At 43.3% G+C, this 144179-nt stretch overlaps 2 protein-coding genes and 1 long non-coding RNA gene across 3 annotated transcripts; 1 reads left to right on the top strand and 2 right to left on the bottom strand.

Moving 5' to 3' along the window:
- Window positions 1-4689: 4689 nt before the first annotated feature.
- LOC140362419 (uncharacterized) lies at window positions 4690-6203 on the bottom strand. The gene is made up of 3 exons (XR_011927086.1): window positions 6055-6203; window positions 5708-5866; window positions 4690-5393 (listed from the first exon to the last, which is right to left on the bottom strand). It is a non-coding gene; the product is annotated as an uncharacterized lncRNA (long non-coding RNA).
- A 5860-nt stretch (window positions 6204-12063) lies between these two features.
- Window positions 12064-92550, bottom strand: cfap74 (cilia and flagella associated protein 74). The gene is made up of 37 exons (XM_072448615.1): window positions 92472-92550; window positions 91981-92059; window positions 90884-91042; window positions 90054-90152; window positions 89876-89980; window positions 86305-86478; window positions 84339-84431; window positions 83614-83716; window positions 77766-77921; window positions 73006-73131; window positions 70231-70380; window positions 70042-70160; window positions 59556-59622; window positions 59283-59372; window positions 58789-58935; window positions 54211-54283; window positions 53750-53820; window positions 53027-53149; window positions 51728-51849; window positions 48525-48653; window positions 42785-42876; window positions 40901-41064; window positions 39835-39968; window positions 33849-34080; window positions 32888-32962; window positions 31702-31751; window positions 31191-31280; window positions 29587-29696; window positions 29450-29505; window positions 28336-28455; window positions 27582-27737; window positions 27291-27435; window positions 18722-18867; window positions 17604-17700; window positions 16781-16899; window positions 13883-14017; window positions 12064-12215 (listed from the first exon to the last, which is right to left on the bottom strand). The coding sequence occupies exons 1-37, from the start codon at window positions 92497-92499 to the stop codon at window positions 12111-12113; spliced, it is 4239 nt and encodes a 1412-aa protein (XP_072304716.1). The 5' UTR covers window positions 92500-92550; the 3' UTR covers window positions 12064-12110.
- A 3221-nt stretch (window positions 92551-95771) lies between these two features.
- gabrd (gamma-aminobutyric acid type A receptor subunit delta) lies at window positions 95772-116345 on the top strand. The gene is made up of 9 exons (XM_072449308.1): window positions 95772-96124; window positions 103180-103295; window positions 107366-107433; window positions 108401-108621; window positions 108955-109037; window positions 109113-109250; window positions 112158-112313; window positions 113299-113510; window positions 115935-116345. The coding sequence occupies exons 1-9, from the start codon at window positions 96060-96062 to the stop codon at window positions 116259-116261; spliced, it is 1386 nt and encodes a 461-aa protein (XP_072305409.1). The 5' UTR covers window positions 95772-96059; the 3' UTR covers window positions 116262-116345.
- The last annotated feature ends 27834 nt before the right edge of the window (window positions 116346-144179 follow it).

The following is a 144179-nucleotide window of genomic DNA, read 5'->3' on the forward strand; positions in this document are numbered from 1 at the left end:
CAGGTGCGTGGCGTTTCCCTGCCATCCAAGATGTGGAGGTGACGGGTATTTGGCCTTTCACCACGTCTGCATAGGAGGGGCGGGCAGGTGAGCGACCTCTCACCTCCAAAACCGCCTACAGAATCACACACACGCATAATGAGTGACTGGCATCTTTTGACATGTAAATATGAGCACATTGACACTGACCTGGCCCCCCTCAGATGCGGATGAGGTGCTGGAAGGGGAGCGGGGTCTCACTCCCAGACGGGGAAAGGAGCGTGAACGTGAGCGGCGGTCCCTCACTTCCACAACAGGCTACAAAACAAAAAAAACAAGTGAGTTATTACAAGTGTCAGACATTAAAAAAATGCATTCCTGCTACACCCACCGTCTGCTCCTCTGTCCCCGATGTAATGGGAGGTGAGCAGGAGGGAATCACCTCCTCAGCCGTTGCCTCGACCGCTCCCCTGGGCTGGCACTTCCGGGCAACAGCTTTACGACGTCTCGCGTGAGACGTCTTTTTAAAAAGGAAAAAGGTAACTTCTTTTAAAATTTGCTACATCAAAGCACAAAATTATTACACACATCTCGACAGGAATTTCCTTCTTTCCCTTTGGAAACGAGCGACTTGACTTCACAAAGCCAAGGCGAGATGGAACAATCTTGTTCATCTCCATCAAGATAGCGGGGTTGAACATTGTGGGCGAGAGGGGGATGGAGAAGACGGTCTCCACCTGTGGACATTAAGCAAATGTTTTAGCCCACAATATTAACACCAAGAATGCCACTCACATAAAGTCCTTATCCAAAATCACCTCCTTTTGAACCAGCCGAGCCCGGGGTCCCACAGGAGAGGTCTGCAGGGCCCTTGGCCAGTTCTTCTGTAACAGACAGAAAATCAAACAGTTTTCAGAGATAAAATAAGTTTGTTAGTGATTTTTTGTATTCCTCAGGAAGAAGTGACAGAACATTTGTCAACCAGGCCTCGTCAGTGAGGTAACAAAGTGTCAAAATGTTTTGTTAGCTGACCAAAACAAACGCACGTTGTCCAAGTGGCAGAGCAGTGACGTGTTGTGACTGACTGTGCAGTTTCCTTAGTGACCAGTGGTGTGTGTGACCTGGAACTTGTACAGTAATGCCTGTACAAGTTCCTCTTTAATGTTTTTTTGTTTTGTTTGTTATTAGCGAGAGACAGACACACAGACACACACCTTTCTGCGCCGTTCAACCAGAGTAAAGTCATCAGGGGGTGGAAGTGGCACAGGAATGGGATCAGTGGGAGCAGGTGACTCCAGTTGTATGTAGCAGGCCTGCCACAACAACTTCACGAAGATCACCATCCCATGATTGTCACTCAGATGAATCTGAGAGAGAGAAATAAACTATAAGCAAACATTCATTACAAATAAACAGAGCTAAGGTTAGACTTTAGGACGGATCAGAGAACTTCAGCTGGTTAGGAAACACCAGAGTTTGTACTTGCAAAATGTAAGATAGGCTTCTCGTTTAATTTTAAGATATGCTGAGGATCTAAAGTACAGCCAATGGATTGATAAAGCAGACACAAAGCTGTGCAAAGAGTCAGAGATAAAATGACTACTCACACCATCCTTGCTCCACAGCTCTCAGCGATTCATTGGGAAGTGCTCAGCCACTGGGAAGTAGTGGGTTTCTTTGAAAACAAACATGTAATCACATTAGATTTCTGTGTTAAATATATTATTGGTATATAATAAAAGTGTGTGCAGATTTACACGTCTGCACCAAAGCTGCAGGTATGAAAATGAGATTATACTGTGAACATACCCAAGTCCACTGCAACACTTTGAAACTTTTGCCTCAGAAGTGTTTGGGAAGTCCATGACCACAACCTGTGTCAGATATGAACATGTTAACATCCGGTGAAGTGAAATCAAATGTATAAATTGAAATATTATAATAAGAAACCCTCTTACCTTCTTAAACCGTGCACAGAGGTAGCTAAGGAGATGGGCAAACGCCTTGCCAGCCTCGGTGACGGTACCAAAAGCTCCCAAGTCATTGCAGGGAGCGAGGAGACACACCAGATCAGGCTCTGTTAAATGAAGTTTGAAGTCAGTATAGTTAAGCAGACAAGCTAAACTAAATTCGGCTAACACTTTACCTATGCGCAGTTTGGTCTTCTGCAGCTGATCATAGAGATCCTGAGATGAACCTCCAGGTGTCGAACTGAAGCCAAAGTAAAGACATCCCTCTGGCATCTCAACGAACCCATCCACGATGGCACGCAGATGGGAGTGGCCGATCACGAACACAAACTACAAAACATATGTACAATTTAAAAACTACATTCCACGGCCACTGTAGACCCCAAAATATTAGAGTCACAAGCACAAGAGTCAAGGGCGCATGTGATAAAGCGATAACTCATTTGTGAGAGAGACATGGAGCAGAGGAGACATGGAGCAGAGGAGACATGGAGACATGGAGCGGGGAGACACGGAGCAGAGGAGACATGGAGCGGAGAGACACGGAGCGGAGGAGACACGGAGCGGAGGAGACACGGAGCGGAGGAGACACGGAGGAGACGCGGAGGAGACATGGAGGAGAGGAGACATGGAGACATGGAGCGGGGAGACACGGAGCAGAGGAGACATGGAGCGGAGAGACACGGAGCGGAGGAGACACGGAGCGGAGGAGACACGGAGGAGACGCGGAGGAGACATGGAGGAGACGCGGAGGAGACACGGAGCGGAGGAGACACGGAGCAGAGGAGACACGGAGCAGAGGAGACATTGGACCTAATTGTACACTTTTATGCTAATTAATACATTTAACCCGGCAGTTTTGACTGAATTATTACAGTTTGGTAAATACTTAATCACATAAACAAAAATCTGGGGTCACATGGGAAAAAATAAGGGGAAAACTCCAGCATTAAGTCACGATCTGGAGCCACGTGTTAGGTAAAATTGGAAACTCTAAATTTGCCCAATGGACAGGTGTTGAAAATTAGCATATTCTGCTATAACACTTAAAACATTGCATCTGGTTCATCCAATGTAAATGCTATGTCCTTAAATAAATAAATAAAAAGCCCTGTCAAATGTGTAGTATCTTGTTTCAGAAATCCATGCTCACCTTCTTGTCGGGACACACTTTGGGTTGGATTAACTTGTAGAAACGGTTGGTAACCTTAGACTTTGGCCAGTTCTGTTTCCATGGAGAATGGCGGTGACCAGTACCAGCTGAAGGGAACAATCATCAGACAAACTTGTACAGAAAGGTCAAAGTGCAGAGACTAACTTACCAAAGACAGGCTTGGGTTTGGAGGGGCTGCGAGGAGGAGGCACGCGAGGGGGGAGCACGATCTGAATCTGAGAGAGCACTTCTGCTGCTCTCAGCTGCTCCGCCCGGCGCTCCTTAGCAGCCAAAGAGCGCTTGACTCCCTTTTGGCGAGGCATCTGAGACATAATGTGGAGGAATAAGGACGAATATTGAAAATCATCAACATTAAAGGCTCAAATGTGCAAACGAGAAGAACCTGAGGAAGAGACTAAACCAGACCTGAAAGACATGACAGAGCGTGTGCGCGCAGAGAGCGCGTGTGACAGACATGACAGACCTGACAAGAGCGCGTGGAGCGCATGTGTGCGATGATAACGAGACATGTTAATAAAAGTTTTTTTTTCATTAATGATGTTATTCTGTTATCCTTTCCTTGTGACCGATTCAGAATTAGCTATGACAGGTACCAAATGATCAGTACCTGTCATGTTGACAGGGACGCAAAAATAATTATTTCAAGGCTTGCAGACCCGAGTCTAGGTTTGAGTCCAGGTCTAGACCCGAGTCTAGGTCTGAGACCAGGTCTAGACCCGAGTCTCGGTCAGAGTCCTGGACTAGACCATAGTCTCGGTCAGAGCGCGGCCCCAGGGGAGCATGCACAGTCCCGCCTTTATATCGCAAATACACATTTTAAACCTGTTTACCACATTTTTTTCAGCGCGTTTTGCTGTGACTGGGTGGGTGGAGGAGGGCACACACTTAAGCTTCAGTTCTGTCTTAGGCCATAGGCTGTAACTCAGAATGTGGCTAGAAAATGAATTTCGCTCCACCACATCAAGACTACTTTTCAAAAGTGGTTTTCCAATCTCAAAGATGTACTTGAGTTGGGGGAAAAAGTTCTCCGCATGATTTCTGCCAGTATTTGAGAAAATAGGTGTCGAAGTTGCCAGTTTACCCAAATATGTGACAAATTGGGGTGAACACCCATCTTCATACCTTCTTAATTTTTTCATTCTTTGATTACTTCAGAAATTCAGATTCTCAGAGACATAACTACTTTCTTGGAGGATGTAAAGTGGTGAGACTCTGGGTGCTTTAGTTTATGTGCAAACGTAAGTTAAAAAACAGTTTTAACAATTTTGCATGTAATCGTTCCGCACTTGAAAACTCTTACTCCACATTTAGTATTCAACTGAATGCTTCAACAATTACAAATTCTCTAGTCTTGATTCATACTGCACTATAAAAACATAATCTCAAAAGTAGTATTTTAACCCTTTCAACACCAGTTGCCCATTTGAAGAAAGAAAACATAGGCTATTGGTAAAGGTTTTATTCTATAGAACAGATATAATTTTATGTAATGTATTTACAATATGAATAATTACAATCATAAAAGCAGTATTTACATCGTGATAAACAGGCTAATAAACAGGCTAATTAACATGTGTATCTTTCGATCTAGTATAAGGCAAACTTTCTGCAGAATAGGATATACATACAAACAGAGGAATGATATAAGTATGATTGATGTCAAAATGTGTAAGTACAACTGGTTTGATTTTTACCTTTTGAGGACAAATATATATCTTGGCAAATTGACAGTAAACAAAGATCAACCTCCTCGGATACATTTACCATGTTAGACAATGTCAATTTATCACTAGCACCTACACACCAAGCTAGTAAGTTATAAAGTTCAATTGGCACAATCTTTCTGGCAGAGGAAACATTTCGATCCTCTGATGTAGGAGGCAGATTCCATCCTAGGGGTACTCTTGACCGCTTGTTTCATCCATCCTAGGGGCACTCTTGACCGCTTGTTTCATCCATACTAGGGGCACTCTTGACCGCTTGTTTCATCCATCCTAGGGGCACTCTTGACCGCTTGTTTCAGTAATACACCTGCACTGTAAACTGTCCTTGAGAGCTCTCGCAGTGCTGCATTTTTACCACTTTCTGGCACCATTTCTCCATCACTACATGACATCTCAGAAACTGACATATCAGTTTCAGTTGAAAAATCCTGGTGGAGAAGTCCTGTCGTCTCTGTGGAAACCATTTCACTCAGGTTTCTTCTTGGTGGTTTGTGAAAATTCAGCTGTGGGAAGTCTCGCTGTAATCTCTTCTTCAGAAGATCGGATCTGTAAAAATTAGACAAGGAATAGAAATTCATAAGTATTGATAGATTACTATTTTATTTGTGTTTTAGAATTATTATTTTATTTGTGTTTTAGTATCCTATGTTTGTTTATTTTGTGTTGTGTTTTAACAGGGTAACCACTTTTCTCACTGGGTTTTCCCTGTATAAATAAATATAATGAATGAAAATATGTAGACTCCTGTAGCTAACAGGATTGGTTTGATCTTGAATGAAATTTCATGAATAAACATAGCTGTGATGTTTAGCCGATCTTCTATTGTTTTCTTTCATAAACAATAAGAATAATTTAATTACCGGTAACTTCCATGACCAGGGTGTTTTTTGATGAATTTCTGGAACAGGGACAAGAGCTTCTTCATTCTGAGGATTTCCTGGTTTTCAATCAGTTGTGTCCGGATGACAGTGTCACAGAATGCTATATATGCATCGCCATACTCCCAGACTTTAGGTCACCTGTATAAAGCAAGGAAATGCAGTGATTGGTCAGTGATTGAAATATACTAGCTCACTACAAACAGAAATTTGCTTTGATTCAAACGTCTTTAAAATTATCGTGTAGTCATTACAATAATTTAATTAAATTATGAATTTATCTAAATATATGGAAATATATATATTTTATTTGATTACCAAAATGTTACCTTTCATCACTTGTCTTCTTTGTCAGAAAGCTTGAGTATTCTTTGTAACACCTCTTGTGATTGAGGTGCCTTCAATGGCAACACAATCTTTACCTCTGGTACACATCAGGATGGATTCATCTGCTCTTGATTCAGCTGCTTTGACCAAACTTCCTTGTAAAGGAGAAGTAAAAGATCAACAATTTATCTTTCTTTTGTCTTGTGAGCCTCTTTGATACAGCGATCAACCTTCTGCAAATGATGCAAACTGCAGGAAGTACATTGCTTGACTTTTTAGATGATTTTGTCTTTACAACTGTGGTAGATCTCAGTCGTTTGGGAGAAGGTGGCAGAGTAGATGTGGTAGATTCAGCGTCATCCTCACCCTCTCCATGCAGCCCACAGACCGACTGTTTTGCTTTTCAGCACTAGTAATTTGTTTCTTGTCAATGAAACGTCTATAGCATGTAGGGTGAAACGTCTATAGCATGTAGGGTGAAACGTCTATAGCATGTAGGGTGAAACGTCTATAGCATGTAGGGTGAAAGCCTGGCTTGTTACTTTCCAGAAAATGAGAAAGATTTCCGTCCGAAGAAGCCACAGAAGATGTAGGATCGTTTTGTTTGGCGAAGTCGTCATTGTGTACACAAACAGCTGCCGCTAACGCGCGGTCTATTCCATCGATTTCTATCCACTTCTGAGCACAAGTCACCAGCTTCCTCCAGCGGACAACAGTCAGTGGCTGTGTTTGTTCTTTTCCTACCGATGAAATGTGTGTGATGAACGTGTAATCCATATTTTCATAGCGTTTTCTATCGGCTCGAGAGACAACATGCCGCTCCATGGGAGCAGCCATCTTTTATGTTGTTGTTGTAACTCTCCCCTGATTGGCTGATTCAGAGGCGGAATGATTCAGGCGTAGGGATATTGCGCTATCAGGCTGAGAATATAGTTCCGAATTTAAGTTATCGCCGTAAAAAAACTGGCGCGATCCGAGTGAAGAACTTTTGGTCATGAGCTAATGGTACAATGATAATTTTATATTTGAAGTATTTTTTTAGTCTTGTGACAGGTGTAGTGAACTTGAACGATACAGGCTACAGCCTATGGCCTATCTGTCTAAAACACGCTAAAGCTACTGTTACGCGCTCCTGCGCGCCGCGTCCCCCCCTCCTCCTCTCCTCCCCCCTTCCTCTCTCCCTCTCCTCCTCCCTTCCTCTACTCCCCCCTTCCTCTCCTCCCAGGGTGCGTTTTAGGCAAACCCAGAAGAAAACATCTTTTGAAATTTAAATTATAATTATATTTATATTCTGTCCGCCTGTGCAATATATCTAATTCAAAAATCTGTAAACCAAGTAATAAAATAACTGCGGCCTTAATTTGAGACACGCACGCACACACGCACACACACTGCCAAAACTGAACCAGGTCTAAACCAGGATCTTGGACTTCGACTTGAAAACTTGAATCGGGACTAAAACAGGGACTAAATCTGGGCTTGTTTGAACACATACACTGGCAAATTCAACATTTAAGCACAAAATTAACTCGGCTTTGTATTAAAAAAAACTTACCTTCGAGTAGAAGACCGCACAGTGAGACACTTTTCTTCGAGGAAGGAAAGTATCGAAAATATGCGCTTATTGGACAAATAGATGCTAACTATCCGATGAAAGTTGATCCAAAAGTCCAAATATGGAATAATACTGTGAAGAAATGAAACTCAGTCCAGCCAGAAACAGGAGCGAGTGACAGAGGAGGAGCAGACGCGCGCTTCAAAAGAGGGCAGAGTCATCGTTTGAACATTTAGACCAATCAGTTTGAAAGATGCATTTGGTTGGACCAATCAGAGCACAGAGACATAATGTGTTAAGAAAAGCTAGAAAATAATTGAAAACATGGAGTTCTCATGAAAAGTGAACATGCAGCCGCCATTTTGGAAATGCTGTCCTCTTGTTGGCCACTATCTTGGCCGCCATCTTTCTACTGTAACAGATCAAGTGTTATTGTGCACAACTGCATGTAAAATGAAAAATGAATATATATTTCCTTCAAATTACAGGAAGTACTGCTGAGACCTAACACAAAACTGACAGTGTAAAGAATAATTTGGCAAAATAAATGTTTGTAAGTAATATTTATTGTCAAATCATTGCTGCTGTGTAAATTATATGGAGTTTGTCTCCCTGCTTGGAATATAAGTGACAGTGGTGGATCCAGGGGGGGTGCGCGGGGTGCGCATGTATTTTTTCTGCGTGAAACCCATGCAATATTACTTGAACAGTAAAAAACGACAAATCCCTACGTCCGTGAATGCGACATCCGGTCACGTGGTTTACGTTTACAACACGTTACGCGCACGCTGCGCCACTACAGCCAATCACAGTTTGCCGCGGCTGGTACGAAAAAATGGCATGAAGTTTGGCTAAACAGCTTGAGCAATGGGTTAGAATACAGTAGACCCAGTTATGAATCCTGCAGTGATTTCACTTTATTCATGTTGTTCTTTTCATATTTATATTTTCTTAACGTGAAACATGTCATTTGTGCAGAGTGGAGGGTCACTCTACTCTAAAATTGTCAATAATTTATCAGTCATAAAGTAAAGAGACTGTTAGAGTACACTCCAAGCATGGGGACATTTTACAAAGTCTGCCAAGCTCAGGCGGTAGAGCATCTTGAGTTCAGGACTCGAGTGCAAAGGGACCATCAGCTTTGTACATATTGGTTTTGTCACTGTGCCGTAAATATAATGTCAAATGGGAATGGGAAAAACGGAAAATCTCTGAAATGTTCACATTTACGCTTCACACTTAAACAAACTCCTCCGTGGGCGATAGCCCGATCAAGCTTAACTTTGGGAAAGTATCCTCTACACAAGCGGGGCATCAAAATGTATCCATATTTTCATTCTTAGTGTTACGGTCTCTGTGTGGCGAAGCTGCAAATTTGACCGACAATTGAGTTAATTTGCACTGGTTACACACAGCATTGGCCATGTACAATGTGTCGCCGTCTTAGTTCTTAGAAAATGAGGGCGCGTTAGCGCCATCTCTGTAAAATTCAATGTTGGCATCCCGATCAAAAAAGTCAATGAGACTCATGTCATTATTGTTACGGCTTTGCCATAGCGATGACAGAAACTTCCCATGTTATTCCAATGGGGAAATCGCCAGAACATGTTTACACTTTATACTTTCACGAACTCCTCCTAGGGCGTCAGCCCTATTAACCTGAAATTTGGTGAGACTCATCTTCAGGGGTGGACCATCAAAATGTATTCACATTTTTATTCAAAGAGTTATGGTCTCTGTGCGGCAAAGCCGCACATTTTGCCAAGAATTCAAAATAAAATTGCTTTTTGATGGTAAAACAAAGGGGAGAAGATGTGACAGCGTCACAGATTCAGCAGTAGGCGTACTAAAAGGACAATTGGGGCGCGTTAGCGCCCCCTCCTCTTGCGGCGTGGCGGCGGCGCGGCAAGGGCCGATCATTGCCGCTTGCGGCTATATTTATTATTACTATTGTTACAGAGTCCACCATTTGACCTGTGGTCATTTGTTAACTGACTGCCCGTCCACTGGTTGTCAAAGGATGAACGTTATTTGCTATTTTATTTTAGCTAGCTAACGTCACACAGGTAATTAAAAGGGACATCAAATGCTAAATCTAAATTCATGAGCCTCCGACCTGTGGGTCAGAGGATCTGACCGCTCTACCAAGGATGTCTATGACAAGAGCGGGATTAAACCACGACCTTCAGATCAGAGGACGAGCACACGCTTAGTTGTGATTTGAGTTTATGTTTTGAGCATGAAGTCAATGGACCGGTTTATTTTAAGCCGTTTAAGATCAATATAGCGGTTTACAATGAACACAATGTTAAACGTTGATTTACTTGAGTTATAGTTTTCAGTTTCATTTCATTTAACAGAAGTGTTTGCTGTATTTTTGGTGCAAATCTGTTGCGCTTATAATATAAACTGTAAAACTTAAATGTAGTTAACATTTAGTCAAAGATTTCAGATATTAAAGATGCACTGACAAATGAGCGTATCTGTCTCCGTCTCCACACAGTTCTCTTCCTGACTGGTGCCAGTTTCAGGTGCATTTTTAACTTGGTCCAGACTTAAACAGGGGAGTCAAACTCACTTTGGGCCGCTGGCTGAATTTCGACGCTCAGGCTGGGTCGTGTGCCAAACATAATGTAAAAAATAAAACTATTAACAAAGATAAGAAAAAAGTGACTTTCTCCATAATCATGCAGCAGCAGCAAGAACAGGAACATGGACTTGGACTCGGATTTCTGATATGAAATGTTGATTTCATGTTGCTGTTGCTGCACAAACTCAATATGAGATCATTATTTTTTTTATAGTTTAAGCTTATCTTAGTGACAAATTATAAATGCAGTGAATCAAATCAGGTCATTGTGTTTGTGTTCAGAGTCACAGTCGTTTTTTTACCTGTGGCTCTGTCCAGGGGTGCACTGGTTTGGATGTTTTCCTCACAGAGCTGTCACAGAAGTTTGTTTTCTTGTTGTTAGCTCCACATCAGCGCCACTTTTACACAGCTCTAACATCCACAAAACTGTCTCATTTCTTTCACCCGCGTGTTTCCCAAAGCAAAATGACCAATATTAACCTGTGTGGCTTTTATATTCGAGGGGGGCGGTGCAGATGAGGGGAAACTTCCCTGTCTCGCTGATACAGGACAATATAATAGATCCCAGTACAAGACACGCACATAGAGGGCAGCACGGACACTAGTGATGTGCGGGTCGTGTTTTGACGTGCAGTTTGGGACAATAAATTCTCATTTCATTGCAGCCCAACACGAGATCCGCACATACATCAGACTTTCAACTTGGGAGCTGACCACAGTGTGTACCGAGCACTCAGGTGTCCAGCTGGGCGAAAATTGGCACAAGTCCTTATCGAGGACATACGCTCCAAATACCGGGGAAATTGGGACTGAGCTTGCGGTGGGGCAAGTGCCACAAGGTTCAGAGGCCTGGTACTGGGACTGATGCAGGTCATCACAGCAGTCTTGGGGTGTGCTGCCGTGGCCCCGCTACTGCCGGCCCTCATTTATGGACCACAAGTCGAGTTTATAAGCAGAGATTTGTGCATGTTCTTAGTCTGGGTTTAGTCCGGGCAGCCCAGGGATAAAGGCGAGCACTTCATGTTGCGCAAAAACAAATAAAGGTGAATTAAATAAAGAGACAACGCTCCGAAGCTGCATTTCAATATTTTATTTTATTTTTTTAACTTTGGGAACACATGGAAACATTTTTAATCAAACAGTATTGCTCACTTCTTTCATTGCCTGTATATGAGACATGACAGACATCACAGGAGGTGCTTTTGAATGCCACAGTTCTCAGTCATTGTATCAAGCACTATCACAATATGGACTGGCACCTTCCACTCCAGCCTCCAGCGGCCAAGTCCCGCCTCTTTACGCCAGCGTTAAGGTCGGGAAGGAGCGCCCTGGAACTGCCCCCTGGAAAAGGCTCACGTTAACGCTGCCTCCGGAGGCAAAATACGGCCAAGAATCGGCATGTGCGGCGTATAAAAGTATATGATTGTTAGGCATGTGGATATTGATCAAATTATTGTCATGTCTGTGTCCTATTTATCATGAGTCAAGACGATCTTGCTGCATATGGGTCACAATAAACTATTCGGTGTATTTGAACTATTCTGGGTATTTTCTGATCATCTGTGGACTAGTCTAAACAATCTTAAAGCGGACGTCATAGCGAAGGTCAGGCCATTTTTATCAGACCCAAGCAACAGCGATATAAAACACAGCTAAATCTTGTGAAGAGTCAAATCTCAGCTGCAAGACGAACAACATGCCGCTGTTTTGCCTGTTTCTCCCTGTTTTCATCAAATAAAGAACTTGAGAACGATCTTTGCCTCTCGCAGTCTGTATAGACAGGCACATGTGAAACAGACTGGACAACATTAAAAAACAAAATCAAACAATAATTCTATAAGTCTCTTATTCATTCAAACATTGACTTGAATGGCATAGAGGTGAGCACTATGAAGGGGCCGGGGTCAGCAGGGTCATGAGGGATCAGAGGTCACCAGGGCCAAGAGGTTGACGCTGTACACTCTAACTGTGTCGGCCTTCAGGGTCAGGGTGACACAGTTCTGCAGCACGTCGTAAGGCTGAGGAAAAACACACACACACACACACACACACATATTAGAGGGGCACAAGAGCCACATTTCCACTGGTTCACTTTGGAACGGACTGGTATGGTCCGAAAGTGGTCTGGCTTATTTTTGGCTCCTGGAATGTTTTAGCTTGAGATAATTGGATAAAAGACAACGCAGACTCAGGTGAAAAGGAAAAGGTAAAAAGCAGATGTAAACAGAAAAGAATCATCTCTCATCAAACGTTCACCTAATCTTGTGATTAATGCCTTATTTACACTGATGCTAATTTATTGAGCCCACATGCTTAGCAAAACAAAGCTAGCACACGTTAGCAAGAGTTGTTTCCTGTATATCGATGCACGGCACTCGCTTTGTCAAGACCCAAAATAGAATTGTAGTGCATAAAGCATCTAACAGATCCAAAGCCAATGCATAACATAATGGGACGTTGAAATGTGGTGTAGAGGTTTTGCACAGAAGTAAAATAAATGAGGAAAAAGCTGTTCCTGACTCCTCTAGCTTCAGCCATGTCTCACAGCCACAAACTTGGAATTACTAAACGTCTTTTTGTGAATTGCTGAGATGGAATTTATGATTAAAAAGTATAATTCAGGTCCAATTTGTATTTAATTTATTACATTTGTCTGAGTGACATCAGTTGCTCACATAGCAGAGCTCTTTCTGCAGAGGTCTAAACATGGAGACTCAATCCTCCATCAACAGAACCAGTTTGGGGGCTCAGGCCAGTGGGAACGTGGCTATAAAGCACCTTTAACACTCTATTATACCTGATTACCTTTAGTCCACATGGAGCCAGGCATTAAACACAGACATATAACTGTGCCAGAGCTGTCATACACACCCAACAACAGGACTAAAACATAAAAACAGAACAAACATATCTCATGTATGACCCACTAGGGGCACTATGTAGTTGCTTTTTACATTGATCTTCATGGACCTAAGCTGAGGATAAGAAGCTCTACACTGGGGTCCTTTCCAAACAGTTTCAGTTTCCAAACAGATCAATGAATGCAGGAGATTAAAGATTACTTATTGAAAACTTATTGGTTAATTTTCTTCCTCCACAATATGGACAATGGCAATCGCTGTAATTTGCGAACATCCAAAATATAATATTTATATGACCATATCTATATAAATGATTCATTTATAATAAACAAACCCCTGCCTGTGCTTTTTAAAATTTAAAATCCCAACTATGGCTATAGGAGCTGTCCACTGGACAGTGGTGCTGACTCCTGCCTCTAACTGTGCCCTTGCAGATCCCTACAGTAGGACTTGTGTGAATAGGCCCCACTGCCTGTAAACTGTAGAATCCATGGCCCATAGATGCCACACATTTTAGATCTCCCTTTAATCACACCATAACTTAACTATTGCTAGCTACAGTGATATGTCTATATCATGTGTTTGTTGATGTCAAATGTATATGGGGGAAATGTTGATTTATATCAAAGTGCTGTTTAATAATGTATCTGGTCCTTGTGATTTTTTGTGTCAAATGTAAAAAACAGTAGCAATAGCTCCGTACAGGGCAGTTTAGAGTAAAAGTATTTCACCAATACTGTTAGTTAGCCTCCTCACACAATCGCTGAATACTGTGATAATCTTGCCCCATGAGATTTGCACACAATCCCCCATAATCCACGAACCTTGTAGCCACTAGGGGGCGTCCATGTTACACTGACAGTGCGGCTGCGGCCCGGCTCCACTGCTCCTTTGCTGGGCTCTACACTGAAGCCCTGCTGCTGCGCCGGCCCCAGGTTCTCCCACACAAACTCGGCACTCTGCACACACAAATGCAAATCAAACTACTACAGCAAAGACACAAAACTGCACATCAAACTACTACAGCAAAGACACAAAACTGCACATCAAACTACTACAGCAAAGACACAAAACTGCACATCAAACTACTACAGCAAAGACACAAAACTGCACATCAAACTACTACAGCAAAGACACAAAACTGCACATCAAACTACTACAGCAAAGTGTCGGTGTAATCCCTCATTCGTCCAGGCGTGTTCCATAGTAGAAAAAGCTTCAGTTGTAGTCATCTGGACGTTTCGACTCTCATCCAAGAGTCATTGTCAATAACAGAATTTAGGTCGAGAACTCCGATATTAATACTGTTCTGTGGTAAGACCCGCCCATTGGGAGGAGCCTTCCTGAAGTAGAAAGAGTTGTTGGTTTCAACAGAAACTCCCCCCTTGTATCTACCGAGCTAGCCTATTCAGAATCTTAATGGGCTGTTAAAACCTCTTTGTCTTAGTGAGACCCTGGCTCCACCACCCTGAGTACCTGATTAGCATTTGAATTCCCTGGTCCTTTACCTTTCCAGGGGTTCAGTAACCCATTATAGATAACAGGAAGATTAAACCTAAGCCCTCCATTTCTGTTTAAAGAAGGTCTTTCTTTTTTAACAAAAATAGCTTCCTTGACTCCTCTTTCAAACCATCTTTTCTCCCTGCTTAAAACCTTCACCTCACCGTCTTCAAACGAGTGATTAGAGGCTTCAAGGTGGAGATGCACGGCGCTCTGTGGACCTGAACTAGTATTTCTTCTGTGCTGATAAAGCCTCTTGTGTAGAGGCTGTTTCGTCTCACCTATGTACCGTTCTTTACAGCTTTCTTCACTGCATTGGATCGAATAAACTACATTGCTCTGTTTTTGAGTCGGCAACTTGTCCTTAGGGTGAACCAGTTTTTGTCTTAAAGTGTTTCCTGGTTTAAAATAAACAGGGACTTCGTGTTGTCTAAAAATTCTCTGCAGTTTTTCCGACAGGCCAGACACATAAGGGATAGAAACACCCTTCCTTCTCTGTTCAGTTTCCCTTTTGTCCTGCTTCTTGGTTCTCTTCACTCTGTTGAGGGCCCAAGCGGGGTAACCACAGGCTGAGAGGGCATTTCGGACATGTTTTTCCTCTTTCTTCTTGCCCTCTGAGCTGGTGGGCACACCTTGAGCTCTGTGTTGTAAGGTTCTGATCACACCCAGCTTGTGCTGTAGTGGGTGGTTGGAACCAAAGAGCAGATACTGGTCCGTGTGTGTAGGTTTCCTATATACTTCTATTTGGAGCTTCCCGTCCTCTCCTCTGATCGTGGCACAATCAAGAAAGGCCAAGCGATTCTCCTTAGCGTCTTCTCTTGTAAACCTGATATGTGGGTCCACAGCATTGATGTGATCAGAGAAGGTTTCCAGCTCTTGTTTCTTGATTGTTACAAAAGTATCATCGACATAGCGGAGCCACAGTTTTGGGGCTATGCCTGAGAATGAGGACAGTGCCTTCTTCTCTGTGCCATGGGCTCGCCCGTCTCTCCCATAGTGGCCAACCTGTACATGGAGCACTTTGAGAAGAAGGCACTTGGACCTTACGTGCATAAACCTTTACGTTCCTCTTATTGCACTTTAAGAAGTCAAAGTCAAACAGATATCACGAGTCACGATTGATCTCACACATGGTGATGTGAGAGAGAGGGACGCAAACTCAAACCCGCTCATCTCTAACTGAGGCTGCACAGGGGCCCGGGACAGGGGCCCGGGACAGGGGCCGCACACTGTTCACTCCAAAGTCTCACGTCAGAGGTTCTGGACGAGACGGCGCTCGTCCGGACCGGATCTCCGCCTCTTAGTGACCGGGGCATAGACGCCCCTCACCGGCCTCACCTGCAGCTCACACTACCGGGCTGGTGTAAATGTGAAGCTTATTATCTTTCATTCAGACATATTATTGTGCTCAGAGCTCTCGTCGCCTCCAGCCTGAGCGAACTAACGTGACAGAATCGTGTTGTTTCAAACAGCAGCATTAACCGTCTCTTTGTAAGAGAAGTTCAATACCTGGAGAGTGTTGTTGAGTTTGCAGTTTCTTTACATCGTCAATAAGTTTCTTCTTTCGTTTTTCGGCACCAGGAAATATATTCTTCTGGACATGAGGACCACGTTGTGTTGTGTTTATGTTTTGCTCTTGTTCTGCTCGCGCACAATGAAGTTGCCCAATCAGCGCAGGTCTGGTGTCTCGGTTGCCAGATTGTCATTACAAATAAATGCGGTTTGTGCATTATATGTTACCGCTGTGTGCGCTGCCGCGCCAGCAGCGCTACGACGGGTTGCCAGATTAGGGGCCCTATTAACGCCTCGGGGCCCTACGCGGCTGCTTAGTTCGCTTATAGGCTGGGCCGGCCCTGTCTACAGCAAAGACACAAAACTGCACATTAAACTACTACAGCAAAGACACAAAACTGCACTACTACAAACTACTAAAGGATATGACAGCCGAGACAGGTAACATCACTAAAACAAAGTAATCATCATTATACTCAAATATTTTTTAATTATGACTATCTTTCCCCATTGTGGTACAAATAAAGATTATCTTATCTTATGATCTTTATTGTCTCATTAGAACTTACTCTTTAATGTTTTGATCACAAAATTCTGCCTGAGGGGTGTAAAACTATGAATATACTATGAGTATTATCCCCCAAACCATGGGCCTGTGGACTTCAAAAGCCCAGAGAAAAGCAGTTTGAACGATTGTCCTGAGGGTTCACCTTCTTGCTGGGCAGCGTGGAGCGGACACAGCCCACCTGCAGCTCTCTGACCGCGGGCCCTGTCTGCCCCCTGCTGCCCGGGGCCCGCAGGGTCACCAGGACAGGCGTGGGCTCCTCCTCTGAAACACAAAGCACAAACGTCACAGCGTGGCAGTTGTGGAGATACATTTTAGTTAAATAAATCCCAGTTGAGAAGCCTTTGGAAAAGAAACTAATCCAAGACTTCATTTCAGAGCATTTCAGAACATTTCAGAGCATTTCAGAGCAGTTTGTAAAGGTCTAAACGACAGCGCTAAAGCTTCTACACAATCATCAACAACCACAGGCTTTGAAATGAGTCTTTTTAGACAGTGTTTATTTTCTTTATTTTTTGGTCAGTTTGCTCTCTCAATATATAGAAACAGCATTGTCCAATCGTCACCTAAATATGTTTGATTCTTTCACTGAATCCCCTTCATCATAGATTTATGTATCGGGCGTTGTAAGTTCAAAGGTCACAGAGGAATAAAGAGCAGCCCTTAAAGCAGAATCTACACACTAAACTTAAGATTCTGACGGCTCGTGCAGGAGGAAATTATCTTCAATAAATGAGGCCAATTTTACATTCAATTTCCAGTAAGATCTAGTGTACTCAAATACTAAATAAGACATCCAAAATCCTCTGTGAAAGCTCCTGTGTGTCTAATACTACTCATTATTTTTTATATGAAAACATGAAATGATAGAGGCGTTTCAAAATGATAGCTCTAAATGTGAGACTGTTTCTGTTCAACTGAAGTTAGATGTGATTGTGACCTTGGATCTTGCAGTGTGCTTGAGGTACCTGAGTGCAGAGCAGTTCGGCTCAGAGGATCTCCTCCCCTCACAAACATGCTGCTGGAATATGCTGCCCCCCGCAGGTCCATCACACACACTGTACTCTGGAACACAGACAGCAGTGTGTAGTTTTGTACTGTAGAATCCACGGCTGACGTTGTATTTTAGTTTATCAATCTTTTAGTCATGTAAACAAGTAAAAGTTTGAAAATGTATCTATTGATTGTGGGGTGAAGCAAACTGGAGGCACTGCTCTGTCTGAACAGAGTAACAGAACAGTCTAAAATGGAAATACAGCTGAGCTCATCTGTGCCGTTTAAAAAGCCCCTGTCAGATCAAAAACAAGTCGGTTTGTCACACTCAAGAGCAGGACAATGAACACTTATTGATCACAGATAAATGTGTTATAGTGACGAGCCAATCAGAGAAAATGTATCACAAACATACGAGCTAGAGGATAAAAGACAATCAGAGGTGAGACATGTGATCTGTCTGAGAGGAAAGTACACTTTATTGTCCCCGTAGTAACATCTGTCCTCTGTTAGGTGAGACACTGTGACATGTGGCGTGACACGGATGTCCCTGCACATTCACCATGTTAAACACAAAGCCATAAATGACCAAAAATGTCTGTAATGTTTAATAGCGCTCGAGACAGAACACCAAGAAATAACTGTTACCATGGAAATGCTAAACTATATGAAAGTAACTGCTAAATACAATTGTCACACTACTAAAGTTTATCATTTAGCATCTTAAAATCTCCATTGGTTTAACATTAGCATATGTATTTTTTATTAAGAAGATGAATATAGTAATGATTTGATGAATGAGTCTTTTTAAATGTGTGAAGCATCAAAACTTCTTCTATATTTTTAGATATGAAGTAGAGATAAATGTGTAGTTTCAGTAAATAACGTCTTTATCCCGACACACACATATACTGTAAGTGTTTTGTTGTTGAAAATACAGAGAATTGAAAGACATATTTGTGTTAAGTAAGTGTTGAGTTACATTTTGGAGGAAGAAAAAATATGAAGAAAGTCCTTCCAGGAGATAATGCTCTCTCTGGTTTGTGACTTTCTAACACATTCTTCTTTTGCATTGTTTTGTGCCAGGCCTGACCTGATTGGACAGCAGCACTGAGAGGCAGGCTCTAAACTCCTGCTCTTCTTTGGGTTGGAAACAGAGCTGGACATCCTTACTCTGGCCTGGAGCTAGCCTGCCCTCTGCTGGCACCGCGCAGAGCACACTCCTGTCACTAGTGCCGCCTGCAAAGACAGAAGCTGGAACGTTAAAGCTGTTGAGGCCCCAGAGCCACGGAGGCTGGAGCACATACAAATTTTGTAGAACACTTGTCTCTTGTCTACAGCGGGACAAAGAACCAAACCAGTGTGAACGAGAAGCGGAGACACGGTCAGGGCGGCATTAGCAAGAAAACCTTGTAGCTACTGCATCTGCCACACACTATGACATGATCAAATACTTTAAAATGTACTTTCATGTGGGTTTACCTTACATGTACATGTGTTTTCCTCTTTATAAAAATATATTACTCATACACTTGGTTAGACATCTAAAACCCTGTTTTTATTCAACTCAATGCAATCTATATTTGTAACGCCCATAATTACATCTGTTTCCTCCAGGAGCCACATCTATGTCCTTCTCCTCTAATGGAACAAAGCAGAGCTCCTGAACACATGTTTCCTCTCTGTCTTTCCCAACTCAAAGTGAACCGTTTACAAGCAGCACTTCCCCAGTGTTTACGTGACAACCTCCAATCAAAGTCCTCTCATTTACACGTTTATAGTAAATCCTGTTCAATCAGACTGCAGCATCCTCACAGCAGGATTAACAGCAGTCGCACGTTCACACTGGCCTCGTTTCATTTAAACCCATTTCTGAAAATGCACATAAACTCAGGACTACGACTGAGGAGTCGTAGTTTGAACCTCCATGATCCCAGTAACATGTGTAGAAGTGTGTGCGTGTGTGTGTGTGTCTGTGTATGTGCGTGTGTTTGTGTGTGTGTGTGCGTGTGTGTAGTGGTGTTCCTGCTGCATGTAACAGTGCAGTCCCATCACTGACCATTCAGCTGATCAGGTCAGAAACAGAGAAACATTAGAGCAGTGGTCCCCAAACTACGGCCCGCGGGCCGCACCCGGCCCGCTGGGCCTTTCAATCCGGCCCGCCAAGCTTGTCCAAGTTATATTAAAAAATATTTAAAAAAATAAAATAAAATTTATTTTTTTAGCAAATGTCGGAGTCAAACTCATGATACTGTGGCTGGCCGTTCATTTTCCCTTTTGCCTGTAATGCCAACATTTCCCGAAGAGATGGCACTGTTCCCTCTAAGCCAGTGGTCCCCAAACTTTTTGACTCGAGGGCCACATTGGGTTCTAAAATTTGGCCGAGGGGCCGGGCCAGGAAAATATGGTGTGTTTGTGTGAACTAATGAATTACTATATATTACAGGCAAGATTTGACCTGTAACTTGTAACAAAGCAACAAATGCAAGGCTCAATGTAATAATTGTTTTCCAAATGCATTAAATAATGATTAATTTAATTACATTTCAGTTGAATAAACACAGCAGGAAAATTGACCTTCAATTTCAGTGGGAACAGTGTTGTTGATCTCCCTGTTTTGCATCAAAGTCTGGTGTAAGTTTTGTTGTGGCAATTCTCAGGATCGATCCTTTGGTGTTGGTCAGTGAAGCTGGATCTGTGATGGGCTTTGTTCATGTTCATGACACTGAATGTCTCTCATATGCAGGTCGAGCCAAACAAGACCAGCATCTTCTGTACGTCCTCCGGAGGTTTTGTTTCGTTCAGTGAAGCACAAAAGTTGTTAAGTTTAAGAGTGTTGGACCGTTTTTTTATTAGCATTTCTTCTACCCATAAATTATCTAGTAGTAACAGCATGGAATGATTAATATCCATAAATAAAAAAATCTTAATAAATGTCACCAGAATATGCAAACATTTTGACTTTAATGTTACATTTTTGCACTTCTGTCCTTCTCATGTCTCCAGTGGTTGGACACTTTGTCCAGGTTGATGCTGCGTTTGCTTCTTGCTGTGACTTTATGCTCATCAACTGCTACAAAATGTGCCACTTCAAGACCATTTCTGGATGATATTATTCATAAACAAACAGGCCGCACCTGTCATAAACCGCAGGTGCCCACGTTGTAACATGAGATATTTACACATAAATAAACGCAGTAGTGATGCGTCTTTTAAACCGGGGGTCTCGTGGGCACGCGGCGCGCACGCGGCGCATCCGCGGTCCGTGGTGCACCCCGCGGTCCTGCTTTAGACCTGCTTTAGAACAAATCACAGCTCTCTCTAGTGCCCCCTCTGTCTCTAGTGTCCCCTCTGTCCTTGATGACTCTGTGTGGCTGATTTACCTGTGTCTTCACATCAGGATCATCTGCTCCTGAGCGCGTACTCATCGAGTGAGTGTTACTGTGACATGAGATATTTACACAGAAATATGATCCAGATAATGATGCACATGTTGTCTTTTGATTCGTGAGTCAGGTCTGGCCAAGAAAGTCTCATTTTCACAATAGTGACACGCCAGTGTCTATTGAACGTGCCCGCGGTCCGCGCTGCGCCTCGAGGCCGCGGTGCGCGCTGCGCCCAGGGCCGCGGTCCGCACTGCGCGACTAATAAGGCTAATTTCTCAGTAAATATGATTCTGATTGTAATAAAACACACAGTGTTTAGAACCTAAAAATGTAGAGAACATGACATGTCCCCTGGACAGTGCTTCTACTGTCCACAAGATCTACAGTGTGTCAAACACTTGCGCTTCCTGCTTGATGGGCCCCAGTGGCCGTTTGTGGTGAATTTTATTTTCTGCGCGCCATAGATCTTAAGTGCGAGCAGTGCACAGCTTAGAAGGAACAGTGCCATCTCTTGGGGAAATGTGGGCATTACAGGCAAAAGGGAAAATGAACGGCCAGCCACAGTATCATGAGTTTGACTCTGACATTTGCTAAAAAAAAAAAAAATTATAATATAACTTGGACAAGCTTGGCGAGGCCGTAGTTTGGGGACCACTGCTGTAGACTGTAGACTGTAGACTGTAGACTATAGACTAGATCAGGGGTGTCAAACTCATTTTGGGCCGTGGGCCGAATTTCGACGCTCAGGCTGGGTCGCGGGCCTAACATAACGTAAAACATAAAACAATAAAAAAAATATAAGAAATAAATAACTTTATATAGCCTACGCTGTTTTTGAAGCAATTACTGGATCAATTAAAAGAAATGACAAACACGTTTGTTCTCATAAACTGAAATGTATTAAGAAAAACAAGTGTCATTTCACCAACACTGTGCTTCAGTTTATGTGCATCACAACTTCAGAGTCTATCTACAGAGATAAACATTTAGTCTATTGTTAAATATTGTTAAATAGGTATTTGGAACTGAAAAATATTGTATTTGACTTTATAGCAAAATAAACTTCAAGATTTAAAAAACCTTTTAAATGTACTAACTAACATTTCCACGTCTGTGTAGTTATCTGTACATCTGAACTGATACCACCACTAAATACAAACACACGTGGAGCGTTTAAGGAGGTTAAGTTATGAGCCTCAGTTTTCCATCAAACCAAATTCTTTTCTCTAATCGTGGGCCAAATATTATGTACAAAATAAAACAATAAAAAATATACAAAATAAAAAGCTTTCTTACAGCCTAGTAATAGTTGTGGAGACTGTTGCGCAAATGTGCAGCAGTTGAAAGACTGCTCATTTCTGATGTGAAGTGTTCATATCACAGACATGTTTCTGCTCAAACTCCATACAAGCTCACTGTTTTCATAGTTTCAGTTGATCTTAGTGACAAATGATTCATGTAGTGTCTCAAATGAGGTAATTGTGTTGTGTTCAGTCACATTAGTGTGGACATACTTGGTGGTACTTTGTTAAACTCTGACCTGTGTTTCTACCTGTGGCTCCTGATCTGTCCAGGTTTGTAGAGGATGTTTTCCTCACAGAGCCTCATCACAGAAGTTAGTTTTCTTTTTGTTAGCTCCACTTTTAGCACAACTCTAACATCCACTAAACAGTCTTCTTTCTTTCTCCCACGTGTTTCATAAAGCCACACGTCTCTGTCCTCTGGTCTGAGGCGCGTAAGTGCTGTAAAGTGCGCAAACGCGTGTCTTACTTCTCTCAGCACTTCTCTCTCCTCAGTACACAGGGCAGTGAAGGCAAGGCAAGGCAAGTTTATTTGTAGAGCACATTTCATACACAAGGCAATTCAAAGTGCTTCACACAGCAGGAAAAATGCATTCAAATCACAAAGAAATTACAGAAACAGAAATACAATAAAATTAACTAAATAAAAAATTATCAATCCAACTGATTTTCTAAACTAATAAAATCACAAATAAAAGAGAAGAGTGCAAAGATAAAAATTAACTACAATAAAATTAACTAAATTAAAAATTATCAATCCAACTGATTTTCTAAACTAATAAAATCACAAACAAAAGAGAAGAGTGCAAAGAAAAAATCCTTTCAGTCATATGCGCAGCTAAACAAAACTGTTTTTAGCTTAGATTTGAACATTGTCAGAGTAGAAGCCTGTCTCACATCTTCAGGAAGACTGTTCCAGATTTTAGCTGCATAAAACTGAAACGCAGATTCCCCATGTTTTGTCCTGACTCTGGGCACCAGCAGGAGGCCGGTCCCTGAGGTCCTCAGAGTCCGAGATGGTTCATATGGCCCTAACATATCCAAGATGTACTTTGGTGCTAGGCCATGGAGAGACTTGTACACAAGCAGAGCTGCTTTAAAGTCTATTCTCTGAGCCACAGGGAGCCAGTGCAGAGACCTGAGAACAGGACTAATGTGATCATACTTCCTGGTTCTGGTCAGGACCCGAGCAGCAGCGTTCTGGATGTACTGCAGCTGTTTTACAACTTGTTTGGAGAGACCAGTGAGCAGGCCGTTACAGTAGTCTAATCTACTGGAGACAAACGCGTGGATAAGTCTCTCTAAATCTGGTTTTGACACTATATTTTTGATTTTGGCAATGTTTTTTAGATGGTAAAAAGCTGCTGATGTTATTGATTTGACGTGGCAATTAAAGTTCAAGTCTGAGTCCATTATTACCCCCAGATTTCTAATTTGGTTTGTAGGTTTTAGAGCGAGACTCTGGAGGTGACCGCTAACACTTTCTCTTTGTTTCTGTGGCCAAAAACGATTATTTCAGTCTTGTCTGAGTTCAGTTGGAGAAAGTTGTTTTGCATCCACACACTGATCTGTTGGATGCAGTGACAGAGTGAATCTACTGGTCCATAGTCACCTGCCGATAGTGAAACATAGATCTGAGTGTCGTCTGCATAATTGTGATAGGACACATTTTCACTGCGTATCAACTGACCCAACGGCAGCATGTAGAGGTTGAACAGAAGGGGACCCAGGACTGACCCTTGGGGCACTCCACAGGTCAGGGTCATGTGGTCTGAGACACAGCTACCAATTTCAACAAAGTACTTCCTGTCTTCCAGATAGGACCTTAACCAGTTTAGGGCAGTGCCAGTGATGCCCACCCAGTCCTCTAGTCTCTGTAAGAGGATCCCATGATCGACAGTGTCAAAAGCAGCACTCAGATCTAACAGAATTAAGACTGAGGCTTTGCCCGTGTCAGTGTTCAGGCGGATGTCATTTGTCACCTTGACAAGAGCAGTCTCAGTGCTGTGATGAGGTCTAAAACCTGACTGAAAAACATCAAATGAGTTGTTTATTAAGAGGAAATCTGTGAGCTGTTGGTAAACAACCTTTTCAAGGACTTTGCCCCAAAATGGCAGATTAGAGATGGGCCGGTAATGACTCAGTACTGCGGCATCAAGACTGCTCTTCTTTAGGAGAGGCTTTATGACCGCAGTTTTCAAAGACATTGGGAATGTTCCAGATTGAAGCGACATGTTAACTATGTGAGTGAATGGTGCTAACAAACTGTTCAGCACAGACTTTAGAAATTTGGTGGGTAACACATCAAGGCAGCATGTAGATGAACTCAGACTGGTGATGATCTCATGGACAGTTTTGTCAGTTACTGGTGCAAAGTGAGTTAGCTCTAAGTGTCTTGGTGGTTTTAGGGTAATTTTTTGCATTGTGGGATTTATAGCATTTTTAATGCCCTGAACTTTGTCATTAAAGAATAATGCAAACTCATTACACTTGGATGTGGAAATGAGTTCTAACGGCAGCTGAGCTGGAGGGTTTGTTAATCTGTTTACTGTGGCAAACAGGACACGCGAGTTGTTACTGCAGCTTCCAATTATTTCAGAAAAATATCTTTCCCTAGTTCTACATAAGATTAGGTTGTACATGTTCAGCTTTTCTTTGTAAATCTCTTTTTGAACCTGGAGCTTTGACTTGCGCCATTTCCGTTCGGCCCTGCGGCACTCCCTTTTCTGTGCCCTGACCGAATCATCATTTCTCCACGGCGCCTTCTGCTTATTTTTAACCATTTTAGCCTTTATAGGGGCGATTGTGTCCTGAACATTCAAAACACTAGATGTAACAGAGTTCAACAAATCATTTACATTAGAACATGAGACATTTTCAAAGTTTATCATTTCCATAAACAGTGCACCTGTGCCATCACTTATGTGTCTCCTCTGAACAACTGCAGGACCAGCCGGTGGTTTGGGAGAAACAGACAGGTCAAAGAAGACACAGAAATGATCAGACAGAGCAACATCGATCACATTAACATTTGAAATATTTACCCCCTTTGTAATTATGAGATCTAGAGTGTGTCCTTTGCTGTGGGTGGGGCCTCTCACATGCTGAGTAAGACTGAAGGTTTCAAGGACAGCATCAAGCTCTTTAGCGTTTCTGTCACAAATATTATCAACATGCACATTGAAATCACCTGTAATGACCAAACCATCAAAGTCTGTGCATATGACTGAAAGCATCTCAGTAAAATCATCAATAAAACTTTGGCAGTGCTGGGGAGGCTTGTATAAAACAATGAAGAGAATGGATGGAGACCGTTTTAGCTCCATTTTAAAGGATACATACTCAAATGATGAAAACACCCCAAAAGAAGTGAAGAGCCGCGTGGGGGAGGGGCGGCCACCAGCGGCATTGTCGGACGTGTAGTTTTGGCGCTAACAACGGTTACGGAAGTAACTACGGTTCTATGAACGAAAAAAATAATATATTTTTTTTAAATATTAATTCAAAATGTTCGGCGGGCTGGATTAAAACGTTTGGGCAGCGGGCCGGATCCGGATGTTTGACACCCCTGGACTAGACTGTAGACTATAGACTGTAGACTGTAGACTGTAGACTATAGACTGTAGACTGTAGACTGTAGACTGTAGTCTGTAGACTGTAGTCTGTAGACTGTAGTCTGTAGACTGTAGACTGTAGACTGTAGTCTGTAGTCTGTAGTCTGTAGTCTGTAGTCTGTAGACTGTAGTCTGTAGACTGTAGACTGTAGACTGTAGACTGTAGTCTGTAGTCTGTAGTCTGTAGTCTGTAGTCTGTAGTCTGTAGTCTGTAGTCTGTAGTCTGTAGTCTACAGTCTGTAGACTGTAGACTGTAGACTGTAGACTGTAGTCTGTAGTCTGTAGTCTGTAGACTGTAGACTGTAGACTGTAGACTGTAGACTGTAGACTGCAGTCTGTAGTCTGTAGTCTGTAGACTGTAGTCTGTAGTCTGTAGTCTGTAGTCTGTAGACGGTAGACGGTAGACGGTAGACGGTAGACGGTAGACGGTAGTCTGTAGTCTGTAGTCTGTAGTCTGTAGACTGTAGTCTGTAGACTGTAGACTGTAGACTGTAGACTGTAGACTGTAGTCTGTAGTCTGTAGTCTGTAGACTGTAGACTGTAGACTGTAGTCTGTAGTCTGTAGTCTGTAGACTGTAGTCTGTAGTCTGTAGACTGTAGACTGTAGACTGTAGACTGTAGACTGTAGTCTGTAGTCTGTAGTCTGTAGACTGTAGTCTGTAGACTGTAGACTGTAGTCTGTAGTCTGTAGACTGTAGACTGTAGACTGTAGACTGTAGACTGTAGACTGTAGACTGTAGTCTGTAGTCTGTAGTCTGTAGTCTGTAGGCTGTAGGCTGTAGACTGTAGACTGTAGTCTGTAGTCTGTAGACTGTAGACTGTAGACTGTAGACTGTAGTCTGTAGTCTGTAGACTGTAGACTGTAGACTGTAGTCTGTAGTCTGTAGTCTGTAGTCTGTAGACTGTAGTCTGTAGACTGTAGACTGTAGACTGTAGACTGTAGACTGTAGTCTGTAGACTGTAGACTGTAGACTGTAGTCTGTAGACTGTAGACTGTAGACTGTAGACTGTAGTCTACAGTCTGTAGACTGTAGACTGTAGACTGTAGTCTGTAGTCTGTAGTCTGTAGTCTATAGAGTGTATACTGGGACAAGAGTGTGACCAGAGAGTTGGGTTGTTTACTGCTCTAAACTTCACTTTTCTTCTAATAAGACGGTGATAGACAGCCAAAGCTCATTTCCCTGACCTGTTTCATGTGATGGTCAGCAGTTATTCCCAGGCGTGGTCAGTCCTGCCGCTGAGAAGTGTCAGGTAAAGCTTTGGCTTGTGTACTTCTGTCTTATTAGAAGTGAAGTTTAATTTGAAAAAGAAGAGAGAATGTTCTATGTGAGTGACATGGAGCTGACCTGACAGGAGCTGACCTGACAGGAGCTGAGGGGGGCTGTGGGTGAGGTGCAGACGCTGCCCCCTGCTGGCACTATCACAGCCCCCTCCCTGGAGTGTGGGTGGAGCCTGGCTGGAGACCAAGGTCCTGAAGCCCACCTCGACCACAGAGTTGTTCTGGAGCTGAGCACAACAAAAAACACCAATCTAAAAATGACTGTTTTACTTTGATTAGAAGAGGATTATTAAATGCACACAGAGATGTACTTTCAGGGCAGTAGCGCCCCCTCAGTTTGTTTTTAGCGCTTCAGCTGAACATCTCTCCTCACCTTCAGAGTGTGGCTGCTGCTCTCGTTGACCATCACATGACCAAAGTCTAGCCCAGGAGCGGAGGGGGAGCAGGTGACCTCAGGCAGCACCCCCTCTCCACACAGGGTCAGCCAGAGTGCCCCCCTGACGCTGCGCAGTTCCAGACGCTCCCGGTACTGCAACACAGGACACGCACACACATGATGCTGAAACTATAAATGCACTTCTGTACCTTTATTTAAGTCAAATGATTATGTCTATTTACATTTTTTTTTCAATATATCCATCCATCCATTTTCTACCGCTTGTTCCCTTTCGGGGTCGCGGGTGACTGGAGCCTATCCCAGTGACTTCGGGTCTTAGGCGAGGTACCTGGACAGTGGCCAACTTGTCGCAGGGCCAACACAGAGACATAACAGACAGTTCACTCTCACATTCATTCACTAGGGCCAATTTAGAGTCACCAATTTTACCTAACACATGCATGTCTTTGGATGGTGGGAGGAAGCCGGAGAACCCGGAGAGAACCCACGGTAACACAGGGAGAACATGCAGACTCCACCCAGAGAGATCATGTGATGTTGGTCTGGTCCGGGAATCGAACCCATGATCTCCTTCTTGGGAGGCAAGAGCGCTAACCGCCTTTGCCACCGTGCACCCAATATTTTCAATATATGTTTAAGTAAATAAAGGTTCAAATACGGTGAGTTCATAGCACTCCATGTGAGCGCTGGGGGTTCGAATCCGGTTTTGACCATTTGCTGCATGACTGACCTTCAGAGCTCCAGATGGGCAAAAGGCCACCAGCATCGGGTGACTCTGACCCGGTTTGAGGGGCCGCAGGGCGTTCAGCACAGAGAAGGGGCCCCCAACTGCCAGGAGCGAGGAGCCCAGCTGGAGCACAGTCAGGGAAGAAGATACTGCTCCAAACTCACTCAGGTCAGTCTATTCACCTCCTCCTCCACTCCTCTGTTCCTCTGACCCTCTCCTCTGTTCCTCTGACCCTCTCCTCGGCTCCTCTGACCCTCTCCTCTGCGTTCTCTGACCCTCTCCTACGTGTTCTCTGCTCCTCTGACCCTCTCCTCTGCTCCTCTGACCCTGTCATCTGTGTTCTCTGCTCCTCTGACCCTCTCCTATGTGTTCTCTGCTCCTCTGACCCTCTCCTCTGCTCCTCTGACCCTCTTCTCTCCTTCTCTGACCCTCTCCTCTGCGTTCTCAGTTCCTCTGACACTCTCCTCTGCTTCTCCGACCTTCTCCACTGCTTCTCTGACCCTCTCCTCTGCTTCTCTTACCCTCTCCTCTGCGTTCTCTGTTCCTCTGACCCTCTCCTCTGCTCATCTGACCCTCTCCTCTGTTCCTCTGACCCTCTCCTCTGCTCCTCTGACCATCTCCTCTGTTCTTCTGACCCTCTCCTCTGCTCCTCTGACCCTCTCCTCTGCTCCTCTGACCCTCTCCTCTGCTCCTCTGACCATCTCCTCTGTTCCTCTGACCCTCTCCTCTGTTCCTCTGACCCTCTCCTCTGCTCCTCTGACCCTCTCCTCTGCTCCATCTCCTCTGTTCCTCTGACCCTCTCTTCTGTTCCTCTGACCCTCTCCTCTGCTCCTCTGACCCTCTCCTCTGTTCCTCTGACCCTCTCCTCTGCTCCTCTGACCATCTCCTCTGTTCCTCTGACCCTCTCCTCTGCTCCCCTGACCATCTCCTCTGTTCCTCTGACCCTCTCCTCTGTTCCTCTGACCCTCTCTTCTGCTCCTCTGACCATGTCCTCTGTTCCTTTGACCCTCTCCTCTGCTTCTCTGACCCTCCTCTCTGTTCTCTGCGCCTCTGACCCTCTCCCTACTCTGAACTATACATATACACAATACACATACATTCTTTTCCAGAAGGATACATGTAATGATTCGTCCGATACATTTTGAACAACACACTTCTGTGTGACTGTTTCTCCTGAAAGCACAGAGTAAACCACACATTTACAACTGAGCTGTATGAGAGGGGAAAGAAGATAAAAAAAATGCTGCTACTGACCCACTGTCACGTGATGGAAGTCCACAGTGTTCCATCCACTGTCTGATGTGACCACCAGAGGGGGCTGTACGGCAGGGCACTGCAGCTTCAGGCAAAGTGTGTTGACAGGGCTGAAGAACAAGAACCACACATATTTTATAACACTTTGTGACTTGTCAGTGAAAGGTGCAGTACAAATAACATGTACTTACTTACTTATACTTATTATAAACTGGCAGATTATGTCAAATTTGTTTTCATAAATACTTCATGAAAATGACCAAGATATATGAGATATAGATTTTTACTTCAATGTTGATTTATTCACAATTACGAGAACATTGTTTTGTGTTTAAACTTTGTGTTTAGGTTCTAAAGTTGTTAAGTTTATTTGTTGAGGACAAAGTCAGTCAAAATGCTTTACAAAACAGATGAGGATGATTAAAACAACAATACAAACGACAAAATAACTGAAGATAATATTATTTCAGGGTTTAGATGTTATAGTTGTTAGTCCAAAAGGCACATTGTTTAAACTTGTGGTTTATAAAGTTTTAGAAACTAATTAGGGCTGCCCTTTGTCACCGGTTCTGTTCATAATTTTTATGGACAGAATTTCTAGGCGCAGTCAGGGGTCGGAGGGTGTCTGGTTTGGGGACCACAGGGTCTCATCTCTGCTGTTTGCAGACGATGTTGTCCTGATGGCTCCATCAAACCCGGACCTGCAACATGCACTGGGACGGTTTGCAGCCGAGTGTGAAGCGGCTGGGATGAAAATCAGCACCTCCAAATCCGAGGCCATGGTTCTCGACCGGAAAAAGGTGGCTTGCCCTCTCGAGGTGGGTGGGGTGTCCTTGCCCCAAGTGGAGGAGTTTAAGTATCTCGGGGTCTTGTTCACGAGTGAGGGAAGGATGGAGCGTGAGATCGACAGGCGGATCGGTGCAGCGGCTGCAGTGATGCAGTCGCTGCATCGGACCGTTGTGGTGAAGAGGGAGCTGAGCCGAAAGGCAAAGCTCTCGATTTACCGGTCGGTCTACGTTCCTACCCTCACCTATGGTCATGAGCTTTGGGTAGTGACCGAAAGAACAAGATCGCGGATACAAGCGGTCGAAATGAGTTTCCTCCGCCGTGTGGCCAGGCGCTCCCTTAGAGATAAGGTGAGGAGCTCGGCCACACGGAGGGAGCTCGGAGTAGAGCCGCTGCTCCTCCACGTCGAGAGGAGCCAGCTGAGGTGGCTCGGGCATCTGTTCCGGATGCCTCCTGGGCGCCTCCCTCGGGAGGTGTTTCAGGCATGTCCCACCGGGAAGAGGCCCCGGGGAAGACCCAGGACACGCTGGAGAGACTATGTCTCTCGGCTGGCCTGGGAACGCCTCGGGATCCCCCCGGAGGAGTTAGAGGAAGTGTCTGGGGAGAAGGAAGTCTGGGAGTCCCTGCTCAGACTGCTGCCCCCGCGACCCGGCCCCGGATAAAGCGGCAGAAGATGGATGGATGGATAAAAAAATAAATAAAAAAAAATTAAATAATTTGTCTTTCAAACTTTTTACATTTTTTATTTTCTGCACTGAATTTTGGAAAAGCCCATCTGAAACATGAGAGTGAAATTCACTAGTGTAAGTGTGTTTTACCTCCAGGACGGGGCCCGCTCTGGAGCCTCTGGGACAGGATCAGACACAAAGCAGATCACACTGACATGTGCAGGGGCCGGGGCCGGGCTCCTGACCACACACATAGAGACACAGATATACACATACAGTACACATACAGTACACATACAGTACACACACACACACACACTCACACTCACACACAGACACATACACACACACACACACACACACACACACACGTTTATAAAGTGAACCTGACACTTCAAATTTTAAGCTTGAGTGCTTCAAACTTGCTGGGAGAGAAGTATCCATTAAACATCTAATCGTATGATTCTTAATACTCAGTGAGTGAGCATACATAACATTTTTCTAGTTTCGGGTTTTGTTGTATCAAGCAAACACAACTCCATATGTTATAAATAATGTATAGGCATAGAAATATGATAAATAATGTATATGTGCTGTAAACAAACTAAATAATGCATCTGATCAGATAGCAGCAGCTTCTAAACAAAGTTTAAGAACTCACAGTGGACTCATCTTCACCAGCTCTTCTCTGCTGCCCTCTGCTGGACTCTCCTGAGACACACATGGACATAGGTTTACATCTTCCCTTGGTGAGATATATATATACAACACTGTTTTTGGTGGTCTCTTTGGTTGCACACATTACATGAGTACAACTGTTCAAGATCAATAACAATATGGCACCTCCACCACTTAAAAGCTCTGCCACGTTAACATCTGAACATCTGAGCAGAACAACAAGGTCCACAGCCAACAGCCAGTGTCGCAAACCTAAAAGCAAAAGGAAAAGTTTCCAAAAATAGAGGAATCATTTTCTTAAACTGAACCTGATTAAACATACAGTGGAAGTCAGGTGGGAAGGGCACAAGATCTTTACTGTCATTATTGTAATTTTGATCATGAAATCCTTCTGTGTTTTGTCTGTCTGGGATGGAAATGGCCTTTGAGTCTCTGTCATGTTTTCTTTGAGTAAAGCTCCTGAGCATGGCCCCTGACAAATTAAATTAATCAACTAAACTCAACTTTGTATCATCACTGTATTGAATGGTGTGAACAAAGACAGGTCCTGCTGCCAAACTTCTACTGCACTGTAAAAACAAATATGGAAAAGACAACTCTAAGCACTATTTACTTTTTAATGCAATTATAGCAGCAGTTTTTTTTTAAAATACATAACTCAATAAATCAAATCACAATTCACTTCTTCTGAGTTAAAGGTGTTCAGAACAGGCAATGCAGTGGCAGTTGTATATAAAGGAGCAGAGACTGTCAATAGTATTATTGAAACTAGGTATAATTACAGTTCAGAATTACACTCAATTACAAATGTCTTTTTTATTAACTTTTATTTAACCAGGTAAGAACCCATTTAGTTCACACAAATCTACTCAATAACAGCAATGTGAGTATTTGTAGCAAGTGCCTTTCCACCCCTGCATAAGAGAGAAGCTGTTCCTATATTTGATAAACATGTGGCGCTCTCTGACGTTTGAGGGCCAAACCTTTACGTGACGTGTAGCGTGACGTGTCGTGACGTGTAGCGTGACGTGTAGCATCACGTGTAGCGTGACGTGTCGTGTAGCGTCACGTGTAGCATCACGTGTAGCGTTACGTGTCGTGACGTGTAGCGTCACGTGTAGCGTGACGTTTAGCATGACATGCGTGTGCAGGTGCAGCGCTCGTCTTACCTTTGCTTCAGTCCCTGCGTCTCTGGGCTCTGCCTCGTGGAGTCGGGGTCTGAAAGTCAGCTGGATCACACAGCGCTGCCACAGACACAAACATACACACTTCACTCTTCAACTCGCCATGTCACATTAAACCTGCTGCGTTTTACTGCTAGAAACATCATGATTACTGACACCAAGGGCAAACAATGAAATCCTTAACGTTCTCACACTGGTCTTGAAAGTGTGCTCTTGAATGCTTTGAAGGCCTGTCCTTACAGAGAGCAGCTGTAGATAAGGATAAAACAACACACTTCTGTCTTCTTCTTCTTGGAGTATCGGCCTTTTTCATATTCAGTGAGATGAGATTTTATGATGTAGCAGCGAGGGATGTCACAATTATTAGGTTAATTGACAATCCATATTATTCCGGTCACAATATAATCGTGAGAACCAAAAATAATATTCATTACAATTTTAAAAGCATAATTAAGTCTTTTTTTTTCAATATACTGCCCAGAAAATAGACCTAAATGTAAATAACTTGTTTATCTGGCTTCATTTTGTCTTTCAGAAAGTACATTTTTGTAAATCCGGTCACAAACTTGAGGAACAGTCACATGTCGGACCACGGGAATGAAATAAAATGAATGATTTCACTGTTGTTTGGCCTCAATAATCATGAATAATCGTTAAATTGTTTTTTTCGTCAAAACACTAGACACTAAAGTTTGATATTGTGACACCCCTAGAAGCAGCAACATACAGTGATGTCCCCCAAATGGACACGACAACAAACAAATCATGTGACTAAAAGCTGATAGCACAATCCCCCAATGGGTCATTTTACTCTTAAGAGCGTACTCTGATTTTCTGGACAACTCACGAGTTACTCACGAGGCTCAAACTATTTAGGGAAAATGCATTTCTCATGATTGTTTTGGTCGTTTAACACATTTAAACATTGGATGAGTGAATTAAACACCTCTCCGGGTAAAAGACTGCCAGTGGAGGGCGACACGCTGACGTCTGATTGGTCGGGGACATGGAAGCTGAAGAGGCGGGGCTGAGCGGAGGTCAGGGGTCGCTCTGTGTTGTCGACGTGCACCAGGGCAGACGAACTGTGGCCGAGGGCGGTGGCTCCAAAGCGGACTGCAGAGTGAGAGAGCTCCAGTGGGGGGCGCACTCCCAGCCCTCTGCAGGGCAGCACCAGGTCTCTGGAGAAAGCGGAGGGTCAGAACAGGTCAGCGTCTCTGACCTCGCAGTATGTTTCAATAGGAAAGACACAGCAAAAGTACAAACTGGTAAAAGTATTTCAAATCATTAGGCATTTTGTCCCTTTGGAAGAGGCTTCAGGGGCGGGCCTAAACTTACAGTGAATATGATGATGGTTTTCATGTTTTTATAATTATGACTTTTTTTGGTGGGATAGAACGTGTGGTAAATCTTCATATTTTACATCAGTCAAGTTCAAGGGCAGACTGGCATACTGGGCATACTGGGCATACTGGACATACTGGCATACTGGGTATACTGGGGGTATTGCCGGTGGACTACTCTTCAGAGGAGAGAGCAGTGTTTCGGTGGGTGAGGGTCCACGAATAGGCCAAGGAGGATTGTTCTACAGAACATTAGGCAAAGGAAGTGTTTTAATTTCTATGCTAACTGTCAAATACTAATTAAATATGTGCTGATCATCAAATGAAAACAATCATAGAGTTGTATATGTGAAGTGGGCCACTTTCGGCCCCTGGTCCAGTTGAAGTCTGAGCAGAAAAACTGACAAATAAGGTTCCAAATTACAGGAAGTGGAGATGAGTTCTAAAACAGAATCCCTCCGTCATGTCATCAATAAGAAACACTCCATCCAATTTACACACTACTAACTGATAGGAAATACCTCTAACTATGTCATATCTGCTGCTCGTGTCCAACCAGGACAATTATAAACGTCACCAAAGTTGTCAAACTGGAAAATATATATATATATATATAAAAATAAATAAATAAATATATATATAATATATATAAAAAAATATATACATTTTATTCAATTTATATTTGTATATTTTAAATGTAATCGTGTTCACTATTTTTTGGGGAAATAATTCTGGGAAAAGGTGTAAACGTCATGGTGAATATTGGAATCTGATTGGTCGAAGCGTCACAACAACAGGAACAAGCTGAGAAATCTGTCGGAGAAAAGCACAGACTTCTTCCCCGTCTTCAAATACACAAAGTGCTTCTACGTGGACCTTCTTAAAAAACAAAATAGTCCTTAAATCTGCTAAAATAGGCCAAAGTACGTGTTTGCTTTGGTTTGTCCTTTTGACTTCTGCCCAAACTATAAGCTCAAACCGAACAGCGCCAGCCTGACCAGATGATCCTCAAGAGTTTGTGAAACTAATATCTCCAGAATTCATCTGGTGTGAGCCAGGTTAATATTCAAGGCTCAAGCTAAAAAAAACTCAATTTTCATTTAACCCCTGTCCCCGCCCACATCCCTGAAATTAATGGTAATTATTTGATTAAAATGTAAAATTATGTTGTGTAGCCATGCTTCAAAAATAAAGGCAAATGAATGAACATTCATGTGTCTTCTGCTGCTTGCTACAAAGACCTTCATGTGTCTTCTGCTGCTTGTTCCAAAGACATTCACAGCTGAAGACCTTCATGTGTCTTCTGCTGCTTGTTACAAAGACATTCACAGCTGAAGAACTTCATGTGTCTTCTGCTGCTTGTTACAAAGACATTCACAGCTGAAGACCTTCATGTGTCTTCTGCTGCTTGTTACAAAGACATTCACCGCTGAAGACCTTCATGTGTCTTCTGCTGCTTGTTACAAAGACATTCACCGCTGAAGAACTTCATGTGTCTTCTGCTGCTTGTTACAAAGACATTCACCGCTGAAGAACTTCATGTGTCTTCTGCTGCTTGTTATAAAGACATTCACCGCTGAAGACCTTCATGTGTCTTCTGCTGCTTGTTATAAAGAAATTCACCGCTGAAGACCTTCATGTGTCTTCTGCTGCTTGTTATAAAGACATTCACAGCTGAAGACCTTCATGTGTCTTCTGCTGCTTGTTACAAAGACATTCACCGCTGAAGAACTTCATGTGTCTTCTGCTGCTTGCTACAAAGACATTCACACCTGAAGACCTTCATGTGTCTTCTGCTGCTTGTTACAAAGACATTCATGTGTCTTCTGCTGCTTGTTACAAAGACATTCACCGCTGAAGACCTTCATGTGTCTTCTGCTGCTTGTTACAAAGACATTCACAGCTGAAGACCTTCATGTGTCTTCTGCTGCTTGTTACAAAGACATTCACAGCTGAAGACCTTCATGTGTCTTCTGCTGCTTGCTACAAAGACATTCACAGCTGTAAACATGTAAAATAAGGATGTACATACGTTTAGAGGTGGGCAATATATCGAAATTGAAATAACATTGGAATATTTGCAAAATGTTAAATGTTTAATGTTAAAATTGAGTGCATTGTTTACAGTAAAAGAATGCTTAAATACAGATGGAAACTAAGGCCATATTCCTGCACTTGTGACATTTCACATTTGTCACATTAAAGGTGCCATAACATGCTTTTTTCACGTTTCGTAGTCTATCCTAAGTGTATAATTGATAATAATAAGGGTTGTGCAACACCCTTAACATAATAGTTAAGAAATATCACCCAGACCTTGGACCGCCTCACCAACCCGGAAATGCAGACGGCTTGGTTTGATATTCGCCCCCACCCTTGCGAAGAGCGATCTGGCTCCCCCGCCCAACCCGTGACGTAGTCTCAGAGCGCGTGTGTGCCCCGCCCACCAGTGAAGTATTGTGTCCCCCACAGCTGTTTGCTCCGCGGTGCGCAGCTCCGCGCCAGTGAGTGAGAAACGATAGAACTTCAGATCAACACTACTTTGAGACTAAATAAATCTGGTGTTTATGCTACAGCGTGCGCAGAACAGATATATCTATAGATCTATAGATCTATATATATATATATATATATATATATATATATATATATATATATATAAAAGTCTTATGTCCATCGCGCTCTTATTTCCTGGTTTTTCGGTATCGGATAGAACTTCTCTCCGTTTATTTTCCCGGTTGCTGCATCAACTGCCACATAAACCTTCACCATTGTGATAATAGTAAAGAGTGCGATATCATTATTGAAGTTTTGGGCCTCTTTGAGCCGTGTTTCCTCGTAAATTGAAGCAGAAAAACTCTGGGGCTTGTAGGGAGACACGAGCAGCGCGGAGCCGGGGGGAAGGGGGCGGGAGGCGGCAGGCGGGAGGGGGGTGGAGAGGGGGGAGGGGGGATGATGACGCGTGCTTACCCTTATGACGCGGTCTTGCCCCCCCGCCCGTCAGTTTGGAGATTCGAGGAAAGGAGATAGTCTGTAATATAGCTAAACACTGCGGGAATCAATCAAAAAAACACTCTGGGTACATATATGAAGCACAAATAGCAATGTAAGAAGGTTAAAAGCTCTGAAAAGTCGTTTTTGCATGTTATGGGACCTTTAAACCTCAACTAAAATAATGATAATAATAATAATACAGTATTACACAGCGACGGCTGGTCCAGAAGGGCGCCGCCCCCCCCATCAGCCAAGTACGTCAATTTTGTGTGTGTCTAAAAACAATATAATTTGTTCAGAATTATCTTATATTCTTATTAGTTTAAATGTGTATAAGAATAATAATAATAATTTTAAATATTAATATAAAACTGTCACCTCACCCTCCGCATGTGGTCCCCTTTCAAGCTCGGGTCCTCTACCAGAGGTAGAGCTTGAGGGTTCTTCAGTATCTTTGCTGTTCCTGTACTGCACTTTTCTGATGTTTTTCCTGGGATCTGCTCGAGCCATTCCTCCAGTTTGGGGGTCACTGCCCCAAGTGCTCAGATCACTACGGGCACCACCGATACCTTCACGCTCCAGACTTTCTCCTGCTCCTCTCTGAGCCCTTGGTATTTCTCTAGTTTCTCATGTTCCTTTTTCCGGATGTTACCATCCCATGGTACTAAAGTGTCCACCACCACGGCTTTCCTCTGACCCTTGTCAACCACCACTATGTCCGGTTGGTTCGCCCTTACCATTTGGTCTGTCTGTATCTGGAAGTCCCAGAGGACCTTGGCTCAGTTGTTCTCCACCACCTTTGGAGGTGTTTCCCACTTTGTCCTTCATAGGGAACTCGATGAGGTTGTGGAAAACCGCCCTTGAAGCCAATGGCAAACGACTTGCACAAGTGACCGTCAAATGTGGCATATACCAAGGTGATGCGCTGTCCCCACTGCTGTTCTGCATAGGTTTGAACCATCTCAGCCCAATAACCAACAAGACTGGCTATGGATACGACTCAGGAACAGGGCCACCATCAGTCACCTCCTCTACATGGACATCAATCTGTATGCTAAGAGCGAGTTGACTCCCGGATTCACACTACCAGGATCTACAGCTCAGATATCAGAATGTCATTAGGACTAGAGAAGTGTGAGCGGATGGTGACTAAGAGACAGAAGGTGGTCCACACAGAAGGGGTCTCACTCCCAGAAGGAACAATAGCAGACATTGAGGACAGCTACTAGTACCTGGGAATCCCACAGGCAAATGGCAACCAAAGAGGTAACAAGGAAAACGGCTACGGTCAAATACCTACAACAAGTGAGGCAAGTCCTCAGAAGCCAGCTCAATGGTAAGAACAAATGTATATATATATATATATATATATATATATTTGTTCTTGCCATTGAGCTGGCTTATACAATACTTTGTCTGCGTGGCGCAGCCTGCGTGACTTTTCTACATACGTCCCTGATCCCCACAGAAAAGCAACAGGGATTTTTAGCGAATCAAATCCCAATAAAATGTCACAATGGGACAGGCCATAGGAAAACTTTCTGAAATGGGTGGTTTCTCCACCATTTCAACGTAGCAGGTAAGCCACAGAGCTACGCTGTTTACGCTGGAGACACAGACATGTGTGCGCAACGTACGCGGAAGTGCCACACGCCTTGTTTTTCGTGTTTACTTCTTACAACTGCATCTACAGACGTCTGTGTACAAAAGGTACGTCCAAAACGATTCAGAATGAGCTGTTCGACTGTTTGCTGGCTGTGAAAAAAAAACTATATTCACGATGAAGAGAAAGCGGCTAATTTCATATCAATCCGAGCCAAGACATGTGATGGAGACATGTGATGTGTCAAACTCTGTGCTCCGTTATCATGACTACCATTACCGTTACCAAAGAGGAGTATTTTTTTTGTTTATTACCTGGATAAAGCTAACGCTAAGCATTAAGTATCGCTTAACTTCTATTTATAAAAACATGCTTTAGTTATTAGAAAACCCATGAAAGAATCCTATAAATAACATGTCTTTAAGAACAACTTTCCATACAGCAATAATGTCTGTGATGATTAAATATAAAAATGTAACACATGTAGTTCAGAGTAACTAATGCCACTTAGAAGCTGTTTTAAGAAACAAGCACAAACAATTGTTTGTGTTTTTATTTCCTCTTAATGTAGTACTGTCTACTATGCACTATAAGTTACAGTATGACTGAGATGTTTGTTTTGCTCTTTACAATCTGATATTTTAGAAAGTGTAAAATGTAATTTTATGTCTAATATATTTTCTCACAAACGGTATCTGCCTCTAAGTCATTGTATTATCGTGACCAAAAGTGGAAATAAAGTGTGTTTACTTTTGGACATAAAAAAATAAAAAAGGTCAAATAGCCCCCACTATATTTTGCACTGCCAGCCGCCACTGCTGTTACATAAAGTACATAGTGTCTTATTTAATCCTGACTAATAAACAAACACATCTAAATGTGAAGCTTCCATGTGAGCCGAGTGTAAGTAAAAATCAGGAGCTTCTACAGTACTTTGTCTTCACATGTATTTTGTGTGAGTGGTAAATCTAAACCTTGCTCAGTGTGTGGTGTACCGGTTGAGTCCTGTCTTGCAGCAGAGTTGGAAGCTGTAGACCTGGGCCTTCTTTGGCCTGAAGATCAGGTCTATGGTCAGGGTCTCTTGAGGGAGCAGAGTGCCGAAGCCGTAATTAGGCTGCACCTCCACGAACTGCACACACAACAGAATCAGGTGAGCTTTAACATTAACTAAAGAGGAGGAACCACTGCCAGTGAATAAACGTAAAAGGCTCTGGGCTGTGTAAGCCCTGCCCACTCCTCTTTATCTATTTGTTTGCACTCTTTTTTTCTCAAGTTTCCCCATTAACCAATTTTTGGTCTTTGTATCCCACAAACCCCTTTTCATGATTGTTGGAAGCTGTTTTATACCAGTCCAGAACAATTTAAATTTTATTTAACCTTTACTTAAAGGCGCAATGGACGATTTTTCGGCGATTTGAGAACTCAGGCGGAAGTGCACATGCGCACTCCCCCGTGCGGACTGATACAACACACAAATGCGTTTGTTTATTAGCGCGACATATCGCATCGCATCTCTCGTCTCCCGTAGATTTCCGTCTTCTTATGAGACAGTTCGAACTGTCTTTCTCCATCTTAATTTTGTTCCATACACTGAGGGAACTATATTATGATAGATCAGTGCGCTTAGACACGCTGAAACGTGCTGCTCGTGGGGTCTCGCCCGCACGCGGCTGCAGGTGAGCGGTAGGTGCGTTTTATGATTGATACGTGGCAGGACTAATCGGCAGTCCACGCCACGAGGAAATAAGACTCAGATTTGGGTAAAGAAAATCGTCCATCCAACCTTTAACAAGGAGTCCCATTGAGATTAAAAAGCTCTTTTCCAAGAGAGTCCTGGACAAGAGGTCAAATCAGGAGTGTGTGAATTTGATAACTTTTTGAATGGCATTATGAATCAATGAGCTTCTCTATTCTTATATTATAAAAATTGCCTTGTGGCAATGGAATACATGACATGTTTATCACGTGGTGGCACTCGAAGCCAAACGTTTGCCCTCCTGTAGACTGGCACACACTGGGATAGTGGCACAGCTGAGGACTAGCTCATGGGTGTTGTGATACCTCTGGGACGTTGCAGAAACCAAAGTCTTGGGGCAGCAGGGACAGGTTATTGAGGCGCACGCTGCTCCTGAGGGCCTGATGGACAGAGCAGGGGCCAAAGTCCAGCAGGGAGGGGTCCAAGTTCAGGTCAGAAGAGGTGAGCACTGCACTCACTGTGAAGGGCACTGTCTGCACACACGACACAACACAAAGTCCGGTTAGCACTTCACTTTAGCATTAGATTAGCATTACAGCAGCAGACAGTGTTTGGAGGGAACACTATTTCAATGTGAACTGTCCCCATTAAAGGCCTACCTGACTTTGACCTCCTCTTCTATGTACCATGTCCATTATTAATACAGTATGCAGGGCCGTAGCCAGGATTTCTATGGGGGGGTTCTTTTTGTGTCAAGGTGGACCTTTTTAGTATGATGAGGTAGATAACTTACATGTATACATATAATGTTTTATCACAAAAAAACCCCAACAAAAATACAACAGTAGCCGGTTAAACAAATATCTGAACAAAGCTAACACTTCACGGATCATCCAACACTTTACTTCTGTTCTGGTCTGAGCAAGGACTCTTCCAGCTCCAGTCTCCTGGGGTGTTTCCTTGCGAACACGTTCACCACATGCTCAAGGTCAAACTGGAAGGAGTAGTGTATATGCAACAAGGCCAGCGCTGAGAGACGCTCCTTTCCTATGGAGGCCCTCAAGTAATTGTTGAGCCTGCGTATGGTGCTGTTGCTGCGCTCACACTCACAAGATGTGACTGGCAGTGTGCAGGCCAGCTGCAGAAGGATGTATAGGTTGGGATAGAGGTCTACTACATTAAGAAATGTTTACCAGACCAATGATGGGCATCTTTTTTTCAGCACAACCTCACCTATATTATCAGTTAGTTAGTTTTTCACTTTGACATACTATTTCAACATAACTGGACCTAAACACACACAGAAAACACAAAGTCCGTCTAGAATAATTATGTTTTTTTCATTGTAAAACCCTCAAACATGCTCAACCAAGCATTTAAAAAGGTTCAAACTGAACCACAAGGTGCAAATATGAACATATAAAAGTATTATTGTGATATATACAAGCAATAAACCACTATTTACAATAAAAAGTAGGTAAATTCTCAGGCGTTTTTCTATTTGTGCTACTTCTCAAAACAGTTTCTGTCCAAAATGACACAAAGAGCCACATCAATGGCCTTGCACTTCCATGTGAGTGATGTTCAGAAGGAACTCTAAACCAGGTCTAACCCAGGTCTAAACCAGGACTAAACCAGGTCCAACCCAGGTCTAAACCAGGTCCAACCCAGGTCTAAACCAGGTCTAAACCAGGACTAAACCAGGTCTAAACCAGGTCCAACCCAGGTCTAAACCAGGACTAAACCAGGTCTAAACCAGGACTAAACCAGGTCTAAACCAGGACTAAACCAGGACTAAACCAGGACTAACCCAGGACTAAACCAGGACTAAAGCAGGTCTAAACCAATACTAACCCAGGACTAAACCAGGACTAAAGCAGGTCTAAACCAGGACTTACTTGATCAACATGAAGTGTGCCCCTCATTTTGCTTCACAACAACTATATTACTGACAATTAAATACTTGAAATACTAAAAACTCTCCAAAACTACTCAAAAACAGCATGATTCCTCTCGTTCGTTCTTCCTCTTTGACGTCGACGGCAGCCGTCTACGTCACTTAGTTTTCATGCTGCGCGGTCCTAAAGCCGACCATGTTTCAAAACGCACCGGTGCGGGCGTCGACCCCGAAGGGCTAATATCTGTGGTCCCTCAAGACGGACCTTTAACGGCCCAAATAGGCGGTTCGTTCGAAACCCCCGAACCCCCCTTGGCTACGGCCCTGGTATGTGTGGACCCAGAAGTGGTACTGACCTGTCCTGTCGCGTGTACCTCCACAGGAGCCTCCAGCACTCCAGTGTCACAGTCGTAGAAGCCACCAGCGTCTTCAGGGAGCGAGGGCCTGTGGACAGTGTGTGGAACATTTTTCACATATATTCATCATAAACTCTCTCGTAAACAGACTGTAGTGTACACAGTAAACAGAGGGCTGTGGGCTGCACTGGAGCTCAGCGCCTCCACAGCAGCTCGGACTGTCACCATGGAGACCGGTTCAGAGAGCCCCGATTCACACCAGCTATCTGCTTCTACAGGCAGAGGAGGAGGCGGCCACAACTTTATACCACTGCTTTTGGTGATTTTGTTATTGCGAGTTATTAATAATGACACAGAGTAGGTGGTCTGAGACGTGTAGAGATGTAAGTCATGTATCTAAACTGCACAGTAATGTCATTCAGGTTTCCTCACACCAAACAGTATAGGTTTGTTCCACTGGTTCTCTTTGGAGTGGCTCGAATGGTCTGAAAGTGTCTCCACAGCCTTAGGTGAACTGCCAGTGATGTTCCAAACTGGACCCTGAGGCACTAACACCCAAATGATGGTGATGCAGAAGCTGTTAACGTGAGCTGCTCCGCATTTAGCTTTGGCAGGACCAGTGGAAACACGACAGGGCAGCATGCCTCGACCATCTGCCCCAGAGAGGGGAGAGAGGGAAGAGAGGAGGTCCTACTAGAGAGAGGGGAGAGAGAGAGGGAGAGATAGAGGGAGAGGAAAGAGAGCGGAGGTCCTACTGGAGAAAGGGGAGAGAGAGAGGGAGAGAGAGAGGGAGAGGAAAGAGAGCGGAGGTCCTACTGGAGAAAGGGGAGAGAGAGAGGGAGAGAGAGAGGGAGAGGAAAGAGAGCGGAGGTCCTACTGGAGAAAGGGGAGAGAGAGAGGGAGAGAGACAGGGAGAGGAAAGAGAGCGGAAGTCCTACTGGAAAGAGGGGAGAGAGAGAGGGAGAGAGAGAGGAAAGAGAGCGGAGGTCCTACTGGAGAGAGGGGAGAGAGAGAGAGAGGGAGAGGAAAGAGAGCGGAGGTCCTACTGGAGAGAGGGGAGAGGAAAGAGAGTGGAAGTCCTACTGGAGAGAGGGGAGAGGAAAGAGAGTGGAAGTCCTACTGGAAAGAGGGGAGAGAGAGAGGGAGAGAGAGAGGGAGAGGAAAGAGAGCGGAGGTCCTACTGGAGAGAGAGGGAGAGGAAAGAGAGTGGAAGTCCTACTGGAAAGAGGGGAGAGAGAGAGGGAGAGAGGGAGAGGAAAGAGAGCGGAGGTCCTACTGGAAAGAGGGGAGAGAGAGAGAGAGAGGGAGAGGAAAGAGAGCGGAGGTCCTACTGGAGAGAGGGGAGAGAGAGGGAGAGAGAGAGGGAGAGGAAAGAGAGCGGAGGTCCTACTGGAGAGAGAGAGAGAGAGAGAGAGAGAGGGAGAGGGAGAGGAAAGAGAGCGGAGGTCCTACTGGAGAGAGAGAGAGGGAGAGAGGAAAGAGAGATGAGGTTCTACTGGAGAGAGGGGAGAGAGAGGGAGAGAGAGGGAGAGAAGAGAGAGAGGGAGAGGAGAGAGAAAGAAGAGAGAGGGAGAGAGAGGGAGAGAGGAGGTCCTACTGAAAGTAGAGCAGATCATAACGCTCTGTGAGGCCTCCACACAGAGTGAAACATGGGGTAAAATCACTCCTAGTTTTATGCCCATGATTTGTCTTTAGTGTTTGCAGGAAGCTGTATTCTCTCCGCCTCTCGCTGGTTGCTGCCGCCACATTCAACTACAACATTCTCTCTGACATTTATGCGTTGTACATCTACTTATACTGCAAATAATGGAATATAGGACAATATTGTAGCTCTTGCAAGATTATCAAAGTGTGGAATATCTGGAGTTGAACTTTACTTCTTCAGCTTTGACTGGTCAAACTATTTGGGCACAACTGAATTCAAACAGTCAATATTTCTGGGGTTCTTTGTACTGTTTGTAACTCACAATATATGGTACCAACACCAAATCCAAAACCCTCCAGCACCCTCGGTGTACTCTTCTGTGGTGCATCTACAAGTCTCTGCTATTACTACATTAGTTACATAGTAATAACCCACAGCCTGCTAAAGGAGCCTTCAGCACAGGCTCCTGCACAAGATGGAGGTGGTGTGATGAGACACTAACAATAGGACCAAAGACTAATCCATGGAGAACATTTCATTGGAATAAAGGCTTAAATCCCTTTAAAGTAATGACAACTGCTCAGAGCTCACACATGGATAACATAATCAACATAATCCTCTTGTATGCAATCGCACTTATAATACTTGTGTGTTTTATCTGCAGTCAAACCTACTGTAGCTTTCAGTTTGTAACCTGCAGAAGCTTGAAATAGCCTCTTGAGTCACGCTCGGCAGAATCAGCCTGTGATCTCTCTCAGCAAAAGCCATTTGGGAAGCGTGAAATGTTTGGATACAGCAGCGGAAAAATCTAACTTTTGTCATGTTTGACGTCCACAAACATGTTTGACATGTTTGTGCTTTTCAAAAACAAAATAGTCACTATTTCTGTAAAAAAAGAATCTGCCCGTTTGCTTTGGTTCATTGGGTTTCTCACCTTTGGCCTCTGCACAAAGCTGTGATTAGTCCGTTTCAACCAACTATATCTTTTATGCGTGCCTTATTTGATCTTTTTTTGTTTTTTACTATTATGCAAGTTCTTAGTTTGTGAATTGTGTTCACTGAAGATGGCAATAAACTGATTTTGCAGGAGTGTGTTTAGTGTGTGTAGTGTGCGTGCTCCGTGCTCCGTGCGCTCTGTGCGCTCCGTCCGTGCGCTCCGTCCGTGCGCTCCGTCCGTGCGCTCCGTGCGCTCTGGTCTGGAGGGGTGACGAGGGGCTGTAAATTGACTAACATTTCGTTGGCCTTAGTTACAGATGAGTCCATAAGACCGTGTCAGGACTGAGGGCTAGGAGAGTAATGAAGGCCAGATTTCATCAGATGTAGTGCCTGCCAGGCACTTACGGTCAGGGTTAGGGGGGTTAACTCTAACACTAACCCCGTTGTTTGAGTGACATTGTGACCAGCCTGCTCCGGATGTATGAATGTTTGTATGATCCTAACTCCATCTGCACCCTTTGACCCTGCACATCCCACTCCCATTAAAGTGTGATTATGAAAAGGATTACAAAGCAGATTAAGACGCTCAGGGACGTGTACGCAGGCTGCTGGGTGCAGAAAATACAGTCATGATGTCAAAAATATGAAAAGTCCATGTGGTCAGGGCAGGGGGTGTGAGCTGTGGGTGCTGCTGGGTGCTGCTGGGTGCTGCTGGGTGCTGCTGGGTGCTGCTGGGTGCTGCTGGGTGCTGCTGGGTGCTGCTGTGTGCTGCTGGGTGGGCTGCCTGTTCTAACCAGCACAAATCTGAACATTCTGCTTAATCTGGCTCCATCAGAAGGCGGCTTACGCTCGGACAGTGACGCAGCACAAGCTACATTCACTTCAGTCTGTAAATGTAGAGCTTTCTCAAAAGTGCAACTGTAACCTGTTTACTGGAAATCAGAATCGGTGAACAGGATGAGCTCTATGGGTTGTCAGATCATCTGACCAAAACCAGTTGGTCCAAACCTATGAAGACTGTGCATAAACAGAGAATTATGTGCCCTCTACAGGCACTGGCAAGGTTCAGTTGTGAATTTAGTTCCATTTTTAAAACACTAAGAGTGCAAGCAGCACACCCTCCCCTAAAGTATGATCATGTTCATTTCTATGTTCATACAGGAAGAGCCCAATAAAAAAAAACTTAACAGTAATCAGGCCTGACTCAAAAACTGTTTATTGGTGGCCCACAGATACAGCCATTAAGGCCTCCAAAATGAGAGAATTGGAGGCTGCAGATCTGACACAGCTTCTCTGAAGAGTGCCAGACCGTCTCCCTCAAACATCACACCTGAAGAGAGGAAGGCTCTCTCAGCACTGCAAAAGCATTAAAGGAACAATAGAGGATTTTTGGCGCGCAATCTGAGTCTCATTTCCTCGTGGCGTGGACAACCTAGTGAGTAGTTCTCCCACATGTCAGTCATTCCCTGGGCGCTACTGCACACCTGCAGCCTGATTCCCAGGATAGCAACACGTTTCCATGGCTGTCCATGCGTGGTTGATATGCCGGTGTGTTTAGCGAGTTCCTTCAGTGTACAGTACAAAAATGAAGACAGAGAAAGACTGTGTTTGAGCTCAGAAGAGGCGGAAATCTGTGGAGACGAGAGATGATGCGATCTGTTGCGTTAATAAACAAATGCACGTGTAGCAGCGGGACTGTTGCGTGCTTCCGCACGAGGTTTGATGGTGGGCGGCATCTTGGTATGAACAGGAGGGTGGGGGGAGAGTGTGGTGAGTGTGCATATGCGCATTTAAAAAAAAAGGGATTAACAGTCGCTTGAGTTCTCAACTCGCCAAAAAATCCTGTATTATTCCTTTAACATTCTTCCAGCAGACAGGGGGCGCTGCACTGTGATCCTCAACACAGCTGATTATGAAGCCAAGAAGCCAAAGTCCACAGCCTCCTCGAGGACACGACCACATACAAACGTTTGAAAAGAGATCCAACTGGAAGAAGGTGACAGAGTGTTTACAGAAGCTTGAGAAGGAAGAGGTTATAGACAGGCCTCTGTATTACAGACTGTATCCTAGGGAAGCTATTCCAGGCATTTATGGCCTTCCAAAAATTCCCAAAGGGAATGTTCCACTTTATCCATTTTTCTTTTTTTTGCACGAAGGCTTTATTAGACAGGAAAGGTAAGCATAAGGGAGTAAATTGTCATGCAATAAAACTCACAACACTGCGACCGACTGCACTTGGAGGCTGGCACACGTGTGCTGTGTCTTAACCACTCCACCACCGGGCAGAACTTAAGCCCTTTTTCCATTAGTACAGACTCAACTGAGCCCTGCTTTATTTGGTGCTTCCTCCTCAAAAACCTTTTTAGTACCCTCTTTGGGCCAAGTCGAACAAAGCAGGGATTAAACCTGATGTCCACAGACAATGATAAAATAAAAGTGTAATATTTCTGAAGGAGGAGCAGGAGACGGAACTCCGCTGTGTCCTCCGTAAACAAGCTGCACACTACACGAGTTTAGAGTCATTTATAAACGTGAGACATAAAATACTGACCATGAACATGAAGAGAGTCTTATAACATCCGTATGGTCCCCTCGGTGAATCCCCATGGCAATAGATAGGTTTAGTTCAATTTACCAGTCGTATACATGGGGCGAGAGACGCCCTGGGAATTGTGATGCTAATCAGGTACTCATCAGTGATGAGGGAGCAACAGTCCGTTTACACTAGGATTTTGATGGCACATTGCAGCGCTGGTCCGCAGATTGAGAATGAGTCGAAACGTCTGTTTGATGACTACAACTGAATCTTTTTCTACAATGGTGTGAATTTGTTTTGCACTTCTGGGCCACCATATATTCTGCAGCCAAGGACAAACAACAAACAACCCAAAAATATGAACGCATGTGTTTAAAATGTGAGTATATCCGCAATCTGAATTATATTTTGTTCAGTGTATATGAATGTGATCGAATGTCCAGGCAGATACAGGAAGCTGTGATGTCAGAGGTAAACAGACTACAGCTGGCACTGTTCTAATGGACTGTTAATGTTGCCAGTGCAATTTCCAACTACAATTGTACCAGTACAGTTTTGTGCATCTTCTACTATAAGTGCACAGCCTGATGGAGTCACTTCTGCAGCAGGGGCCTCTTACCTGGGCTGGAATTTGAGCAGGGCCTTGAAGCTGGACTGGGCCTGGACAAAGCCTGTCTTTGGAACCACCTCCATGTGGCTCTTTAGCTCTGGAGCCACCTCAAATATTAGCTTTAGGGCTGCGCTGGCTCTGAAGGAAACACAAAATAAAACATAACTGTTAAAGCAAAATTAAATTACCATAATAATAATGGTCTATTGTAATGGGTGCACGGTGGCAAAGGCGGTTAGCGCTCTTGCCTCCCAAGAAGGAGATCATGGGTTCAATTCCCGGACCAGACCAACATAACATGATCTCTCTGGGTGGAGTCTGCATGTTCTCCCCGTGTTACCGTGGGTTTTCTCCGGGTTCTCTGGCTCCTCCCACCGTCAAAGGACATGCATGTGTTAGGAAAAATTGGTGACTCTAGATTGGCCCTATGGCCCTGCGACAAGTTGGCCACTGTCCAGGATGTACCCCGCCTAAGGCCCCAAGTCACTGGGATAGGCTCCAGAAACCACCAAAAGGGAACAAGCGGTAGAAAATGGATGGATGGATAATGGTCTGTTTTCATTGCAGGAGTTTTCTGGAGCTTCCTCTCTCACACCACCTCCATCCTTCTTTCACTATGTTATTAAATCTCCTCTTTAGTCTTCCTCTAAACCTCCTCCCTGGCTTACACCATTATTTTGCTGAAGTCAGTTTGTCTTATGGCTGTCTCCAAAAATCATTGACAGGGAGTGTGACTGTTGATAATGGAGCAAAAGAACCCGCTATTATTTTGTGTTGAAAAAATAATTCTATTAAATCATTCTATACCCATAACCGGCCCCAGATAAGCAGAAGATAGATGGATGTAGAAACTGTAGCTGGAAATGTATTATTTGGTGACAAACCTACAGTTGGTAGGGTTGGCTGGTAAATAAAGCATAAACAACTAGATAATGTGCAATGGCTGAAGCCATTGCGAGTGTCTGCGTTCTTGCGTAAAAGTACAACATGTGTGTAGGAGTACTACATGTGTGTAAGTAGTACTGGTGGTACTACTTAAGATAAACAGTCTGATTTAATTGACAACAAATTACATTAAAGTTGTGCAAGCGGCGATGATGGCTCTCGCCTTCCCGTGAGACCACCTTCCCGCCCGTCAATGTGTTCTGCTGCGTTTTGCGGCATACCAACGACGCTCAGTAATTCACAGTTGATGATTGTGTAGTTTGCGACTCAAATAGTTGTTTGTCCTGACAAAGTGCAAGATTGTGCTGAACGCAGACCTGAGCAGGGAAAAAGGGAGAGAGAGTCTCGGTGACCCGGCTGCACCCCCTCCTCCCTGTACCTCCGTCACCTAGCAACAAATGTACAAATGTCAAAAGCAATAGCCCCCCCTAAGACGGTGAAAGCGATCGTAAAGAGGTATAACTTGTTGAAATCGGTGAAAGTGTTGAGGAATTGAAACGCATAAAAAATCCTGATATGGAAAAATAAATGGGAATACAATGCTTTATGACATAAGCAGACACTCAATAAAACTAAAACTGTCAAAGCGTTTATTTTGCCGCTTCATTAAAATGAATGGGAAAGAACGTTAATATCGGCTGTGTGCACAACTATTCTGAACACGTCACTCTTGGACGGGTCTATTGTCTAGTGTTTTTGGTAACACTGTGCGTATCGAGCTTTTTCCTTGGTATCGAAATTGTGCTTGAAATGTTAGTTTCACTTAAGTACTAGTCACTGAGAGCAGCTGGCAGACCCTCCACCAGAAAATATAACAGACATAAGTCTGTTGTAACAGAACGTATGTGTTGTCTGAAGAAGATGACAAAGACAGAGTTGAACAGGCGGATGGGCACAGACAGATGGGCACAGGCAGATGGGCACAGGCGGATGGGCACAGGCGGATGGGCACAGGCGGATGGGCACAGGCGGATGGGCACAAGCAGATGGGCAGAGGCGGATGGGCAGAGGCGGATGGGCACAAGCCGATGGGCAGAGGCGGATGGGCAGAGGCGGATGGGCAGAGGCGGATGGGCACAAGCGGATGGGCACAGGCGGATGGGCAGAGGCGGATGGGCAGAGGCAGATGGGCATAGGCAGAAGGGCAGAGGCTGATGGGCACAGGCGGATGGGCACAGGCGGATGGGCACAGGCAGATGGGCACAAGCGGATGGGCACAGGCAGATGGGCACAGGCAGATGGGCACAGGCTGATGGGCACAAGCGGATGGGCACAGGCAGGTTGCACAAGTGGAGTCTCCCTCAGGCAAGGACTCTGCACTTGGGGAGGAAGTCACCTTCATCCTCTCTCTGAACATTCATGACATCATCAAACCGGCATCGCATGGGGGAAGCTACACTTTAGACCTTTAACTATTGTGCACACTCATATGTTTATTTATTAACCTTTATTTAACCAGGTAAGATCCCACTGAGATCAAGACCTCTTTACCAAAGGTAACCAGGGCAAAGGGAAAAACACGACAACACACTAATCAAAAAGCATTTACACAAGGGTTTATTACGACAAAAGAACACACGCTTTACTACAACAACACCATTTTTGTAGATGATCTTTAAAAGACAGTCCTGGGTCTAAAATGGAACCATGATATTTATAATTTGTGACAAATTCAATTGAGTTTCCCTCTGTTGATGCATGTCCATGTGAAAATACCATAGCCTTATTTTTCTGACGACTGTAAAGACTCGATGGCCTGTTCCAGTGAGGCTGAGCAACAGTAAAGCACCGTATCATCAACACAAAGATTATTGATGAATAGAGAATAAAATTGGGTGAGTGAGGCTTTAGTCGTAATGCTCCCACAGCTGGGAACACTGTACAAACTGAGCTTGTAGACTTTGTGAGCTGGTTCCTCTACAAAGCTTTTATTGCAGTGTCACTATGTAAAATGTCTTAGTAACTTGTGATTTGTGATGTGTTCGCAGCAGACCACTTGGTCAGCTCTCCTCACAAGAGAGCTCCAACCTGGTTGAGTAAAGGTTGAATAAATAAATTAGACTGTACATATCTTGATTAAGATGAATAACACATCGAAACAGGACTGTAAAATGATCTCCAAAATGTCAATGGCAATATTAACAATTTTACAATACACCTCACACCTGCATGAATCATGACCATCGTGATGAATGAGACTCAAGCACTAATTAACTGAACTCCATTGCTTATACCCCGTATTGCACGCTGTAGTGTCGGGCACTGACCGGCTGTGGACGCAGATGGAGTGGTGGTAGCTCTGGTCCCACAGGCAGATCTTCATGTCTATGGTGGGATGGCTTACACATATGGGCACATCGACTGCTGTGGCCTTCACCTGGACCGGGATCTGTCACAGCACCAGCATGTCACACACATACAAATACATAAACATGTACAGTGTAACATGGGATTCATTGACATCACTGAATATAATAATACTATGACACATATTTACTTGAGGAACGTGATAAAATGGGACTAGGAGTAGTTTTCAGAAACGTATGCCCTGCCCCAATACTCGCGACACAAGAGACACTGGTGCTCTTTAGATGTCACGAGGATCTGAAGTCTTCAGTTTGTCCCAATTCTTTAGAATGTTTTGATCTGCATTTCACCACAAGTGTGGCACGACACAGACTTCAGACATTCCCCATAGTGCATTTCACTGTGATGTTTTTTAAACTGTGCTGCGGTAGTACCTTAGTAGTGAGCACTCACCAAATACAAAGAAATGTCTCTTAAACTGATAACATTTAAATAAATATGCGGACTGTCCATATAAAAAACACTGTTAAAATGTTTAGCACTTTCTGGTTTATTGCTGCAACACGGCTAACAGTGTCGATCTCCCCTGCCCCCTTGTGCACACTTCAGTGAAGTGTGTGTACTGTGGGTATTGGGACAGGGCCTTCCTCTTACTGGAGTAATACTCATGATAATGTTCCTGATTTAAAATGTTATCCTTCCAAATACATTAATTTCAAATTATAAATCAGATGTTACGTCCAGACAGTTATTCTTACAGTAGTTTCCACATTACTTTTTTACTCTTTTTTACTTTTTTACTCCAAATTTCTTGGACCACTACTTTGTACTTTATAGGACTGTTATTTTGAAGTAACGGCACTCTTACTTAAACGTAAAATATTTGTGTACTCTGGGGTAAGTGATTATGAATCACTTGTGCAACTACATCACAAATTTACCTCATAATAATAATAAAAATAATAATAATAATAATAATAATAATAATAATAATAATAATAATAATAATAATGTAGGAGTGAAATAAGTACTCCATTGTGTTACTTAAGTAAAAGTACTTTAGTAAAATGTACTTTAACAGTAAAAGGTATTTTGAGATGTGGTGCTCTTTATAAAGCTATAAAGCTACTAAATTGATTTCTTAATTTTCCTGGTCCATTTTACTTATACATGTTTGTGTTTTGAAAGTACTGATTCCTGCTCTCAAATGTAAAATGTACAGATACCAAAAATGTACTATTGTGAGTGAATATCTTTACTGGCGGGCTGCTCGGGTCAGAAAAGTGGATGTAGAAAGTGAGCCTGGTTTCTCCTGGAATTGTGGGTTTGAAGACAATGTCCAGTTTGGTGCTCTGAAAAGGTCCGATCTGGCCCTCAGTCATCTGCAAAAAGGAAACACAACTCAACAGGGCACAATATCAAGTAAAGAACTCAGGACGGCGCCGTGTACTCCCGTCTCGAAACCTCAGGGACCCCAGTTCGGCCAACTTCAATCCAATATGCAAAACTGAATATTGTGAATACAGTGAATACTGTGATTCTTACTTTATAATTTACATCTATATCAAAACATTTAAATGGAAAATCAGATCATATTCACAAAATGACCAAAACATTTGAACATAAGCCGAAACTTGTTAAACATTAGTACAAGTTTGTTAGTTATTGTTTATTTTGGGAAAACTGACGTACTTTTGTTAATAGATTTTCTACTTTTGTAGATAAAGATTCAGTTGTTGTCATCTGGACTTTAGCTGAAAAAACGAAACGTTTCGACCCTCATCCAAGAGTCATTCTTAATCTCCTGGACCATGAGGGATTACACTGACATGTTTCCATTTTCTACTTTTGTTAATATTTTTTCAACTTTTGTAAAAACGCTTTTTGCTTTTGTTAAGACGGTTTCCAATTTAGTTCAATTTTCTTCATTTCGTAAATATGTCAGATTCTTCTGAGCCACCGTAGTTTTTATAATAACTTACACTTCCAAAATGTACATCACATGTTGCGTCAGAGGAGTCACAAAACAGCTGCTCTGAACCAGCTTCAATCCCTGAAGTGGACAAAGTGACAACATTATTACTCTGCACTAAATATTCCACTCTGTGTAGTACATGAGAAGTGTCTGTGTTGAACATGAGAAGTGCCTGTGTAGTACACTAGAAGTACCATGGCTGTGTAGTACATGAGAAGTGCCTGTGTAGTACACTAGAAGTACCATGGCTGTGTAGTACATGAGAAGTGCCTGTGTAGTATACTAGAAGTACCATGGCTGTGTAGTGCATGAGAAGTGCCTATGTAGTACATGAGAAGTACCTGTGTAGTACACTAGAAGTACCATGGCTGTGTAGTACATGAGAAGTGCCTGTGTAGTACATGAGAAGTACCTGTGTGGTACACTAGAAGTACCATGGCTGTGCAGTCGTAATGTCAGAGGATTTACCTGCTGGGAGAGTTCCACATTCTTGTTGGACTCCGCTCTCCTGCTTCTTCTCATTCCCTGCAGTCTGAACTTCCTGTTTCGGTTTTCAAACACAAACATGACACGAATGGGTTCAGGAGCGGCTCTAGAGCTCTAGAGGAGTGTGTGAGGAGTGTGTGAGGAGTGTGTGAGGAGTGTGTGAGGAGTGTGAGAGGAGTGTGAGAGGAGTGTGTGAGGAGTGTGAGAGGAGTGTGAGAGGAGTGTGTGAGGAGTGTGAGAGGAGCGTGTGAGGAGTGTGAGAGGAGTGTGAGAGGAGTGTGAGGAGTATGAGAGGAGTGTGTGAGGAGTGTGTGAGGAGTGTGTGAGTGTGAGAGGAGTGTGTGGGTGTGTGAGGAATGTGAGGAGTGTGAGAGGAGTGTGAGAGGAGTGTGTGAGGAGTGTGTGAGGAGTGTGAGAGGAGTGTGTGAGGAGTGTGAGAGGAGTGTGAGGAGTGTGAGGAGTGTGAGAGGAGTGTGTGAGGAGTGTGAGAGGAGTGTGTGAGGAATGTGAGAGGAGTGTGTGAGGAGTGTGAGAGGAGTGTGTGAGGAGTGTGAGAGGAGTGTGAGAGGAGTGTGTGAGGAGTGTGAGAGGAGTGTGAGGAGTGTGTGAGGAGTGTGTGAGTGTGAGAGGAGTGAGTGAGGAGTGTGTGAGGAGTGTGAGAGGAGTGTGTGAGGAGTGTGTGAGGAGTGTGTGAGGAGTGTGAGAGGAGTGTGAGAGGAGTGAGTGAGGAGTGTGTGAGTGTGTAAGGAGTGTGTGAGGAGTGTGTGAGGAGTGTGTGAGGAGTGTGAGAGGAGTGTGAGAGGAGTGAGTGAGGAGTGTGTGAGGAGTGTGTGAGTGTGTGAGGAGTGTGTGAGGAGTGTGTGAGGAGTGTGTGAGGAGTGTGAGAGGAGTGTGAGAGGAGTGAGTGAGGAGTGTGAGAGGAGTGTGAGGAGTGTGTGAGGAGTGTGTGAGTGAGAGAGGAGTGTGAGGAGTGTGTGAGGAGTATGTGAGGAGTGTGAGAGGAGTGTGAGAGGAGTGTGTGAGGAGTGTGAGAGGAGTGTGTGAGTGAGAGAGGAGTGTGAGGAGAGTGTGAGGAGAGTGTGAGGAGTGTGTGAGTGTGAGGAGTGTGTGAGGAGTGAGAGGAGTGTGTGAGGAGTGTGAGAGGAGTGTGTGAGGAGTGTGAGAGGAGTGAGAGGAGTGTGTGAGGAGTGTGTGAGGAGTGTGTGAGTGTGAGAGGAGTGTGTGAGTGAGAGAGGAGTGTGAGGAGAGTGTGAGGAGTGTGTGAGTGTGAGAGGAGTGTGAGGAGTGTGAGAGGAGTGTGAGAGGAGTGTGAGCGGAGTGTGTGAGGAATGTGTGAGGAGTGTGTGAGGAGTGTGTGAGGGATGTGTGAGTGAGAGAGGAGTGTGAGGAGTGTGTGAGGAGTGTGTGAGGAGTGTGAGAGGAGTGTGTGAGGAGTGTGAGAGGAGTGTGTGAGGAGTGTGAGAGGAGTGTGTGAGGAGTGTGTGAGGAGTGTGAGAGGAGTGTGTGAGGAGTGTGTGAGGAGTGTGTGAGGAATGTGAGAGGAGTGTGTGAGTGAGAGAGGAGTGTGAGGAGTGTGTGAGGAGTGTGTGAGTGTGAGAGGAGTGTGTGAGGAGTGTGAGAGGAGTGTGTGAGGAGTGTGAGAGGAGTGTGTGAGGAGTGTGTGAGTGTGAGAGGAGTGTGAGGAGTGTGTGAAAGTGAGAGGAGTGTGAGGAGTGTGTGAGTGTGAGAGGAGTGTGAGGAGTGTGTGAGGAGTGTGTGAGGAGTGTGTGAGGAGTGTGAGGAGTGTGTGAGGAGTGTGTGAGGAGTGTGAGAGGAGTGTGTGAGTGTGAGAGGAGTGTGAGGAGTGTGAGGAGTGTGTGAGGAGTGTGTGAGGAGTGTGAGAGGAGTGTGTGAGTGTGAGAGGAGTGTGAGGAGTGTGTGAGTGTGAGAGGAGTGTGTGAGGAGTGTGTGAGGAGTGTGTGAGGAGTGTGAGAGGAGTGTGAGGAGTGTGTGAGGAGTGTGTGAGGAGTGTGTGAGGAGTGTGTGAGGAGTGTGAGGAGTGTGTGAGGAGTGTGTGAGGAGTGTGTGAGGAGTGTGTGAGGAGTGTGTGAGGAATGTGTGAGGAGTGTGAGAGGAGTGTGTGAGTGTGAGAGGAGTGTGAGGAGTGTGTGAGTGTGAGAGGAGTGTGAGGAGTGTGTGAGGAGTGTGTGAGGAGTGTGAGAGGAGTGTGTGAGGAGTGTGTGAGGAGTGTGTGAGGAGTGTGTGAGGAGTGTGTGAGGAGTGTGTGAGGAGTGTGTGAGGAGTGTGAGAGGAGTGTGTGAGTGTGAGAGGAGTGTGAGGAGTGTGTGAGGAGTGTGTGAGGAGTGTGTGAGGAGTGTGAGAGGAGTGTGTGAGTGTGAGAGGAGTGTGAGGAGTGTGTGAGTGTGAGAGGAGTGTGAGGAGTGTGTGAGGAGTGTGTGAGGAGTGTGAGGAGTGTGTGAGGAGTGTGTGAGGAGTGTGAGAGGAGTGTGTGAGTGTGAGAGGAGTGTGAGGAGTGTGAGGAATGTGTGAGTGTGAGGAGTGTGTGAGGAGTGTGTGAGTGAGAGAGGAGTGTGAGGAGTGTGTGAGGAGTGTGTGAGGAGTGTGAGAGGAGTGTGTGAGTGAGAGAGGAGTGTGAGGAGTGTGTGAGGAGTGTGTGAGGAGTGTGTGAGTGTGAGAGGAGTGTGTGAGGAGTGTGAGAGGAGTGTGTGAGGAGTGTGTGAGTGTGAGAGGAGTGTGAGGAGTGTGTGAGTGTGAGAGGAGTGTGAGAGGAGTGTGAGGAGTGTGTGAGGAGTGTGTGAGGAGTGTGTGAGGAGTGTGTGAGGAGTGTGTGAGGAGTGTGAGAGGAGTGTGTGAGTGTGAGAGGAGTGTGAGGAGTGTGAGGAGTGTGCGAGGAGTGTGTGAGGAGTGTGAGAGGAGTGTGTGAGTGTGAGAGGAGTGTGAGGAGTGTGTGAGTGTGAGAGGAGTGTGAGGAGTGTGTGAGGAGTGTGTGAGGAGTGTGTGAGGAGTGTGGGAGGAGTGTGAGGAGTGTGAGGAGTGTGTGAGGAGTGTGAGAGGAGTGTGTGAGTGTGAGAGGAGTGTGAGGAGTGTGAGGAGTGTGTGAGGAGTGTGTGAGGAGTGTGAGAGGAGTGTGTGAGTGTGAGAGGAGTGTGAGGAGTGTGTGAGTGTGAGAGGAGTGTGAGGAGTGTGTGAGGAGTGTGTGAGGAGTGTGTGAGGAGTGTGTGAGGAGTGTGAGAGGAGTGTGTGAGTGTGAGAGGAGTGTGAGGAGTGTGTGAGGAGTGTGTGAGGAGTGTGTGAGGAGTGTGTGAGGAGTGAGAGAGGAGTGTGAGGAGTGTGTGAGGAGTGAGAGGAGTGTGTGAGGAGTGTGTGAGGAGTGTGAGAGGAGTGTGTGAGGAGTGTGAGAGGAGTGAGAGGAGTGTGTGAGGAGTGTGTGAGGAGTGTGTGAGTGAGAGAGGAGTGTGAGGAGAGTGTGAGGAGTGTGTGAGTGTGAGAGGAGTGTGAAGAGTGTGTGAGGAGTGTGTGAGGAGTGTGAGAGGAGTGTGAGAGGAGTGTGTGAGGAATGTGTGAGGAGTGTGTGAGGAGTGTGTGAGGAGTGTGAGAGGAGTGTGTGAGGAATGTGTGAGGAGTGTGTGAGGAGTGTGTGAGGGATGTGTGAGTGAGAGAGGAGTGTGTGAGGAGTGTGAGAGGAGTGTGTGAGGAGTGTGTGAGGAGTGTGTGAGGAGTGTGTGAGGAGTGTGTGAGGAGTGTGAGAGGAGTGTGTGAGTGTGAGAGGAGTGTGAGGAGTGTGTGAGGAGTGTGTGAGGAGTGTGTGAGGAGTGTGAGAGGAGTGTGTGAGTGTGAGAGGAGTGTGAGGAGTGTGTGAGTGTGAGAGGAGTGTGAGGAGTGTGTGAGGAGTGTGTGAGGAGTGTGAGGAGTGTGTGAGGAGTGTGTGAGGAGTGTGAGAGGAGTGTGTGAGGAATGTGAGAGGAGTGTGTGAGTGAGAGAGGAGTGTGAGGAGTGTGTGAGGAGTGTGTGAGGAGTGTGAGAGGAGTGTGTGAGGAATGTGAGAGGAGTGTGTGAGTGAGAGAGGAGTGTGAGGAGTGTGTGAGGAGTGTGTGAGGAGTGTGTGAGTGTGAGAGGAGTGTGTGAGGAGTGTGAGAGGAGTGTGTGAGGAGTGTGAGAGGAGTGTGTGAGGAGTGTGTGAGTGTGAGAGGAGTGTGAGGAGTGTGTGTGTGAGAGGAGTGTGAGGAGTGTGTGAGTGTGAGAGGAGTGTGAGGAGTGTGTGAGGAGTGTGTGAGGAGTGTGTGAGGAGTGTGTAACGAGTGTGTGAGGAGTGTGAGAGGAGCTGATTGGCAGCTTCTACCCCAGCAGCTGCGGCTAGTACAGTCCACTTAATAAAGCATGAACTAAGACTTAATTCATATATATATATATATATATATATATATATATATATATATATATATATATATATATATATATATATATATATATATATATATATAGGTACAAGAAAAAGCACATTTATAGCATGTGTCCTAGCAACTTCCAGGTGAGAAGTGAGTGTAATTGCGTCAGTCTCACCTGTGGGGGGGCGGCAGGACCATTGTCAGACAGGTCCAGTCCGAAGTCACAGCCCAGAGCCCCATGGTTTGTCAGAGTGATGCAGCGTGTTACATCCTGACCCACCACATGGGAGCCAAAGTCGATGCACGGGGAGTCCACCTCCATCTACAAGACATACAAACTGTTCATTTATCTGAAGTGGTTGAGAAATGTGTGCTCAAAAATGATCCGGACAGCTGAATGGAAAAAGCATTCCTTTTATTTCCCAAGCTTGATTATTATTGTATTCACTATATGTGTGGGATTCATTCTAATCAGTCCAGTGCTCAACTTGCATTTGCTTAGCATCAACTTTGACGTAACCATTTTCTGCTGGATTAAAACCGCTTCCATCTTCAGCGTACAAGCAGTGTTTTATATACATGATCGTAATGCCTCAGATACAGTAAGTTTGCTTGTATGTGTCACAATGCAGGCCACAGCCGTGCGTACATGTGTTATCGAGGGCTGACCTGGCACTTCTTGGCGGAGCATCTGACCGGCACAAAGAAGGGATCTGTAGCTGTGGTGAAGCAGAGCTCTCCCTCCAGATCTTCATTTACCTGCACAAATTCAACAAAATAAACAACAAACTGGTTCTTTGGCTTCAACTATCCGCTGTGAACCAACACCAGTGCAGGACATTCCTCTCCTTAAAGGGCACATGCAGTATTATGCTGTTTGTATTGGCGTTTTCACTCAGTAGCAGTTAGGCTGAGGGTTTTAGTGCGAGTGTTCGGACTAACCTCTGGCTCAAACATGACCTGCAGCTCACAGCACATCCCCGTAGACAGAGAACCAGGAGGCTCAAAGCTGAAACACAAAGCACAGCTACAGTTGGTCTCTGCGCTTCACCTGCTCGGACCTGCTCCTGCTCGGACCTGCTCCGATGGGGTCAGAACCGTTCTTCACCAAGGTCACGATAATGAAGTACAATTTTATGGGACACTTCTTTTTTTTTTTGCATTTCTTGCTAAATCTTCACTACAAGTACTACGAAAACAAAACAGAAAGACAACAGTTTGAATAAAGGCTCACACACTACTTCGAAAGAGGAAGTCTGGTGGTATGATTAAAATATGATAATGATTTGGGAGCAACTGAATATTACAGTATTATAGATTTAAGCCACATTTTGATCCACCAGACCAGAGAGAGAGAGAGAGAAAGAGAGAGAAAGAGAGAGAAAGAGAGAGAGAAAGAGAGAGAAAGAGAGAAAAGCCCCAAACAAAGCTGATATTTACCAGAATTGCAAATCCCCAAAAGACGTTCAGTAATTACAAAGTTTGTAGCGTTAAGCTAAAGAACTACTTCAGGTTTCTCCTCAGCTTATTCTCCATTTATTTCACTTCTCTGCAAAGCCTCTACACCACGTTTTAACCTCTCTTTATTTAACGCATTGGCTTTAGATAATGTTAGATGTACTGGATACCGGGATTACTAACATGTGCTACATGTCTGTTTTTTGCCGTCTGCGTTCTCCCTTATCCAATCATCTCGCCCAAAAGTGAGTCAACATGAGTCAGACCACTTTGGAAGCTGGACCTTGCAGGATCCTTTAAATGGGCTGTTACGGTTCACTTCAGACCACACCAATCTGCTTCAAAGTGAATGACTATAAATGAGCAATTTATTGACAAAACTAAAAGGAACTAATTGTCCTAATCTTAAACAAATGTTACTCTAGAGACTAAAACCAATGCTAAATGAAAGTTTAGTGTGTGTTTTGAAGGAGCAGTGTTGCAGTTTTAGGTGTAAGAAGTGGAGCAGTGCACAGGGGACTCTCAGGGGCCTATATAAAGACCTGTAATCTAGGCCAGCCCTGTGGAACAATGAGACAGTAGCACACATGCAGCACAGGCCCGAGACAGTAGCACACATGCAGCACATGCCTGAGACAGTAGCACACATGCAGCACATGCCTGAGACAGTAGCACACATGCAGCACATGCCTGAGACAGTGGCACACATGCAGCACATGCCTGAGACAGTAGCACACATGCAGCACATGTCTGAGACAGTAGCACACATGCAGCACAGGCCCGAGACAGTAGCACACATGCAGCACAGGCCCGAGACAGTAGCACACATGCAGCACAGGCCCGAGACAGTAGCACACATGCAGCACAGGCCCGAGACAGTAGCACACATGCAGCACATGCCTGAGACAGTAGCACACATGCAGCACATGCCTGAGACAGTAGCACACATGCAGCACAGGCCCAAGACAGTAGCACACATGCAGCACATGTCTGAGACAGTAGCACACATGCAGCACATGCCCGAGACAGTAGCACACATGCAGCACATGTCTGAGACAGTAGCACACATGCAGCACATGCCTGAGACAGTAGCACACATGCAGCACATGCCTGAGACAGTAGCACACATGCAGCACAGGCCCGAGACAGTAGCACACATGCAGCACATGCCTGAGACAGTAGCACACATGCAGCACATGCCTGAGACAGTAGCACACATGCAGCACATGCCTGAGACAGTAGCACACATGCAGCACAGGGCCGAGACAGTAGCACACATGCAGCACAGGCCCGAGACAGTAGCACACATGCAGCACATGCCTGAGACAGTAGCACACATGCAGCACAGGCCCGAGACAGCAGCACACATGCAGCACAGGCCTGAGACAGTAGCACACATGCAGCACATGCCTGAGACAGTAGCACAAATGCAGCACATGCCTGAGACAGTAGCACACATGCAGCACATGCCTGAGACAGTAGCACACATGCAGCACATGCCTGAGACAGTAGCACACATGCAGCACAGGCCTGAGACAGTAGCACACATGCAGCACATGCCTGAGACAGTAGCACACATGCAACACATGCCTGAGACAGTAGCACACATGCAGCACAGGCCCGAGACAGTAGCACACATGCAGCACATGTCTGAGACAGTAGCACACATGCAGCACATGCCCGAGACAGTAGCACACATGCAGCACATGCCTGAGACAGTAGCACACATGCAGCACATGCCCGAGACAGTAGCACACATGCAGCACATGCCTGAGACAGTAGCACACATGCAGCACATGCCTGAGACAGTAGCACACATGCAGCACATGCCTGAGACAGTAGCACACATGCAGCACATGCCTGAGACAGTAGCACACATGCAGCACAGGCCTGAGACAGTAGCACACATGCAGCACATGCCTGAGACAGTAGCACACATGCAGCACATGCCTGAGACAGTAGCACACATGCAGCACATGCCTGAGACAGTAGCACACATGCAGCACAGGCCCGAGACAGTGGCACACATGCAGCACATGCCTGAGACAGTAGCACACATGCAGCACATGCCTGAGACAGTAGCACACATGCAGCACAGGCCCGAGACAGTAGCACACATGCAGCACATGCCTGAGACAGTAGCACACATGCAGCACATGCCTGAGACAGTAGCACACATGCAGCACATGCCTGAGACAGTAGCACACATGCAGCACATGCCTGAGACAGTAGCACACATGCAGCACATGTCTGAGACAGTAGCACACATGCAGCACATGCCTGAGACAGTAGCACACATGCAGCACAGGGCCGAGACAGTAGCACACATGCAGCACAGGCCCGAGACAGTAGCACACATGCAGCACATGCCTGAGACAGTAGCACACATGCAGCACAGGCCCGAGACAGTAGCACACATGCAGCACATGCCTGAGACAGTAGCACACATGCAGCACATGCCTGAGACAGTAGCACACATGCAGCACAGGCCTGAGACAGTAGCACACATGCAGCACATGCCCGAGACAGTAGCACACATGCAGCACAGGCCCGAGACAGTAGCACACATGCAGCACATGTCTGAGACAGTAGCACACATGCAGCACAGGCCCGAGACAGTAGCACACATGCAGCACATGCCTGAGACAGTAGCACACATGCAGCACATGCCTGAGACAGTAGCACACATGCAGCACAGGCCCGAGACAGTAGCACACATGCAGCACATGTCTGAGACAGTAGCACACATGCAGCACAGGCCCGAGACAGTAGCACACATGCAGCACATGCCTGAGACAGTAGCACACATGCAGCACATGCCTGAGACAGTAGCACACATGCAGCACAGGCCCGAGACAGTAGCACACATGCAGCACATGCCTGAGACAGTAGCACACATGCAGCACATGCCTGAGACAGTAGCACACATGCAGCACAGGCCTGAGACAGTAGCACACATACGGCACATGCCTGAGACAGTAGCACACATGCAGCACATGCCTGAGACAGTAGCACACAAGCAGCACAGGCCCGAGACAGTAGCACACATGCAGCACATGCCTGGGACACTACAGCACAATGAATGAGGTCGTAGGAAACGAAACCAACAGCAGAGCTAACAAGTGGTGACGTTGATTCATTTCAGTATCAATCACAGCAGATTATTCACTTAAAGGTGAGGTTAGGCATCAAATATACATGCACATATTACACAAATAGATATAATGGATTAATCGCTTCATTATGGAGAGGGTTAGGGTTTAAGAGCACAATAGCTGCTGTCTCTTGAAACAGAGCGTTCAGGGCGTGGCTCCGGTCCTGCATGGCACTGGAGCTTATCTCTGCAGCTGCTAGTATGTATAGAAGTGCATTTTTCTTCTTCACTGACATTTCCAAACCAAGATGACATGCAGAAGGCTAAGATGGACTCAATAAAAGAAGAATAAAAAAAAGACATAAGAGTTGCCAGTTTCCTGAGGCAATGCAGTGGTGTCTGGTGTAAAGCCCCTTTAACATACTGAGTCCCACTGAGATTCAGAATCTCTTTAGCCATGTTTCCACTGTCTAAAGTGAACTGCACAGGCCCATTTAAATGATCCGAACAGGGCCGCTGGTGGTACTAGCTTCCAAAGCGGTCTGGCCGGATGTGATTCCTGGCAGTGATGAAAAAAATGTGACTGTAAAATATAATAAATGTTAATATTTGTCATCTGCTATGTATTATAAACCCCCCTTTCCCTTTAATCCAATATGGAACAATATTTTTCAATACCAGAGGCGGGGCCATGAGGCAGCACCTCGCCCTGTGTCCCGTCCCTCTGTATATAACAAATAAAACACTCGCCGATATGCTCTGTATTTACATATTCTGCATAATGTATGAAAAGTATTTCTGAAACGTGTTTTAGGCTTGCAGATTTGTTATAAAACAGCAGTAAAAGTTCTCAAACAATACGCCTGACTCTGTCTCTATCCCTGTCCCTCTCTCACACACATTCTCTCTCTATCTCTGTCTCTGTCTCCTTCTCTTTCTTTCTCTCTCTCTCTCTCTCTCTCTCTGTGTCGCTCTCTCTCTCTCTGTCTCTATCCCTGTCCCTCTCGCTCTCTCACAGTCTTTCTCTCTCTTTGACTATCTCTATATGTCTCTCTCTCTCTCTGTCTGTCTCTTTGTCTGTCTGGCTCTCTCTCTCTCTCTCTCTCTAGTCTCTCGCTCTCTCTCTGTCTCGCCTACTCTCTGTCCCTCTCTTTCTCTCAATGTGTGTCCCTCTCTCTCTCTCTCTCTCTCTCTCTCTCTCTCTCTCTGGCTCTCTCACTATGTCTATCTGTGTCTCTACTACTCTCTCTCCCTCTCCCTCTCTCTCTCTCTATAAATAATGAAGTAAAAAGATGTTGTTTCTCAGTAATAATAAACTACTATATATAAAGAAACACATCAATATTGAAGCAGTGTGTTGCCATGGTAACATTATTTTAAGCTTTCTCCAGCTAAAGAAATCATTCAGCTCAGCATCTGGGGACGTATCAGCCAGAACTGTTCTCTTATTCTCCGGAACAAAAAAATGTGATGGATAAATTTATATTGTTGACCTGGCTTATGGTTCATATCTCTGGAATGACTGGGTCTATCCACATGGAACAAAAACTGATACAGAGGTTCATGTATAGTCACAAAACTAAATGCTGTTTACCTTATTGTCAACAAGTAGGTTCATTATTGAACCAAATCTTGATGTGTTCTCAGTGAATGTTTGAAAAAGTCCATGTCTAAGCTTTATATTGGACTAGACTAGACAGACTTTTCTGATTTTCAGTAGTATCACAGGTATCAGCCCTTGAAGTTTACTAACTCCATGTCAAAAACGTTTTACTGTAGACACAGGTTCACACTCTGGAAGGCCCCCGTGGCCCCTGTCAGATTATGTACTTAACTACTGTGTTTGGTGTCATTTTAAAGAAAACATCATCCATCCATCCATCCATCCATTTTCTACCGCTTGTTCCCTTTCGGGGTCACGGGTGACTGAAGCCTATCCCAGTGACTTTGGGCCTTAGGCGGGGTACACCCTGGACAGTGGCCAACACAGAGACATAGACATTACAGACAACCATTCACTCTCACATTCATTCACTAGGGCCAATTTAGAGTCACCAATTTTGGTGGGAGGAAGCCAGAGAGAACCCACGGTAACACGGGGAGGACATGCAAACTCCACCCAGAGAGATCATGTGATGTTGGTCTGGTCCAGGAATCAAACCCATGATCTCCTTCTTGGGAGGAAAGAGCGCTAACCGCCTTTGACACCGTGCATCCGTGCATTAGTCCTGCATTTCAAGCAAAATCTGTGGAAACTATGACATTTTAACCGTCAGGCGAGAAAATGTTTTTACAATGTCTTGTCAGCTAATTGACAGGGCGTGCAAAGGGAACTATAAACAGGGACATGGGGGGCTTTTTACTCTCAGGCACCTGGTATACTGTGCTGAAGAAGCCAGACTGCAGTTGGCGTTGTCTTTCTGTCTTTTTACTATCTCAGAGAAAAACAGGCTCCATTGTCGTGCTTTATCATCGTCACACTACAACCGGCACACTCTCTGGCAGAGGGCTGAGTGGGGCGTTCCCTGCACTACACAGCGGCCTTTCCTGGCTCCAACACACTTCCGTCAGCAGGAGGAGGTGGAACGAGAGGAGAGGAGAGAGAAGAGAGAAGAGAGAGACATTTTTAGAAAAACAGGGGGTGTTTACAGAGTCACATCCAAGTGTAGAGGAAAGCCTGTGTTCTCCTGTCACTGCTGTCAGCTCCTGACGGCTGCTGCTGCTGCTGCTGCTGCTGCTGTTGGTCTGTTTGACATTTTCACTTTTAAAGGTGGCTGTTGGCAAAATACATATCTTGATTTTGTCTTATAATTTTACTGATGATCATGAAAAGTATCACCCTCAAAATTCATTGTAAAACTAAAAATTAGACTGAGCAAGCAGCAATTAAACTAGGGCGGCAACGATTCATCAACTAATTGACTAGATGACAATAAAAAATAATCGTCTTTGTATTTCGATATTGGTAACTGTAATCAGGACTATATAGACTATAGGTGTACACAATACAAGTTTGGGCGTTTGGAGTACAGAACTATAAGCACAGGCTCTCCACAGGGCTGTGTACTTTCTCCTCTGCTCTTCTCCCTGTCTGTGCTGCAAGGACACCACCCTCATCAGGCGCATCTCGGACAGGGAGAAGTCCACCTACAGGAGGGAGGTGGACTGGCACATCACCTTACGGCAATAGAACAAAACCAAGATATTTATCAAAAACAAAGATAATGTGACTGCGTTGTGAGGGTAACCTGAGCTCTGCCAGCAGCAGAGTGTGAGCCTGTTGTGATTGTTTGGACGAGGAGTTGTTTGTGTTTCTCCAGCTCTGGTGTTGCACCGCAGAGGAGGCTGTGGGCTGCTGGCACGCTGACACACACACTGACTCACTGACGAGCGTGTCAGTGTGTGTCAGAGTGTGTATGAGTGTGTGCAGGAGGATGGGCTTGTGGGTGTGGGGAGAGAAGAGAGATTCCATCCACACGCATTGGTATTTTAAAACAATAATGCATATTTAGGCAATTTACTGTAATTACATATGAGCTCAGCTGTCACTGGTAATTGACCAAATCTTGTAATTCATGATACATCCCCTTTGCTTATAAGGCTGTGCTTATAAACTCATTGCAGTGAATAATTAGCATGCTCAGAATTAGGGGTGTGCTAAAATATAGATTGTTCAATATACATCATTATCAAATAAAATACTCTAGCTTTCAATATCAATACTCTTCCCAGACATTAGGGGGTAATGCAGCGAAGCGTCTACTGAGAGCATTGACGAGTCAGAACAGCCGATTTTAAAAGCGGAAAAGCCATGGATTTAAAACAATCCATGGCTCTCAAGTCTCACGCACTGACTGTGAGACACACGCATTTCACCTGCATCATGCACACACGCCACCGCACCTTGCATTCGGCGCGGTAAAAGATCAGATTAAATAAGAACTGGACCTTATTATTGTCACAAAAGTACATTGTCTTACAAGCCCCGAGCATCTGTTGACAATAACCTTTACACCTCCATTTACAGCAAAATGACATCGCAACCTCTTTTTTGTAATCCGCTGAAGCCGTGAGTGGCGGTGGCGTCTGAATGTCCACACTTCCCTACATAGGCCGCTAAAAATGTTTTGCAAATGTGTGTCCAGCAATGGTCACTAGGTTGGTCAATATAGACCACAATGCATGGCGAGAGTCGGAAAAACAACAGCGACAGGTCTTTGACTGACACAACAGACTGAATGAAGCAAAAGAGTTTAAAAGCTGTTTAAATGCTCTATTGACTCAATAATTTGACCAATATTTATAACATAAATCTATTTTTATCATTTTTTTTTACTTTTTTCACTAGGGCCGCAATTTTGGAGTTATGACCCATCCCGGCCTGTACAGCACAAGCTATTTTTCTGCCCGCCCAAACCCCCAATGCACTAAACGTGGCCACCCATTGGCACAGAACTCTATTGCATTGCAAAATGACATATTACTCATGGGTCCAAAGTTACGCTCATTGCAACTGCCATCTTCAGGACAAAAGCCGTATGTTGCTCATTGGGGCACTGCTAATAAAAAAAAACTATTCCTCTTAAGTAACATCCCCCCGTTTGTCCTTACACAAGTCACGTCAGACTGAGGCTGAGCTGAGCAGATTACTAATGCTAGTTTACGTATTATTGCGTGGCTATGCTAATAAACTTTAGCGTTGCAGAGACTTTTAACAAGCTTAATTTCCAACTGTCCAGGTTCAATATTTTTGAATCAGACACTGAGCGCTGTTTTTCATGACTATAAGCGGAGATACAGCATGTGGTAACGTCTTCAAAATGGTGGTGACAACAAATAAGTCAAGTCATACAGGTACTTTAGGGCTAGCGCTACGGCCACGCCCCCTTTTGGGTGAAAACAGCTTCATCCTATGATGGCAAATACAAATTGACGGATATTCTCTCCTTTTTAGTCCTAAACTATTGAGAACCAGCATCAGAACCGCAGGGAAACAGCCGCTCATTATCACGAATGTATGGAATCACCACCAATTTGTATAGGAAATAACGTTAGCAGCCGCTTAGCGCTAGCTTTCCTCAGCTTCGGGTGAACGAACGGCTCCACACAATGGCCGTAATTTAAAATACAAACTTATTCATCCATCTAGTTGCTTCACCATAAATCATTTGTGCAAGATGTGCCGTGTAGTTACGACCTTATCCTGGTCCTGTCCAAAGCCGCGTTGAAACGAGCTTGCGTTACAGCACTGTGTGTTGTCAAAGTAGGGCTGCAGTTATCAATTATATGGTCAATTATATTGTTAAAGCAAATCTTCTCTTTTATCTTGTGATATAAATGTGAGCCATATTATTTATATGTAAAAAAAATGTAAAAAAGAAAAATCTTTTTTTTTATCTATAATTGAGATTTAAATGCAGGTAAATTATCTTTTTGGATCGTCGTACATCCCCTGTCATTTTTCCAAATAAAACAGTTGGTTCAGTGAGTAAAGAGTAAAAGTTGAAACTTAAGTGTTTTATTTTTCTTCTCTCACCACAGCCACTGGAGGAAGACTGACTGATTCTATTGTTGCCATGGTTCTTGGATGTGGGTGGAATTTATTAGGCAACACTTGAGCAGAGTTGTTGTGAGGCTGATGCTCACATCCAGTTTAGAAAATACTACTAAACAAAGATGAAATCACATACAGGGCAGGATGATAATGGCCCGAATGTTTTATCACAAAATATGAATGAGAAAAACTGCGATAACGATATAATTGACCCTAGACAAAGTACTTCAAAAATGCACAATTTAATTTGTTCCTTTTTTGAATTTGCACCAGTTCTTTTTAAGTCAACAACAAGCTCTTTGTGATATATATTGAAGCTACACTTTTATACCAATAGTGCATAAGTACATAGTAGTTTATAATGCAACATCTGCCAGCTTTTAAAGTAGATAATCTAACTACAGCCTGTCAGATTAATGCTTCGTAAAGGCTAGACCTACTTTCATTTAGCTTGTCACATGTTAAGAAATGCTGTTTCATTTTGTCATAATCATTATTAATTCTATAGGTTTTAAGTCCATGGGAGAGTTGTGAGCCCAGCAGCACTGACTATGACACCAACTGAGTGACACAATCTCAATTTAGTGACAGTAAACAGTGCAAATAGTTCATTATAGTTGGCGGAGGTGTCAGACAGTTGCTCGCGCTGCACCGGGCTGATAACAACACATGTCGCGGTGAAGAGAAAACACAAGCTGCACAGGACAGCACAGCAGAGACCAGCTATCTTCACTCACTCAAGATAATACGGTATCAACGTGAAAGGTAAGATATGACCGTGTCTAGTTTTTCTGGTTAGATTGTTTTCTTCACATATATAGTGAGCTTTCACCTGGAAAAAACAACAACACACTTTGCAGCTAAAGATGTTTTATTCTTTCATTTAGTCCAATTCACCAATTTCTCTGAGACATTGTAGACATAAAGATCAGAGCACCAGGTTTTTACCATTACTAATTTTGACTTTTTTTGTGCATTTAAACCTGTTGTACATTTCATCAATAGTTTTACACCAATAGAGTAGGTATTTGTGGAGAAATCGTTGAAAAATCTGTATAAAATGACATGAAGTGACATCACACTAGCGACTCTCAATCCAGTCAAAGTTTATGTATAATTTGGCAGAAGCACATCAATTACATGAATATTATATGAAATAAACATGTGTTATACTTGGCTTCACTATGTTCAATTTGCCCTGACTCTGGTTCACGTCATATAATAAGTGGTGTACATAAGTGTAAGTTTGAGCAATGGCCAGAGACAGTGAATATCTATATTTACCAGTGTTAAGTGCAAGCTCCTTTACTATTGTCACTTACCTTACGGATATGCAGCTGTTCAGAGCATCGGACACTCCGACAAACCTGCAGGAGTTATTGCTATAAGTAATATTTGTCAGGATGATTTTCTTCTTGTATATCTGCTCCATTTCAAAGTCCTAAGAAAACAAAACTCAATGGCAAATCCCAGAGAACGGAACAGTTTATGCTTCATAAGACAGTCTTTACCTTAAAGTGAAGCAGCTCTGGTTTACTGCTGAATGGTGGCCCTCTCTTCTCTTTGATGGGGACTTTTTTAGCAGATGAAATGACCTTGTCTCTGTATGTTGTACATGTTTTCTGTTCCGCTTCAGTCTGTGCTAATACAGACTTTTTCTCCTGAAAGGCAGTAAAAGGAACATCCAGTACAAAACGATCAGGTTTGAGCACACGTGTGTTAAGAGTATTGGACTTGTTTCAAACATTTCTGCCCGACAAATTCTTTTTATGAACAAGTTTCATTAGCTTGTGCCATATCATGAGTTACCGCCGATGCATTTTCAATGGGAGGGTTAGCGTTAGCCTCTGAACATCACAAACTGTGGAAAAAAAGGGCTGTTTTGTTGACTGAAAATCATTTGACCACAAGTGAGTAACACAAAACATTACCAGGTGTTTAGAGTAGATTGTACTGCCTGGACACCAAGGAGTCTTTTGGTCTGCGGGCTGTTACTCCCCTTAAACTGCTCTGACACATTATCTGTCAACCCTACCTGACAAATCCTCCTTCTAAACCACTAATCTATTGGGTACTGAACGTGATGTCCATCACTTTAAATGACTATATTAATAAAGTTTTGAGTGAACTAATGATGAGGAAACACTGTTGTAACGAGGTTGAGAGATCGTAAAACAAGATTCAGTTCCAGATATCTGGAAAAAACAAGACTTTTCGACATTCATTCTGAAATCATTCTCAATCTGCAAATCTAGTCTGAGAATTTAATTCAGGATAAAAGAGCGCTGTTTTGACAGGGAATGCCTTATTACTGTGGCTACTGAATACTGTAATATGGGCATTGTATAGGAACTTTATTTTGGTGTGATACCTTAAAATGTGGCTGTAATGTTACTAAGTTTATATTTGATTTTGTTCCCAAAATAAAAACAGAAATATAACTAATTTAGAAGGTGTGGGCAGTTACTGTTAAAATGCTGATTTTGGGATTAACAATAAACATGTTGAGACTGAACATTAGCGACAACAACATTCAATATTCAACATACTGAATCTTGTTGTCAGGCTCAAAATTTTTTGATTTTTTGAACATAGAAACCAGAAGGTGCAAAATATTTGGATCAATCTTGGCCTATAACTATCAACTGCAAAAGTCACAAAAGTACTCTGTCCAAGTTCTAACGTGATATTCTGATAGCAGTGAAAGCTGTATTTGTTTCCATCAGCACAAATGCCTAATGCTTTTGACAGTTGGTTCAGAGGCACAGAGAGACGAGCGCTCTTGTTCCCAGGCCTCAAACACAACGGCTCAACCAGAAGTGAAGCCTGTCGTCTCACATTACAAGTCTGTGAGAAGACTGGAACTCATTTATCACCAGGGTGCACCAAAGGGAGAAGAACTAGATCAGGTTTAACGGTGTAAATGCTCAAAGCTGTGCTGCTGTGTCTGCCTGTCCTGCAAGGTGCGAAAAAGGAGAATGGGACATGTCTAAGGGAGGCAAATCTGCACTGGTCTGGGACTAAAGAGCAGAGATGGAGAATGGGCAGAGCTCGGATCATGGGCCAGACATTTTAATAGTTTAATCCCTGTGCCGTGAGTGTTTCCCAAAAGAGCTATGCCTGGGCCCTGGGTGTGCGCCTCATGCACAAAAATAAAACACAATCAACAGTTGGACTGACACTGGCTGGACCCCCAGACTGGTTCTCTTTTCATATATGTCTCCATGTTCAGGTCCTGGCTCTGAGTCCAGAGCTTTCTATAGAACATCTACATCGTACATGAAATATAATTTATCTTCATGAGGCTGACCTCACAAATGAACAAAAAGTTTAGTCATTTCAAGTTGCTGTGCCACGTGGCTAAGGCTAAAGTCAGCAGGACACTACTTGCGGTTTCGCCTCAGATTTTTCTGCTTTTATTTCACTTCTCTGCAAAGCCTAGGACCAAAGTACATCTTGGACATGTTAGTGCCATATGAACCATCTCGGACTCTGAGGACCTCAGGGACCGGCCTCCTGCTGGTGCCCAGAGTCAGGTCTAAACATGGTCCGGCCTCCTGCTGGTGCCACCCAGAGTCAGGTCTAAACATGGGCCGGCCTCCTGCTGGTGCCCAGAGTCAGGACTAAACATGGGCCGGCCTCCTGCTGGTGCCCAGAGTCAGGACTAAACATGGGCCGGCCTCCTGCTGGTGCCCAGAGTCAGGACTAAACATGGGCCGGCCTCCTGCTGGTGCCAGAGTCAGGACTAAACATGGGCCGGCCTCCTGCTGGTGCCAGAGTCAGGTCTAAACATGGACCTGCCTCCTGCTGGTGCCAGAGTCAGGTCTAAACATGGACCGGCCTCCTGCTGGTGCCCAGAGACAGGACTAAACATGGAGAATCTGCGTTTCAGTTTTTATGCAGCTAAAATCTGGAACAGACAGGTTCTACTCTGACAATGTCCGAATCTAAGATAAAAACGGTTTTGTTTAGCTGTGCACATGACTGAAATGATTTTCTTTGCACTGTTCTCTTTTATGTCTTAAACTGTTTTGTGATTTTTGAAAGCATTTTTTCTTGTTGTGTGAAGCACTTTAAATTGCCTTTTGTACAAATTGTGCACTACAAATAAACTTGCCTTGCCTTTATAAGAAAATACAGATCTGCCTTGCTGTAAATAGCCTGTGGTCACATGTTCTACACTGACAGTAATGGACGAAGGAGGCACCAGCGTTGTTCTTGTTCCTATGTGATGGAGCCTGATTTATGAGTCTCCTCTGAGCTCTGTGCTGTTCTTGTGTCTGTACCTTATAGTCGTAGGTCCACAAGCCACAGAACTCCGGCTGCTCCAGGTCTTCAGCTACGTCCTCTTCCTCCTCGTGCTGCTGCTCTTCTGGGTCAGACGTGTCCTCACTGTCACTGAACTCCCGGCACTGCTCACACAAAAGACAGGGGGTTAGGGCCGTGTATTTCAAGAATTTTGGTTCTTTTTGTTGACAAACTAGATACAAAGAACATGTCTGTGTATCAAAAAATTATTCTATCAACTCAAAACACAAGTATGTAACTTTTTAGCCAAAAAATTTACTAAAATATAAGCATGTTTTTTCATTTAATTTGGGATTTTTTTTTATAGCGCTAAGAAAATATGGAAACACATGCATCCTTATTGCATCTCCACAAACCTGACTCATCCATGACCTGGAGGAGCCTCCATGGAAATGTTGTTCCTTTGGCTATAATAATCTAAATGCCAATAAACTTGGACTCCGCCAGGGCTGCCCAATGTCACTGCTTCTTTCTAGGCACAGTCAGGGGTCGGAGGGTGTCTGGTTTGAGGACCACAGGATCTCATCTCTGCTGTTTGCAGACAATGTTGTCCTGATGGCTGAATCAAACCCGGACCTGCAACATGCACTGGGACAGTTTGCTGCCGAGTGTGAAGTGGCTGGGATGAGAATCAGCACCTCCAAATCCGAGACCATAGTTCTCAACATGTAAAAGGGGGCTCGTCCACTTGAGGTGGGTCGAGAGTCCCTGCCCCAAGGGAAGGAGTTCAAGTATCTCTGGGTCTTTTTCACAAGTGAGAGAAGCACTGAACGTGAGATTGACAGGTGGATCAGTGCAGCGTCTGCAGTGATGTGGTCACTGCATCAGAGCTTTCTGAGAGGTAGTCATCTGCACAATGTTTTTGAAATCAGGATATTTTTACTGTCATCCGGAAGTTATTATCGATTTGAAGATATTGCAAAAGAACTTGATGTCCCAAAACGTAGCAGGTAAACAGCATTGAGAGAGAGGCTAACAATAGAATAAACCAAAACTAGCCAATCAGGTAATTAAGGTCAGAACAGCTTCAGGTTGAAACTCCTCCCTCAGGACAAGACTAATCTTGCTCAGGGCAGTATAAACAATTGATATTCAGTACAAGTACCTTCAGATTGAATATGACCTCCAGATGCCAGAACTTCCAGATGACCAGGGTTATGAGGGTTTAACTTGACAAGACAAAACTTTTTTTAAATAAATCAAAACTTGCAATCAGTTTTTTATTTGATACCATTCTAACTACTGCTGATTAGGGCTGAACAATATAGCAAAAGGATTGACACTGATATTGGTTAAAGAGATGGATACGTTCATGTCTTTCTAAGTATTCCTTTGTTTGGTGGGATAGTACCGAGCTGGGATAAATATTATCATAGTTTTACAACAAGTTGCAGGTAATGGCAGTTTATTATCTGGGAATCCCTCTATCACAAGACACAAAAATAAATACAAAATTCAGGGACTCACTGCTTGTGTTTGGTGTAGAGTGGAGGGCAGGGGTGAGGGAGTTCTGGACCCCTCTGGAGCTTTGAACTGCACTGTCAGCTGCTTCTTCTCCCCCATCAGTTGCTGCTCTTTTAGAAGGCTGGGAGCTTCCATTTTCAGCCCCTTTGCCTTATATCTCGCCTTAGAGTTCCTGAGAAGAGTAAATTATTGTAACTGTATTGAAGGTTTTGATAACATCACATTTTATACATACTTTTTAATTACTACCTCAGAGCTTCTCAACTTTTTCTGCCGCTCCCCCCTTGGGAGATGAAAAGAGTATCCACCCCCCACAGCCTCTGGGACAGTGCAGAATTGGCGCGCTTCAAGGAGAAGACGCACTCACGTTACTTCTCGTCACTGTGGATCACTTTTACCACTGCAGGTCCACGACCGTCACACACAGACTGTTTTTGTTGTTACTTTTAATGACAGTTGGCAGCGAACTGAAAAGGTGCATTTACCGCCACCTACTGCAGTATGTGTTTTTTTATGTGCTTTCTTCTTCTTCTTTGGTGTTTTATGGCAGTGCACAGAGCGGACTCGTAGCACAGCGTTTATGTTTCATTGTCTTCAAAGCAGGTCAAAGCAGAAAGGAATCAAATGCACACACATTCTTTTCGCATAAGTTGCATATAGTCACATGACCGGTTAGAAGCGGAGCAAGTTCAAAAGTTTGAATAGAAAGTTTGATTCAAAAAAGAGGTGCAACGTCCAGTGGAATTTAGAATGCCAGAACTGATGGTTAAATGAGTTTCGGCTGTTTCTATTCTGTCATTCAACCAACATCAAGAGTTTGGTAAGAACAATCAAAGATTAAAGCCGCGGCAGCGGCGATGATGGCTCTCGCCTCCCGCGCGACCGCCTTCCCGCTCAACCGCCTTCCCGCGCGACCGCCTTCCCGCGCGACCGCCTTCCCGCGCGACCGCCGGAAGGCGCGACCGCCTTCCCGCGCGACCGCCTTCCCGCCTGTCCAGAGGCAGGAAAATAAAGAGGAGGAACTACAAAAATGGAGTGAGACTACGAAATGACCCGGGCTACAGAGTGGAAACGCGTCGAAAAATCCTACAATCTCCCTCCCTCTCTCTCTCTCCCTCCCTCTCTCTATTTCCCTCACCCTCTCGAGTTGTGGCAGAAAGAATAAAGTCAAAAAAATTAAGTCTAAAGAATAAAGCCTAAAGAATAAAGTCTAAATAATAATAATTCTAATGCGGCACGAGAGGAAATGTCCCATCAAAATAAAAGAGGAAGAGGAAGTGAAGGCATTCATTGCGCCTCTGCTGGCCAATTGTGAAAATACACAATATCTGCAATGCACTTTTTTCATGGCGTCTCGAGGAGAATATAAACCATGAGTTTCAAACAAATCAGACAATGTTGAGTTATAGAGTAAATTTGTTACATGGGTATTTATTTCCAATCAGATCATAAAAACAAATTAGTGAGTGAAATATGAGCTCCGCAGATCAACTCCAATAGGCGTGACTTGTCCTTGAAAACACTGAAAATTAAGCCTTTTTTGAGGGCGTGTTACGCGGAGACCGTAAAGAATATCAACATTCTTTTGGATATATATTACATTTCAATGTCTTTAGATGCAAAAGGTGTTGTTTTGAACCCTGATCGGACAAAAAACCTAGGACAAGTACGATTTTGAAAAAAAAAAAGTCAAGCTTGGCGGTGCCACTTTGATTCGACATGGCTGACTTCCTGTTTATCATAGAGCGAAGCTGCCAGGTGCCTTTTACTCCTCAAAGGTAGCTCTATCACTGTCCCAAGTCTCATGTGCCTAGGCCAAAGATTAAGCGTTTCATGTTTTTTCTTTTTTGAACTAGTCGGCACTGTTGCGACGGGCGTTCTCGCAACCTCCATTTTATTGGAGTTCGGGCCGAGCCGAACGCATCTATCTCCCCATGTGTAACATTCATCAATGTTAGGGGGTCAAAAATGCCCGAGTTGTGGCAAAATTTTACCATGAAAAAATATAATAAGACACCATGGCAACAACAATGTCTCGTCGCATTCCATGTTCCATGGAAGGCTCGAGCCAAAAATGTACAATTTTGTCCGTATAATTTCTGTCACTAGCTCATTACATTAGCATAACTGTTTTCCATACATTTGTAAAATAAGCATTTCAAATTGTTCAATAATACATTAATTCATATTCCAAACCTTGTTCCCCTGTCAACTGTAGCTTGATCTTTGGGTTTTTATAACTTTCACCATCTTTTTCTATGTCAAACTGTCGCTTACTTTACTTTGTGTCTTTTCTTTGACTCTCAAGTAGATTTTCGTTTCATTGTTACTTTCGGTCACACAGGAAGTTACCAAAATAAAGGGGAAGTCTTATCAATTTAACTTTATAGGAAGGAGACGCGCACGAAGGGAACCAGGACAGAAGAGGGACATAGGGACAGAGGAGAGACAGAGGAGGGACAGAGGTGGAAAAAAGGAGGGACAGAGAGGAGAGACAGAGGAGGGATTTCTACAAATGTCTCGCGCCCCCCTTCGCACAGCTCTGCGGTCCCCCCTAAAGAGGCCCGCCCCACACTTTGAGAAGCTCTGTACTACAGTGTTTAATTGAGAGCGGGGAAAGCAAAATTAATGTCTGTATTGAGACAAAGAATATAGCTATAGTTATTTTGGAGATATACAAAATTAGAATATCCAGTATATTTTCTAAAATAAAAAGACATAAACATAAACAAAACACAAGGGTATACAGTGATATTCTGACTAGTCAATGACAATAGGGATTTTCAAAGTAATAGGCCAGAAAACAATGTGGTGTAGTGAAATTTGGTCAAATAACTAAATACCAATTTTATATAAATATAATTAGTTTACAAAAGTAGGTGATATGAAGCCTTCTGTGCATACTGTATAAATAAAACTTTAGACATTTTGTTGTCTTACAGATACGGATTCCTCTGGAGAGATGAATATACCATAACAAATTCATCTCTTATATAAAAGATCAGATTCAACATTTATGGATTTTAATTTGAATACTTCTCATATACACAGCACATAACCGATACAAGAACACTGTCTCGTGAGTACATTGCCATGGTGAGGGCACGAGACAGTGCTCTTGTTCAGATAGAAGGTCATGTATTTGAGTGCAGAGCAGTGATACGGCCACGTGCTGAGGCTCACACACCAGTGTTTCTGCTGTTTCTCCATCACACCAGGCCTGGTACCTCCAGCCCACAGCCTGGCCTCCTCACACTGCTCCCTCTGCTCCCGCGCTCCGCTGCTCCCGCTGCTCCCGCTGCTCCCGCTGCTCCCGCTGCTCCCGCTGCTCCCGCTGCTCCCGCTGCTCCCGCTGCTCCCGCTGCTCCCGCTGCTCCCGCTGCTCCCGCTGCTCCCGCTGCTCCCGCTGCCTGGGGGCTTTGGCTCTGCTCTGCTCAAGATACAAACAACAGGACAAAATCACAAGTGGTTCAGTTAGATACAATAGGATACATGGCTCACAATATGATTTTGTGTATGTATGCGATGTGTCCTGTGATATATCAAAATAATTTAACAAAAAAATACTTTTCCATCCATCCATCCATTTTCGGCCGCTTGTTCCCTTTCGGGGTCGCGGGTGACTGAAACCTATCCCAGTGACTTTGGGCCTTAGGCGGGGTACACCCTGGACAGGGGCCAACTCGTTGCAGGGCCAACACATAGACATAGACATTACAGACAACCATTCACTCTCACATATATTCACTAGTCAATTTAGAGTCACCAATTTTTCCTAACGCATGCATGTCTTTGGACGGTGGGAGGAGGGAACTCAGAGAGAACCCACGGTAACACTGGGAGGACATGCAGACTCCACCCAGAGAGATCATGTGATGTTGGTCTGGTCCGGAAATCGAACCCATGATCTCCTTCTTGGGAGGCAAGAGCGCTAACCGCCTTTTCCACCGTGCACCCAGAAATACTTTTCATTACAGTATTTCTTTGTAAAGCACAACCTGCAAGAAATACACCCATTTTAATCATCAAAAGATGATGATTAACACAAATGTTTTACACAAAAACAATAGTCCCATTATAATTTGGTAAAATATACCAAAAAATATCTTGGCAATATATTAATACAGCAGGCCATGATATTAATAATGTATTGCCAAATTTAGTATCATCAATATTTAATTCATGACTAAAGTGTCTTAAAGGAACTATTTTCCATTAATGTGTCTGTTTTTGACTAAATATCCAAAATTGTTTTTAGGGCAGTTTTCCTCTTGAGAGCTCAAAAGGGCTTGTCCCTCAGTCTGCACGATGTCATCAAGTGGTAATACAGCTCCTCTCATTATAAAAACATATACAAGTGTAATAATGTCATATCAGAACTAAGTGAACTTACATAATTTCTTCTAGGTGACATACTAAGCATTTAAACATAGACACATAAGTAGATGCAGTGTTCAATGCTCGTGTTATCAATCACTTAGCATCTCGAGTCATCCAGGGAGATTTGAAGGACTCTGGAGACAGTCCACTGTAATTCCCTGAAGCCGTTAGCATTAGCTGTTAGCTAACGTTAATACAGAGGGTTTGGGTTGGTATCAACTCATCAAGCGCACACACGCACACACACACACACACACACACACACACACACACACAAACATGCACACAAACACGCACACACACACAAAGTAGTAGTGGACATGATTTTATTTCAGATTTCTAAACATTTGGCCTATTTATTCCCAGTTTGGAAATCATCTTACTTCCTGGTTGGACATGGTCAGCAAATATGACATAGGTAGTATATGTACAACAGTTATGATTTGAAAATAAATATAACCTGACAACACCTTTGTTTTGATGAATGATCGTTTGGCCCATGGCAATGGTTTACAGCATGTGTATCATGCATGTACATCAACATGCACTGTCCCGACCAAAGAAACAAAAAGATTAGGGCTGGGCAAGTTAACGCGTTATTATCGCGTTAACTCATCACTTATTTAACGCGATCAATTATTTTAACATGCATTAACGCAGGTCGGATTCCCCTGGTCCGCACCAGTTCTAAAGCCTCGTACAAAACGCTGCGGACGACACAGAATTTGAGCGCGTGTACATTAGTAAGACAAACGCACCGGACGCGCGTTCTCGACGCCCAGGACTCATGTCCGTAAAATACACTCAGCAGCAGACGTGCGTCCGAGTCGTCCTGCACATGCTCAGTGGAGGAGTTGTGCTGTGCTGCTTTTCTCGTGGTGTAAATGGATTTTAATGTTGGACACTGGCTTTGGTTTATTAACTTTACAAAGTCAGCGGCTATAGGCACTAGCCGAGGCAACCCGCTGGGGGCCCGCGTGAGCAGGTCCCGCCGGGCGCCGTAGCTGGGGAGATCCGCAAGAAGGGCCCGGAGCGCGTCTTCATCAGCTGAAAACGTGAATAATCTGGTGCCTTAGCAACTGGCTTAGTGTAGAGTAAAAAAACACTCTACAATCTACAAACTTTTCTGGTTCTTTTCAATGCCCTGGCAGTGGCAATGAGCTTTAGTTTTGTGTTTGATAACATTGTTTAAGTTAAAATGTACACAATGTATTTATTTTTATTTAACTGGTTAAGTGTTTGTTTGCACAACTAATGTTATGGCGCTTTAGTGTCAAGTTCTAAGAATTTAAAAACTGTACTGAAGTGTTTTCTGGTTTAGGGACATTTGGTACTAGACTGCTCCTAAAATGTGTTTTAAGTGAATACTCAATATTTGCTTGTCCTTGGGAGGAGTACTGGACAGTGCACCGGGGACTTGTTCTACTGGGGGACTTCAACGCCCACGTGGGCAATGACAGTGACAGTGACACCTGGGGAGGGGTGATCGGAAAGAACGGCTTCCCCGATCTGAACCCGAGCGGTGTTCAGTTATTGGACTTCTTTGCTAGCCACGGATTGTCCATAACGAACACCATGTTCAAGCACAAGGGTGTCAGTGCACATGGCACCAGGACACCCTAGGCCGGAGGTCAATGATCGACTTTGTTGTCGGGTCATCTGACGTCCGGCCGCGTGTCTTGGACACTCGGGTGAAGAGAGGGGCAGAGTTGTCAACCGATCACCACCTGGTGGTGAGTTGGATCCGCAGGCGGAGGAGGAAGCCGGACAGACTTGGCAGGCCCAAGCGCATTGTGAGGGTCTGTTGGGAACGTCTTGTGGAGCCCTGTCAGTAGGGTATTCAACTCGCACCTCCGGGAGAGCTTCTCCCATGTCCCGGGGGAGGTTGGGGACATTGAGTCCGAGTGGACCATGTTCTCCGCCTCCATTGTTGATGTGGCTGCTCGGAGCTGTGGTCGCAAGGTCTCCGGTGCCTGTCATGGCGGCAACCCCCGAACCCGGTGGTGGATACCGGAAGTAAGGGATGCCGTCAGACTGAAGAAGGAGGCCTATCAGGCCACTCTGGCTTGTGGGTCTCCGGAGGTCATCGACAGGTATCGGCAGGCCAAACGAGCCGCAGCTTGTGCTGTCGCAGAGGCAAAAACCCGGGCCTGGGATGAGTTCGGGGAGGCCATGGAGGAGGTCTATCGGTCGGCACCAAAGAAATTCTGGCAAACCGTCCGGCGCCTCAGGAGGGGGAAGCAGTGCCTCACCAACACCGTTTACGATGCGGGTGGAGGCCTGCTGACCTCGACTGGGGATGTCGTCGGACGGTGGAAGGAATACTTTGAGGCTCTCCTTAATCCCTCAGTCACGTCTTCCGAAGAGGAAGTAGAGACCATCACCCAAGCTGAAGTCACTGAGGTTGTTCGCAAACTCCTCGGTGGCAGGGCTCTGGGGGTGGATGAGATCCGCCCTGAGTACCTAAAGTATCTGGATGTTGTAGGATTGTCTTGGTTGACACGTCTCTGCAACATCGCGTGGCGGTCGGGGACCGTGTCTCTGGACTGGCAGACCGGGGTGGTGGTCCCTCTGTTCAAGAAGGGGGACCGGAGGGTGTGTTCCAACTACAGAGGGATCACACTCTTCAGCCTCCCGGGTAAGGTCTATTCCAAGGTACTGGAGAGGAGAATCCGACCGATATTCGAAACTCGGATTCAGGAGGAGCAGAGTGGTTTTCGTCCCGGTCGTGGAACACTGGACCAGCTCTATACCCTCCATCGGGTGCTCGAGGGTTCATGGGAGTTTGCCCAACCAGTCCACATGTGCTTTGTGGATCTGGAGAAGGCTTTCGACCGTGTCCCTCGGGGTGTCCTTTGGGGGGTGCTCCGGGAGTACGGGTTCCGGGGCCCTTTGCTCAGGGCTGTTCGGTCCCTGTATGACCGGAGCAGGAGCTGTGTTCGCATTGCCGGCAGTAAGTCAGACTTGTTCCCAGTGCATGTTGGACTCCGCCAGGGCTGCCCTTTGTCACCGGTTCTGTTCATAATTTTTATGGACAGAATTTCTAGGCGCAGTCAGGGGTCGGAGGGTGTCCGGTTTGGGGACCACAGGATTCCATCTCTGCTGTTTGCAGACGATGTTGTCCTGATGGCTACATCAAACCCGGACTTGCAACATGCACTAGGACGGTTTGCAGCCGAGTGTGAAGCGGCTGGGATGAGAATCAGCACCTCCAAATCCGAGGCCATGGTTCTCGACCGGAAAAAGGTGGCTTGCCCTCTTCAGGTGGGTGGAGAGTCCTTGCCCCAAGTGGAGGAGTTCAAGTATCTCAGGGTCTTGTTCACGAGTGAGGGAAGGATGGAGCGTGAGATCGACAGGCGGATCGGTGCAGCGGCTGCAATGATGCAGTCACTGCATCGGACCGTTGTGGTAAAGAGGGAGCTGAGCCGAAAGGCAAAGCTCTCTATTTACCGGTCGGTCTACGTTCCTACCCTCACCTATGGTCATGAGCTTTGGGTAGTGACCAAGATCACGGATACAAGCGGTCGAAATGAGTTTCCTCTGCCGTGTGGCTGGGCGCTCCCTTAGAGATAGGGTGAGGAGCTCGGCCACACGGGGGGAGCTCGGAGTAGAGCCGCTGCTCCTCCAGGTCGAAAGGAGCCAGCTGAGGTGGCTCGGGCATCTGTTCCGGATGCCTCCTGGGCGCCTCCCTCGGGAGGTGTTTCAGGCATGTCCTACCGAGAAGAGGCCCCGGGGAAGACCCAGGACAAACTGCAACTTCACAGAAATAAAACTGTGATAGATATTCACCACAGGTGCTATATCACCAAACTAAGTCATTATTAGAGAGACAGGAGAACCTTCCTATAGGCTTTAAGTTGATTTATCTCTATGGAGACAAGCAGGTGACTACAACATTTGTAATTGAATAAACAAGCTGAATAAGTTGAATGCCATAATGTGGAACAGTCAAGGCAAAGCAAGTTGAGTTATTACTTGTTTTGTCTCAAAGATGAATATAGTGTTATCACGGGATTAACCACAAAATAAAAGCTTTTTTTGTTGGATTGTAGGGAAGCTCACATTATTTTATCGAAAAAAATTAACTGAATGAAACTAACCAAATGATGAATATATGATGCTATTAAAACACTTGAAGACTGTATGGTGTTCCACATTTAGATGGTTTCTAAATCCATGATTTCATCACATGTAGTTTGATTAAAATGGATTAAAATGTGCTTAAAGGCGCAATGGACGATTTTTTGGCGATTTGAGAACGCAGGCGGAAGTGCGCATGCGCACTCCCCCGTGCGGACCGATACAACACACACGTGCGTTTGTTTATTAGCGCGACGGATCGCATCGCATCTCTCGTCTCCCGTAGATTTCAGTCCACTCTGAGTCAGCTCGAACTGTCTTTCTCCGTCTTCATTTTGCCCCGTACACTGAGGGAACTATATTATGATAGATCAATGCGCTTAGACACACGGAAATGTGGGACGATCTGCACGCGGCTGCAGGTGAGCGGTAGGTGCGTTTTATGATTGATACGTGGCAGGACTAATCGGCAGTCCACGCCACGAGGAAATAAGACTCAGATTTATGCCAAAAAAATCGTCCATTCCACCTTTAATAGCAAAGCCCTACATGTAGTGGGCATAAAACAACACGGCCATTAGCCAGTGCCCTTTTGATTTGCTGCTGTGTAAATCCTGGTGCAGCAGGGGTTATAGTAGTGTGTGTAGGTGTGTGCTGCTCACATGTGCGGCTGAGATGTTGGACTGCAGAGCCTTCACAGCCTGCCTGCGGCTCTCCATCAGCTCCCTTTTCTCCTGCTGCCTGTCCGCCTCCTGCCCCTGAGCCCTGGTGACAACCACACACACTTTAGCTGTAAAGTGTGCGCCAGGTGAGAGCTTGGAAAGGACATGGAAGATGCACATGAACACAGCACAAGTTGGAAAATGGTGGTTTAATGCAGTGGTTCCAAAGTGGGGGACGGGACCTCGTGGGGGGCCGCGAGGCATGATCTAGGGGTTCATTCATTCATTCATTTTCTACCGCCTGTTCCCTTTCAGGGTCGCGGGTGACTGGAGCCTATCCCAGTGACTGCGAGATGATTTTCTGATGTAATTCATAAAATTATGACGGATCTATTTTTTCATTTAAAGCAGTATGTTTTAGTGAAATTGGGTCGGATAACATAATGGACTGCTAAAATATATACAAATAAAGCTTATTTTAAAAGATTTACAACTTGAAATTATTACAGTATTTTGGGGGTCCGGGCCTGAAAAGTTTGGTAACCCGTGGGTTAGTGGGATATAGTTCTACAGAACATATTATAAGACAGATCTTCTCAAGCTTTTTCCCTTGGGAAAATGTATCCTGCTCCCCCACAGCCTCGAGATTTTACAAAGTATAATAAGCTATATAATCGCATATTAACCTGAAATAAGAATAATATACTCTGTGTGTTGGAAGTGACCTGATCATGCTTTCCCTGATGAAGCGCCCTGTGCTGCTGCTGCTCGTCCTCTTCAGCTCCTTTGAGATGTTGTTCTTCTGAGAACTCGCTTTCCTGCCAAACACAAAGAAAGTACATATAAAGTCCAACGGTGCTACTTTAGATAGATCTTAAAGTAGATCTTAGAGGTTCTATATCATGTGTAAGTTTACTACTAATTGTATTTCTAGAGGGGGGTGCACGGTGGCAAAGGCGGTTAGCGCTCTTGCCTCCCAAGAAGGAGATCATGGGTTCGATTCCTGGACCAGACCAACATCACATGATCTCTCTGGGTGGAGTTTGCATGTTCTCCCCGTGTTACCGTGGGTTCTCTCCGGGTTCTCCGGCTTCCTCCCACTGTCCAAAGACATGTATGTGTTAGGTAAAATTGGTGACTCTAAATTGACCCTAGTGAATGAATGTGAGCGTGAACTGTCTGTAATGTCTATGTCTCTGTGTTGGCCCTGCGACAAGTTGGCCACTGTCCAGGGTGTACCCCGCCTAAGGCCCGAAGTCACTGGGATAGGCTCCAGTCACCCGCGACCCCGAAAGGGAACAAGCGGTAGAAAATGGATGGATGGATGGATGTATTTCTAGAACACTAGTTCCCCTATTCTCCTTATTCCACCGCCATCTGACGTAATCCTTCTTCTGGTTGTATTAGTTGTATTAGTTAGGACAAGGCTGCAACCTCCAGAGAAAATAAGTTCTACACAGACTGAAAAGCTGATACATAGAATAAATACCCTAAGTTAAGGATATAGTCAGCGATTATTTTTAAAATATTTTTTGGCATGTGTTTTAGAATTTGTATAGTTCAGATAATGATTAAATGTACGGTATTACTATTAAGACTGCATTATAATGGAAATGAAACTCAAGGGGCACTGGATGAACAATAAATGAAGAATATAGGACTGATTGATATCTGGACGGACAAACAAGACCCTTGGAATCATACTACTACATAAAACCTTTCTCTAAAATGTCAAGAGAAAAGAAAGATGAAATAAATTCTTTCCTGGACACTCTCAATTTGCCCATTATCGACCGAAAAGCAAAATAAGAAACTAGGATCTGAAATAACAATGTCAGAAATACAAGGTGCAATCAAGTGATGGGTTCACCAGAGTTGTATAAAGCTCTCATAGAAACACTTATCCCTCTTTGAACACATTTTAACTGGGCACTCTACATGTTTGAAAGGAGCCGTCATATCTCTAAAGCCGAAAGAAATATTAGGGCTCGTTACAATGGTCCAACACTTGACAGATCCACTGACTCTGGAAAGGCTCAGGGTAAGGCAGGGGGTGCTTGGTCCCCGCTTTTGTTTGCTTTGTACTTGAACCATTGGCCCGATATATTAGACAATCAAAAACAATTTTGTTACAATTGACAGAATATAAAATTGCCTGCTACACAGACAATGTCCTTTTTATATTTGACCAAACCAGAAATGTCCATTCCTAATGTGATGCATTTCCTTCATGATATTGGTCTAATGTCTGAATACAGCTAACTAAATGTAAAAAAAAAAAAAATGCAATAATTTCTTACAGGCAACCTTCTTTAAGTGAAACAGAATCCCTTAAATATGTAGGTGTAGTTTGCCATAAAGAATTGTCAATAATCTTAGAGAAAAACTATACTTTTTCCACTATAAAGAAAGACCTGGAAAAATACTCACTACAATTAATACACACTTAAGTAGTCAAAAGATTGAAACTATTCACATTTAAATCAAGGCTAATTTAGACTTAAAAGGGAAAATAATAATCAAATCAGCCTTTTTCAACATATTCATTTTATATTGTGCATTTCTGTCTGATGAAGGACCTTAATGCGATTGGGCTACATTTTGTTTATTTACATTTACCATTATGCAATGGTAGAGCCTAAAAAGGTAACCTCACATGATAAAAAGTCCTTATTCCTAAATGGTGCATACTCTTTCATCAGCTGGGCCATGTTGAGGCGGTTGCTGCGGGTCTGCCTCTCCTGCTGCAGTCTCCTGGAGGCCTTCTGCTGTTTTTGGAGGTTGAAACTCTGCTCCTCCTGCTGGACCACCTGCCGCAGAGCCGAGACCTTGGACAGCTCCATCTCAGCTTCACACAGCTCCAGCCTAAAAAAAAAAACATACTATATAAGCTGCTTCATCATGCCACACACAATAACCTCAAATCTTGTTAATCCCAGTAAACCATGTCTAAATATACAGCATTGTTGCTTATTTGATACTCAAAAATAATAATTAAAAAAAAAAGTATTCTCATTATAAATCACCCCTAAAAAATATTGTTCCTTCTTTCATTTAGTGAACGATATGTCGATATAGTGATTATCATGACAGGTTTAACAACTAACATTGTTGTTTCCTTGGTTCTAAAGAGCAATTAATATGTTTCTACCATTTGTAAAGCAAAAGCATTTTACTAAATCAGCACTTTCACTGAATTACAGAGGAATTCTGCAAACAGTTAAATCCTTCTCGCATAACTCTGCTCCCTCTTTACCAAATTAAATGATTAAAGATTCAATAAGTCTGACAAAGACAAAATATATTTGTGATGCATTTAACCAGCACTTCACTGAAACAATTTTGATGCTGCTGCTCCATCTATTGCTGCTTCCCAAATACACGAGAATAGACTTGGTGATCAAGTATTTTCCCTTAAGCCCTCTACACAGAATGAAGTATTAAATACACAGTATGAAGTATTAAATACACAGTATGAAGTATTAAATACACAGTATGAAGTATTAAATACACAGTATGAAGTATTAAATATGTTGCTCTCTATAGCTCCAACAAAGTCCACTGGAGCTGACACCACCACCTCAGTCATGTAGGTTGTTTAATCTCGCAATTCACACTGAAAATATTCCATTTCTATGGAAAAATCATATTGTTCCCATTTGCATAAAGAAGGCCAGAAAAATGATTTGAATAATTTACAACAAATCTCAAAACTCTTTGGCGAAGCAAAACTCTTGGAGAAGCTAATAATACATTTAAAAAATGATCCGACTGGTTATAGACCAGGGCTATAGTAGTATAGTATAGTACTATCACAGCTGCTACTGTTAGTAACGATATTTCTTCTGCATCAGCTCATCCTGAAGAATGTGCTGCTGTTTGTGTTGATTTGTCAAAGGCCTTTGATTCTGTGGATCATTGTATTTTCTTCTTCTGGATGTTATTGGGTTGTTTCTGTTTCTACTGATGGCTTTCAATCTGAATGTTCTTATCTTAACAAAAATGTTCCGCAAGGGTTTGTCCTTGGACCACTTATATACTCAGTAGGTCATAATCAGAACATAGTAGCGTCCTCTCATGTGCAGATGATGCAGTTCTAGCTGCTCTAGTGACGATGGTAATGATTGAAAAAGTATTCAACAAACTCTTACAAGAGACAAATCATGTTTAAGCCAGAGTGTCATTCTTGTTGAGAAATAAAATGTGCTTTCCTCTTAATTGTAGAAAACAGTTCCTCCAGGCAACATTTCTCTCATTTCTAGATGATGGTGATATTAAATATATGTGTAGCGGGGCTCTCTTTCAAAGCAATGGCGAAGTCAGATTTCAAGTGCTCAGGTGGATTTATTGTGCCAAAACCGAAGTGCAAAAATAGTGAAACAGTGCAAAAATATATACAGTGAGCAAAAAAGGTCCAAAAATCCAAAATACATCAATTTACAGAGTTCCAACTATGAGTTCAACTTTAACTCGCTCTCTCTTTCTCTCTCTCTCTTTGACTCTCACTGTGCACACTGTTACCTTCACTGTTGTCGGACGGACTGGCTCCGTCAAAATATGCATTCTGAACTCAGTTTATCACTCAGCTCTAAAGTTCAGCTCTAAGGTTCAGCTTTAAAGTTCAGCTCTAAGGTTATGCTCTAAAGTTCAGCTCTATGGTTCAGCTCTAAGGTTCAGCTCTGAGGTTCAGCTCTGAGGTTCAGCTCTAAGGTTCAGCTCTAAAGTTCAGCTCTAAAGTTCAGCTCTAAGGTTCAGCTCTAAGGTTCAGCTCTGAGGTTCAGCTCTGAGGTTCAGCTCTGAGGTTTTGCTCTAAGGTTCAGCTCTGAGGTTCAGCTCTGAGGTTCAGCTCTAAGGTTCAGCTCTGAGGTTCAGCTCTAAGGTTCAGCTCTGAGGTTCAGCTCTGAGGTTATGCTCTGAAGTTCAGCTCTAAGGTTCAGCTCCGAGGTTCAGCTCTAAGGTTCAGCTCTGAAGTAGAAAGTAGAATGTGATCGTTGGATTTGAAGAGATCAGCACAGCATTTTGTTTATTTATAATCTCTCATTGGGATTTTGCTCGTTTACTATAGACTTTGAATGTAAACTGGACGCCTCGGCCGCGGCGGTGTGGAAGCCCCTTTAGAGACAGGGTGAGGAGCTCAGTAACACGGAGGAGCTCGGAGTAGAGCCACTGCTCCTCCAGGTCAAGAGGAGCCAGCTGTTCTGGATGTTTCCTGGACCCTGCAGCTGACCTGGGAACACCTCGGGATCCCCCCAGAGGAGCTGCAGGAAGCGTCTGCGGTGAGGGAAGTCTGGAAGTCTATGCTTTTAAACCAAATTGTGTGTGTACAATTGTTTTTATGTATTCATTATTAATTTTGTGTTAAATGTTTTATTGGCATTTTATCTGGATATCCTGTGTTTGTTTTGTTTGTTTGATCAGTATTTTTTGACAGGGAACTCACGAGAAAGAGTTTTTCTTCGGCTTCTCCTGCATAAATAAGATAGTGGTGTATAGTATTTCTCTAGCCTACAAGTTGTCCACAAAATAATTCAAAGTGCTTTGCAGAACCGGAAAAGATGTTTTAAAATCAAAACACAAACATAAAAACACAAATAATAATTATACAATGTAATTTAAAAGAGAAGAGTCCAGATAAAGCCCTTTCCGTCATATGCACAGCTAATGCCTCAGAGTAGAGGCCTGTCTCACATCTACAGGAAATAAAAGTGACACTCTGATCCTCATGTTTAGTCCTGATTCTGGCACCAGCAGGAGGCAGGAGTCTGCTACTAGTACTGGATGTCTCAATAGCCATGTTTTGATTGGCTTTGGAAAGGTTCTGTTAATGGCGGCCTGTGTCTCCATGTTCAGTTCCTGGAGACAGAGCGCTGCTGCATGAGCACCTGACATCACCCAAAGATAACTAATGTTTTCTTTATAAATACAATCTAAATTGTACCTAAATTATACTTTTTAATCATAAAGCCAATCTCAGCATTTCACAAAAAGATGTTTAGTCATTCCAAGTTTGCTTCACAGTGAGACTTCCCTGCAACACCTCTACACCTCGTTTTAACCACGGTGTTCTTTCTTATCCAATCATCTCGCTGTGGTGTAGCTCCTGGAGCCAAAGCGAGCCCCAGCACTTTAGAGGCCGCTCAGGGTCCACTTTGGATCGCTTAAACGGGCTGGTACGGTTCATTTAAGACAGTGGAGACACTTTCTGCTGTCCCAATCCGCTCCAAAGTGAAGCAGTGGAACCGCGCCAAACAACCGCTCTTACTGGTGCTTGTTGAGGGCGTCTCTGAGCAGCAGCTCCAGCTCCTCCTCTCTCTGCAGCTCCTCACACAGCCTCCGGTGCTGAGCTCTGAGCCGGAACAGCACCGCACTGCCACACAGCACACAGATACTCAGTATGCAGTCTATGTCGTGACCAGAACAACCTGCAGGGGGCGTCTCACCTGTTGTCCGCTGTCCTCTGACACTCCATCTCCTCCTCCAGCTTCTGCCTCTGCTCCAGCAGCTCCTCAACGTGCTGACGACACGCTCTCTGCTGCTCTCTGAGAACACCACAGGACTTCACTTTATTATATTAGTATATTTAGATATTTCTATTAATTATGGGTATTCCAGCTTTTTCTTAAAGATTCAATTCTTATGATTAGAGGTTTTCATTCAATCAACGTATTGACAACAACTGTAAAAATGTGTTTATTTGTTTATCTGCTTAATTTTTGTCCAACTGCTTCACCCAAATTTACTTTCACTTTTAATTTGTCCGTGTATAGTACAGAGCTAGCTTGTTTGCTAAACGCACGGGGAGATATATTGGACACGTTCCCTTGGCCCATAACAATTCATTTTCTCAATAAACAGACTTAGGTATAGCTTATCTTAGGAGAAAAAGTCTGAACGCTCAGATCGTATTTAGCAAGAGCCTTTCCAGTGAGCCAAGGTTCAACTTCACATGAATCAGTTGAATCATTTCAGCCCCCGCGCTGGCTTTGAAGCTACAGCTGTTGTTTTAACCTCACCCTTTAGCTTCTCGGTCCACCAGACGATATCGAAGACTTTCTATGGCAATCTCACAGAACAAAGGGTAATACAAAAGCTTATTCTAGCAGAGTAAAACAGTCCAATTGGGGTTTGGAGATGTAACCAGACTAAAAAGGATTACTCATGTGTGAATGTGATGTGTGAAAGAAACAGAACCTTTAAAAACCTCCCCCATTTGTCCCCCGCCCTCCATGATCTCTTTCTGTAACGTGTGCCGAGTGGCTGGACGTGTGACCTGGCTGTCTGCACGTCTTGCTCCTTCTGTCGGTGGTACAGGTCCAGCTGGCCCAGGGCTCTCCTCAGCTTGAACATCCGTGCCGTGTCCACACACCGCTCCATGGTCCTCTGGTCAGGAGCAGACGCTGGCTCCTGCTCCTGCTCCACACTGTCACTGCTGCAAACAACGCAGCGCACTCTATGTCAGTCTGAACACGCCGAACATTCAGCTTTTAGCCCATCAGTCTTTGTATGTGATGCATCGTTCATTGGTTATGTTTTACTTTGCTGAGCAGTAGCAGCCACTAGCCGACAGTGAGAAGACAGAGCCTTTATAAGCTTGCAACAAACTTCTAAATTCCTTTCTAAATTCCAGAATGGAGCAGAAGATAATGGAGAAACTGGGATTAACCTCACAACATCGCACAATAGGAAAATTCTGTTGGTTTTGTCAGAATAAAAGCACTCATGTGTGCGTGATATTAGAGTCTGGTTTAAACACACTTTCTATTGGATTTTAAGGCAACTGTTCATTTAAAGTGCATATGACAGGTTAGAATTCACATTTCACTAAAATGTAGTGAACATGATTATATATAAGATTTTTGTAATTTAACTTCCTTGTTGAACATGAGCAGAAAATATGACATAACCAAAGGTAATTCTACACCTGTTATTTAGCAACCAGGCTGTAAACAAGGGCCAAAAGCTATATAAATGAATCAACAGTTATGATTTTACAATATTAACTGATAATGCATTTAAGTGTAAAGAGTAAATTGTGTATGTTGCATGACACGTCGCATATTGATGACATCACAGGGGGATTTTGTTTGAGAAGCTCTTCTTCCTGCAATTTTTATTTTTCAAATATTCAAATATATTGAATATTTGAAATAAATAAATATCTATTTTTTTCTTCACAAACTGCAACTTCACCGATGTAAAACTTTGATAAATCTTTACCATAGGAAGTGCTATACCACCAAACTAAGTCATAATTGGAAAAGACAGGATATATAGGACTTTAAAGGGGATTATGAATGTGAAGTTAGGCAAAACGGCCCAATATAAAACAATATAATGAAGCAGAGTAAACATGTGGGAGATACTCACTCTGACATAAGCCACTCTGAGGTGATGGAGGAAGTGGAATCCTCGTCTGAGCTCCTGTCCTCCTGCGTCACGTGTTCAGCTGGAATATGTTTTTTCATTAAATAAAATGAATTACATTTGCACCCTCACTCTGCAGCTATGAATAATGCTCCACAAATAATAACTATATATACAGTATATACAGTATATATATATATATATATATATATATATATATATATATATATATATATATATATATATATATATATATATATATATATATATATATATATATATATATATATATATATATATATATATATTGCAATAGTCACGTTGATGTTGAATGGTAGTTTGTTTCAAGACTAAAGATCAAACCTAAACATCTTCTGCAGATGAACTTTAATACTGAAGGCAGCTAACTTTAACACAGTAGCTCCTAAGCTAAGCAGCTGCTAATGCTAATGCCCTCGGTCCTTCCATGTAAATGCATAAATAAAGGGCCTCACGTGTGTCCGGGAGCCCCTCCGGTTCCATGGCTCTTCAGTGTTAAAACTGTGTTACATCAACGTCAGACCACGAGGAGAAGTGCCAGGAAAACAGGCTTTACTCGTGCGTGGCTTTGTTTGTTTTACCACTGATGAAATACTGAAAACTTCGCGTTCATCCGTTTATCACCGTGTCCGTGTTTGTATCATCTGGTTACTATGGAGACGCGAGGGGGCGGGACCTGACGCACGCTCCACGTTAACTCACCTTATTTTATCATTAAGCTGCTTGCTCAACACATTACAGGCGGAGAGGGAAAAGCTGCATATGAAGTGCAATTTATAGAGAAAAGTATGAATGTGTCTGAATAAACGCCTAATGATTGATTGAAAGTATCTTGCCTTATATTCAAGTAATATTAAAGTAAAAGGGTAAAGAAATGACTCTTTTGAATATGAGTCATCAGAAACATGCTCCCAGGCAACAACAGCTGAGCATGTGTGACATTTCAATGAGAACATGGTTTAGGAGACTCTGGCCTCCATATCAGGACATAATGTGTGTGTGTACATATCAGAAGACATAATGTATGTATGTACATATCAGAGGACATAATGTATGTATGTACATATCAGAGGACATAATGTATGTATGTACATATCAGAGGACATAATGTGTGTATGTACATATCAGAGGACATTATGTGTGTAGGACATAATGTGTGTATGTACATATCAGAGGACATAATGTGTTTATGTACATATCAGAGGACATAATGTGTGTATGTACATATCAGAGGACATAATGTGTGTATGTATATATCAGAGGACATAATGTGTGTATGTACATATCAGAGGACATTATGTGTGTAGGACATAATGTGTGTATGTACATATCAGAGGACATAATGTGTGTGACACAATGTGTGTATGTACATATCAGAGGACATAATGTGTTTATGTACCTATCAGAGGACATAATGTGTGTATGTACATATCAGATACATAATGTGTGTATGTACTTATTATCAGAGGACATAATGTGTGTATGTACATATCAGAGGACATAATGTGTGTACGTACATATCAGAGGACATAATGTATGTACATATCAGATGACATAATGTGTGTATGTACATATCAGAGGACATAATGTGTGTATGTACATATCAGAGGACATAATGTGTGTATGGTCCGGGACAGAGACTGGTGCTGGGCCTTTATTCTTCTGTTTCTTTCACCTGTGTTTTGGCCGTACTGCTGCGGTGTCACTGAGCAAGACATGTCCCCCTCCTGAGCGCTCCTGTGTCCTGTATGTGTCCTGTGTGTGTCCTCCTGTGTGTGTCCTCCTGTGTGTGTACTGTGTGTGTCACTCAGTGGGTCCTGTGTGTGTCCTGTGTGTGTCCTCTGTGTGTTCTGTGTGTGTCACTGTGTGCGTGTCCTGTGTGTCTCCTGTATTTGTCACTGTGTGTGTGTCCTGTGTGTGTCCTATGTGTGTCCTGTATTTGTCACTGTGTGTGTGTCCTGTGTGTGTCCTATGTGTGTGTCCTGTGTGTGTCCTGTGTATTGTGTTTGTGTGGTTGGATCCACAGTGTAACTGTGACACTGTGAGAGTTATGTAAGTGCCTGTGTCTCAGGTGAATGTGCTGACTAGACCAGTGTCTTTGTCCTGCGCCAAACCCAGAGAGAGGAGAGGAAGCAGTCTGTACCTGCAGTGTGTCAGATGCCTTCCCATCTTGCTCTTCATTAACACACTTCTCAGGTGTAAATGCCTTTTTCCTATAATCTTTAAATGGATAGAGGCAGTAAAATGTTGATGTTGGGCAGACAGGTGGTTTTCATGTTTAAAAATAGCTGCTCTCATTAGGGCCATCCCCACTGTGGGTGTGGAGAAGTGCAGGAGATGGTTCAATCCAGACTGTGGGAGCTCATCATGTGTGTCCTGGAGCTTAGTTCCACTTTCAACTCCCGTGGGTGTAACAGCAACTGAAATATTGTGGTATCATTAAAAATCTCACAATTATGGGCTGTCATAATAAATCATAAGCTCCTTTGCTTAGTTGTAACAGCAGCTAAAACATTGAGAACTACATAGACTATGATCCTTTGTGATGTTTTATTAATAAACAGTACCTAATATTTTTTGTATAAATGCTATTCGTTTTAAAAGCTATAGCCATAACAACATTTGTCCCAAACGCATGTCTGTGTTTAGGCTTAAAACACTTTCATTTAATCACTTGTCACATTTATAAAAAATAATTCTGCACATGTCATGTCAATGTTGAATTGAATTGCAAGTAATAGAAAATCAACCTTGCCTGTCCCACTTTAACAATATGGCAGTAATGATTAAAGGCATTCAAAAACGGAAAATATAATTTCCACTATTCTGTTTACTTTTTCAAAAGATAGCACAGAATATAATGAATAATGGGTAAAGTGGGACAGTCAAGTTTGATAATTTTTATGTTAAAATCCAGACTGAAACATCACGCACGCACACGGGTCCAGGAAGAATGGTTATGGCTGTAAAATGGGCCCACCGTGGCTCCACACTTTTGGCTGAAATGATTTATCTGTACAATCTCTTTAACCAAATAGCACATTCAGATGCTGCTCTTATGGCGTTAATGTCTTCACAACAAAAATACAGCTTTACCAATAGTACCGACAAAAATCTGACTTGAGACCAAAATGTGTTTGAGAAAGGATAACTTTTTTTTAGCCCGTAGTAGGGTGTATTGGACAGGATAATGTTGCATGAAATCGTATGAGAAAGGGAAGGACATTCAGCAAATTGTCAGTGTGTAAATCACTCATGTGCAATATGTATGCTTTCTGAAATGACCCTTATTTCATGTTTCATTTTTCAAAATTATTATTATTTACAGAAACGGGACTAAATTGGACTTTTTATTTGAACCTTGTGTAGCTCAACCTTCTTATTTTTATTGGATGCCTTTTTCCCCTAAACATCTTATTTTCAATTTTACCCAGTTTGTTTTTCTCTACTCCTCTCTTGTTTATTTTGTGTTTTATCTAGCGCTGTTCAGCACTTTCATAAAAAAAAACAAAAAAAAAAAAACAAAAAAAAAAACATATTGACCCATTTCGTAGGTGAGAGATTGTGATGAAATCCTAAACATTTGCAGATCCTTACATTCCTATAGCTTATAACCGCATCATCTCATTGCATAATGAAATATATGATTCTTACATAATCGATTGCCAATTACAGCCCTTGCCCAGCCCCTCCCGCCTCCGTGGATGAGCCGTGACGCGCAGCCCAGATTAGTGTCTCTCTCCCACCGCAGAGCTCCAGTGCGTGATCGGTGCGTGCGCTCAGACCTCCGCGCTGATTCCTGTGCGTTGTTCAGCTCGTGTGTGCGCTCGGAGAGACGGTTCGGACCATGGCTCGCCAGCAGCAGCATCCTCGGCATCCTCAGCATCCTCAGGGTCAGCAGCGCTCCTCACCGCTCTATCCGCGCCCACGGAGCCCAACAAGAGCGCACTATTAAAACACCGGCGTCACGTTTTCACCCAGATCCAAGACACGGAACATTTTCAGGATCGTAACTGCGTGGACAGCATCCCACACGCGTGACAATGGACGTGCCAACTTTCCTGCTTTCTCTGGTGCTGCTCTGTATCGGAGGTGACAGGTTTAGTAGGTAAGGAGGCTTCGTTTGGTTTACAATTAACGGACAGTTGTGCGCCCTCAAAATGAAGGATATTTTCGATTTTAATAGGCCCAAATGTTGTCACGATACCACAATTAAAAAAAAAAAAAATCAGGTAATGATTTTTATACCGCAGTAATAATAACTTTTGTTAGAAAATAGAATGTAATTTTCAACAAAAATCAACAAATATTATCATGATTTTCGTAATGTTGTTTTTCATTCTAAAATGCCTTGAAGAGACTTGAGTACTAATAATCAGGCTATGTTCACTTTATTGTGATTGTACTGATTATTGTTCTTGAAAACCAAAACCAAAAGATTAATTAAATGACATGCAAACTGCCAAATCTGGTGTGAGTAATCAGAAGGACCATAATTAGTGTGTAACTGCAGCCTGTTAAGTAAAAGTACAAGTACGCTATCACATCAAACATCTACATAAGTCAAAGTTGCTTATTGGAATATTTCACACAGTTTTGAGACTTGTTAAAGATATTTTAGTTTCTATTTGGTTTTATTTATTTTGTTTGCTCAAAGACAAATCTTAAAAATAAATCCCTCAGCCATTTTAGCCAGTCTCTACTTTATGAAAAACATGTCTACTATACAGTCCAGTTAAAAGATGTATAGTGGAGAATGAAAGTATAGATAGCTGCTCTCAAAGAATATCCACTGGAAAATGTAGATTACTTAAATACAGTTACTTGAATATTGTACTTTTACTTTGGTTCTTCGTTGCTTTCCGCCACTGCAAATAATTACTTCATATTCCAAAAGTACCTCTGACAGGTCGGAAGACTCACTAAACTAAATACAGTTAAGATAAATATATTTAGATTTTAGCTAAAAATTATGAAAATGTTTTGGGTTTATAATTTTACTTCCTGTTTGTAATTGATGACATCACACTAAGAAATTGGGCAAAAACTCATCTAATGCCAATATTGTTTTATTTTGACAAATGAAAATATAAGAGAATTGGTGTTTAGAGACTCAAAAAAGTTGTTTCTTTGAGTAAATTCTGCATAAACTTTTACTGGTCCCTAGTTTGATGTCACTTCCTGTCATTTTCTACATATTTTACAACGTTTTCGCTACAAATGTCTACTTGATTGGTGTAAAACTAGCATTTATGCGTACAACAGGTATAAATACACCAAATTAAGTCAAAATTAGAAACTTGTGAAACACCTGTCATTTCTTCGCGTTGACTGCAGTGTAATATTGCAAAGGATCATGGTCTATGTAGTACTCTACTTTTTATGCTGCAACGAAGCAAAGGAGCTTGTGATTACATATATTGTGACATTGTTTCCATGTGGTTCTGATAAAGCTCAAGATCATTCTAAGGCTGTTCAGGAAAGGTCAAATTCTGTCCAGATATTTTTTCAAGTATCTTGTTTTGATACTATTTGTTAGAAGGTTATATCAGAACCACATAGTATAAAACCACATTGGCAACATAAATAAAATACTGTTATTTTGTGTTGAAATTAGCGCTTTCTGTTATCAAAAGTATCGAGCATATTCTTTAGCATTGAAATCATGTTCAAATGTTAGTATCATGATAACAATCAAACTGCCTCCCTTGATTCGTTTACATTTTTACATGTTTTTGTAAAGCCCAAAATCACAACAGCAGTTGCCTCGCAGGGCTGCACAAAATTGTTGATTTAACCAACAGAAAGTTAGAAAATCAAACTAAGAAACGGTCATCAGTCAAAAAGAGGGAAGCAGATAAGCCAATGGTCACAGGATTTCAGCGGATGGATAACTGTCCTCAGACCCTCCTTCTCTGCAAGCAAAACAGTTAAAAGAGAAACATGGAGGAGAACCACAGTGACGTAGAGACCCTTCTCCCAGGACAGGCTGCAGATGGTCCAGGAATGACACTGCTGCTTCTCCTCAAATGTGTTTGGATTAGAAAACAGGTATTTTTAGTGCTCAAGTAGGACAGTTTATACAAATCATAAAAAGCGCAAAAATATAAGTTTTATTCAGTAATTTGGAAAGACTTTATTCTTGAAACCTGGGCATGGAATTGTGAGCCACTGACTTGGGACTTGACCTGGACCTGCCTGTCTTTGACTTGGACTTGAGAAGAACTTAATTGTTCTCTGTCCTTTGTGAACTAATCCCACTGAAACTGCTCAGAGAGACAAATGTACGACACCAAAACACTCATCACAGGCTGTGGTCACACTTCTCGCATCACTCTCAGCCTCATACATTTTCACCAGTGTTGTTCTACTCACATGGTCAAAGTGTCCTGCGATAACACATCCACCTGACGCCGAGCTCTCCTCCTCACGTCTCCACCTGCTCGGTCCTCTGTCTCACGGACACGCATACACTGCCCCGTACCACCACTCAGCAGCAGCTGCTGATCTGCCTGATCCTGCAGCATTTTGACCCGCGGGTCCACCACAAGTCTCTAGTGAGATGCCAACGCATCTAAGGCAGGGGCCAAGGGGGTCCGGCGGCGCTGCTTGCCTCTTCGATAGCTTGGCCCACACACCCATCAGCCCAGTCCACCCTTGCGTGTCACTCACTGAATCACATTGTATACATTTTTCTGTGTTTAGTTCATTTTCAAGGTTGGATTTTAATTTTGTGCGCAGTGCAGATTTTCCGTGCGCAGAGACATTTGGATCACTACGCAATTACGCACATGGACAGATGAGGTCAGATGTGGGTCCTGCGTGGGGGCAGATGTGAGAGCTGGGTGAGGTCAGATGTGGGAGCTGGGTAAGAGCAGATGTGGGTGCTGGGTGAGGTCAGATGTGGGAGCTGGGTAAGGTCAGATGTGGGAGCTGGGTAAGGGCAGATGTGGGAGCTGGGTAAGAGCAGATGTGGGTGCTGGGTGAGGTCAGATGTGGGAGCTGGGTAAGGGCAGATGTGGGAGCTGGATGAGGTCAGATGTGGGAGCTGGATGAGGTCAGATGTGGGAGCTGGGTAAGGTCAGATGTCGGAGCTGGGTAAGGTCAGATGTGGGAGCTGGATGAGGTCAGATGTGGGAGCTGGGTAAGGTCAGATGTCGGAGCTGGGTAAGGTCAGATGTGGGAGCTGGGTAAGGGCAGATGTGGGAGCTGGGTGAGGTCAGATGAGGGTCCTGCGTGGGGCTGGGTGAGGTCAGATGTGGGAGCTGGGTGAGGTCAGTTGTGGGTCCTGCGTGGGGCTGGGTGTGGTCAGAAGTGGGAGCTCGGTGAGGTCAGAAGTGGGTCCTGCGTGGGGCTGGGTGTGGTCAGAAGTGGGAGCTCGGTGAGGTCAGAAGTGGGTCCTGCGTGGGGCTGGGTGTGGTCAGAAGTGGGAGCTCGGTGAGGTCAGAAGTGGGTCCTGCGTGGGGCTGGGTGTGGTCAGAAGTGGGAGCTCGGTGAGGTCAGAAGTGGGTCCTGCGTGGGGCTGGGTGTGGTCAGAAGTGGGAGCTCGGTGAGGTCAGATGTGAGTCCTGCGTGGGGGCTGGGTGAGGTCAGATGTGGCTCCTACGTGGGGGCTGGGTGAGGTCAGATGTGGGAGCTGGTTGAGGTCAGATATGGGTCCTGCGTGGGGGCTGGGTGAGGTCAGATATGGGTCCTGCGTGGGGGCTGGGTGAGGTCAGATGTGGGTCCTGCGTGGGGGCTGGGTGAGGTCAGATGTGGGTCCTGCGTGGGGAATGGGTGAGGTCAGATGTGGGTCCTGCGTGGGGAATGGGTGAGGTCAGATGTGGGGGCTGGGTGAGGTGAGTTGTGAGGAGGTGACCGCAGACACAGGATTACAGCGGCGCTGGCTCAGATTTGTCCTCTGTCACACTTTGCCAACACTCAGCACAAGCCTCAACAGCCTCTGCAACTCAATTTGAGTTGACTTTAGAGCTTCAAGATTTATCACAAAAAATCAAAAAGCAATTTCGGTGGGAAGCAGGAAAACAATCACAAGGTTTGTGATTGTGTGTTCAAACTCTGTAGTTTACATGTTCTCAAATGCACCGGATTCTTGGATTAGCGGTTCAGATTTCTCTCAAATGTTAATGCTGCTGGACCTGTTTCAAATGTGCACAATGAACGGACTCAGACTATTAAGACAAACATACATTTAACCTCCAAGTTTGTGATAAAAATGGGAATCAGACATTTGTTGTTCAGTGCAAACACAATAGTTTCTGGTTCAGAATTTGGACCAAATGTGAAAAAGCCTTAAATCCAAAGTAACAGCAGGAAAGTTTACAGTATTAATAATGAAACTGTGTCTTCTTCTCAAAGGGTTTTAGATTAATTTACAGCTGCCCTGGGGCGTACTGACAGAGCTGTGGCTTCCATTCTGGGCAAATGGCCATAACACCTCCAACAATCATACAAAACATATATTTTGGTGGATTTTTGGTTCGGTTGTACAATGATCATCTTACTCTTAATTTTTTTTTAAAATATGGACATAGCATTAAGTGTTATAGTGTTATATACATGCCAATTTAGAGTTGCCAATTTTACCTAACACATGCACATGCTTGAGGCTTGATATTCAATTTTTCATAATACAACTTTAAGGAGCTTTTAAGGCGAGACACTACAGGTGAATAGGAAAGATAGTGTATTGCGGCTGTGGTGGTTTTGCAGAGCGTGTGGTGCACATCTGTCCACTGTCCAGACCCGGATAGACACTCTTTTGGACCATCAGTGTCCTCAGAGCATTAGGCTGAGAGAGAGGAGGGTGTTACGGAACGTAAAGCCACAGATCAGTGCAGCCGGACATGATGTAAACGCCATTACTGTTGGTGTTAATCTGGCCCTGACCTGCTGTGTGTGTGTGTGTGTGTGTGTGTGAGTGTGTGTGTGTGTGTGTGTGTGAGGCAGGGGGAGGGGGAGAGAAGGAGGGAGAGGAAGAAGTAGCAAATCTGTGTGGAAAAAACATGCAAATTTATGATATTTGAAACACGCAAATCTGCTAGAAAAAAATTGCAAATTCCGTGGAGTTTATCCAGGGCAAATGTCCCCTGCAGCTTCATCCATGCAGACATAAGTCATCATTCCTCTACTCAGTGGCTGGTGTGGCCCGTTATAACAAACCACATAGTTATTTGGCATTAGGTTTATTTGGGAAATTACAGTTAAGTTTGTTTGAAATATAATAAGAATATCCATATATGGTTGCTGTTGTGAACCAGCTTTGATTACCATTGATTGCACTTTTTAAAGAGTCCATTAAAAAGTCCATTGTTTTTACTGTGACGGTCACAAGCTGCACAAGTTAATTAGTTCAAGTGTAGTCAGGGCAATCAAGGCAAGCAGTGATTAACCAATAAAATCTAAAATTACCGTCTGTCACAACCAGTTTCAGTAGCGTTACTTTTAAAAGTAACTCATTACATTACCTCGTTACTGCCCTAGAAAACTAACGCGTTACGTTACTGCACTACTGTGTAAAAGTAACATGTTAGTACTCTTGCATAACCAATAATCAACATGATTGTATAACCTATATCGTTTGCCCACAATCCCTTTGCATTGTTCATTCACACACAGCAGAACAGAGGTAAAAACTCTGTCCTAAATTGGTTTTGGAACCGTGAGTGTGTCTGTGTGTGTATGTGTGTGTGTGAGTGTGAATGTGAGTGTGTGTGTGTGTGTGTGTGTTTCTGGTTTATTCTGGTAAATGTGTGTGTGTTTTTTGAAAATGTGCATATTTAAACCTAAAAATACCCCTTCAGCCATAAGTGGCCCTAATGCCTAATACTACATAGTGCCCTTGCTTCTGTATAAAATAGAGAGGGCAAAACATTACTCAGCTTTGAAATGGGCCATAAACAGATGACGAAGATTATATTTGCAAAAACAACATGATTCAGATTGTAATTGGAATAGAAGAGTTGAGGACACGTGCATAGAGGCACTGTAGATGTAAAAAATCTTGGCTATTTGTGTATAAATCTCATCCTTCTTTTTCCTGGTGAGCTCCTGGCTCCTCTTCTACTCAGCTCACTCTTCTGCGACACCACCTGTCCCCAAACATGTCCCACTAATTATAGCTCTGGAAACAGAAAAGTCACTGCAGGGATTGGCCCTGGCTCTGCTGCTGCTGAGGATTTCTATGGTTATCCTTTCTTTTCTAATTTGTTCATAGTTAAGGTTCTAAAAATACAAACGGGGGATGTAAACAGACTGAACACAACCTACGCGTTAGACCTGACAGGAGTGTGTGGTCTATCAGCGCTACAGATTTATTTTTATAACTGCAAAACATCAGCCAGTCCAGTGTCAAACAACATCCCCCAACACAGCTGCAACTAGGCTGGGAAATGAACGATATAAAGTGTGCAAAATATGAAGTTTATGATTGATCTCTTTCATCATCGTCAACATTAGCCGTGGTTGTGTAGCTAACTGGAGGCACTGCTCCGTCTGAAGCTCTGTACTCAGGTTAGTAATTAATCTGTGTTTGGTTTCAACACAATCTGAGCAGAAAGAACTGACTATAATGAAACTACAACAGCCGAGCTCACTTGTATTAGTACAGTCAGTTTCCACTATGACGTTACAGAAATAAGCTTAGTCGCACTCACCTTTTTAATTTACTTATCGGGATAAGTCCAAAGGTTTGGGTAAGAGGTTTGGCTACCAATTCTGAAACTAGTATCAAAACTGGATATTCATTCTCAAAAAAAAAATCATTAACAGTACAAGATCTGGTCTCTTGGATATTGAGCTTTAGCTGAACTTGTACTCAAAGTACTATTATTTTCATTGTGGTATTGAAATTGGTACAGAGAATCGAGTATTTTCCTCAGTATCGAAATTGACTTTAACATGATAATACTAGTCCAGATTGTGACCCGTATGTCTATTGAGGTCTAGCCATCTCTACCTCCCTCCTTCACTCCTCCTTCACTCCCCTTTCAAACCACTCCATCTCCTTCTTTAAAGTTTTTCCTTCACTGTCTTCAAACGCGTGAGCTGAGGCTTTTCGATGAAGTCGCACCGCTGATTAAGAACCAGAATTCTAGTTTCTTTTTGTGTTTTCAACAGTTTCTTGTTCAATAATGACATGGTCTCTCTTGTCTCTGTCCACAGGGCCATGCTGAATGACATTGGGGACTATGTAGGTTCAGGCATTCAAATCTCCTGGTTACCAAACCTGGACGATTTAATGAAGGGCTATGCCAGAAACTTCCGCCCTGGGATAGGAGGTGAGTATGAGATCTGGGGCTGTGCATTGGGCTGCTCTTCACCCACACATCTCCAGCCATCCTCAGCACCGCTCGCTCGGCCTGTGGGTGTTCTGCCATCATACATCACACTGTCCTGCTCTGTCCTGCTCTGTCCTGCTTTGTCTTGCTCTGTCCTGCTCTGTCCTGCTCTGTCCCGTCCACGCAAGGAGGCTGAAACATGCTCATGCGCTTGGAGTTATACTGATGTGGATGCAAACTTGGATTAACTATGTTGTTTGTTCAGCGGTTTGATAAAATAGATGTTAGAAGATGAAGTTGGAAACATATCTCATTCCATAGACCTTTTACATTCTGAATTACAGAATAGAGTCGTCTGTATTTTGCCTCCAGTCGCCTTCATTCTGAAATTTGGAACATTTGGTGCGTTTTAAAGGGTCTATGGGCTGCATTTGTCCTGGTTTGGTTCTGGTGTAGTCCTGATATAGATGTAGCTTGTTAATTGTAAAGTTCTGGTTTAGTTCCAGGTTTAGTCCCGTCAGACTTCGAAGCGTATTTGCATGCTTTATGGAGTGCGTTGGGGTTGACTCTGGAGTGGCTGAAGGCACTGCTCAGTCTGAAGCTCTGATATTCAAGTTCCACTTTAATCTGAGTTTGGTTTTAACACAATCTGACCACAAAGAACGTAACACAATACAAAACAATCATTTGAAAATGTGTTTAAATAAAAATTTCAGAGTTTTCAGACCGTATAAAAGGCTGTGTTTGCTAATGTGTGCATTGTATCATCATGGTAACGGTGGGACTATCCTCCACCGTAATACACGCACCTCACCGCCACCAGCGATGTTTTATTTCTACATCTTTAATATGGAGCCTTGTTACTGCAGCTTCAGCCTCACTGACTTTGATCAGTTCGTCACACGCTGCGTCACACAGTGCAGGAAGCACAGGTGCCAGCTGGCTCCCAGAGGAACCATGTGTAGATTAGATCAGTCCTTGACCCATCCTTCACTCAGGGCCACGGGGGCAACCTGTCACTGTCACACAGCGCCCAGGGACCCATCTCCAGATCTTGAGCTCGGCTTGGTCAGGACTACCATAGCTGGAGGTTTTAACCTTTTGTGCATGTTTTGGGGTTCAAGGGTTGCAGTCTGTGCTCTACTGTGTTAAGGCTAAACATTACAGGCCAAAATCTTCTTTGTTTTTTCAATTTGTTTCTGTTTTTGATCAGTTTGCTCTCTCAACATAAACGCTTTCAAATGGAAACAACTTCAACTCCAATCTGCACCTACATATGTTTTATCTTCATTTAATCTACTTCATCTCAGTAACAGTTCCTATCACACTGAGCCTGTGCTGCAGAACCTTTGACCGGCAGATGAAGACACATCCAAGTGTTTGTCCTTCTCAGTTTGTGGACAGGCCATGGCTCATGTTCACCTCCTTCTCTTCTAGAATCCCAGGCTCACTGAGCTGCAGAGGCTGAACTAGCTCTGATTCACGATTGGTGCAGGGACTCATGTGAGGCTCATTCTGCTTTCTGATTGGATAATCAGCTTAAACCAAAACACCAAATTATAACATAAACATGAGTTTGTTATAACAAATACATCCTCGTTACTATTGTTCTCTGTAAAAGCTTTTTTTAAGGCACGGCTGTGAAATTTAAACTACAAATTCTTCATACGCTGCTTTCAACAGACAAACAGACACGGACTGAATTCTAGTAAGTTGAGCTGCATTATGTTGGACCTTTAAACTAGTCTTATTTTTTATTCATTGGTTATATATTTTGTTGTTGTGATTGGACCACCAGTGATGGTCAAAATGCCAGCAAGTGCAGCTCTGGGGTTTTGGGAATTTGAGCAGGTCTCCAGGCATGAGAATGTGCACCCCTTTACTCTCTCTTTATCTCTCTCTTTTTCTCACTATCACCCTCTCCTCTCTCTCTCCCTCTCTCTCCCCTCTCTCTTTCTCTCTCCTCTCTCCCTCTCTCTCTCCCCCCTCTCTCTCATCCATGTCTGTTGCTCAGAATGGCTGCCAGATGTGAAAGACCCAATGGCTGCAGCTTTAGATTTCTCAACCTCACAGCTTAACTCAGCAGCTTAACTCAGGTGGAATTGAAAAGCATCACTGTCGCTATGGCAACACAAAGCATCATGTGCCTCTGTCGCCATGGCAACACATGTAACTGTCGCCATGGCAACACATCATGTAACTAACTGTCATTATGGCAACCACAAACATCATGTAACTCCGTCGGTATAACAACACAACACATCATGTAACGCTATGGCAAGACATAATGTAATTCTGTTGTCATGGCAACACAAAGCATTATGTGCCTCTGTCACTATGGCAACCAGGCGGTGTGACTATGAGCAGTGTCTGTGTTGGCTTTGCTTTGAGTTTCCAAACATCTAAACATACATGTCATGGCACTACTGCCCCCAGGTGGTGAAAGGATTGACACACTTTTACAGTCAGAGAAAATATATTGTGATTCTAAAGTAGCAAACTATAATTTTCTAGTCTAAAATTTGTAAAGTGTGACATCATCACACCCTGGAGCAGGTTAAAATCCCCAAATTGCCACCGAGATATGTGAGAATTGGTATGACCTATATAGTGTCCTCTGCAGGCAGTGCTACACACTGCTCATGCCAGCACCAACACTCTGGCTAAACTACAGTATGTAACAAGACGAGAGGAAAAGGCTAAACCTCTACCTTTGCCTGTGGCTCACAGATTTCTGTCTGTCAGGTTATCAGAGCCAATTCATGCATCTGTCCAGGCTTGAATCCCCAGTACAACTCTGTCCACAGATTCAAACCTGTATATTTTATAATATGATATAAGATGATTAAAATGTGCCGGACATGAGCTGGGGGCAGTACAGTAGTCATGTGTTTGCTAATTCTACCGAAAGTAGCCTTTATTAATCATCATGAAGCCTGAGGACTGTACAGTGTGGCCCGGTTTGGGACAGGACAATACCCTGGTTCAGCAGCCTCCATAGGATGGCTGGTCACTCACTAAAGCTGAGTGTCCACCGCACAATTTTGGCCGTCTTCAATGAGAGATTTCTGATTGTGGAGGAAATCTTGAGTCGTGCTAAAAATGTGGGTCTTTGGTCTCACAGTGAGGCAGGGACGATAAGCGGCGATTTATATCAAGCATGTCTGATATTTTGGTGTCTTGCTCCCAGAGAGAGCCCTCTTCTCACTACGTCAAGTATGTGACCTATAGTAAACCCAAATAGTAAACCGGAGTTTTTCCGTGAGCGGGATCTTATTTCCCCATTACTCTTCTATTTAAAACACGGTTAGCTTGTAGTATAGACTGTTAACAGGTACAAGTACAGTAACTTTCCCACATGAATCCAAGAGCCATTTGCTCAGGCTCTTTGGTCATAGCCACAAATGATATGAAGAATGTAATGTGCAAAATGTAATAGAAAATCTTGCAGTGGACACACGGCTTCAGAAATAAGGTTTGGAGTCTAGCGTAGAGCTGTTGCTCCTCCACACTTGAGAGAATCCACTTGAGGTAGTTTGGGCATTTTCAGACCATGTCCAACTAATAAGGGAGGACAAACCTGGGGCTTTCCTGGATCAAATGCTCTAATCAGGTTATGAACTAGTACAAGACCAAATGGTAATAATAAAGACTTTATTATTTTGTGTACTAACCCTAACCCTGTACTTTGCGGTTTCAGAAACGGTATTAAGCCTTTTTATTAGTATCAAATTGAGTTTGAAAATGTATTATCATTACAACAGTACAGGAAAAGACCCAGAGCACAACGGAGGAGTGGGAGGTGGGCCGAGTGAGAGCCGCCTCCACAACCTGGCCCCAGATACAACATACGATGATGGACAAATAAACCTAATTGCCCCTGGCTTTAACTAACTGGACATAGAGGAGCTAACAGGCTAACTGAGGCAAACTTGACCAAACCGACCGCATCTAACATAACCTCTGTGTATGTATGTAACTGTGCCTTACTGAGCCTTACTAAGCTGTGCCGAGCTTGTGGCCGGTGCTGCTGGAGTTTGTTGGATGCCCTCTCTCACCTCTCCCTGCAGGTCCTCCGGTCAACGTCGCCATGGCCATCGAAGTGGCCAGCATCGACCACATCTCGGAGGCCAACATGGTGAGACTATGGTCTTCTACCCGTTCTTTTACATAGAGTTGAATCATATAGTCAGGGCCGGGTTAAGGATCTTGGAGGATCTAGGCTATTACTATTTGCAGTCCTTATCTGTAGTTTTAAAAGAAGTCCTCTGTTGTTTCATTTTCGGCAAAATGAAGGCAAGGTGAGAAATGAACAATGAAGTGAGAGAGTCTTGCCCCCCCTCTGGAAAATCTGAAAACACACCATAAATCCATCAGTCCATTATCTTCTGCCTTATCTCGGGCTGGGTAGTAGTATGATCTCTCCACACACACTAGGTCAAGCTCTTCCGGGAAGATCACGAGGTGATCCCAGGCCACAGAGAGAGTGTGTACTGGCTCTTCCCTGGGACCTCCTCCCGGTGGGACACCTCCCCCAGAGAGGCATACAAGAGGCTTCGGAAAAGATGTCCAAGCCACCTCAGCTAGCCCTATTGGCTCTACTTATTATGAAGGAGAAGGATTTTTTCAGAACGTGCATTTGAAAGTTTATTTATCTTTGGCGTCACAAGAGTCACTAGTGGCACAGTTAACATGCTCACAACACCGAGGCTCTCTCTCTGCGTCTGGGAAACAGACCTGGCTCTGGGATTGCGGTGAGGAGATGAGACCTGCCAAAACTAAAGCGTTAATGATTAGAAAACCTTGGGGACTACTAGATTACATGGGTGCACAAAGCTAATGCAGTCCTCATTACTCTAAAAATATATATTTTAGGACTCTAACGCATTACCAGCTAATGGGTTACCCACAACTCTACTGAGCTCCTTACCATATCTCTTAGGAGATATAGTTGTATCCACCGCTTATATCCACGATAGTGATCTCCTTCAAGACAAGCAGAACCACCAGAAAAGTTACAAAATGCCGCTCTTAGACAACATTTGACATAAAAGCCCATCTCAACACAACTGATCCTTCAGTTAGGCCTACATTTGTGCTTGCAGGAGTACACCATGACAGTGTTCCTGCGTCAGAGTTGGCGTGACGACCGCCTGTCCTACAACCATACCAACAAGACCTTAGGCCTGGACAGCCGCTTTGTGGACAAGCTGTGGCTCCCTGACACCTTCATCGTCAATGCCAAGTCGGCCTGGTTCCATGACGTAACCGTGGAGAACAAGCTGATCCGCCTGCAGCCCAATGGAGTCATCCTCTACAGCAGCAGGTACCACATGTGCATGTGGCATTTAGGGTTCACAAAACACTTTTCATTCGAATCAGGATCCGTTTGCCTGGATAGTCCGGTTCTGAGCCTGCACATCTGGAGATTTAGTCATTTCTTTGTAATGTTCCAGGCAAATTAAAGAAATAATAGAGGATTTTTGGCACCAAATCTGAGTCTCATTTCCTCGTGGCGTGGACAGCTGAGTAGTTCTCCCACATGTCAATCATTCCATGCATGCTACTGCACACCTGCAGCCTGGTTTTGGCTCGTTCCTAGGATAGCAGCATGTTTCCATGAGACCTACCATATCCTTAATAAACCTAATCTGTGTAGGATCACTTCTACGGTGGCGTGTGACATGGATCTCACCAAGTATCCCATGGATGAGCAGGAGTGCATGCTGGACCTGGAGAGCTGTGAGTACTCTATTTAATCCTACAGCTGTTGTGTGTGGTGGGCTCCAAGATCTTCTGTGTGCTCCGGCCTTTCAGATGGTTACTCCTCTGAGGACATTGTGTACCACTGGTCAGAGAGTCAGACACACATCCACGGCCTGGACAAACTGGAGCTGTCCCAGTTCACCATCACGGACTACCGCTTTGTCACCGAGACCATGAACACCAAATCTGGTGAGTGGTGTATGAAGTCACAAAGGTCCAACATAAGGCAAGATCAAGCAGATCAGGCGAGGTTTTAAAGGGGACATCATTTGCCAAATCACCTTTAATGAGCGTTTAACCTTGTTACAACAGTATTGTCTTTAGTCAAACTTGTATTTGGATTGATTCCTGCATGTTTAAGTTCCAGTGCTCAGAAAATTCCTATTTTTACCTACCCCCTATCCCCACCCACATTCCTGTACTTTGTTGTGATTAGCAAAGTGCAAGAGCACTTTTGGTCGGAGCACATTCCCTGTAATGGCCCTCATCTGCGGTCTCATTTATACAAATGTATGCGGGGACAAAACCCAAACTTCACGTCTGCAGAAAAATATTCAGATTTATAAAACCCACCCAACCCATTCCTCCATTTCACCATTTCACCATTTCACCATTTCACCATTTCACCATTTCACCATTTCACCATATAGGCACAATTCAAAGTGAGTTATGAATGGGATTTACTTAATCCGATAATGACACACACAGAGACAGAAGGCGGGGCAGTGAGTCGCTGCGTGGAGAGGAAACTCTGATTTGCTGACTAAATTTCCCTGCAATTAAAGTTTTTGACAAAACAGTAAAGTAGTGCATAAAGCCTGTATTTTAGCCTGTATTTACCAGAAATAAAACTATGACACATATTTACCAAACTAAGTCATAATTGGACAAACAGAAGAACCTTAATATGGACTTTAAGTTTGTGATTGATAAAGACACAACTTCACTTGAACATTTGCAGTCTGGTCCCAAAACTCAGACTTTTCATGTGTCTGCTTTTAGATATAAGTTAGAAGGCAATCTGCAAGTAAGAGGGAGCGCTGTGTTTGTGTTTTAGAGGTTACCACAGCTTCCACCTCGAGGAGCAGTGTGTGAATGACTCTGTGGAGTAGATTGAGAGGCTTTTAATAAGAAAACAAAGAGGTTGTACACAAGAGCAGTAAAGAGTTTGTATATTCTCCCTGTGCATGTTGGCGTGTCTTTATCACATTGTGTAATACATGTTTAATAAATCTTAAAATGGTGTCGTGTGCTGCTATGAATTCCTGGCATATTTGGAACAACCTTTTTCTAGCTATTGTTTCTCTTGTGGACAGCTAGAATGCAGAGCTGACATGAACACATCATCATCACCGCTCACAGACCGTTACCATGGAAACTACAGCTCACCACTGCATTAGGTTTAACAGCGGCTATAAAAACGAAACAATAATGCTGCATTGTAAAACAATCTTTAAACCTTTACCCTTTCTGAAGCATCCTGGGGCCCCTGGAAGCCACTAATTATGTGTCATGCCTTTTCTGGCCCCGGAATCATCGTGTGTGGAACTCTGGCTCCTCCTGGTGACACGACAACAAAACAGCAGATCGAGAAGACACAAAGCCTTCCTGACTTCTGAACGCTTTGAATATTTATCAGACTTAAATGTTTCTTATCATCAAACCTATTTTTACATATCACAAAGACAACACCAGTAAACATACAATTTAAAAGTTGTTAAACACAACCATTTAAATTGTGGACTGAAGTCAAAGTGAAGTGGAACATGATGCGATTTCAATGGTGAAACTGGGATTAACATCAGAACAAAAAAAGAGAGAAAGTTGTGTCTAAATAAAAGCGCTCAGAACCTGGTTTAAAAACATTCACCATTGGATTTTACATTTAATAGATTATGATTGAGCATTTTAATGGCCTCAATCAGGAATCTTTAGGTTTTACTGGACAAATACTCACAGAAATATTGTGCCTGTATCAATATCATTGCATCTACAGACATATTACCGCTATTTACCACTAATTACACTTTTTGCGGAGCTCAAATATAATTTTGAGTTAAAAAAATATGTTTCCCCCCACCCTTTGTAATAGTAAAGCAAACTAACTACCCTGGAAATTAAAACTATGGTGTGTTTTTCGCTATTAAGACTAAAAACCTTCAGCATAGATCTGATCTCAGTTAACCATTGATAACATTTTATGATCTTCCTCATCTTGCCTCCTGTCACCTCCACCTCCACCACCAGAGGGTATCACCTGCCAAACAAAGTCAAACTAGGAACACTTTATAGGACACTGTGATCCATAGATAATGAAAACAAACGAGAAATCCTCATTTTCACCCAAGAGTGCACTAACCACTCTTTCGGGAGGTAAATATGCATACAATATATAAACTAATCTAAATTACTTTTTCTACGAGTCCTATTTTTGTTCCTTATCAAAAAACCTAACCTGGAGTTGTTTGGCAGAATATTTTAATATCCTAAATATTTAGTCTCCAAACACTTGACCTCATGAGATGACACTGCAGGATGTGCACACTCCACCAAACTGTGGCGCGTACATTGCCTTCTTAAAGAAACATATCAACTTTGAAGCCATCGTTTAAATCTTCTAACCATGTTATAACACTGTTCCCTCATCGAAGACATATCTGCCGTGGCTGACTCCTGTTTAGTAAGTCATCTCCCTCTGGCCCTCACAAAACCCTCATTACTAATTTCCCAGTTTTGTTTCTCCAAAGTTCTTAGATCTTCTGTGCTGTTTGTAAGTTCATAAATCATAGCCAGACTTTATTTTGAGCATTTCTGCCTCAAATCACCTTCATTACAACTTGCATTAGCTTGTCGAGGGGAAAGCTAGGTTTAATTATTTCCCCTGTTTAATTCCCGTTGCAGCCAGAAGCACTAACTCAATTCCTGATGAGAATGTCATGCTTTTAGAGATCATTTAAAGTTCTAAAACATGAGATACCAAAGCAAAGGTACAAGAGCATGTGTAAAGGACAAGATACAAATACAAATACGGCAGAATATTTATACTTTAAACAGGTGTTTTGAGCTTAAACCTGACGCTTGTCCCTCTCTCTGCAGCGGGCCGTTTCCCGAGGCTGAGTCTGCGCTTCGAGCTGAGGAGGAACCGCGGTGTGTACATCATCCAGTCCTACATGCCCTCCATCCTGCTGGTGGCCATGTCTTGGGTGTCCTTCTGGATCAGCCAATCAGCCGTCCCCGCTCGGGTCTCCTTAGGTACATGCTTCTCTTTGATAATTACTACTGTCTCTACTCATTTAGCTCTTTTAATACATAGAAAATAGATGTATTTTGGATAATTTGAATTATTGAAAAGGCTATAATTTTAAGGGTACAAATGTGGTAAACTGGGATCTGGTGACACAAGATCGTGCGTGCGTATTATGTCAAAATCTCCTCTTGGACCTAATCTCGTGTCTCGGCTTGTGGAAATAAGAATGGGAATTGAGAGCAAACCAGGACTTAACTTTCACCACTAATTCTGAATTTAATCAAACCTGCCCTGACACATTTCTGAATAGAAACATTGGCGGAGGGATCTGGTGGTAAAAGGCCCACAAAACAACCAAATGTAAAGTATTGACTGACCACTTACATTGAGAACATTTATTTGACGGCACAGGAATACATGTATAAGCTGGAAATCACTGCAAAGCTATTGAGAAGAGATACAGTTGTAATAAAAAGCATTATGTGTTTATTCTCTTTAATATAGCTAGAGCTATATTAAAGAGAATGTATATATTTTTGCCTGCTTTTTCCTGTGATCTCAATAAACACATTTCCTATGTCCAAAGGGAAGTTTATTCCTTTTTTGTGTTTAAGAGCAATACATATATTTCCCCCGCAGTTTTCTTTCTTTTTTCACAATTCATTTCTCCTGTAACATTCATAGCAGGCATCCTGACACCACGGCCAAAGTATTAAAGTAGTAAATTACATAAAAGATAGATAGATTGTATTTTCAAAGGTGATATTTAACAAGCATAAATAAATAAATAAATGGAATGGAACCCCCCCCAATAAACATGGGCATTGATTGATCAAACTATTATGTTAACAAATCCACCGTCAAAACTACTGAAACAAAGATATAAATTACATAAATATTATGAATTCAAATGTTTCTACTTCCTACAGCCCGTCCTTATGTCAGTGCAATGTCTGAAGAGTGCGTGTTTGTGTGTGTGTGTGTCCTCAGGCATCACCACTGTCCTGACCATGACCACACTGATGGTCAGCGCTCGCTCCTCTCTGCCCCGCGCCTCCGCCATCAAGGCGCTGGACGTGTACTTCTGGATCTGCTACGTGTTTGTGTTCGCCGCGCTCATCGAGTACGCCTTCGCCCACTACAACGCCGACTACAGGCTCAAGGAGAAGGCCAAGGTCAAGGCCAACAGGCTGGGCTCTGAGGTGAGGTCAGAACCACGGACAGCACTGCAAACAAAGCTCATGAATCAACCACTTTCCACATGAAACGTGAGTGTGAGCAGCAGGACAACAGGACGCATGGAGCAAAGGTGTAAATCCTCGTATGACAACACATCAAACTACTTTTGATAAATTACCCAACAGAAAGATGATTTAGTATTTTACCGATCGATTAGTCTAGCAAATATAGGATAATATAATACAAGAAAAAACATTTGTTGAGAAGTTCTGTTCATTAGACTGTGGTTATGAGATAAAAGCTGAGAGTTTCCATTTTGGTTCAATTCTTGCTTTTTCTGGATCAGAAAACGTCTTCTCTCATGACATCTTTTGGAGCTTGTGCATTGTCCATATAACGATTATTTGATTACTAAATTATATTGCAATTCTTTCAATAATCAATGAGTAGTGATAATGTATTAAGTTGTTTCAGCTTTTGTGAAAAATTCAAAAATAGAGTAAAAGTTAGGAATGTAAACAAACCGAAATATTGTGATTCAATATTGTCACAGTAATATCACATTACAAGCTCCTTTGTTAAATGCAGTGTTGTGTTTGTCAAAAACAGATGGAACTACATAGACCATGATCCTTTTCTCCATTTCAGAGCAGACAACATGAAGACATGACTGTTATTCATAACTTTTATAAAGGAGACATGATGACACTGCCGCAGCTGTCACACATCGGACATGAGGGAGAGTGTGATGGACTAAAGAGCACTTTAAGTACATCTCCTGTGTTTTACCTCTGGAGAGGACGAAAAGGTCAAATGTCATGGTCAAGAAATCTAAAGCTGAAAAATCTGAATTGAGATCTTATTGCACCACTCTATACTGTCCCCTTGTGGTGCAGGTGCAGTAAAGGTTAATAAAGAAAGCTGCAGGTTCCAAATAATGGACGTTTCCAGATGGAAAAGACATTCCCACACTAGATGCAGTGATTGAAAACGTTTTATAACATTTTATCAAGCGCCTTAATGACTCACAAAATGAAATGATAAATGTTTTAACAACGCCTGAGCAGAGCACTGTCAGATTTAACTGATACAACTGGAGGCACTAGAGAAAGTGCTTATAATAATAATAATTCAATATATATAGTGTAAATTAATATAGTGTTGTGGAATTGTCTTGTTTGTCTTTATGGATATTTTGAGTCTGAAATGAAAGCTTGGTTGATTGATTGAAATTAATTTTGTGGAATATGACAGTATTGAGTCACACCAAAGTTTTGTCAAAGTATTTTAAAAGAAAAAAGTAACATTAATATGTTTGTGCCGCATCGTGAGATGTATCGTCCTGTGAGATTTGCACATTGTTATATCCCCAACCTAAAAATCAAATCGAACCGGGAATCGTGATTGGTCAGAGCCGCCACATTTCGACTGGCCCCGGTCCCCTGGCGCTTTGGAACACGGCTCCATGAGTCTGCTACACGGGCCACTGATTTCACCCAAACATAACTAAGGTTTTCTTAACAAATCAAATCAAATCAAATCTATGTTGTACTCAAATTATATTTGAATCATACACATAATCATATCAATCTGGATGTTAGATTAATTTTGCACTGGAAACTTAATATTTATGATCTTAACACAAGAAGATAAACAGGAAACAGCTGTTGCTAACGTGCGCTAGCTTCATTTTGCCAAGCTTGCAGGCTCGACCATTGAGTTATAATATTCATGGGTTTCAGGCATAAGGATTCCATCCTGATTTAAAAGATTTGACATGACAACGAAGGACCGTTGTCATAGCAATAGCACAAAATATTATATGAGGAAGGAACGCTGAAACCCAGGGATGAAAGTGCCTACATGAACACATGATGTATATTTGTTAAATAATGAAGCAGAGAACTCGACCTGCATCTGTTCACCTCTGAATTAAGAACTTTCACTCAAAAACACTGCCCTAGTTTGTATTTGATTTAGTTTATTTGTTTATTCATCAGGGACAATGCACATTAAACATTGACTAACAGGAAAAATGTTTGTGGCAGGTTATAAAAACGTTGCTAATGTCCATATGCTGCAGTCCCAGGTAGTGTGTGTCACTACACATTATGGACACAACCGATGATCATTATTGTATTTCCTAAAGTAAAAATAAAACATTTTCAAGATGTTTTAGTTTGGTAGAAAGTGCAAATACAAAAATGTGTCATTGTCAAAGTATTTAGAACAAAATGATGATTAAAACGTGCAGCGCTCTATTCGTTTAGTGAGCTTTTCAGTATAATTTTCCGTCACAACATGGAGCTGGAACTGGACGTTGGTTACTATGAGTTACCATGGCAACATTCTGTCTAGCCTTTATTATAACTCAATGACTGAGCCACTCCAAAGTGAACCAATGGCTCATGAGAACAGCCTTGAAACTCTTTCCCCTCTTTGTGCAGACGGTGGTGAAGAACGGCAAACAGGCCATGGTGCTCTTCTCCCTGTCCGTCACGGGCATGAACCAGGGTGTCGTCATCTCCAACCGCCAGCGAACCCAACGCCCCAGCAGCCAGATCCCGGGAGAGGGCCCCGCCGAGGAGCAGCCGGAGGAGCGCAGGAGGTCGACGCCGCTGCAGGAGGACGACGACCAGCCCGACAAGAAGTGCTGCTCCAAGTGCGCGTGCAAGCCCATCGACGCCGACACCATCGACATCTACGCCCGCGCCGTCTTCCCCTTCACCTTTGCCCTGGTCAACGTCATCTACTGGGTGGCTTATACCATGTAAGGCCAACAGGGGGAGCTGTCAGTGGAAAACTCATGCACTCTAGAGCGTACAATGTTGGATCTACAGCAGAAGGAAGTTTTTTTCTGTTCTGTTTTGTTGTTTGTTGACTGGATAGGAATGACAAGAAATACGAAGCGCCTTGCCCCGGGACACAGCCATGGATTCCACTTTTGGAAAGATTTGAGCATGTGACCTTCTGGTTAGAGGGCGAACACTAAACCTGACAGCACCGCTCATACTCCTTAGAACATGGAGAATATGAGCATGTTTTGTGCGTAATGCTGGTTGTGTTGTTTGAAGCCGTTGAGAAAATTGTTCAATTTTAGAACTTAAAGTGCGTATGACAGGTTTTCATGTTTTTCAAACCGTTACATCATTTAGTGGGATAGTATCTGTGATAACTATTTATCATAGTTTTACATCAGAAAAGAACCCGTTTATCTCTGTCCAAATGTTCACTTGACACTCACTTTGTCCTCACTGCTGGTCGTTCCAAAAGTCACTAAATTCCACTATAAATGGGTTTCTGTAATAAATATCATTTAAATCAGACCGACACACATCTCGAATGGACTGGGTTATTCAACGTTTTGGCTGAGATGGGAAACTATCTATGATTGACCTGTGATTGTCACGGCTTAACAGTGTTTTAAAGTCCAGAGTGTAAGAACAGCAGCTCTGAAGGCTCGGAAGGAATTTAGTACAAGAAATATAATCCTGATAACTAGGTTTAAGCCCAGTACATACCAATCTGCATGTGCTCGTGGGAAGCTGGCAGAAGGTGGCGCTGTGTGCAGACTGTCAGTTTGACATCGGCCCTTGAAATACACAATTCTGTCTCACAGGAGAAGATTCTGAATGTCTAATGGGAGGCGGACGTCTTTGTCAAAGGAGTGCTCTGATTGGTCACGAGTTTCAATCAGGCCAACAGACGGCAGCGAATCAGGATGGAGGAAAACATAAATTAATGGGAAATTCAACTTTTCCCCTTTTTAAATATTTTTCCCTTGCGGATTATGTGTGTTTTAAGCAAAACTAATTTAAGTCAAGTCTCAACTGAGTTTCAACCGACGTTGTTGGTGTTACAGATTGTTCAGTAGCAGGCCCTAGCATCCCATTAGCTACCATTCTTCTTCTTAAAGGACATATATTATGCAAAATGTACTTTTCAGAGCTTTTAACCGTTATAACATTGTTCCTCATCAAAAACATAGTGGGAGTTAGCTTTAGCTCTATTCACACTAGTTTGATGAATCCTGTTTAGAAAGTCCTCTCCCTCCGAGCATCAAAAACACTCCATTCTGAATTTCCTTAATATGTGATGTCATATTCTACCTATGACATGGCTCAGAGATCTTGTGTGCTGTTTCTGCCTCAAATCACGATCACTACAGCTGCATGGTTACATTAGCATGTCAGAAGCAAGCTAGAATTTGTTCCTTGCTCCTATGTTATTCCCTTTTACGCCAGTAGATGGAGCCCAAAGGTTAGTTCCTGGGGTGGGAAAAGCCAGAGGGTTAGGAAGTCATTTTAATTTAATTTTTTACTTTTTTGTCGTAGTTATAAAACAAAAGTTTCCAAAGTAAAGGCACTGAAGCGCATGTTTAAAGGCCAATAACAAGAAAAAAATAATGCATAATATTTGTCCTTTAAAAATGCATACACATTTAGTTTGTCGGATCGCTTTATTCTGCTCAATGTCTGTGTGTCTTTATCTGGGGCAATGCAACTCCTAAATTCTGGGTTTGCTCTTGTAGTTGAGAACATGTTTTCTTTCTTGTCATCACTGAGGTTGGAGGTGTGATGTGCAGGACTTACTCTTGGTCACACGGTCGGTCACACTTGGGCTTGTTTGGATTTGGGTTCCAGTTGGACGAGACGCAGAGCAATAGTGCGTCACTTTGCGTCCCTGAAAGGAGATGGAGGACTGGTGCATAATGTGCTTTACTGCAGTGTGGTCCCACCTGTTATATGCACTATCTCTAAAACAAAATAGATTATAGACTATTAAGATCATAAACCAGTGCCAGCCTCTTCAACCCAAACTTGCCAACATTTTGTAAAGTTTTCATGGACATTAGCTCTGCCATATATGCACAGAGGTGGGCCCTAATGACAAAAATGTAATCATATTCTTGGCTTTTAGTGCTATTGACAATATTGATGCAGTTCAGGTGCAATTTGCATAAAAATATGTTGAACCTTTCTTAGATCACTTTTTTTCAGATTTTTAAATGAGCAACAACACATGACATTCAAATGTGATTTTCTTTTTCAGCAATTAAAACAAAAAGAAAGACCAAGCAATTATACGTGAATCGTTAATTATAAAAAGTAAAACTCAACTAATGAAACCATCCCCTTTCAAATTTAGGCTTGATTTTGAACAACTATTTCGAGCGCATCTGAAGTCGACGTCCGGCCCACCTCTGTATAATCTGCATGTGAGAAATGTATGTACATAGTCTTTCCACTCCTTGTACCCTTAGTAGAATCTAATACAAATGTATGCATTGAATAATAAATACATGGTCACACTAGAACTTAAAGGTCCCATATTATGCTTTTTACTGACGGGGAAAAAAAAACTTAAACTTTTGGGAACTTTAGCCTTGATATTTCATGTTTTATTTATATCTTTGTATAAAATAAAGTAAAAGCCCTTGAGCCTTTAGCCCTCTGTTGGTTGATAGTGAATTGAAATAAGGCAGAAACAATAGCTGCGAGGAGAATGACTGAAGAGCTTTTAACCATGTTTTATTGTTATCTTTAGAGCGATTCTTGAATGTTCTTTCTGCATTCAAGACGCTGTTGTTCAGAAAATTCCTGTTTCCCCCTCTCCTCCAGAAACGCCCATGGCCCTGCACTTAGTTCTCAAAATGTTTTCGGGAGCATCCAGACTGATCGACATCAGTCTGGTCACCGTGTTCCTTTCCCCGAGTTCAGATTGTGATTGACAGGTGGATTGGTCAATCGGTGACACACATGGTCCGCCCGCTGCTTATAAAGAAAAGGAAACAGCTCTCACAAGGACTAAAAAACACTAAAACACAACCCCGGGTCTGTTTGGGGTGTGAGCCTTGTCATATGTTCATGTGAGGACAGAAGTCCCCGTGCCGTCTGCTACTGTGAGAGGATCAACATCTACCAGCGCCAACAGGAGGAACCAGTGACACAAAGTGTGCAGTGAGCACTTTGTTTCTGGAGCTAGTTTACACATGAACTGACCAGGTTGGTCATGTGACTGACCCTAACCCTAAGAAACGTTATTAATTGACTAGCAGAACTTTAGCCTAATTTTCCGCTGTCCAGGTGCTTTATTTTAGGATCAGACACAAAGTGTGTGTTCTTGAATGCTCTGAGTTCTTGTCCAGTGGGGAGCGGAAGCTTGATGTAAATGTCCACTAAATTTAGTTTTCTCTGCTTTTAAGATGTCAGCGACTCTCTTGCAGTAGATAAGGATCCAAACGTCATCCTCAAAATGGTGACGACAACAAACAAGTCACATGACACCCATGAATAAATAATATGATTAAAAGCTTACAAATGTCAGTTTAGTAAATGGGACTTTTAAACCACATATTAACAAGTGTGTTTATTTGAAACTCCAGCAGATAAAACAAGTACGCAATAACTACTACTAGTACTGGAACTAGGGTACTACTACTACTACTATTACTTCACTCCTAAGGCTGCACTGTACCCATGGCTTTGTGTGTCATTTGATTTCAGACGCTTTGATTCAGTGCAATGTGTGTTTTGTAATAAACCTGCCTCTGAATCTGTGCATTTGTCCTCTGAGCTTGACTTGTAACCACACAAAAAACAAAGAATCCCAATGTCTTTTCTTATTACATTCTGCGGTCACAAGAAAGAATGAATACAGCATTCAATGAACAATACAGACATGTAATTCACAGTAACCGATTCCTGCCCCTTTAACTTACCCCATACTTCTTGGGGTAAGTTGAGCCAACGGTATGTTTTTGAACACCAGTTTCTCTAAAGACATTTTGTATTACAATGTATACTAAAATGTATGTAGAATGTTTTATCTTGTTGTGGCTCAACTTGCCTTAGTCTCCCCACTGACCCAAGTAAAAGTTGTGGTTAAAAAAAAACTGCACGAGATTGTAAGAGAAACATTACATTTTTAATTGGAGGTTAATGTAAAAGGACAAAGGAAACATCACTTAATGCTCATAATGTATTATATCTAAAGCATAAAAACAAACTTTCATATCGTTTCATAAAGCTTTTGTCACTTGTAGACTCACTCACATCGAGGAGAGGAAACAGAACTTTCCCTTTAGTAGGAGTACCAGTACGAGTAAAATAAAATAAAATAGATCAACAACATGGTTTTAAGTTAAGACATGGCTTCAATAGTGTAAAGGTCTTCTTAATATTTCATTTCATTTATTTTCTGCCCTAATATGAAGTCAACTTGTTCTCATCAAATGTTGTTTTTTCTTCCAAACATTCTGCCCACTCCTTAAATAGATAAAGAGATGATAATGCACGTCTATATTCCTCTTGTTCTCTCGTGTTATGGGCTCTGTTGCTATCTGCTGGTGTAAATGTAACATCACAGCTGACTGCACACGCCACAGAGCAGACAACTTCATCATGTTTCCACACTCACAGGAAATCATGTGAGATACATCCAGGTAGTTCTTGAGGCTGAATCGCAAGTGTTCATCAAAAGTATTAAGTAAAATAAAAATGTTTGACCTAAGAGTGAAAAAGTAAGATTCCCTTTGAGTACTGCAAAACTGTTGGGATGTGTTGGAAGGAAAAAGGAACATGAGAAACTGGAGAAATACCAAGGGCTCAGAGAGGAGCTGGAGAAGGCCTAGAGCGTGAAGGTATCGGTGGTGCCTGTGGTCATCGGAGCACTCGGGGCAGTGACCCCCAAACTGGAGGAATGGCTTGAGCAGATCCCAGGAAAAACGTCAGACATTTCAGTCCAGAAACGTGAATGTTAACAGCAGAGAAGTCAGTTTATATATAATCTGCTTGATGTTCGATGCTATTGATTTGTGTTCAATGTTGACCGAATGGCATTACGTCAACATCATTAAAAAAACGTACATTCTTGTTACGAGCAGACTGACCTCTGCACGGCAACACAGCTTTATTTATAAAGCACATCATTCCTGTATAATTCCGTGTAATTCCTACACAAAGCGATTCAGAGTGCTTGACACGACAGGAAAAAAATACAGCATCGACCCAAAACATGCACAATATAAACCTCCAGGTGACGTCCTGACCGAGCCCAGCTCAAGACCCTGTGTGGACCCCGGGAGCTGCTCTGTGGGGCCGCTGCTCCTGAAGAGGTGTAACATTTGAAAATAATCCCACCTCAAGCAGGGGAAGAAGACCCCACCAGTAAAGTGAGTGCATATTTAAATATACTAAGATTAAAAGGCCAAACTGGCAACTCAAAATGGGAAGAGTTTATGGCTCTGATGAGTCAGTGTCGGTCATGCTCCTCCTCTTTCTCCACACTAACTCTCTCTCTATCTATTCTCTTTCTCCTTTCTCTCTCTCTGACTCTCTATTTTCTTTTTCTTCCTCTTTCCTTGCTCTCTAATCCTCTCCCTCTCTGCTCTCTTTCTCCCTTGTCTCTAGCTCTCCTCTTTCAGCCCCCACTCTCTCTCTGTCACTCTCTTGTCTTTCTTTCTCTTCCTCTCCTCCTGCTCTCTCACTGCTCTCCCTCTCTCCCTCTGCTCTTTTTCCCTCTCTCCCACTCGCCCCCTCTCTCGTCTTCTCTCTCTCTCTGCCTCTCTCCTGTCTCTGTCTCGCTAACTGCTCTTCTCTCTCTCTCTGCTCTCTCTCTCTTCCACTCTCTTTACCACTCTCTCTGCCTCTCTCTTTCCCCCCCTCGCTCTCTGCCTCTCTCTTTCTCTCTCTCTCTCTGCCTCTATCTTTACCTCTCTCTTTCTCTCTCTGTAAGTGAGGGCCCCTGGGTGTGGAGCCTGGGGGTCTGGGGCCGTGCCAGGACACAGCTCTAATGAGGACAGTGTGTCTGCCTGGGACACTTCAGGCTCTCATTGTGTCATTTTACTTTATGGACAAACTTTATTATCTCATAAAACACATCCGTTTATCCGCAAAAAATCCTGAAACAGACTTTTTGAAACATCTAACCAACATCATAAAGAATGTACCTGCACTGGACTGATTCCATTTCAAATGTTAAACACGTTTTTTTTTTGTTTTTTTTTATGAATTCCCGTTATCCAGCTGGCAGTGCAATGGAACTTTTTTCATCATTTGCAGTACATCATCTCACAGGCTCCAGGGCCAAACATTTGCTCGGGGAGGGCCACACTTGCGTTTCAGTCTTGAACGTGAGTATAATCCATTTTCGTTTCCTCTGCTTAAAGGGAAAAACTGTAAGCAAAACATTGAAGCTTCAATGTGGGAACAACCATAATACATAATCCATTATGGAACATTGTGACTTCAAAGAGCATTTTCTCCCATCAAAATACTTATTTTAAAAATGTGTTTTATGCCAATGTTCATTTCCTCAAGTAAATCATAAAAATTCAAACTAAAATCATAAAAAAAGACTATAAAAAAAAATCATGTTTTGACAAATAAACAATCACTTTCAAAAAACTTCATCTAAATGAAAAATGTTGGTTTTTTTTCATTTAAAATATTTTGATCTGCAATAAGTAATAAAGAGGCTTTTATTCGTTCTGCATTTGAGTGAGGTTCTGAAGAATGTTTTGAGGGCCACTGGTCAGAACACTTGAACGGCTCTGATCCAGGAAGTGCTCCTCTGTGTTTTTAAAGTGCCTTCACTCTGCAGCTGGACCACCATGTGTCTGTGGAGATGTTATTACTTTGCCTAGAACAAACTGATTATATTTCTGCAAGACAGAACTGAAAAACGACAACATTCACATCAAGACCAGACAACCAAAGACACAATACTCTTGTAATTCATTTATGTCACCTTTATTCATCCATGCAGGTGAGAACCACGTCTCATTTACAATGACTGCCTGGTCCAGAGACCGCAGCACAAAGAGCAGAGACACGGTGAACACAAGCCACACTCCACGGTCCAGTCAGGGGCCAACATGGAGCTGCCAACAAACAAAGAAATGTGTGCTTGTCCTCAAACCGAAGAGAGCGCCACCTAGAGTTCAGACATGTGAAATACAAAGTTAAAGTGGCTTTGACAGGTTGGACTTCTCATTTTAATTCTTCTCATTTGTGATTTATAATTTTACTTTCTTATTGGAAAAGATGACATCACCCTATGTATATAGATCATTGTTCCTTGTCTATATTGTACACTGAGACAAAACTCTAATTTACACTATTTAGTTTTTGACTAATAACTTTAATTTGTTAATTTCAGGTTTGAAGGGTAAAAAAAAATGTTATTTGGATGAATGCTCCTATGCACAACTCTTGTAACACTTTATAATAAGTGTATATATACAACGCATTTATAAATATTTGGCCAATTATTAACAAAAAAATAAACAAATCATTAACAAAGGGCTAGGGTTTTGAATATTATTAATATTATTATTAATAATAATCCTTTGCAAGGATGAGGGTAGGTTAATATCAGTGATTGTTTATTACTTTATTTTTTTTGTCCATGATGTTTAATGATTATTAAACATTTGTAATATCTAAGATTTTTTTTTTTTACCACTGGTACAATCCCTCCAAACTTATACAAGTGACATACTTAATCCTATGTTTCCAATGGTATTAAAAGTACAAGAATAATACACTACTTTCCTCCGCTGGCAGGAGCCTCACTGTGAACACTCCCAGGGCCAATCCACTCCACTTCAGAGCAAGGCGACATGAGCTCTCAAAGTGTGATGATGAGAAGTTTGTTTCCTTGTCCCTCCCCAGTGAGGAGTGAGCCACAGCGTGTTTAAATGAGCATCCATCAGCCGGAGCTCAGCCACAGCAGCGGCTCAGAGGCAGCAGGGACATATACACTCACTATATATACAGCTTATGCAGTTGTACAGGGCCCCAACGGCAATACAGGGCCCCAAAGACGACTACTCAGCCTACGGCCACAAATCTCTGTTTATAGCATTGTGCCCAGTTGTTTTTCAATGAAGGTTATTTGGTGTTTTCCATTTCCAAAGCATTTATTTAACATTTAATTTATATCTATGTAGGAAATATACATCCCAAATGACCCTTAAAAGACATCATCTTTTCATAATTCGAAAACGGCTGTGATACCGACTGTAGGGGAGCAAAGCAAAAGGTTCTTTGGGTCAACACCTCAGATAGAGAACACAGAGGATACCAAATGGGTCCAAGGACCTGACCAAAGACCTTAATGACGATATCTGACATCTAAATGGATTTAATGCTTACTTTGTGATCTACACTTGTAACTAAATCATGTTTTAGTTTTCCTTAAGAACTGTGTTTGAAATTTGTTTTTGTCATATTTAATGCACTTCCTCAAGACCTGCTAATGGTGTGTGTTCTTTGACAATGTTGCAGTATCTTGTTATTGTTACATGTCATTTTGCTGGTTTAAGTTAAATTTAGAACAATAATATTGACTGAGAGGCAAGGCCAGTTTTAATGTCACTCCCACTTTAAAGCCACACCTCCAAGGTCAGATAAAAAGACCATCGAGCCCCTCTCACTCTCTTTTGCTCTGAACCTCTAACACATCAGGGGTACAACTTCTCGCCTCATGCTTCAGGCCTCTACACTCCTGGACTAACTAGACAAAGGATGGCGGATCTCAAAACTTGCTCTGAAACATCCCAAGACTAAGGCATAATTGGACTTCAGCACCACGGACAGCTCTAAAGGCAAAGCAAGGCAAGGTTTATTTGTAGAGCACATTTCATACACAAGGCAATTCAAAGTGCTTCACACAGCAGGAAAAATGCATTAAAATCACAAAGAAATTACAGAAACAGAAATACAATAAAATTAACTTAATAAAAAATGATCAATCCAACTGATTGTCTAAACAAATAAAATCACAAACAAAAGAGAAGAGTGCAAAGAAAAAATCCTTTCAGTCATATGCACAGCTAAACAAAACTGTTTTAGCTTAGATTTGAACATTGTCAGAGTAGAAGCCTGTCTCACATCTTCAGGAAGACTGTTCCAGATTTTAGCTGCATAAAACTGAAATGCAGATTCCCCATGTTTTGTCCTGACTCTGGGCACCAGCAGGAGGGCGGTCCCTGAGGTCCTCAGAGTCCGAGATGGGTCATATGGCACTAACATATCCAAGATGTTCTTTGGTGCTAGGCCATGGAGAGACTTGTACACAAGCAGAGCTGCTTTAAAGTCTATTTTCTGAACCACAGTGAGCCAGTGCAGAGACCTGAGAACAGGACTAATGTGATCATACTTCCTGGTTCTAGTTAGGATGTACTGCAGCTGTTTTACAACTCGTTTGGAGAGGCCAGTGAGCAGGCCGTTACAGTAGTCTAATCTACTGGAGACAAACGCATGGATAAGTCTCTCTAAATCTGGTTTTGACACTATAGTTTTGATTTTGGCAATGTTTTTTAGATGGTAAAAAGCTGCTGATGTTATTGATTTGACGTGGCTATTAAAGTTCAAGTCTGAGTCCATTATTACCCCCAGATTTCAAACTTGGTTTGTAGGTTTTAGAGCGAGACTCTAGAGGTGACCGCTAAAACTCTCTTTGTTTCTGTGGGCCAAAAACGATTATTTCAGTCTTGTCTGAGTTCAGCTGGAGAAAGTTGTTTTGCATCCACACACTGATCTGTTGGATGCAGTGACAGAGTGAATATATTGGTCCATAGTCACCTGCCGACAATGAAACATAGATCTGAGTGTCGTCTGCATAATTGTGATAGGACACATTTTCACTGCGTATCAACTGACCTAACGGCAGCATGTAGAGGTTGAACAAAAGGGGACCCAGGACTGACTAACAAACTGTTCAGCACAGACTTTAGAAATCTGGTGGGTAACACATCGAGGCAGCATGTGGATGAACTCAGACTGGTGATGATCTCATGGACAGTTTTGTCAGTTACTGGTGCAAAGTGAGTTAGCTCAAAGTGTCTTGGTGGTTTTAGCCCTGAACTTTGTCATTAAAGAATAATGGAAACTCATTATACTTGGATGTGGAAATGAGTTCTAACGGCAGCTGAGCTGGAGGGTTTGTAAATCTGTTTACTGTGGCAAACAGGACACGCGAGTTGTTACTGCACCTTCCAATAATTTCAGAGAAGTATCTTTCCCTAGTTCTACATAAGATTAGGTTGTACATGTTCAGCTTCTCTTTGTAAATCTCTTTTTGAACACCTGGAGCTTTGACTTGCGCCATTTCCGTTCGGCCCTGCGGCACTCCCTTTTCTGTGCCCTGACCGAATCATCATTTCTCCATGGCGCCTTCTGCTTATTTTTAACCATTTTAGCCTTCATAGCGGCGATGGTGTCCAGAACATTCAAAACACTAGATGTAACAGAGTTCAACAAATCATTTACATTAGAACATGAGACATTTTCAAAGTTTATCATTGGGATAAAGCCCAGTGGGACTGGGCTTTATCTTTTCACAGGGAATATGAATCACATTTCTCAGATTGGGCCTGACTCGCATTTTGTTTTTCCATCTGTGTGATGATGTGACTACAGAAATAGCACTAGGGGGGGCTCTTTTTACATTGGGCCCCGGGTTGGTTTGATTTTTAATGTGACAATAAGTCCCGGCAACGCTGAGACCCAGTGCATCCTAGCTATGGGAGATACCAGGTGAAAGGCGAGGTTGGATGAGTGGTGGGGCTTTTGTAGCCGAGGAGAGTTTGGGACCAGGTGAGAGGCGAGGGGGGATGGGTGGTGGGGGTTTTGTTGGTGTAGTCGGCTTGTGCAGGGAAGAGTTGATAAGTATTGACATAGCCCCTGGTCTTGCTATATTGGGCGTGAGTGGAGCCATCTTAATGCCTGATTTGATCAGACTTTCAAAATGGCTGGGAAGGCCCATGGGTGAGAGTGGAGATGAGAAGGAGAATGATGAATCTTTAGTGGGAGTAGATGTTGCAGGGGGAACCCAGGGATGGTCTGAAGGCAAGGGCGATGACAGGGATGTTGTTGGACCTGTCACAGATCGTTTCCAGAATAGATAGAATTTCTCAATGTAGTGTAGTCCTCTCGGGGCACACTCTTTGGACAGCCATGTGTTCAGCTGAAGAAGCCGGCTAAACTTGTTTATCCTCCTGTCGATGTTTGGAAGAGGTCCACTTATGAATGTTTTTATTTCCATTTTATCAAGCACGTCGATTAACTTCAAGAAGTCTTTTTTCAAAACTTCAGTCTGTTCCCGCCGCATGTCCACTGCACCCACGTGCACAATCAACTGTTTAGTTCCTCCATGCTTTGCCACAATATTTGGAAGGAGTGACGTTATCTCAGAAACAGTGGCGCTTGGAAAAGAATGTGTGTTTATCTTTTCATGCATCACGTGACTTATCGCTCCGTCTCCAATCAAAACAATCCGTGTGACCTTGGCTGTTGGCACAGTTCCTCTTTGCTGTATTTTGGCCACGTCATCATTCCTTTTTTCATTTAATTCCATCTCTGAAAGTGGTAAAAATCTGTTGGTGAGCTGTATTTTAGGTGACTTCACGTTATCTTTGTATCGTTTAGGCTTTGCTCCAAGTTTGTTCCAAGAAACAGCCTGGTCTTTCTGGTTTTTAGACAGTTTTGGAAACGACACAGAGTCACTGCGGTTCAGGTTGAAAGTAGCAGTTTTTTTTTGTAAAAGTGTGCTTTTCTTACCATCGGTTGACACAGAAATGGTATCGTGAAGAACTTTTTCAGATTCCAAAACAAATATCCGTGTTTTCAGCTCATTAATTTCTTGTTGATATTTCCGACAGCGTTCACAGTCTTTCTCCCTTCTTCTCCCATGTCGCTGGCGTCAGATATGTCGGATAAAACTGGAAAAATGTTCTTAAAATCCTTGGTTTACTTGAAAAAGTCTAAAGAAAAATGTTTGGAAGACAAAAGCTGATTAAAAAGCAAAATAAATAAGGAAAGCAGCGATAGCAAGCTGAGCGAGCGAAAAAGCGAGTGCACTCTTCGGAAGCAGGAAGCAAGACCCATAGAGCTTGGAAGTGGCCTTGATCCCCATCCGAGCCTTTCCTTGGACCCGTAAGACCTGATCCAAAGAGTGGTTTAAGCTTGCAGAGTGGCAGCCTTAAGTTATTTCCTTAAGTTAAGTGTTTCCTGTAACTAAGTTCAATTCAATTACATTTATTTTTGTAAGGGCCAAAATCACAACAACCTCTGAGGGCCACAGTGAGAAATGAATCAACAATGTCTGTGGTGGCGATGGAGTCAAACAATGTCTGTGGTGGCGAGAGTTCCAGAGTCCTGTGTCCTTAGACCCTCCTTCTCGGCCAGGAAAAACTACAAAAAACCGTCTTGGGAAAAAGTAGAAACCTGGAGGAGTTCCAGAGTGAAGGAGAGATCTGACTCTCACAGACGGACAGACGGACGCAAGTTGAGCCCAAGCATGGCCTGTGTAAGCAAATGTATAATTAAATGCTTTGGTATTTTTGTTTATTAAACCAAACATACTCATTTTGCTTCATAAACCATTGTATTGATCTTTTTGGAGTCACAATTGTCAGTCAATAAATTGAGTATTCCCCTTTCAGAGAATGACACTGATTAGGTGTTAATCTTTCGCTGAACAAGCTTCAGATGGGGCCCTTTTTAAAAAACAAATATGAACATTAACACAAGTGATGTCCACACATGGCTAGTCCTAGAGATTGGTCAATCGACCTGGTGACAACGCCCATTTGGACGCCCAACGCCCAAGAATATGATTCCAGACCAAAATGTTTTTGTAAAGTTTTGTCAAAGAGCGTGAACTGTTGTGTTAGTTTTCTTGTGAAACATTAGAAAAGAAGTCGATCACTGTGTATTATCCTAAACAACAGAGTCCCGATGATACAACTGATACAACTTTTTCTACAATGGAACACTCCTGGACGAATGAGGGATGACACCAACATCACTGTGTATTGTGCAGCTTTGTACCTTCACCTGGTGCTGTTGTGGGACAGCGCTGTTGCTCTAAAGTTTTTAGCCCAGACTGAGCTCTTCTGATAAATCTTTTCCAGTTCTGGGCCATTTTGGAACCAGATCCGCTTTACAGTCCAAAAATGCTGTTCCTTGTGCTAAAAACTGGTTCTTCTGACTCTGCACCAGTTCAGAGCTGGGCCAGGAATGAGAACTGGTTCTGATAGAATATAAAACATAAAGTTGTCATTTCTAGTCAGCGAGGTTGAGCTGGAGTGCGTGGGGCTTATGATGAGGAAACACTGGTTAAAAGCTCATTTAGATTGACTGTAATCAATTATCACCATCATATTTTCTTCCATTTGTTCTTGCTGATACATTTTCTATTAAGAACGTTTTCCCTGTAAGCGCTCACATACCCCACACACCGCTGCTTGGGAAACACTGCCTTGACAAACACACACGTGAACAGACGGTGTAAAACCCTGCAGGAGTCCAAACTGGTCACATTCAGCTGGATTTATGAGCATGCATGGATTCCATCATGTGTTTGGCCTTGTAGCTGCTGTCATGCGGCTGCTGCTGCTTGTCCCTGCAGGTGTCCGCCGACTGTAAGCGGCTTTGTGCGAGCTGCGCCACCGCTGCGAACGCGCCTCGTTTGGGATAAATTAGGTTTGGACTCGAAAGTGGAAGGATTGGAGCTTATGTAACAGTGAGCGGTGAGTAATGTGCTGCTGTTATTCCTCTGCTCACGGCCAGCGCCAGGGAAAGTGCAAACACATTCAGTAACAACACAGGTCTGGAAGATCTGGTCTTTTCACACAAAGTATTGACACTGACCCCTTCACCAGACTTCCACCCACCTGAAAGTTGAACCAGTTAAGGATTAAGACAAAGAAAACAGCATTGTCAAAGCAGTCCGCATGCTCCTGAATGCTGGCGGCTTATTGACGGCGAAATGAACACAATTGATGCTTCCCACAACGGTTGCCTCAGAAACATCTGTCTTATCTTCTTCAATTTCCAATAAGGAAACAAGAAGAGTGTGGTGCAAGAGATCAAATGCTGACGCCTTCAGTGACATGGACCAAGCTCATAACGCTCAATGAGCACTGAAATCTGGTGTGAACTGCACGTCTTTTGTGGAGACAAAAGTCAAAGCTACAAGTTTGTCTGAGCAAATATCCGATTCTAGGCTATGTGTGGTAAAGTCACCGGAGTTGTACCGATTAGCTGAGGCTAGCACTACATGTTAGCAGTGTTTTTCTGTTTGTAAAAGTAAATGAAAGGGAAATTGGGAAACATGGTCTGAGCTCTTCTGCTTTTACTTTGAGGAGCACTTGTGTTTACTTTTAGTCACATGTTCACATGTTTATGTTTACTGTTGGCCACATTCTTGTGTTTACTCTTGGTCACATGCTTGTGTTTACTCTTGGTCACATGCTTGTGTTTACTCTTGGTCACATGTTTGTGTTTACTATTTGTCACATGCTTGTGTTCACTCTTGGTCACAGGCTTGTGTTTACTGTTGGTCACATGCTTGTGTTCACTCTGTCTCTAAAAGCACAGCAGGAGGTAGAGCGTTTAGCTACCAAGCTCCTGTGTTATGGAATCAGCCCCTGTCCATGTTAAAGAAGCCAACACAGTGTCTTCATTTAAGATTAGGCTTAAACATTCCTCTTTGAAATCGCTTATGGTCAGGCCAGTTAGGATCTTCGCCGAAACTCTAGATCTTCTAGGAGCAACTATGGTGGGGGAAGTATGGCAGCTTGAGCACTACTCTCTGCTTCTGACTACTTATTCTATCAAACAATATTCAAAATTGAATTGCACTTGCAATTTGTTTATTGCCTTTTCTTCTTCTTTTCCCACTCCCCGGGGGAGTGGGACAGGCACATTGATGACCTGTGGACCCAGATGATCCTCGAGTCCCTGGAGAAGTGGTCTCTACTCCATAAGAATGGTTCTTCATCTTCCTGGAAGAACTGGTCCTCCTCCTGAAGAACTGGTTCTCCTCCTGAGTGGCTCCAGCTCCACAGTCTGTCCGTCTGAGGGAGTCAGACCTGGCAGAGTGGATCCTGGACTACCTCACGGACCGACCCCAGTTTGTGAGAGCCCGGAACTGTGTGTCTGACACTCGGACCTGCAGTGTGTGTGTGGGGGCGCCCCAGGGCATTGTCCTCGCGCCCTTTCTCTTCACCCTTTACACTGCAGACTTCAGACACGACACGGACAGCTGTGTCCTGCAGAAGTTCTCTGATGACTCTGCCATCATCGGACTCATCATTGACGACGATGATGCGGAGTACAGGGGACTGGCGCAGGACTTTGTGGACTGGTGTCAGTGGAACCACCTCCTCATCAACGCGGGGAAGACCAAGGAGATGGCGGTGGACTTCCGGAGACGCCACCCCACTGCCCCCTCACCAGTGAACATCCAGGGACGGGACATTGAGAGAGTGGACTCATACAAGTACCTGGGTGTTCATCTGAACCACAAACTGGACTGGACTCATAACACAGACGCACTGTACAGGAAGAGCCAGAGTCGGCTCTACCTCCTGAGGAGACTCATGTCTTTTGGAGTGACAGGGCCACTCCTGAAGACCTTCTATGACTCTGTGGTGGCATCAGCCCTCCTGTATGGTGTGGCCTGCTGGAGCAGCAGCATCAGAGAGAGGGAGAGGAAGAAGCTGGACAAAGTCATCAAGAAGTCCAGCTCCGTCCTGGGCTGCGCTCTGGACTCGTGCAGGAGGTGGAGGACAGAAGCGTCCTGGCTAGATACACATCTATGCTTGACCATGAGTGCCACCCCGTGCAGGACACTCTGTCTGCTCTGGAGAGCAGCTTCAGTGAGAGACTGATCCACCCTCGCTGTGTGAAGGAAAGGTTTCGCAGGTCTTTCCTTCCTGCTGCTGTCAGACCTGAACACTCGCAATACTGACCTAACCATGTGCAATTCTGTCATATGTGCAATTACTGTCGTGATTCATGTGCAATTACTGTGAAATTCATGTGCAATCCATGTGCCGTCGTAACACATATTCATGTGCAATTACTGTCGTGATCACATGCAATGGTATTTATGTATTTATTTATTTTTATCTTTATTATTTTTCCCCCTCCATCCCTTGTTGGGAAATGGGAGGTTTTGTCTATGGGAGTTTTTGTTTATAGGAGTTTTTGTTTATAGGAGTTTTTGTTTATAAGAGATCTTCTACTGAGAGTGTTTTTCAAACTTCCTAAGTTATCTGTTCTTTTCTTCTGTATCTACCTCTGTATCTACCTGCGTTGCATCAATGAAATTTCCCCATGTGGGACAATAAAGGAATATCTTATCTTATCCTATCTTGGTAACACTTTATTTTAGGGTACACATATTAACAACCAACTAGATGCTTATTAACATACTAGTAAGTGGTAAATTAGTAGCTTATTAGTACTTAATCTGCCCTTATTAATGTCTTAAGATAAGACATCAATAAGACATAAGACTTATTCTGCATAACCTTATTCTGCTGCTAATTAGACATTAACACTTTTCTATTAATAAACTCTTTATAACTTCTAATTAATATGACGTTAAGAGACTGTTAAGAGATAACTATGATCTTAATTAGCATTTGGTAATATGGGTGTTGTTAAGCGCAAGTAGCATAAGAACTGTTATTTTTACCTATTAACAGTTAATAACTATTGCTTATTTGTATGTAACAAACACAGCCAAGAAGGTGTTAACAGTGTCCAACTAACCATTAATTAAGTCTTTAAACTCTGAATATGTTCCCCATTCTAAAGTGATAACTAATAAAGAACTAGTGGTCCCTGTTCTAAAGTGGTCACTTCTTCACACTTAATTAATATATTGTTGCATGCATATTAATACAGTTAATACCAGAATTTAAATAGACAGTTAAACAAAAAAACAAAACAAAAAAATATTACATTTAAATTACATTTACATTTTAAGTTTATTCTACTCTCCATCAACTCTTTTTGGAATGTATTCTAAAATAATCAAATACAAAATATGTCTTTGCAATAATCAAATAAAAAAATGGAAAACTACTAATTGAATTAGTTGCCATTTTAATAAAAGCTTAAAAAGCATCAACATGTCACATATAACCTTTATCTGTATTTTAACAGATTTAAGCAATGTACAATTTACAGTGAAATCAAAATAACTTTTTAACCATTATTAGTGTAGTAAAATAGCTAAATACAAATCAACACTAAATATCGCATCGAAACTAAATATTCATTTGAGCAAGTAACTGAGGTGAAAAAAAAAAAACAGGACAAAATCTAACCTTTCTTGAAAAGTGTTAGAACTATCCTGAATGATCCAGTACTTATTGTTCCAAATTATATCCTTGAGCTAAAAATGTATCAAATATCAAGCCTATTCTTTAGGAACTTAGCAACATCACTAAATGTACAACTGCTTTAAGCATCTTAAATCAGTGATTATCTGCAAACTATACATTTAAGACAAACAGGTAAACTGACAAAAAAAACTTTTGTCTAAAAATGATTCATTATTTAGTATTTAACAATCAAAGGAAGTAGCTTTCCTTTTGACTTAAGATCTTCAATAATGACCTTTTTCTCTGGTGTTATGTTGGACATGCATCTTTTGGCAAATGAGAGCAATGTCTCATTTGCATTATCATATGTAAGGCTCTTAAGAGTATCTGGGTCGACCATGTTAAGCTCTGCAATGGGTGCAGTCATTTTGATGGTGCCCCAATCAACGTTGCTGAGTCTAAAAGCCTCAGTCATGGTGCGAACCATCTTGAAAATCTTCAGGACCCTCTGGTATTTTTGGATTACCTCATCCGGCCCTTTCACTGGGATAAAAAAGAAACACATACATTAAAACTTGCAAAATATCTGTGCTTGACTGCAAACCAAATTCAACTTAAAAATGTTTACAATAGTTTCATAAAGATTTTAGAGCATCTACTTAAACTGTTAAACACTAGTCTGAGTCTAAATGTCTAAATGGAATTATTTTAAATGTTAATCTCAATTTTACACAGATTACTTCTATGAATTAATAGTCTGCAGATAACAGTATTGAATTATGTAGAAAAAGCCTCAGTTGTAGTCATCTGGATATTGTTTTTAGAATAACAAGAAGTTCAAACTCTCATGGCCCATTACAGGGCTGTTAGGGTTACTAAAATATATTACTTTCAGGTGAAACACACAGTGTAAATAAAAAACCAGGACAGGCTATTATCAGGAGGTTCCGCCCAGTGGGCAGGACTTACTCAGAGTAGGATAAATGCCAGAGTTCTCAGACTAGATCCACAGATTTAAAATGACTCGTGAATGAGAGTTAAAACTTTTGGTTTGACTAAAACAGTGTCCAAATGACTACAACTGAAGCTTTTTCTATAATGGAACACTCCTGGACGAATGAGGGATTACACAGACTAGCTTTGAAATAGTATGATTGTAAAACTAAATAGAAATTAAGAGATTATATTCAAAGAGATGTAAAAACTTACTAAAGCACTGCATGTATACATTTTGTGATGTCCTTGAATACTGTTCAAACGTTTTCTTACAGTAACTATCCTAACTTGTAGTGAGAGAAATTGCTTTATTGTTCTTACCTCTTGTGTGGCTCCGCCCCAGTGCAGCCATGTTTTCAGAATCTAGAGACGATGTGCGATGTTTTTTTTGTCTGGGTTTATAAATCCTTACATCGCTGTCAGAGTCACTTATATTTGGAGAGGAAACACCAGTACCAATGCTGTCAGCTTCTTCAAAAGTCATCTTTGGCTCAGCTGTAGACATTAGGGATGGTTTAAACCTTTTCATACAACTTAAGTAATTAAATTGTGTTCTATAATACTAAATTACTTACCAGGTATTTTTTTCTTTCCTCCTGCAATCTGATTCCGCAGAAAATTACGCTCATCTGTGAGATGAATTATGGTTTTGTTTTGCCAATCAATTTTGACTTCTAGGAGCTCAATTTTGGCTTCCATCAATTCTATTTTGAAGACAGAGACTAGACATAAAACATATATTTGAAAAGATTAGATCATTTTCATAACATACATAAGAATAGTTTTCCCTAAATAGTCTTATTTCTGTAGTTTTATTCTACAGTGTGACCATGCAACTTTAGCTTGTACTTAAAAACTTACCTGATCCCAGACTGCTGCCATGGCTGCTGCCGCTCTGAACCACGCTTTCTTGATCTTTTGAAATGTAATAAACTTTTTAGTTATTAAATAATTTAATATGTTATATTTGACACTTTTTATTTGGTATTACACAAATAGAATACTACCTTCTTGGTCACTTTTAGTCTTTTCTAAGGGCTTCTCCATGGGAACATCTGTTCTCTTCTTTTTTGCTTTTGGCTGTAAAAATAACATAATAAAAAGCAACTGTCATACATAGAGTATCCCCCCATGTTGTTTGTAGTAATCGGTTGGAATTAATTCAGTGCTAAAGTTAGCATAGAGATAATTGAGTTCGCTATTTCACACAATTACACAATTACGCCCTATAACACACTACACACTGCGCAGATACTACGCTGTACTAAACACAAGTTGGTTAATCAATTGTAACTTATCATTTTTAAAACTTTCTCAGGTGTCTTAATCTTCGCGTTGCATGGCAAGAAATACATTTAAATCAGGCATGCGAAGGACAGCTGTCCTGTATTGATTGGCTGGGAGGCGGACCATTGAGCTTAGCGATTGATTGGTTGATACGTCAATCACCTATCAGCAAATGGTTGTCCTTTCCGCACACCTCCAGGAAAATGCGGATTATTTACAGGTTTATGAGGCGTTATTTTGGATCATGCTCTCTTACAATTTTTTAAGACAAATTTCTTTTAGAAATTGTCCAAAAGAAGTCCTTCTTTTCAACAAATAGTTAATGAAACTTGGAATGATAAGAAAATCTGCAAATTGTCCTGAGTGCGCTCATGCCATGAAGTTGAACCCACCTCATGGAAAAAAAGGAGGCTAAATGGTGAGTAGTCCTTACGGATCTACGGCAGGGGCGTCAAACATCCGGCCCGCCGGATCCGGCCCGCCATATGTTTTAATCCGGCCCGCCAAACATTTTTGAATTTATATTTAATTAAAAAAAAAAAATATATATATATATATATATATATATATATATATATTTTTTTTTTCGTTCATAGAACCGTAGTTACATCCGTAACCATTTTTATCGCTAAAACTACACGTCCCACAATGCCGCTGGTGGCCGCCCCTCGCCGCGCGGCCGCCCCTCGCCGCGTGGCCCTTCACTGCCGTGTGTGCTGCCGAGGGAGAAGTGCTGAGGGAAGTAAGACACGCGTTTGCATACTTTACAGCACTTATGCACCTCAGAGCAGAGGTCTGAGCGAGGACAGGCGTGTGGTTTGGGAAACACGTGGAAAAAAGAAAGGAGAAGGCTTTGTGGATGTTAGAGCTGTGCTAAAAGTGGAGCTAATGTGGAGCTAACAAGAAAACTAACTTCTGCGATGATGCTCTGAGGAAAATATCCTCTACAAACCTGGACAGATCAGGAGCCAGAGGTAAAAACACAGGTCAGAGTTTAACAAAGTATGAACATGATTGTGAACACACTATTGTGACTGTGACACAAACACAATGACCTCATTTGAGACACTACATGAATCATTTGTCACTAAGATCAGCTTAAACTATGAAAATAGCGAACTCATATTGAGTTTGAGCAGAAACATGTCTGTGATATGAACATTTCACATCAGAAATCACATCAGAAGTCCATGTTCCTGTTCCTGCTGCTGCATGAATCTGGACTAAGACTTTCACCTGCTGCACATTTGTGCAACAGTCTCACAACTATTACGGCTGTAAAAAAGCTATTTATTTCTTATATTTTTTATTGTTTTTATTTTGTACATAATATCTGGCCCACGATTTGACAAAAGAGTTTGGTTTGATGGAAACTGTGGCTCATAACTTAACCTCCTTAAACGCTCCACGTGTGTTTGTATTTAGTGGTGTGTCAGTTCAGGTGTACAGATAACTACAGAGAACTACAGGTAACTACATATAACTACACAGACGTGGAAATGTTACTTAGTACATTTAAAAGGTTTTTTAGATCCAGAGAAGTTTATTTTGTTAAGTCAAATACAATATTTTTCAGTTCCAAATGACTAAATGTTTATCTCTGTAGATCAACTCTGAAGTTGTAATGACATAAACTGAAGCACAGTGTTGGTGAAATTACACTTGTTTTTCTTAATACTTTTCAGTTTATGAGAACAAAATGTGTTTGTAATTGCAAAAACAGCGTAGGCTATATAAAGCTATTTATTTCTTCAATTTTTTATTGTTTTATGTTTTACGTTATGTTCGGCCCGCGACCCAGCCAGAGCGTTGAAATTCGGCCCGCGGCCCAAAATGAGTTTGACACCCCTGGTCTACGGTAATGCTATCTTTATTTTGTTTCTAACTTGTAATGTGATATTGTGTGATTAGTGTTTTAACTGTATATGTATTTAGTTTATACTACAACAAAGTTATTTCCGTGAGGCTACGGCTTGCGCTCCCTGCATAGGTTTATAACCGTGGTCGAGGGCTTAAATGCTACGGGCACCGTGGCCGTCCGAGGACCCCTGTCTGCGGTGGAGACCTGGGTGAACCCTCAGGGATCATCCACTAGGGCTGCTGCCTCTGGAGATCGAGGAGAAACTATTTGCATTCTATCTACACTTGGCAATTTGCTCAATCTTTGTTTCTGGGTCATTGATGCGCTGCCTTGATAGTAGCGTTGTTTTGGGCGGAACCGTAGTGCGCGCGCTCACGGCCTTTTTATTGACGGAAGCGACCCCACACGCAAATATTGAGGCTTTTTCCCGGTCTGCCCGGGACTAAACTGAGACTAAGCTAAACGTTTAGAACTCAAATTCTCCTCAGTCTGCTGGGGCACAGCCACGGAAGCGGACGACTCACGAAGCGCACACCCAGACCTCTACATCTGTCCGCAGCGATTGGCTTGCGTCTGACCCGATGACAGGTATTTGAGCCTCGGTGATGGTCACGAGATGGGGGTGTCTATGAGCCACAGACAGTTACCTCAGAATCAGGTTTTGTTATAGAGATTTTTAGAGACTACTCAAATGTGTGGTTAATTAGCCTTTCCCTAAAGTAAAAGAAAATGTATCTTTATTAATTATAAGCTCCTATAATTATTTCATTAAGTAGCCTTTGCATCTTGTCAAATAGCTCTTGAAATAACCCCTGTTTGTACCCATTCAGGATATGAAGGGAGACACGTGTCACAGAGGGAAATCGGTCTCGAAGTCCACCAGAAGTGGCTCCATCTTTGAAAATTCTCATGTTAATATACAAACTTGGATGCATTTTATGTACATGTATATACATGAGTAAAACATGAGCATGAACATTTCATTCAAATGTTTTAGTTAATGATTGTTTTCCTCTCTTGTTTGTTTTGAATGATTCCAGATTTGCCCAAGGCCTTCGCCTATGACAAGTGGACATGCTGCAGGAGGGAATCACTGGGAGCTCCGCAACCCTGAGCAAACTTGCACATGCACTGCGAGGAGTTTGTAAATCTGCAATGAAGAGGATGAGAAGAAGAGGCAAACAGATTATTGGCAGAAGAAGAGAGATAGTTCTAATTGATGAAAGCAAATTTGGCCATAAAAGAAAGGTCGGCCGGTGTAATCCCTCATTCATTCAAGAATGTTCCATCTAAGGATGTCACAACATAACATTTTAGTGTTACGATTATTGTGCGAAAAAAACTTCACAATTTAACAATTATTCATGATTATTGAGACTGTGACTAAACATTAGTGAAATCTTAAATTGTCTTTAATTTTACTGATACTGTTTACACTACAGTAAAACAATATACACTATACTCTACAGTAAATGAATATACATATACACTATACTTTACAGTAAAACAATATATAGATAATGTTGGCATTTTTAAAGTTAACTTGCTATGTCACATTACTGTGTCATTGGCTCCTTGCAAGATTACCATTAAGGAAACGATAGTGCTCTAAAATCATGTCTGTGCAGTTCTTTTTTAACATGTACATTGCAATCAGTCACAAAGTCGGAAATTATAGTCACAAAGCTGCAACTGTGAATGTACTGTGAATTGTATATATGTATTGATTTAGTAATCTTCCTAATTTTTGCTTTTCTCATGGATTTTCAGTACAACCGAGGCCGCGCAAGCAACAGGAATTCCTGGGTTTTGGGAATTCTAAGAATCAAAGATGGCAAAAGAAGACCTGTTCTTAGGATTGTCCAACGCTGTTTAACTAGATAGCTCATGCCACTCATACAGAAACATGTTTGCAGAGGAAGCTCAGTCATCTCAGAAGTATGTTAAAAGATCATATAGATGTCATTGAATGGTCTTGTTGGCAGGGAAAGCATCACAAAGATGGACAACTTGGAATGCTTTTGCACGATATTAGAAAATTATTTCCAGTTGGCAATACAAAACTGCAGATGTTCCCGTGAAATATAATTTTCAAAAGTTAAGGTACATGTTATTGTTCCCATAGTGAAAGTTGTATATGAGATGATGATGAGATGAAACACTGATCAACTGAAGTTATTGTCCATGTCCAACTTATCTCTCTCTCTCTCTTTAGAATGGGGAACATATTCAGATTTTAAAGACTTAATTAATGGTTAGTTGGACACTGTTAACACTTTCTTGGCTGTGTTTGTTACATACAAATAAGCTATAGTTATTAACCGTTAATAGGTAAAAACAACAGTTCTTATGCTACTTGCGCTTAACAACACCCATATTACCAAATGCTAATTAAGATCATAGTTATCTCTTAACAATCTCTTAACGTCATATTAATTAGAAGTTATAAAGAGTTTATTAATAGAAAAGTGTTAATAAATGTCTAATTAGCAGCAGAATAAGGTTATGCAGAATAAGACATTAATAAGGGCAGATTAAGTACTAATAAGCTACTAATTTACCACTTACTAGTATGTTAATTAGCATCTAGTTAGTTGTTAATATGTGTACCCTAAAATAAAGTGTTACCCTTATCTCATCCTCTTCACTGTGGAATTCCTCCAGGTTTCTACTTTTTCCCAAGGAGGTTTTTGTAGTTTTTCTTGGCCGAAAAGGAGAGTCTAAGGACAGGGGATCCTGGGATATTGTCAAGTCCCTATGAACATTGTTTAATCTGTTTTTCATTGTTGAAAGAGACAACCGCTGTTGTGATTTTGGGCATTACAAAAACAAATTGAATTGAATTGAATTGTAGTGTTGGTCACATGTTTGTGTTTACTCTTGTCACATGTTTGTGTTCCTCTCCTTGAACCGACACCTTAAAGGTGCCATAACATGCTTTTTTTCACGTTTCGTAGTCTATCCTAAGTGTATAATTGATAATAATAAGGGTTGTGCAACACCCTTAACATAATAGTTAAGAAATATCACCCAGACCTTGGACCCCCTCACCAACCCGGAAATGCAAACGGCTTGGTTTGATATTTGCCCCCACCCTTGCGAAGAACGATCTGGCTCCCCCGCCCAACCCGTGACGTAGTCTCAGAGCGCGTGTGTGCCACGCCCACCCGTGACGTAGTGTGTCCCCCACAGTCGCTGTCAGCTCCGCGCTGCGCGGCTCCGCGTGACTGAGTGAGAAACGATAGAACTTCAGATCAACACTACTTTGAGACTAAATAAATCTGGTGTTTATTCTACAGCGTGCGCAGAACAGCTATCTCTCTCTCTCTCTCTCTCTCTCTCTCTCTCTCTCTCTCTATATATATATATATATATATATATATATATATATATATATATAAAAGTCTTATGTCCATCGCGCTCTTATTTCCTGGTTTTTCGGTATCGGATAGAACTTCTCTCCGTTCAACAGCTGCCACATAAACCTTCACCATTGTGATAATAGTAAAGAGTGCGATATCATTAATGAAGTTTTGGGCCTCTTTGAGCCGTGTTTCGTCATAAATCGGGCTTGTAGGGAGACACGAGCAGCGCGGGAAAGGGGGCGGGAGGCGGCAGGCGGGAGGGGGAGGGGGGTGTAGAGGGGGGTGGGGGGATGATGACGTGTGCCTGTGGGTATGACGCGGTCTTGTAGCCACCTCCCGTCAGTTTGGAGATTCGAGGAAAGGAGATAGTCTGTAATATAGCTAAAAACTGCGGGAATCAATCAAAAAAACACTCTGGGTACATATAAGAAGCACAAATAGCAATGTAAGAAGGTTAAAAGCTCTGAAAAGTCGATTTGGGACCTTTAACGTGGTGGAGGGGTTTGAGTGCCCGAATGATCCCGGGAGCTATGTTGTCAGGGGCTTCAAGCCCCTGGTAGGGTCTCCCAAGGCAAACAGGTCCTAGGTGACGGGTCAGACAAAGATCGGTTCAGAAGCCTCTTATGATGACGACAAAAGCAAGGCAGTTTATGTCGCCCGGATCGGCGTCACCGGGGCCCCATCCTGGAGCCAGGCCTGGGATGGGTGCTCCATGGCGAGCGCCTGGTGGCCGGGTCTTACCCCACGGGGCCCGGCTGGGCACAGCCCGAAAGAGCGACGTGGGACCGCCCTCCCGTGGGCCCACCACCCGCAGAAGGATCCATAAGGATCTGCGGTGCAGAGAGATCTGGGCGGCAGTCGACGGCAGGGGCCTCGGCGACCAGATCTCCAGACACAGAGACTAACTCTGGGGACATGGAATGTCACCTCGCTGGGGGGGAAAGAGCCTGAGCTTGTGCGGGAGGTTGAGCGATACCGACTAGATATAGTCGGCCTCACCTCCACGCACAGTTTGGGCTCTGGAACCCATCTCCTCTAAAGGGGCTGGACGCTCCACTTCTCTGGTGTTGCCCGCGGGGAGAGGCGGCGGGCTGGTGTGGGCTTGCTTATAGCCCCTCAGCTCAGCCGCCACGTGTTGGAGTTTATCCCAGTGAACGAGAGGGTCGCGTCCCTCCGCCTTCGGGTGCGGGACAGGTCTCTCACTGTTGTGGCGGCCTACGGGCCGAACAGCAGTGCAGAGTACCCGGCCTTCTTGGAGTCCTTGGGAGGGGTACTGGACAGTGCACCGACCGGGGACTCCGGTGTTCTACTGGGGGACTTCAACGCCCACGTGGGCAATGACAGTGACACCTGGAGAGGGGTGATCGGGAAGAACGGCTTCCCCGATCTGAACCCGAGCGGTGTTCAGTTATTGGACTTCTGTGCTAGCCACGGATTGGCAAGCACAAGGGTGTCCATCAGTGCACATGACACCAGGACACCCTAGGCCGGAGGTCAATGATCGACTTTGTTGTCGTGTCATCTGACCTCCAGCCGCGTGTCTTGGACACTCGGGTGAAGAGAGGGGCAGAGTTGTCAACCGATCACCACCTGGTGGTGAGTTGGATCCGCTGGCGGAGGAGGAAGCCGGACAGACTTGGCAGACCCAAGCGCATTGTGAGGGTCTGTTAGGAACGTCTAGTGGAGCTCTCTGTCAGTAGGGTATTCAACTCGCACCTCCGGGAGAGCTTCTCCCATGTCCCGGGGGAGGTTGGGGACATTGAGTCCGAGTGGACCATGTTCTCCGCCTCCATTGTTGATGCGGCTGCTCGGAGCTGTGGTCGCAAGGTCTCCGGTGCCTGTCGTGGCGGCAACCCCCGAACCCGGTGGTGGACACCGGAAGTAAGGGATGCCGTCAGACTGAAGAAGGAGGCCTATCAGGCCATTCTGGCTTGTAGGTCTCCGGAGGTCATCGACAGGTATCGGCAGGCCAAGCGAGCCGCGGCTCGTGCTGTCGCAGAGGCAAAAACCCGGGCCTGTTAGGAGTTTGGGGAGGCCATGGAGGAGGACTATCGGTCGGCACCAAAGAAATTCTGGCAAACCGTCCGGCGCCTCAGGAGGGGGAAGCAGTGTCTCACCAACACCGTTTACGGTGCGGGTGGAGGCCTGCTGACCTCGACTGGGGATGTCGTCGGACGGTGGATGGAATACTTTGAGGATCTCCTTAATCCCTCAGTCATGTCTTCCGAAGAGGAAGTAGAGACCGGGGACTCGGAGGCTGGCTCATCCATCACCCAAGCTGAAGTCACTGAGGTTGTTCGCAAACTCTTCGGTGGCAGGGCTCCGGGGTGGATGAGATCCGCCCCGAGTACCTAAAGTATCTGGATGTTGTAGGACTGTCTTGGTTGACACGTCTCTGCAACATCGCGTGGCGGTCGTGGACCGTGCCTCTGGACTGGCAGACCGGGGTGGTGGTCCCTCTGTTCAAGAAGGGGGACCGGAGGGTGTGTTCCAACTACAGAGGGATCACACTCCTCAGCCTCCCGGGTAAGGTCTATTCCAAGGTACTGGAGAGGAGAATCCGACCGATAGTCGAACCTCGGATTCAGGAGGAGCAGAGTGGTTTTCGTCCCGGTCGTGGAACACTGGACCAGCTCTATACCCTTCATCGGGTGCTCGAGGGCTCATGGGAGTTTGCCCAACCAGTCCACATTGTGCTTTGTGGATCTGGAGAAGGCTTTCGACCGTGTCCCTCGGGGTGTCCTTTGGGGGGTGCTCCGGGAGTACGGGGTCCGGGGCCCTTTGCTCAGGGCTGTTCGGTCCCTGTATGACCAGGAGCTGTGTTCGCATTGCCGGCAGTAAGTCAGACCTGTTCCCAGTGCATGTTGGACTCCGCCAGGGCTGCCCTTTGTCACCGGTTCTGTTCATAATTTTTATTTTATGGACAGAATTTCTAGGCGCAGTCAGGGGTCGGAGGGTGTCCGGTTTGGGGACCACAGGATCTCATCTCTGCTGTTTGCAGACAATGTTGTCCTGATGACTCCATCAAACCCAGACCTGCAACATGCACTGG

Source organism: Eucyclogobius newberryi, unplaced genomic scaffold, assembly GCF_026437365.1.
Source record: "Eucyclogobius newberryi isolate DKJ021-1_F unplaced genomic scaffold, fEucNew1.0.hap1 SCAF_17, whole genome shotgun sequence".
NCBI lineage: Eukaryota > Metazoa > Chordata > Actinopteri > Gobiiformes > Gobiidae > Eucyclogobius > Eucyclogobius newberryi.

Excerpts from the sequence above, each read along its gene's own strand:
- cfap74 (XM_072448615.1), bottom strand. The coding sequence starts at position 92,499 with ATGGAACCGGAGGGGCTCCCGGACACAC. Across the intron at positions 31,752-32,887 it reads ACGCAGGGACTGAAGCAAAG|GAGAGTCCAGCAGAGGGCAG; the intron begins GTAAGACGAGCG and ends TGTGTGTCTCAG. Across the intron at positions 29,697-31,190 it reads GAGCGGGCCCCGTCCTGGAG|CCCTGTCAACACACTTTGCC; the intron begins GTAAAACACACT and ends CTTGTTCTTCAG.
- gabrd (XM_072449308.1), top strand. The coding sequence starts at position 96,060 with ATGGACGTGCCAACTTTCCTGCTTTCTCTGGTGCTGCTCTGTATCGGA. Across the intron at positions 96,125-103,179 it reads GGAGGTGACAGGTTTAGTAG|GGCCATGCTGAATGACATTG; the intron begins GTAAGGAGGCTT and ends CTCTGTCCACAG. Across the intron at positions 112,314-113,298 it reads CCCCGCTCGGGTCTCCTTAG|GCATCACCACTGTCCTGACC; the intron begins GTACATGCTTCT and ends GTGTGTCCTCAG.